The sequence below is a fragment of the Eriocheir sinensis genome, chromosome 12 (genome assembly GCF_024679095.1).
Source record: "Eriocheir sinensis breed Jianghai 21 chromosome 12, ASM2467909v1, whole genome shotgun sequence".
Taxonomy (NCBI): Eukaryota; Metazoa; Arthropoda; class Malacostraca; order Decapoda; family Varunidae; genus Eriocheir; species Eriocheir sinensis.
This window is the reverse complement of record NC_066520.1, coordinates 9,643,269-9,765,164: the sequence shown is the minus strand read 5'-3', so window position 1 is coordinate 9,765,164 and position 121,896 is coordinate 9,643,269. Positions and strand designations below refer to the sequence as shown.

The following is a 121,896-nucleotide window of genomic DNA, read 5'->3' as shown; positions in this document are numbered from 1 at the left end:
ACTACTTTACTAGCAAATCTACATGTATCTAATGTCAGTTGATAATTCATGTCCTCTTTTCAATGTGAACTATAGTTTTTTGCAGATGCAGACATGTTTTAACATAGTTTAATGGCTAATTACCAGGATATTACAAGATCTTTGAAGAAGAGTTCTTTAGTAGACTTTTTTCAAGCTGGAGGAGTGTTGAAGAAACCCAGTTATTTGTCAGACAGCCCTCACATCTCAAACTAAAGTTACAGAAGACCTACAACTTGAATCACCTTGTCATTCAGTGCTCTACCAGTGAGATATTGGATTGCTTTCCTAATACTAGTTTTAATGTAAGTGAATTTTCAACAAATTGGGTAAAGGAGGAAGAAGAAAACATGGGTGTGTTTGTGTCAGGAATAAACTCGTCTCAAACACACCCGTGTTTCCTTCCTCCTTCACCCAACTACTCTTAATGTTTTTATGAGTATTGCAATCTTGTTCTGTCTGATAGTAACCATATTCTTTGGAAATTATCAGAGAAGCAAACTTTTTTTCTGCTTGTATAACATACAACTCCATTCACTGCACGTCACCAGATCTATTACTGAAGGATTTGTGGTAACAAAAAATACCATATATATAATAATACAGAATGCTTACTATGTTGCCCACCTTGATACTTATTTCTTGGATACTCTTATGGAACAGAATATGCTGTGGACATCATTTTTCAATACCTTTATTGGAGTGTGTGCTAAAATATAATAAGAGGCTTTAATTAACATATGTAACAATTATCTTTCTTTTGTACCTTTCAATCAAATTGATTTAGAATCAAAAGTCAATACCTCATCAAATATATCTTTAACATATGAAAGACCAAAGAAAGTCAAAGGAACATAAAGGGCATTTCATTGTCCAATATATCAATGTGTTGACTTGCCATCACTCTGGATTTAATTTTCAGGCCCAATACTGTGCACTGTAAACTTGTTAAAGGAAGAGTGTACACAAGTCAATGACATTCAAAAGTAGAATAATGATGTTTAGTCTCAAGGATTTCTTATACAATAAAATGTAGTGAACATTAGTTATTTGGCTGAGTTGCAAGTTACATAATACCACAACCCAAATACTCTTAGGATGCATGGCATGTACAATACCTTACTACAGGCCATAGCAAGGTAAAGGTGCAACAGGAATATGAAGTCTCTACCTGAATGACACTCAAATGCATCACACTACTGCACTTCATGGAAGCTGCTCAAGGGTCAGATGGTGAAGAAACACACTGAAGTGTATCAGTGTCTACTTGCAAAATATCAAAATATATATCACATGTAATAGTATTTTGTACAATTTTTTTTATGTGAACAAATAAAAAAGAGCTACCATATCCATTGGCTAGCTCAAGCCCTCAAAATATACTTATGAGTACCCTTCATATTTTTTTCCCAGTATGGATGATTATTGTGTTGATACTGCTAATTATAATGAAGCCAAACATCATGGTTGATACTATGTAAGTTATACATATATCTTCATCATGGTTATTTTGACTTTGGTGTTAGACTTTTCACTAAGTTAAATCAGGATTCTTGTCCATACATGGTTTAGTATAATAGTATGCAAAAAAAATCAAATCTACTGCACATGTGACTTAGTAAAACATAATCAATAACACACTTTGAGCCAAACATAAATAAAGAGCCTGTGATGAAATATAGTGTGGGGAAGGTCCACACTATTTTATTCATCCCTGTCACTCACCCACCCAACTGCTACTTGTCCAAAAGCAGAGCAATGCATGTCAATAGTATTATCACATCTGTGAATTAGTGTCCATAACAATCTAGTTCCGCAGAAGTACAGACATTGTTTGGTACCTGTCAGTTGGTACTAAACAGTGCATTTCGTCTCAAAATTCAGGACGGAACTCTGTAGAGCTTCAGCACGTGACTAGCAAGTTGCATATATAACAAACACCATACCTTGGAACACTGTCACCTCCCTACCCATTCGGTGGCGGTAAAAGAATGCGAAGGGCTCAACCAATGATATATTTGACTGGAAATGAAGGTTGTTGTTCATTAGTGCATCTTGACGAAGGCCTCGAGGTGTTTTGGAACCTCGCCAGCGTAGGGGATGCGGTGCCTTTGGATGACCCTCGCTGCCAGACACTTGAGTGAAGTGTAGTTGAGAATACTAATATGACACTTGGGGTTGAGGCGCAGATTCATGCTGGGTCGTTCACCGGAAGCAGTCACTTGGTCCACGTGGCCGCCAGCTTTGAGCAACACCTCCACGATCTGAGAAGAAACAAAAGAAAATGAATATTGGAAGTAAATTGATGCGGAGAAGGCAACAACAACAGATCTATACGGGCGACTAGTTTAGCAAAACAACACAGGGACGGCAAAGGCAAAGTAAATTTCCTAACAATTATTTGAAATTACAGGGAACCTAACTCGATTTCTGTATAAAAATCCCACATTATCTGCGGCCAAAACGACGTCTACACCCTACAAAATTTATTATGAAACATCTCGGATCTTAGTCTGTTGCCAAAGAGTGGAAACTACCACAACTGTGCCAGGCAACACGCACGGACCGTCATGTAGGTGAGCGTGGATACCTGTACAAGCCATTCATTAATCAGCACTACGGTCTGGAAGGAGGCCACAAATAACTTTCACTTCTGACGTCACCGCCTTACCAGCACGCGATTGGCGGGGTGACGTCACACACGCGTCACCGGGCAATCATTAAAGTAAAGGTATACCTGGCGCGCTCTTTGTCTGAGTCCAATAGGTGTGCGCCTGTGGCCTTGAGATACCGCAACTTCTGCGCCTCATAATAATGCAAGTGAGAGGTGTGTGTGTGTGTGTGTGTGTGTGTGTGTGTGTGTGTGTGTAAGAGAGCGAGTGTATAGGTATAGGTAAGTCTCTCTCTCTCTCTCACACACACACACACACACACACACACAGGAAATAAGAGAATTCCCAAGAGAAACACCGTCCATCCTGGTCACGTTACAATGTTCAGACTCAGTAAAGCGCGGCTACAGTAAGGAGAAGGCCTATCACTAAGACGTCAGTATGGTTCCCGGGAATCAAATAAACTTGTGCTGGCAACTCGTCCCCGTGGCCTGCGCAAGACTTCATGGCCTTCTCACCACCACAAACACCACCACCACCATGCCCAACAACAAAATAAACACTACAAAATACGCAGATAGCACACATAATATTTAACTCCAAAGAGGTCAGATAACCGGTATATCCGCTGAGTTGTATTTTTTTTTCATCTTGCTTCGCTTAGTCAGCATGTTAGCCAATCATTACAGAATGTTGTGGCGGCACGCTTCTCATGGCTGGCGGTGCCATGCAAGAGCTCACTACTGTCACAAGTTTTCGTTCAGGGCCACGTACGTCTAACTGAAAGGAGCCTCACGAAACGAGCAATAACAAGAGGTTAATCTAACATTTAAAAATACCAATTAATTTACAATGATTTCCTTATTAAGTCCGAATTTGACCTCATCGGGCATCTCGTCTTTTTTTCTTTTCGGGGCAGCGTCAAGCGTGCTTTTTTTTTTTTTTGTCCTTGAGCTGCCTCCCTTGCTTTAAGACAATATATATATATATATATATATATATATATATATATATATATATATATATATATATATATATATATATATATATATATATATATATATATATGTGTGTGTGTGTGTGTGTGTGTGTGTGTGTGTGTGTGTGAAGGTAAACAAATTTACTGGAAAGAAGTTTTCTATAGGATCGGCGCCTCCATGACACCAAAACCTTAAACAGAGATCGGAAATGTTCAACCCAGCCGAGCCAACGCGTGGTTAACATAACATAGCGAGGAAATTAGTACTACCACGGTCTGTGGACTTCATCTAAAGGGTTTTCAATTCTCCAACTCCGCATGGTGAGGTAGACTTCACCAACCACAACAGTAGTACGTATTACCGAATTTTCAGGCTACGACAATGCACACCGAAACGTATCTCCTCCCTGGTCTTCCTTTAATGCCATACATTTCTAACTATTTCATGCTTTCACACACACACAAAAAAAAAGGGCATCACGTGTTTCGTGGACCAGCAAGGACAAGGTGTGAATACAAATTCAATGCTTGACTTTCAAGGTAACACCATGTAGCTATATTTTAAATGTGAGTATCTTTCTTGTCACCCGTTAAGCAAGACATAATTCCAAGGCGGCAGAAAGCGCTGAGTAATTCAGGTTGGGGTCACGACTCGGAGGAAGGCGGCCCCTGGGCTCAACTAGACCGGTAGTGAAGAAACAGTCAACGGGGCTCAGACGAGTGAACAAAGAGTACGCACACAAAGGCAGAACGATATTACTTCATCGATATTAAAAGAAATTCCGTAAGAACTTCCGAAACACAATAGAACATTTACGCAAGCTTGGTACGTCGGAAACTTAAGAAATCACATGTAATAAGCAATTAAAACTTTTTCCCGAAACCACAAGAAAGACCAAACGAGCATCCTTACACAAATACAATTTTCCTAAAACAAACACAAGCTACCACTCCCACAGACATCATATCCTAGTCTGTCTCTTTCCCGAAACATTAGTAAGCAACATCCTTATCTGAGAAGGCTACCATGACGACACAGTGTGATGAAAACTTTAGAGAATTTCGTGCCAGACCTTCGCCGCTGGGTTGCTACGTGCCTGGTGTACACGCTGTTTCCGGATACACGCCCACACCCACACAAACAATGGAAATAATGGAATCTTATTTATTGTCTTTGCACTTATTGTAAATCCATGTTTCAATGCTAATAATTATAGGGGAAGGTATATATACTACAGAGAAGGGGTGTGGGAGAATCCCGTGAACCAAGGTCACATTCACCTGTTCTACGCCTTTCAATAACTAGTTTTTCTTTGTATAGACGCACAACAGAGGCAAAAAAGACCGTCGGCAATTATCGGCCATTTCCTTCCTATCTCATCAGAAAAAGTGTCACAGGAATTCCAGGGTTAGTTCAGAATCACATCACTGAATTGTTTATAATGATTATATTTAGGGGGAACGTCTTTTAATCTAGTTACCAACTTCCCTGTGGCCAAGATCACGAGGTTGGGAATGTGGGTGATGTTTAAACACTTATCTGTTAAGGGGGATTCGTCTTCCTCCCAGGCGCACATTACGCAAGTTTGTTATTACTACTGTTGATCTTGTTGGTAAGCACCACGATCACCATTATAAATTCACGCGCCTCCGTGGTCTACTGATTAGCAAACCTAGCTACGAATCCGTGGGACCGGGTTCGAATCCAGGCCCGGGCAGTCGGCGTGCTGCTCTCCCAACTGTTCATCCTCCCCTTTGGGCTGGTCGATAAATGCATACCTGAGGACACCTGGGGAAGGTAAACTGTGGTAACCCGGACGTCACACTGACTCTGTGTGGTGTCATGAGACATCCCATCCTGATCACATACATGAATTTCGACACGGTAATGTGTCTTTTGTCGACTGCTTGTCGGGACCTGTCCCACCCAAGTTTATTTATGCTATTACAAAAGCAAATGATGACGCATGAATGAATATAACTAGGAAATCAACAATTGATGTTCACTCTTCTTCTTCTTGTGACCTAATAAGTTTTGCATCGCTTTTTAGGTCCTCCTTGGTACTTTTTTACATTTAGATGCTTCACTTAGTTACTCTATGACAGTAAATTTTGGGTCCCGCGATGCTAAGTTTAGGATGGGATGTCTCACGATACCGGATGGCAGATGACACCACGCCGGGGTATCTCCCACCACAGGCTCAAGGGCCAATGCGACGGAGATGGATACAGCAGCCACGCGCAGCTATAGCGAATGCCCCCAACTTTACCTTACTACATAACCTACATAAATTTTTTATGCTGCTGCTGCTGCTACTACTACTACTACTACTACTACTGGTGCTTCCACGGAGTATTTCGATATCACTGAGGTATTGATCACCGCAATAGTTTTCATCTTCCACGAATGTGTTCTGGAGCAAACCAGCTCCACACACACACACACCGCTCCAAAAGCTCAGTGATTAAGGCTCTACCCTGTCAGGCTGAGGTTCGAGCCCCGCTCAGGTGAGGATTTTTCCACTGACAAGGAGTGGTTACTGTCCTCCCCTTGAGTAAGGGTGGTATAATGTGCGGCATGTGAAGGTCCCGACAGTACACAGAGATCGACTATAACGAGCTTGCTCGAATCAGGAGAGAGAGAGAGAGAGAGAGAGAGAGAGAGAGAGAGAGAGTGTGTGTGTGTGTGTTCTGGAGCAAACCAGCTCCACACACACACACACACACCGCTCCAAAAGCTCAGTGATTAAGGCTCTGCCCTGTCAGGCTCCGGCCTGGCAGGCTGAGGTTCGAGCCCCGCTCAGGTGAGAATTTTTCCACTGACAAGGAGTGGTTACTGTCCTCCTCTTGAGTAAGGGTGGTATAATGTGCGGCATGTGAAGGTCCCGACAGAGAGAGAGAGAGAGAGAGAGAGAGAGAGAGAGAGAGAGAGAGAGAGAGAGAGAGAGAGAGAGAGAGAGAGAGAGAGAGAGAGAGAGAGAGAGAGAGAGAGAGAGAGAGAGAGAGAGAGAGAGAGAGAGAGAGAGACTCATTCCATTCTCGTACAGCATTGGTGAAAAAGACTATGGTGCAGTCTGAACTTATTAGTTTACACTAAGTTAAGCACAATTATTTCTTGTTTGTGACATGTCATTGATTAAATGCAATTTGGATTCATCCACATTCCTAAAACCGTGAAGTATTTGTAAACATTTGATCAAATCATGGGTTACATATATTTTTCAACTAATGTGTTCTAGAGTTAATTAAGTGATGATAGGTTATTATCATTTTAGCAGTGATGTTGCTATGCATCATCAAAGTGGGTTTTTGTTAATTTAATAATAGTTCTTAACAAATTAAGCATCAATTGGTTGTTACTGCAGCAGAGATAGTCACTATTTTAGTAGTGAAAGGTTACTATCAATATAGGTGATTGGTTACCATTTCAGCAGTGAAAGGTTACAAATCACCAAGTTAAGTTTGTTAGTTTAAGAAGTGAAGAGAAGAAGAGAGATTCAAGCCTAAATAAAAGTAGATCTGTTGCGAGTACCGGAGTTCTCACAGGGAAAACTTAAGACTAGTCTAAATTTCCCTACTGGAACTTTGGACTTGGGGAAAATAAGAGCTGTGACACTGGATGCCCTTTTAGGAGAAAGTTCCCATGAGGGGACGGTGTTGGAAATACAGATAGACCAATGATAGATTATAAAGGACAGCCTATAGGGAATAAAAGATTGTATCTCCTAAAGAACACTTCAACATAATAATTACTTCTTATTTAACAAATTAACAAAATGCCCGACTGTAAGGTATTCTAACCCATACAATGTCAAACTCAAGTGAAGAGTCATGTCAGATTGAATTTTTATTTTTTCATATTTTTTTTATTCACTTACTACTAATGGTGAGCATACGTCAGGAGGAGTGTAACTTCACTCACCCTAACTGCACCCCAGACTGTCAACCCAAGCAAGCCTCCATGCAGCTGCCATTCCAACTCTTAAGTTCCTTCAAGTTCTTCAGTTGACTTTCCCCAGCCATGAATTATGTGGGCATCCTCATGGTCTTTTCCACTCATGGTTGTCTTGTACAGAAACAACCCTATAAGCAGGATCAACATCTGGGAAGAGTGTTCCATGCCTACCGTATATAGCCAGAGTTAGTATTCACCGACTAAGCTGCTAACAGCCCTTGATTCAGTTTTCATGAGTAGTTGCTGGTTTGACACAAAGTCATTCCAGTGATACCACATGATCCTGCAATGGCACTTGGTACCACAGGTGTCAACATGCCTCTCCAAGTCTCTATTCAGTGTCTGTGTCTTTCAGCTATACAGCAAGTTAGGGAGCACAAGTGACTTAAAGATTTGAAACTTTGCCTGCCTGCGTAAATATCGACAACTACATACATTCGTGCTGAGCAGGTCTGTTACACACAAAAATGAGAGCATATGCTCCGGACATTCTCTAAACAAACCCAGGAGCAAAAGTCTAACCACCATGGTGACTGAATATATAAAGTACACTCAGCATGTTGTTTGAAAGCATATTATATTTGTTCAGTTGTGGGAACAAACTATACAGGATTGACAATAGGTTACTGACATATTAAGTTAAAAGAAAGTGGCTTCATATATATAATAGTTTATTTTATGACAGCTGCAATCCTGATTGTTGTTATCATTATCATTATTATTATTTCTATTGTTATTATTATGATTATTATCATTGTTATTATTATACTGTATTTGATTATCTTGTCTGTGGATATGTTATTTAACTCATATGGATGAGGAAAATTTTAATGTTTCATAATTTCCATTCAAAATTTACACTGTGGCTCCAGCAGCACTGCTTTTCTGCCAAGTTTAAAGAAACTGGCTCATCTCGAATTATGGGTTGCCGACCTCTGGGCTAGGCCATTCTGTCACGCAACTTTCTAGTAAGACCCACCACTGTTATGCACTACACTACCAAGGTATGTGAAACTTTTGGTGACCTCAGTGTCCTCACCACATGCATGAACAAACTGAACTGTGTCATCCGGCAAGCCTCAAAACAGAAGGATATTGGTTTTGGCCCAGGAAACCCCAGTCCCAATGGCTTTGCCTTCTCATGCACCATTTCGAGAGCCAAAACCAGGACCTCCAGCGATAATTTATTTGCCAAAATAAATCTCTGAAAAATACAGATACAGATACAGAAAAATAAAGATATCAACATTGTAAATGTTGATATCATGTCATGACTAGAAGTGTGGATTTCTTGTGGCTCATATCTGCATATTTCCCATGTCTCAGAACTCATGATATTACACTAGGGATTCAGAAATTTATCTTTATAATTTTGTATGCTTTTTGAGTCAAAGGCTCTTTGTCTCATCAACTCCCCTTCTCTCACTGACAGTCACCTACCTCTTAAATTCCAATGCAAGATGCCTCTCTATCTATCTTCTATCAATATTTTTATGCTGACTACCAACTCTTCTTAACTTGTTAACTGCATGCCTCCACCCCTCCTGTGGCTCTGCTGCACTCAGCTTTCTACTCTAGCTCATTTCTATAATGTCTAAGGGTCACTTTCAGTCACTTTGTTTGTTTTGATCTTTACCAATGGCGGCGATCGACGCTATAGTTTTCCGCATGAAACTGGCCTATGGGGTAGCGGTGGCTGCAGAGGAAGTGAGAGGTGTTGAGTGTGTGTGGCAAGGTGCGGGGCTAGGCTAACCCCTCAGCCGCCACTACCTCATCGGCCAGTTTTACGTGGAAATACTATAGCGGCTATCGCCACCATTGGTAACAATCAAAACAAACAAAATGACTGTGAAAGCGGCCCTTAATCCCTATGCAAGAGTTCATCTCCTTCCTTAGTAAACCCAGGAACAGCCTTCCTTTGTCAGTATTTCCTATGACTTGATTTCTTTCAAAGGGGAGTATTAAGACACCTCTCCATCCAAAATTGACCTCTCTTTTGGCCACTCATCACTATTTTCTTTTACAGGAGCAGTGCAAAATGGGCTTTTTTGTTTTATCCATTTTTGCCCTACAGCGGCTTCTTTTACTAAAAAAAAAAAAAAAAAAAAAAAAAAAAAAAAAATTCCATGCACACTTTCTTCATGTTTAGCATATAGTTAATAAAGATTTCTTTACATAATAAATACATATGCACAAACATGTATACATAAAAAAAGTTTGTCTTCCCATTCGGCAACACCTAACACCCGAAGGCACAGTTTTCTCTGGCAGTGTAGCTGAAATGAAATCTCTGGTCTCTGATTATTAGTTATTATTTACAATCCTTTTGAAGTCTTGTATCCATTTTTGTATGTTTTACTGACTTCATGTTCAGGTGGTAAAACTGCATTAAACACCCACAAAATATGACTGAAATGATACAGAAGCATTTGACCTATAGGATTTTGCTCCGATACTATGAGAAGATGTCCACATGCACTGATCTTTGCATGGGTTGAAGTATGGTTCACAGCCAACAGCTATATAACTGTTTTTTTTAAATCAAAGAAAGCAGCTCTAAGGCAAAACAAAATTATGAATAAAAGCCTGCCAAACACTGCTCCTGGAAATAATTCTACATTCTGGGGTGTACTGCCAATAGATAAATATATAAATATATAATGACAGGACTATATACTAGTTTAACCCATGCTGGGCTGGCTAGAAATAGATCAAACTGCTTATTGTCTTTTCATCAATTTGTGGCAATTCAAAAAAAAAACATATAATTTATATTGTTTTTATATTATAATTTTTCCTGTTTTTCGATTAAAATCCTTTAAGGCTACGTTTAAATTTGCAGCAGCACGGTATGATATGAGGTTGGTTTTATTTTAGCTTAGGCGCTGGCTGGCGGCGGATGGCCCGCCACGTCCCACGGCCCGCCCTCTCAGGAATGAAATTGCCCACACCGTCACCACGGGTTAAAAGAGATAGGCAAGAAAGAGTTTACAAATAGGTTAGCTGAACTGGGAACCCTATCAGGTATATGTAAGTGGTATGATAAGTTATCCACTCAAACCAAACAAACTCCAAGAAGGCACTGAAAGGCCATTTATATCTGTAAAGGCTTAGGAATTAACATAAATACAGATATTGACAAAACACTGGGTAATTACTCACCTCCTCTTTGAAGAGCAGGTCCTGCGAGGCCATGAAGAGAGGTGAAGAGCCTTTATCGTTGGTAGCATTGACAGGAGCACCACACTCCAACAGGAAGCTGACCACTGCTACTGAGGGGAAGGGTGTCATGTGGTCATCCTCCAGCAGGGCATGATTGTTGAGCACATTAGTTTTCATGGCTGCAAGGTGTAGAAGGGAGTGGCCTCCTTGGCAGGTGCGGGGGTCGAGACGTACCACTCCCTTTACCAGTGTGACTGCCTCATCCCTTTGTTCTTCACTGTGGGGGATGTGTAGCAGCACAAACAACATGTGAGTTACCACCTTCAGCATATGATCAAAGTTACTTTGGTGTTTCTTGTGGACAGGCTGAACCCGCAACAATCCCATGCAACTTGGAAGCTGGTCTACCAATAATCGCAGGGTTCGGTAGGCATCTCCAAAGGCAACAGTGTCCTGCATGACTCCCGTACTGTGTTTGTCTATCATGTCTAGGTAGAGGCGCACCAAGGCTTGTGCAGTGAAGCAGGTTTCATTAAAGAGAAGGGTGTCGCGGCGGATGCGTAGCTCCAAGGCGTACAACCAGAGATCAATACAATTTTGGTACTGTAAGGAGTCGGCATAAGCTGCACCTCGGTACATGAGCCTAAAGATCATATCTTTGTGCGCTGTGCCCAAGATTCGCTCACAGATAAGCAAACTCTGCGTCCTTAAGCTGTTAAGGTCAGTAGCCACTGCCTCTAACTCCTCTAGGGTTCTAAATTCCACTGCATTCTGGTAGTTAGGACGGGCTGGCAGCACAACCTTGGACACACCAGCAGCCTCACGGATGGCCGCTGCTCGTCGCCAGTATTGGAGGGCCGCCTGGATGTCCCGGTGCTCATCAAGGAAAGTGGTGCCCAAAAGCTCATACCCATCTGCCACCCGACTGGGAGGATATGACACTTCCCCAATAAGGTACTCAAAAATCTGAAATGCACCTTTGATGCAGGCTGTTTGCAGGGCATCATCTCTGTACCTGCTGGTGAGGTGGGGGTCAGCTCCAGCCTCGAGCAACAGTCGAGTGGTCTCAAAGCGATGCTCCTGGATGGCATAGTGCAGGGCTGTCTTGTTCTGAATGTCCTGTGCATTAACATCTGCTCTGTGGTTCAGCAAGTATTCACACAGTTTCACACTCTGCACAGAATTGATAAGGCAAGTACCACCATTGTAATTTGGCTTAGATATATCAGCTCCATTCTCCACTAGGTAGGTCACAATGTCCAAATGTGTCATGAAGCAAGCACTACGGACAGGGGTGGAGCCCGTGTCCGACACACTGTTCACGTCTGCCCCATGCTGCACCAGGCACTTCACCACGGCGAGGCGGCCCGCGACGGAGGCACACCACAGTGGTGTCACGTTGTGGATTGATCGGTCATCGGGAACCTCATACAGACCTCTCTGCTCCACGTCCGCATTGCAGGTGCTGATAAGATACTCCACCACCTCAACATTGCCCCGCTTGCAGGCCACGAACAGCGGTGCACAGCCATCCCGGGTGCGGGTCACCACCTCACGCCTGTCCTCCCGTTGGAACCGTTCCAGCCTGGTCCGCAGCATGTAGGAGAGGCGAGCCCCAGGTGCAATATTCTTACACTCATTGTACAAGTCCGTGAAGATCTGCTCTTTCTGCGATGTGTGGTCCACCTTCCCAGTAATCCACATTCTACGCTTGAAAACTGAGAAAATGTTTTCCTTCTGGGAATCCAGGGCGATAATCTTACTGTAGACGTGATGGGTAGTGAAAACAATACATAGACTGAAGGCTACACAATCCCGGAGCAGGGCCTTCCGTCACTCCCCTCGCAGCAGCAGGCGACACACTGGCCAGCCGCCAGCGCCGCCACGCGGCCACGGACCACCGCTGCACGCCTAGCGGAAATATAGCAGGCACCTTCCCTCACTCGAGGTCACTGCATGTAGACTATAGACTATAGAGGGTACGTGGTTCCCAACCAGGGGACCATGGACCCCAAAGGGGTCCATTGAAGAATTTCAAGGGGTCCATAGATTCTAATTATTTTAAAATTTATTATACTGAAATTAGTTCATATTAGGAAACATGCGACTCGGAATAAAATTCATGCTATTGAACACAATCCTTAATTAAAACTGAAAGCTTAAATACTAGAATTGCTCTAAATTAGCTAACGGTGCCAGGGGTGTCAAACTCACGGCCGATGTGACAAATTTCGATTTTGGGAACCACGTATACTGCTCGTGAGTTTTGGCCGGACGACTTATTTCAATTAATTTTATGCAGAAGTTTTTAAGCACACCTATACATGCTCCATCTTTTTGCTCCACAAACATATCGATCGCCCTTCGAAACTGAGCACACCAGTGTCAGACATACACACCTTAATTCCCCTAACAGCCAGCTGAAAATCAGCGGCCAGTGAACTGGAAGATTAAATATTTTGAAGGCTATCTACAAGGAGGGTCCGATCGAATCTCACCATATTACGTACGCTTCTATGTTTCCCCATAATTTCGTCTATCCGTCAGTTAATGTCCCCCATGAAGGTAGTTTGGGATAATGTCTCATTCTTATAGCCATGCACTGTAGGACTCGGCAATCCACGTAGGCTATCAATGATATTTTTGGTGGTGTCAAGACGGGCTGCTAATGACCTAGAGATAGCAGCATCGTTAATGCACATACTTTGAATATATAGACAAGTCATAAATAAGTATGAATGCTTGGTTTTGAGTGATCCTGCTGGAAGGAATGGCTTCATCTGTAATTAAGGCTGCATATATTACGCTTCGAGAAATTGACTACGAATACCTACAATTCAATTCCTTCTTCCTTGCATAACCATATCCACAGGGTAGTAACCTGCCGACCTGATGCTTCTGAGACTAGTAAAAAAAAAAGGTGAAGTATCGATTTTGAGTATTATGACACCCACAACCTTGTGGCAGTGGACACATTTTTAACATATCAGGATCGATGATGAACCTGAAGTAATTTAAAACTTGTTGCATTATTTATCCCACTGGTTTCCAAAGAAAGTAAGTTAATTGAGGCTGGTTATGATAACACACACACACACACACACACACACACACACACAAATCAGCCACAAGATTTTCCATCCGACGACGTACCGGTCTGCAGTAAATTTGTACACTTAATAAACCTTCTTCGACCTGTTGCTGCAATTGAGGGCACGGCGCCAAGACACTACTCCACAGGACAACAGCCGAACGTACCTACTGCAAAAATCAGGAAAATGATCTGCGAGACACGACGATTTATCGCCGGCGTCGGTGTTTGGTGGGAACTCAACTAACTGCCTGAGAATTGCACAATATTCTCGTGTAATTTTAAATTAAATTAAATTAAATTAAATAAATTAAAACTGATCGAATGTTTTAAAATACTTAATGGTTTCACGAATGTAGACAGATCAACATTGTTTGTGATCGATGACACTTTGCGCACGAGGAACAATGGCATAAAACTCAGATGTAGACAAGTAAATTCAGACTGCACCAAATTTTTCTTCACCAACGTTGTAGTGCGAGAATGAAATAAGCTCCCACCATCAGTGGTCCAGTGTAACACGATTGACTCCTTCAAAAAAAAGCTCGACCGTCACTTCCTTCAACTTAATATCAACTAGAGTAGAAATGCAACGTTTTGGAGCCTTCTGATTAATGTAAAATCACTTAGGTTTAAGGACAGACCACCTAGTCTGAACCATGGGGTCTGTGTGGTTTGATTTTCTATGTAATTCTATGTAATTCAATTCAAAATAAAAATCATAAAAAAATCTTCACTGCACCTTGCAGGGTCTACCTGTGATTTACCTGAAAAGTTACGACTCACATGTGCTACAGATAGCGAAGTGAAGGGCAAACACCGGCCCTGGCAACGCTGCCCTGCCGCCCAGCGCTGCCATTACACTTGACAGTAAAAAAAGGTCCCAACTTGGGGCAGTGAATGTTGCTGTGGGTTCGTTTGTTGATGATAGATCCCCGGACCGGAGGACAGAAGAGTCACAGAATGTTGAAATACTACATGTAAGAATTACAGGATCATATCTAATATTGAATCATCACATCCTTTTTATTAGAATGGGATTTATCGCGACCCAAGGAACACTGCCTTAAAAACATGTTTAACTTTATAAATATCTCAATCAAGATTCATATTAAAATCTGAGAAGTGATGTACCATTTGCAGTATTAATGAAGAAATACCAAATCGGATAATTATATCGGCACCACAGTGGCAACCCTGTCTCGCCAGCTGGGAATCCTGGGATGCACCGATGCAGGCGGCAACGGCGCAGGTGTTGCATCAACAACGGGGAGGGGGAGGGGTGCCTCGATTTCTTGGCGAGCGCCGGTGTGTGTCCTAGGTCTATTGAAATGGATATGCTAACGTGAGATCCTAGGAATGATGATCATAAGATAATAATAATAATAAAAACAACAATAATCTCACCATCACCACCACCTATTAGCCCACAACTACTACCGTACAGCAACAACTATCACCATTAAAACTTGCTATATACGATGCCAAAATTTGGCATCGTATATAGCAAGTTTGTGTGGAAGGGGCTTTTCATTGAAACACCAAAGAGTTCTCATACAACAAGCAGAGCTTTAAACTTGTATCAAAATTATTCTGTCCTTACTATAGAGTATAGACAACATAATCTTGGTAAAGGAGTGAAAGTCAGATATGCAATTTGTGGGTCTAGTTTTAATACATATTAACTGCAGTCACCAAATCTCACCATCAATCATAAAAGGAACTGGACTGAAAAGAGGATATTTGCAGCAGTCATTACTCGTATCCAGATGATGAATGCCTGCACTCACACCACCAGTGTCATGACCTCGTGTAGCTACGCCACCTACAGGCACGGCCATCTCTTACAGCATCATGGCCACTGTAACTACCATTACCGTACCACTGTCACTACCACCATTTGTAGTGTATGCTAAAGGTCAGTGTCATCACTACTACTACTGGCAGTCAGCACTATTAGCAAAAGTATCATTTGCTTTTTTCATGGTGAGAGGAAGCTGGCCTCCACAGAGAAGTTTAACAAAGCAGCTGTCTGCAATATTAATTATCAATAATCTGAAACAATAATCAACTATTATTGATAATATGAATATGTATATGTATATGTAATAATGTAATGGAAGAGTGTACGAGCATTTTGGAATATGTCACAGGGGTGAAGGGAAGAAGTGAAGCGACAGACTTTAAAGTGGTTTGGCCACATGGAACGAATGGAGGAGAGTAAGATGACCAGAAGGGTGTATGTGAGTGAGATAGAGGGAGGGAATGCTGGAGGACGACCTCCAGTGAAATGGAGGGATAGGGTGCAAGAGTACTTTAGGGAGAGGGGGAAAGATCTTTGAGAAACTTCGAGCAGGCAACGAGGGAGTGTCTGGATAGAGAGAGTTGGAAGCTCTTCTGCCGTGGCCATCCCCTGGTGGGAGCTCCTAGGAGCAGGTGTCGATGAAATGATGATGATGATGTATTGATAATATGTGTCATTACTGCCTGCATATTATAAATACTGACAGCCATTTCCAATGCACATGCACACATGCTGAGACGCCAGGCTACCATAGCACAATAATGCACACCTCAGGGCACCACGACTATAGATTGATTCTTCTATCTGTATGTTGTGTGCCTTCTCTATAATATTAACTATGGCTGGCAGATGAACAACAGATACCACCTTAATTCTTTGAAAATAGAGTATTCACTAGAGAATACATAAATATTTTTTTTTTCTATATGTAATGAACAGCTGACTCACATAAACCATAATATCTCCCCTACATGCCACATCCAACATATTGAACTGTAACTTGTCAAGAAGTTCCACCTCTGTATATATTAGAAACCAGGACAGGAATGATCATACTCAGAACAAAGAGGAAAATGGTCATGAAAGTAGATAGATCCAAATGCTAATTCACATACAATTTAAAGCTAATATTTTACATCTTCATATGATGAGTGCTTGTTAAACTGGCCATACACTATCAATCATGACTGCACAATCATTGCTTTAGGGCACACATTAATACTGAGATTATGCAGTTCTAAGTTGTCGTCAGAGACTCATCAAGAAAACATGAATAAGATGGATGCTTGCATTGTCATCATCCTTGTGTTCAAGGGCTAGGAACAACAGAAAGGTTATGGTGTAGGAAAGGCTATGGTGTAGGAAAAGAAACATCTTCACTCACAAAAACGTATTGATATAATTAGAAATAGCTATTTCCTTTATTTTTTTTTATTAATATTCCATAACTGTTCCCTTCCATGTGTCATTTTTCTTATATTCATCACTTTTCACCTTCCAAAGTGCAGGCATACTTCTATATAGTTCAATAAACTCGCATCAACACTTCCTGGCTCTCCTGTGCACTCACTATGGCTGCTGATGGTGACAGGCAGCTGAAGATTATTGTTCAATCTTCACCATACACTATCAATCAAGATGGAGTTGAAAAATCCAACACTGTCAGATTTTGCTCAATCATTTGCCAATACTTCAATCATGCCCACACACGATGGAAATAACTCAATCATGATTGATAGTGTATGGGCACCTTTACATTAGACTGCAATATTCTATGATTTTCTTCATTAATGATATTTTAACAATAATCTATAAAATCACATTGCCTGATATATCCTAATGAGTTGAGCTGGGGAGGCTGGGTAGCCCGTCACTGGACACTTTTGCTCCTTCCTCAAGTGTTGCAGGATGCAGCTATAACAGAACACATACCTGAAACATAAATAAAATCTTGAAAATACTGTTGCAAAGAAGAAACAAGAACTTTTGACAAAAATCAAATTAAAAAATCCACAATATTATAGCCATATTGCTATAAGGGGTAAGCGGTGGCTGAACAGATAACAAGACGGCCCAGCGTTCATGAGGATGCGAGTTCAATCCCCGACCGGTGCCACCAAGCTGGGATTTTTCAGCCGCCGCCGAGTGGCTTAAAGCTACCTACATGCTGTCCAGAAGACCACCTATCAACCCGGACTCTAGATTCTAGGATTAAATATGAGCTCCGGGAGGGCAGCATGAGCCAATGCAAGATGGCGCCACTATAAACACTCGCCTGCGCCAGAACGGGCTGGGCTGACCATCAGGACCCACCGGGAAGAAGCCTTGGACCAACCATCAGGATCCACCGGGAAGAAGGCCAAGACGTAAAAAAAAAAAAAAAAAAAAAAAAAAAAAAAAAAAAGGAAACACAATGGTTTCAAAATACACATTAACTATTTTACAAATCAGGGGTAAAATATTCACATCATTCTTACAAAAGTAATTACTGATATGGAAATTGGGAATATCACAAAAAATGATCTGAGAATAAAATTTACTGTCTCTCACCTTTCATCAATGAATGAATTTCATGATTTGTCAAGGTTAAACATCTTTCCTTCTCCTTAAAAACACAGTTTCCTCTTTCCCTTCCTACAAGTGACAATACTTTCCTTTCATTGCTTTAACATTGATAAATTTGCTGTAAATATTCCAACACTTGAGCCTACCAAGGAGCTACTGAACCCCCACTAAGCAAATGAACCAGAACTGGAAAAAAGTACAATGAGTCCTTGTCATCTGTGAGGGTAATGTCTCCCAAAAACCTCACTAATAGTAAAACATCTCATTAAATTGATGAAGATTAAAAAGTCTGCAATACAATAAACAAGAATAATGATTATGCTGCTTGATAGTAGTATATATCTATCAAACACTCTGCTTATTTGAAGAATTAGTGGAGCCCTATTGAGGTGGTATGCATTTATAGCTGACATTTTAAACAATGTAAACAGCAAAAATTACGCCATAGTTCTTTGACTGTCTTGCTGCAGGTATATGCTTTGTATATATAAAAAATGGAATGTTAAATAGGTGTTAAACAAACCTGATCATGAGTATCACCAATAGAGAACTTAAACTTACCCTGACACAGATAATGCTGTCTCTTGCTTTCTTTTCTTGAAGCATATAGGACAGTCTGTAGAGTTCAAGCCACTGACTTTCATCCCTGTCACCTGTTCAGTTTCAAAAGAGATAAAACATAAATGCTCATCAACATCATCGTGGACAGAAAAATATTTGATGAAGATATGTAATTACTATTCATATCATCTACTAAGTCAACTGCTATTCCAATATAATACATAAAAAGTAATGTCCATTACATGAGTCACTTAAATCAAGTGATTACTGCATTTTTGTGTTGTCTTTCATATAAAAGTTCCTTCTCCTTTGAGACACACTGTGTCATGTCACAAATATATGGAATTACTAATGAAACTTTAAATGCCCGTATGATTTTGCAGAGAACTCAGCTGAGAAGAAGAGGTACCTGTGGTGGTTGTGGGATAGGCTGTACCAGAATGGACCTTGGAGTGACATTGCTTGTGTAGAACCATTCTAGGAACTGAAGGAAAAAGGCTCCAACTTCAAGGGAATTCATCAAGGTTGACCCGAGGCGCTCCATTGCCCACTGACTGAACTCTTGCAAACTCCTGTAAAAAAAACTTGGTGTGCATGACAATAAAAAAGACTAAATAGAAAAAGTATGTAGCTAGGTAAGAGTATTTTGTTACTTTACAGCTATAACAGCAATTTTCCGCACAAGCATGTAGAGATTTACCTCACTCTCTTGAAAGAAAGAAGTTGTTCTCCTCTTGCATCAATAATCTCATAGTCGTCTTTGCTGAGAGTTGCAAGATGAATGCCACAGATGTACAAAAGAGGGTTATGAAACTTATTTCTCCCAATCACATATCTGTGAAAAAATATGCATCCATTGTTATTATTGTTATTTTTTAGGTAACCCAACCAGGAAATGTCAACTTTAAAAAAAAAAGGCATATACAATGCTGTTACATATCATTGTTTTCAATCAAAAATATTTTTGTTATTACTATTATTATTATTATTATTATTATCAATATTATCTCCTGTATGTAGGTGTTAAAAATACATGTCCCTGAAATCTAGGGTGGGAGCTTGTAAAGGTTATGTTACTATTCTGATAGATGCATTTTGTAAAAAAAATATTTGAGAAGGGCTCAGTCTTGATTTTAAATCTCATATCATAATTCATGAGTAATGTATTTTCTTTATGCACATGTTCATAGCACTGGTAGACTGTCTTGAAGGGGTCTGGTTGTCAGCAAAGCCTTCCAGTGGCACAGGAAGTACTTGTTTATAGTGGCACCATTATATATGTCCTGCATGGCCTGCACAGACATGACTATGGTTACACACCTTTTATTCCTATTCCTGTTTCCTCATACATAAAAGGTAACAAAATAACAACTCTAGTTTTTATAGTACATGATGAGAATAATCCACTTAGGGCTTTGCTGCCTTTTCTCTTACATCTAAAATATGATTTATTTTTTTCAAAAGATGCTTGTTAGCTATCAATATTTTTTTTTTATGAGACTGAACTGTATATAGAATAGGGATCAGAAATCAATAATAGGCAGTTCAGTAAAGATAATGAAATAATTCATAATGATGATTATTTTTCAAGTTTGAAAAATAATTAACTCCCTTATATAAGTGCCACAACTACCTCTTCTGCTGAATTTATATGCAGAAAAGTTACTACTATTCCAGTTATTCTGAAAAGTGCCTCTGCATTATCTTTCCAGTGTCTTTATATATAGCATAAAACATACCTGACATAGAAAATTACTGTGAGCAGCTCCCATGACAGATGTACTACAGGCCAAGACTTTGAAAATAACTTCCGAATTCTTGCTTTCCAACCCTGAAAAGAAAAAAAGTGATGAATAGCTTCAATATATTAAACAATAATTGATAAACCTCTTTGATTATCTAATCTGTGACACTAGTCAGAGAGTCTACCTTAAATTTAATTACCAAAGCTGTATTTGCCCTTGCAGACAGTTCTTCTCCATCCCTTGAATAGGGTGCCTGAGTGTAGCCTCTCTTATGGATTATGACATGAAAGCCCTAGGATGCAGGAGTGCATCAACAGTCTAAGCCTCCTCTGTTGTTATTCAGCAGCAGAGCCATTACAAAAAATTATATTTGCACCCTATTTCTTTCATCCTACTTCATTTGAGAATTTACAACATATATCAATAATTGTTTGTGATGAACTTGCACTTAAATGTTTCAAGGTGTCTTCAGAGTGTCTGTTTTCAGTTTATGTAATTATTTCAATCCATAGCTCCACTGCCATTTGCATTAAAAAAAAAAAAAAAAAAAAAAAAAGATTTTATTTTTATTTTTTATGGCAGCATTATTGAAGACTGAAAGGTAAATCCAAAGTTAAATACTAAAACATTTTCCACATATAAAGGTATCTAAGGAATTAGAAAGAGAAAAAGATGACCAGTAGTGTTTATCATACTCTCCATTTACATGATCCTCTGACACTCTAGTAAAGTAAATAATTCAAATGAACTAAAACTAAATTAATTAAAGTTAAAATAAGGTGAATATGGATGAAAAGCTGTACCACATGTCACCAGTCTAAGGTTAAAGAATGAAGTGGGAAAAAAATGTGACTCCTGGCAGACAGGCTCTTATTTTGAAAAATTCCTAAGGAATTATGTTAGTTGTTTAAATATATATATATATATATATATATATATATATATATATATATATATATATATATATATATATATATATATATATATATATATCTGACCTGATTATTTGATGTGTCACTGTCTTCATGTTCTCTGAGCTCCTGGTATGTTTGATCCAGCAATGTATGGATAAATGGAAAGGCCACAAGGGCAAACAATGACTTCATGTAGCCTTCCTTTGATAGTGTGAGGGGATTCTTATTCTTCTTTGAAGTCACCTCAACTCTTTTTAGATCATAAAAGTTTTCAGCAAAAGATGAACCTGGAACACAGGACATTCTGTCACACACACTGATATGGGAGAGTGATGAAAAAAAGACCTACAGTAATTTTTTTTCAAATAATGTCTAACATGTGCCTGAAAAACGCTGTTATTAATGAAATGATATTTGTGTGACATTACAATACATATATAAAGGGATTGTTGGTGTGTCCACCTCAAGACTTTTAACTATTTTTCCCATTTGAAGCCCCTTCTATGACTCATTTTCTTCATCTGAAATAATAAGAATAATTAATAAATCAACATGTGTAGTACAAAGGTCAAACTAATGGAATGCACTACCATCTAATCACAAAGGAGGTTGTGGGGATGTTGAAGGAAGATTTTAGCATCAGACAGCTGAGTGGTGGAAGTCTTTATAATGTTGCCATGTCATATAACTTGTCAGCAAATCAGTCACTTATTCAAAGTGTGCCAGCCAATCACAAGGTAGCCACTCCTCAGCCTCTTTATCATAAATTTACTAAAAGTTCTTTATGGTGAGGCTCAGTAGGGGACATTACACAGCACGCAAGAAGATATGAATGCTTTGCCATGAATATAAACAGTTTTCAAGTATATATATATATATATATATATATATATATATATATATATATATATATATATATATATATATATATATATATATATATATATATATATATATATATATATATATATATATATATATATATATATATATATATATATATATATATATATATATATATATATATATATATATAAAGGACAATCAATTTCAGTGGAAAAAGGGAAACATATTCTTAATCATTACTGATGTGTGGCAGCAGCACGAGTGAGTAAGCACCTCTCAGCTGTTATTATCTTGTTTTTATTGGCACATATTCTTCTGTTTTCTTGTTGTAAAACATTAATGGTTATAATGTCTTCCATATAATGTAAATCTGAGCGATGCTTTAAGTTTTACAATACCTCCCAAACTATTCATAACTTTAAACCTCACCTAAAATCTCCAGAATATGTTGTAGCACTGTGAAGTAGTTTGCAGGCTTATAGCATTGAAAGAGTGGCTCACAATGCTGTAAGAGGTATGTGAATTCCAACCAAGGGTGCAAATTTGACGACTACGTGTCATCAAGATGGAGGCAAACAAACACTACTTCAGATCTGTCCCAGAAACATCCTTCCAGCAAATTATCCATTGTTTGAAAGAATTAAACAACAGTGCAAAAATTTGGTACCTATTCTAATGCCTTTATTGTTGAAAAAGTAATTTTGGAAGTCACTATTGGAGAGATCTTTTTGTAGTTTTATTTCATTAAGTAATATATAAAAATGAAAAGAGGTAAATTTGCTAACCTTTACAGTGATTTGATGCTCAGCCAACTACTAGAATTTTATTACCATCACTTATCTCCTATACTCTTTGTTTACAATTATTAACATGAGCAATGTTTGCATTTATAAACTAGAAAATACTTACCATAGTTTGAAAGGTAGTGGTGTTGTATAACGAGATTGAATATCATAAATATTTCATTACTGTACCGAAGACACCAACCACGTCTTTCTGGGTTACTCTCAGCTAAGACCTGAAATAAAGTTAACATTAATGTATGTATATTGCTTACCAACCGACACAGGAATAAAACCTATGAGTCAGAGCTGGTGTTCCTACTCATTACCCATAAGGATATTTTTACATGAGAAGGAATTCTTTTTAGTGAACTTTTATATGTAAATGAAAACAGAAGCAAGGATATTGAATAATGTGCTCCAATACTTTGGAAAAAAAACATCTTGAGGTTGTGATGAGAAGGGAGTACAATCAACCATGAGAAGACTAAGAGAAGGGGCCATTACAAAGGTACTCCCTCCAGACTCCACTGAAGGACTGGGTTGGAGTTGTAAAAATTCCCTAATTCATGATTCTTGCTTCCAGTCTCTGTTATACCCAGCATTTTCTTGAAATTCCTCTGTGCATTTCTTGGGCTTTTCTCAGGGGAATATGGAGATGAGTGCAGCCTTCACGAATAAAATCAACGGTGCAGTGCAGAACATAACACACGTCTATTGTTGACAAACTAAAAAAATATAACCAATATAAATCTACCCCAATATAACCTAACCTAACCTAATATTACCTGACCTGGCTTCCTGACTTTCAAATTATGATGTGTTTGACTGTGTTCAAGAGTTATACAACAATATCTTTGAGTTAACTTTTTCTTATGCTATTGGTTACTGCATTACAATAAGGGAAATATAGTACAACACAATATCTGTATTAACCTTATGCGAGACGGCTACATTCATTTCCATATTAGCCAGCATTTACTTGCAATTTCTCTGTGTGTTTCTTAGCTCTTTGGGTTAAGATTTACTGTATGCACTCTTCCATATCTTGCCTCCCACTTAACAACCTCCTCTATTATTGTCGGAGAGGGAAGGGTGCATAAGGTAAATTTTAACTACTTTTTAAAACTAAAGATCATGGATACCAACACGAAATTGATCTCTCTTTTGGCCACTTATCTATAGTACCCTTTTTTTTTGGGGTGGGTGGGATGGCATGCTCCTCCCTTCTCCTTTGTTGTTTACTTGCAACAATAAACTATCAATCAATCAATCAATCTCTTTTAATAGGGGCAGTGATTAGCTGGCTTTTTTTTCTCAGTTGATTTCTGCCCTTGAGCTGCTTTCTTTACAGTAAAAAAAAACATAAAAAATACAAGTCACATGCATGCCTTGAGAACGTGCTTCACGGCTGGGTTGAGGGTGGCCATCAGACTGTCCTGCGCCACTACATCGAATATTGACGGCCGGTCCCTCGCCGTGATGGTTATGTGTGCGCCGAACTCCGCCATCCTATCTTTCCTGCGTCATAAATGTTCTGAGAGCCGCCGCAGCCCCTTGAGGGTGTGCCTTACCAACGGGGCTGAAGGTAAACAAACTCCTGATGATGATGATGATAGTTCAGAGATAAGCCTTCGCAACGGCTCCCATTACATAATCCAATGGAATTTCAAGATGCATGCTAAAAATTATGTTAAAGTATGTTAGAATATGCTAGAATAAATATGCTAAACTAATAAAATAAAGATGTGTGCTATTATGTACACATGGAGGAATCACGTAAGCTTATAACACACTCTGTACTGCCTGGGGGTTGGGATGGCATGCTCCTCCCTTCTCCCTTGTTGTTTTACTTGCAACAGTAAACTATCAATCAATCAATCATGTCGTATTCCTCCAATGTTTTGCCTCCTTCATGGAAATCTGCTCTCATTGTTCCCATACCTAAGGGTGACGGCACTTTTCGTCCAATTTCTCTCGCCAGTTGCAAGCTAATGGAAAGGGTCATCCTGCAACGTCTCATTTATAAGGTGGGTGACGATGTCCCCTAATCTCCATGGGTTTATGAAGGGTCGCTCCACTGCCAATTGTTTTGTTAAATGTTTGAGTAATGACACTGTCACCTGCAGAGCTTTTATAGACTTCAAGGGTGCTTTTGATAGGGCCAATAAAGATGTTATCATGGAGGAACTCATCATGAAAGGTGTGAAAGGGAAACTTTTAGGGTGGATTAGGGAGTATTTGTACGACAGACGGGCTAGGGTATGGTTCCAGGGTGCAGTATCAACTGAAGAGTCCTTTGACCTAGGCACCCCTCAAGGTGGAGTCCTCGGCCCCATGTTATTCAATATCCTTATGGATAAAATTTCCCGGCGCTCCTTTCCTCGGGGCACTGAAATTGTCATTTATGCCGACGACATCCTCATTCAGTGTGATTCCCCTGGATTCAGTGTGATTCCCACAGCCCTGCAGCAACTTGAGGACCTTTGTATACATATTGGTCTGGTTGTCAATGCCTCAAAAACTAAATATCAGACAAGTCTCAAAATATGTCGTTCACCGAGCATTAACACTGTCGCATTAGGCCGAGTACAATGTCATAAGTATTTAGGAGTGCAACTTAGTTTTAAGAAGTATACCCATTGCGTTGACTATGTACGCAATCTCTGTCTACCTCGCCTTGCCCCATTACGTGTATTAGCAAACAGGGGTCTTGGAGCAGGAATTCGCATTCTCAGGACGTTCTATCTCTCTGTCATCCAGTCTCTGATTGATTATGCTGTACCAGTTCTGGTGCGTTGTAGCCCTTCTCAACTGAAGCCCTTGGAGCTCATACAAAATGAGGCAATGCGGATCATTCTGGGTTGTCCCAGGACGGCAAAGCTTGAAGTCCTCCGAGCTGAGTTGGAACTGCCCAGTGTTGTCTGCAGAATCCAGGAAATTACTTGCCGCACAGTCTGCCGCATGATTTGTCACGGGGACACTCAGCTTAGGCAGGCTCTTGGTAACTTTCAGCCCACCCCTAACATTGCGGCCAAATCGTACCTTAGAAAGCTTCACAAGCTCTTATCTGACCTTGGTGTCCTTGAACCGTGTCTTGCCTCATTAGCAGCCTTATCTCTTGGAAACCTCATAGAGTCAGTGTTGATATAGAAACATTGGATAAACCTAAAGATACTTGGCTTCCTCAAGTCCTGCAGGACAATTTTCTGACCAAAATTGTCTGCATATCCCCGCACCCAGGCTGTCCATGTATTTTGTGATGGATCTGTCAACGGCACCAAGACTGGTTGTGGATTATTTATTAGGGACTATGCCACCCCCTCTGAATATACTGACACTGAGGTATCTAAGAGGCTTCCTGATCATCTGTCTTCCACAAGGGCAGAACTCTATGCCATATATGAAGCCCTCCATATCACTGTAGCTCTCGGGAAAGCTGTGTACCTGTTTGTTGATAGTCAATGTGCCTTGTATGCACTTCTGTCTTCCTCCCCTTCTGACTGTGATATAGTCAATAAGTGCCTTAGTGCCCTTAGCCTGCTTGAGCGCTGTGGTGCTACTGCACACTTCATCTGGGTGCCTTCCCATGTTGGGCTGCCCCATAATGAAATGGCAGACAGACTTGCTCGTGCTGTCTCTGATGATCTCAATGTACACCCAGGTGTTGAGTACACCTATAATTATGCTAAGAGTAGACTTAGATCCCTTGTTAGTGAGTCTGTTACCAATCAGCTTGCCTTGAGGTGTCAGGATGGTAGTCCCTCCAGCATTCACTATGCCCAGGTATCAAATATCTGCACCCACACTTATGGTAGGCTTAGTGCATCCTATGATCTGGTGGTGATGCGGCTGAGGCTGAGCTACAGATATTACTGGGAGGTCCGTGGGGCTGACCTTGCCGCTCGTGTGCCAGGCCAGGGGGTCACACGCTCAAACACTATGTCCTGCAATGTTCTGCTATTAGTGCCTACCGCCCACAGGGCCACTGGGACCTGCCTGTGCTGGTGGGCTGGTTCATTAACAATAGTGTTCTCTCAGCTGTGCTCAGTGAGTAATCCTGCATTTTCCCCTAGATTGTAGTTCATATGTTCAGTTCCTTATGTCTGCTCCCTTGACTAAATCAAGGCCTTTATTTTTTATAGCATTTGTCCCCTACCATTGTATCTTTTTAGTTTCCTGGTGCTACTTACACATGTATCCTTAGTTGTATAATCACACTCTGTACTGCCTGGGGGTTGGGATGGCATGCTCCTCCCTGCTCCTTTGTTGTTTACTTGCAACAATAAACAATCAATCAATCAATCAATCAAGTATGATTTAAATATACTCTATGTATAGGCGGAACAACATTACTATCAGAGGTATTGATTTATAAGACTGATTGGGTGACTGGTTTGCTAAATGACTTATTGCTTACTATATAAAAAAAATAATTATTGATGGATGATAAAGTTTCGAGTTGGCACAACGTAAGAAGTTCCTGGCTCCCGCGCCGCCTTCTGCAAGGGATTTCAGATAGAAGTAAAATTTAAAACAAAATTCATCCGTTGTAACATTTTTTCTCATTTTTGTGTGTGGCCTCCTAACTTTGTGTGACCTTTGAGGTAGTGTTGAAACTTCTGTGTCGATGCATGGGGGGGGGGGGGGGAGAGAGAGAGAGAGAGAGAGAGAGAGAGAGAGAGAGAGAGAGAGAGAGAGAGAGAGAGAATTACATAGAATTACATAGAATTACATAGAAAATCAGACCACACAGACCCCATGGTCCAGACTAGGTGGTCTGTCCTTAAACCTAAGTGATTTTACATTAATCAGATGGCTCCAAAACGTTGCATTTCTACTCTAGTTGATATTAAGTTGAAGGAAGTGACGGTCGAGCTTTTTTTTGAAGGAGTCAATCGTGTTACACTGGACCACTGATTTACATAGATTTACATAGAAAATCAGACCACACAGACCCCATGGTCCAGACTTGGTGGTCTGTCCTTAAACCTAAGTGATTTTACATTAATCAGAAGACTCCAAAACGTTGCATTTCTACTCTAGTTAATATTACGTTGAAGGAAGTGACGGTCGAGCTTATTTTTGAAGGAGTCAATCGTGTTGCACTGGACCACTGATGGTGGAAGCTTATTCCATTCTCGCACTACAACGTTGGTGAAGAAAAATTTGGTGCAGTCTGAATTTACTTGTCTACATCTGAGTTTTACGCCATTGTTCCTCGTGCGCAAAGTGTCATCGATCATAAACAATGTTGATCTGTCTACATTCGTGAAACCATTAAGTATTTTAAAACATTCGATCAGTTTTCCTCGGAGGCGACGTTTCTCAAGAGAGAACATGTTAAGGGTAGAAAGCCTTTCTTCGTAGGATTTGTTGCGCAAGGAAGGGATCATTTTCGTTGCCCGACGCTGAACACCTTCTAATTTAGCTATATCCTTTGCATGGTGGGGAGACCAAAACTGTACCGCATATTCCAAGTGGGGTCTGACTAAACTGTTGTAGAGCTGTAGTATTACATCTTTATTCTTGAATACAAAGTTTCTTTTAATGAAGCCCAACATTCTGTTCGATTTATTTGCTGCATCGATGCATTGCTGTGAGAATTTGAGGTTTGACGCGATTTTGACCCCAAGTCCTTGACGCATTGAACGCTTTTGAGTTTAAAGCCGCGCATTTCGTAATCGAACTTCTTATTCCTCGTTCCAACTTGAAGGACCTGGCACTTGTCTACGTTAAACGGCATCTCCCATCTATCCGACCAAGCTGAAATTTTGTGCAAATCCTCTTGAGGCTTTGCCTGTCTTCGTCAGTGAGAACCGAGTTACCAATCTTTGTGTCGTCTGCAAATTTACTGATGCGGTTATTGAGTCCAACATCCACGTCGTTGATGTAAATAATGAAGAGCACTGGGCCAAGAACCGAGCCCTGAGGGACGCCACTAGTGACCGGCGCCCACTCTGAGTTAAATCCGTCAATCACCACTCTTTGTTGTCTGTTGCTCAACCAATTCGCGATCCATTGGTTTACTTGACCGTCAATACCTATTTGCTTTAATTTGTAAAGTAATTTATGATGCGGGACTTTATCAAACGCTTTCTGGAAATCAAGATAGACTACGTCCAGTGATTTGGTTACGTCATAAACAGTGAAGAGGTCGTTATAAAAGGTTAATAGGTTTGATAGGCAGGATCTTTTGTTTCGGAAACCATGTTGTGAGTCCCCAATTAATGAGTGGCTTTCAAGGTAATTCACAATTTTGTCTCTAATTATGCTCTCAAGTAGCTTACCTACAACCGAAGTTAGACTAATGGGCCTGTAATTACCTGGTACTTTTTTGTCTCCTTTCTTAAAAATCGGTGTCACGTTAGCCTTTTTCCAATCTGAAGGGACGATGCCTTGTCGCAAGGACATATTGAATACGGTTGTGAGGGAGGAGAGTATTTCGCTCTTTGTTTCTTTCAGCAGAGTTGGATATACTTTGTCAGGTCCAAGACTTTTATTTGTTTTAAGTGATTTGAGGGCTTTGAGGACTTCATCGGGTTTTATTTCAAAGTTAGACAATGCATGCTCGGGATTTACATTAGTACTGGTGTTGGTGGTGGTGGTGGGAGGACTGTTATTATTAAACACCGAGGAAAAGTGGGAGCTTATTCCATTCTCGCACTACAACGTTGGTGAAGAAAAATTTGGTGAAGTCTGAATTTACTTGTCTACATCTGAGTTTTATGCCATTGTTCCTCGTGCGCAAAGTGTCATCGATCATAAACAATGTTGATCTGTCTACATTCGTGAAACCATTAAGTATTTTAAAACATTCGATCAGTTTTCCTCGGAGGCGACGTTTCTCAAGAGAGAACATGTTAAGGGTGGAAAGCCTTTCTTCGTAGGATTTATTGCGCAAGGAAGGGATCATTTTCGTTGCCCGACGCTGAACACCTTCTAATTTAGCAATATCCTTTGCATGGTGGGTAGACCTAGTTGAACAACACTGATAAAGAGTAGGATTGGAAGCGAGCCTGGTTTTGTTATCATTATGTAAATGCTTGCAATGTTCAACAGGGTCCTACAAAAAAGGCTCATTAGTGTGCGAGGCGCCTGGCTGTCAGACGCACAAGCCTCGGCGCAATCTTCTCATTAAAGATTACGAAACGTTTCTCACGTCGATAAGCTCTTGTATACTACATCAATAATTGCGAAAAAATATGAGCTTTTTCATAGTAACCTGAAATTTTATGCATGACAGCTGGTTTGCGATGGACTGCGAGCCCAAATAATCAGTTATATCGTGCCCATGTTATTCCCGTGGTTGGTGGCGGGTTAAACTCACGCCTTTCCGTGATGGCGCCACAGATCCTCGCCAATACTCCAGCCTGGGACGCGGCTGGAAAGAGATCTTGCTAATGACAAGGATTTATGTTTTAAGAGCTGGGCTTGCCATGGAACAGCAAAAGGAAACGTTTTATACACTGCCCCATCCCTCACTGTGGCATTTACAACATCCTGTGAGTCACAGGAAGCTGACCTACGCCAGTTTATTCCTCTTTATACTTTATTAAATTTCATGGTGCAATGATCTACTCAGATATTTTACATTATACATAAACTTTCGAGCAAATTATGAATTCGAAATATGAGTTTTTTGGTGTGTGTGTGTGTGTGTGTGTGTGTGTGTGTGTGTGTGTGTGTGTGTGTGTGTGTGTGTGTGTGTGTGTGTGACTCCGGCGTCCATGTTGTCATAGTAATATGAGAGTTATGGACCTGAAATATGCGTGTTATGCACCTGAAAGGTGCCCTGCGCATCATATATCCAGATGCCAGATCCAGAACTTCCTCTATATGGTATTCTGTTTACTGTCAACATGCCTCTTTGTTCTTTCTTTCTTTTTTCTTTCTTTTTTCTTCCTTTTTTTTTTCTTCCTTCCTTCCTTCCTTTCTTTCTTTCTTTCTTTTCCCTTCCTTTCTTTTTTTTTCTTTCTTTCTTTCTCTTTTCTTTTTTTCTTCTTTTCATTCTTTCTTCCTTCCTTCCTTTCTTTCTTTCTTTCTTTTTTTCTTTCTTTTCTTCTTTCCTTCTTTCTTTCTTTCTTTCTTTCTTTCTTTCTTTTTTCTTTTTTCCTCCTTTCCTTCATTTTTTCTTTCCTTCTTTCCTTCCTTCTTTCTTTCTTTCCTTCTTTCTTTCCTTCCTTCTTTCTTTCTTTCCTTCTTTCTTTTTTTCCTTCTTTCCTTCTTTCTTTCCTTCTTTTCTCCTTTCTTTCTTTCCTTTTTCCTTCTTTTTTCTTTCTTTCTCTCCTTCTTTCCTTCCTTCTTTCTTTCTTTCCTTCTTTCTTTCCTTCTTTCTTTTTCCTTCTTTCTTTTCTTTCCTTCTTTCTTTCCTTCTTTCTTTTTCCTTCTTTCTTTTCTTTCCTTCTTTCTTTCTTTCTTTCCTTCTTTCTTTCTTTCTTTTTCTTTTTTCTTTTTTCTTTCCTTCTTTCCTTCTTTCTTTTACTTTCTTTCTTTCTTTCTTTTTTCTTTCTTTCCTTCCTTTCTTTTTTCCTTCTTTCTTTTCTTTCCTTCTTTCTTTCTTTCCTTCTTTCTTTCTTTCCTTCTTTCTTTCCTTCTTTACTTTCTTTCTTTCCTTCTTGCTTTCGTTCCTTCTTTCTTTCTTTCTTTCTTTCTTTCTTTCTTTCTTTCTTTCTTTCTTTCCTTCTTTCTTTCTTTTTTCTTTTATCCTACTTTTTCTCTCTTTCCTTCCTTCTTTCTTTCTTTCTTTCCTTCCTTCCTTCCCTCCTACCTTCCATCCTTCCTTCCTTCCTCCCTTCTTTCTTATTTTCTCTTTCTTTTTTCCATTCTCCCTCCTGTCTCAATCAATTTCTCTCTCATTCTTTCTATATTTCTCTTGATCTTTCTTTTCTCTCTCTGTCTCCCATTCTTTCTTCTCCACTAACAATTTTGGAACAGTTTCGTCATTTTCTGTGTTCCTGCTGAAATCGAGAGGTGAGAGGTGGGGTGTTAGAGCGGCGGAAATGATGAATTAATGTGACCTTCGGGAAGCGGAGAAGCGGGGAAGCCAAGCGGAGGGCAACTTAGTCATTCCTGTTCGTTAGGTATTCAGAGAAGGTCAGAGGCGATCAAATGAAGAGGTGAGAAGAGGAGCCTGATGCCACAACCTCATTACTCAGGTGACCGACAGGACTCTATATTCTCTCTCTCTCTCTCTCTCTCTCTCTCTCTCTCTCTCTCTCTCTCTCTCTCTCTCTCTCTCTCTGCCTGTCTATCTACCTATCTATCTATCTATTCATCTATCTATCTATTCATCTATCTATCTATTCATCCATCTTCATGAATTTTCTTGATATTATATTATATTTTCAACTATACTAAAGAAAGACTGAACATTTTTGCCTTTTTTTTCTGTAAGCCATGGGATCCTTGAAGACGTTAGCTGTTCTGAGCGTGGTGCTGGCAGCCACGGAACACGGGGCTACAACAGCACGGGCCGGTGGACTCCCGAGCCAGCGACGCCTCCAGCTTGCCACCTACCGCACTACTTACTCTTATTTGCGTCCGCCTGGCGGTTGTACCCTATCATTGCAGAACCAGACGACTACCCAGGAGGCAACATGGAGTTCCAATAACGATACGAAACCTCGGCGCCACAAGGTTTGGTCTAGAGATGATATGCATGTCAAACGGAAGAAGAGGTCACTCCTTCCTGGGATTGAAGAAGTGCGTGAAAACGGAACCACAGATCGGAACCCTGGACATCCCTTGGGTAAAACGGCAGATGTATTGTCTTTCAGTCACCTAATGACAGCCATGGCTCACCAGCTGCGCGACTGCGAACTAGTTCTGGCCTACGACGACCACTACAACGACCCTCGCGTGCTGGCGGGCGTGCTGGCGCTGCCCAACGTGAAACAGGTGAGTGAGCGGCGGAGCGTCAGTCATGTAATGTTAGGTAGTAGAAGAAAGGCCAGGTAGATGAAGAAGTAAGTTATAGTACGTACGTTGTCAGGATTGTTTTGTAAGGATAGGTTTACACGTGACTCGGTATGAGCAGGGTATCAGTATTACAGTATTAGTGGAGCATTTCATAAGTAAGTATCGAGGTGGAGCATTCAGACACCTCTCCAACCGAAATTGATCTTTATTATTTTATTTGAGTAGCGTTTGGCAGGCTTTTGTTCTCCTTTATTTATGCCCTTCAGCTGTGTCCGTTGATGTAAAAACAACTACAATCTCGACAACCTATCACGTAGCACGACTGTTGTCATCTAATTATCATTGACATTAATTACAATATTCTTTAAGATAACTAAAGTCCATATGCGGATGATCAAACTACGACATAACTTGTTTTCATGGTTTCCGCCAAAGACTAGTCATATCATTATTAGACTTTGGTTTCCGCTTCATGTGTGGACGACTAATTGCTCTTTGTTCTATACGTTCCACAAACAACCCTGATATTATAGTGGTGTGCATCCGATACCGTCTTTGTACACACACACACACACACACACACACACACACACACACACACACACTCTCTCTCTCTCTCTCTCTCTCTCTCTCTCTCTCTCTTGCCCCCATATCGACTGGGCGACACTGTCAGGTACAGAAGGCGAGTCACATAGAATGATCGAATTTCTAGAAGAAAATTATCTAAGCCAAATGGTTTCTGAACCAACTCGACAAAATAACATACTCGACCTTGTTATAACGACCCAAGATAACCTAGTCAGTAACGTCACGGTAGGAGAACACCTCGGTTCTTGCGATCATAAATTAGTGCGCGTCGACATTAAAGCTCAATCATCAGTGACTGAAAATAAAGTAAAGGTGCCCAATTTCAAAAGAGCTAACTTCGTAGAAATCCGACAAAAACTAACAGAAATACAACTATCAGATGACGGCAATGTAGAGGAAGCCTGGCTAAGCTTTAAAAATCACTTACTCACTCAGCAGAACACATTCGTCCCCTTGTGCGAGAAGCGAATTAACACTAATAAAAGCCCACCTTGGTTTAATAGCGAAATTAAACACTCAGTCAAGGAGAGAAAACTGTTTTACAGGTTAAAGAAAGAACAAAGCACGCCCGAAAACATCAGACTTTATAACGATGCCAGGCGACGAGTAAAAAGATTAGTATGTCAGGCAAAGCGTAGATATGAAGAAAATATTGCAGCCAACTGTAAAAATAATCTGAAATCTTTCTTCAGTTACATAAACAATAGAAAGGCGATCAGAAGTGGAATTGGACCAACACATTGCAAACCTCTTAAACAATGACTTTTCCTCGGTGTTTAATACTAACAGTCTTCCTCCCGCTACCACCAACACCAGTACTAATGTAAATCTCGAGCATGCATTGCCTAATTTTGAAATAACAACCGATGAAGTCCTTAAAGCTCTCCATTCACTTAAAACAAATAAAAGTCCCGGACCCGATAAAGTATATCCTATACTGCTTAAAGAAACAAAGAACGAAATAGTCTCCTCCCTCACAACCGTATTCAATATGTCTTTGCGACAAGGCATCGTCCCTTCGGATTGGAAAAAGGCTAACGTGATTTTTAAGAACGGAGACAAAAAAATACCAGGTAACTACCGACCCATTAGTCTAACTTCAATTGTAGGTAAGCTACTCGAGAGCATAATTAGAGACAAAATTATGAGTTACCTCGAAAGCCACTCATTAATTGGGGATTCACAACATGGCTTCCGTAACAAAAGATCCTGCCTATCAAACCTATTAACCACTTATTGCGACCTCTTCTCAGTTTATGACGTAACCAAATCATTGGACGTAGTCTATCTTGATTTCCACAAAGCGTTTGATAAAGTCCCACATCATAAATTACTTTATAAATTAAATCAAATAGGTATTGACGGTCAAGTAAACCAGTGGATCGCGAATTGGTTGAGCAACAGACAACAAAGAGTGGTGATTGACGGATTTAACTCAGAGTGGGCGCCGGTCCCTCAGGGCTCGGTTCTTGGCCCAGTGCTCTTCATTATTTACATCAACGACGTGGATGTTGGACTTAATAATCGCATTATAAATTTGCAGACGACACAAAGATTGGTAACTCGGTTCTCACTGACGAAGACAGGCAAAACCTCCAAGAGGGTTTGCACAAAATTTCAGCTTGGTCGGATAGATGGGAGATGCCCTTTAACGTAGACAAGTGCCAGGTCCTTCAAGTTGGAACAAGAAATAAGAAGTTCGATTACGAAATGCGCGGCGTTAAACTCACAAGCGTTCAAAGCGTTAAGGACCTGGGATGAAAATCGTGTCAAACCTCAAATTCTCACATCAATGCATCGATGCAGCAAATAAAGCGAACAGAATATTGGGCTTCATTAAAAAAAACCTTTTTATTCAAGAATAAAGAAGTAATACTTCCGCTCTACAATAGTTTAGTCAGACCCCACTTGGAATATGCGGTACAGTTTTGGTCTCCTCACCATGCAAAGGACAGTGCTAAATTAGAAGGTGTTCAGCGTCGGGCAACAAAAATGATCCCTTCCTTGCGCAACAAATCCTACGAAGAAAGGCTTTCCACCCTTAACATGTTCTCTCTTGAGAAACGTCGCCTCCGAGGAAAACTGATCTAATGTTTTAAAATACTTAATGGTTTCACGAATGTAGACAGAACAAAATTGTTTATGATCGATGACACTTTGCGAACGAGGAACAATGGCATAAAACTCAAATGTAGACAAGTAAATTCAGACTGCACCAAATTTTTCTTTACCAACGTTGTAGTGCGAGAATGGAATAAGCTCCCACCGTCAGTGGTCCAATGTAACACGACTGACTCCTTTAAAAACAAACTCGACCGTCACTTCCTTGAACTTAATATTAACTAGAGTAGAAAAGCAACGTTTTGGAGCCATCTGATTAGTGTAGATTCACTTAGTCTGGACCATGGGGTCTGTGTGGTCTGATTTTCTATGTAATTCTCTCTCTCTCTCTCTCTCTCTCTCTCTCTCTCTCTCTCTCTCTCTCTCTCTCTCTCTCTCTCTCTCTCTCTCTCTCTCTCTCTCTCTCTCTCTCTCTCTCTCTTTGTGTGTGTGTGTGTGTGTGTGTGTATTTACCAAGTTGTATTTACCTTGTTGTGACATACGGGAAGAGCTACGTTCGCGCTGTCCCGTCTCCATATCCACTCGTGTGTGTGTGTGTGTGTGTGTGTGTGTGTGTGTGTGTTTTAACGTAGCAGGAAAGATAACTGATCCGTCTATCAAAACTTCTCCAGCTTTACACGAGGGACTGGCTGACGTAATGTAACGTCTTCGTGAACTATACTCTGATAAAATAGTCGAAAATTAACAACATAGACGCTCGCCCTGGACTATACGAGGAAAAACGTTCATATTACTTATCTTACTTATCGCTTTGTATCCGATGAAAAGGAAAACATAAAAATAGAAACGGAAAACCCACGTCATGTTACACCAATACCAAGAAGAGAAGAAAATAAGTCAAAGAAGAAGAAGTCGTTAGGTCGAAAGCCTCGCACGATCTTCTGACCTTTGTATGTCCCCACGTACTTCCCGCGGATATCCCGGCCGGCGGTGGTGGTGGTGGTGGTGGTGTTCAAGGAGGTTTAAGGGGGGTGTCACGACTCCACTTAATTATCTTTCATTACTCAGTAGGCCCGAATTTGGTAATGAATAATCAGTTTTATAATGAATCAGCATGGTATGGTATTAGACGCTTATTCTGTTAGCTATAGGCCTACATAGCCTTCCAATCTATAAAATGTTACTAATTACAAAGAAAGTGACTTATTTCCTTTTCTACTTCTTCAGGAAAGAAAAAAAAATACATAATTACATAAACCTTTCAAGTAGATATGGCGATAATAAACTGAATTTTGTAGGGAAAACTAATTAATTTGGTAACTGGTTTAGTAAAATATTTGGAATCGGTGTGGTAGTGACGCTAGTGTGTGTGTGTGTGTGTGTGTGTGTGTGTGCCGCAATTACCGAACATGATATTAGAGTTGCACATAGATCAAAGACCTTATTATCTAGATCTTACTTAGACCTACTCAAGAATAAATAAAGTTCTATGTTATATGGACAAAGGAAAACCTCGGCGCGTGACTACATAGGTCGGCTCAGACGCTTACGCCCCTCACATCAACAATTTCCGAAGGCGCAATAGGTGGTCAGTCGGGTTCTCATGAGTGTTTGATACCGTTCATGGTACAGAAGCCTTGTCAAACTACCACCGGGGCCATAAAACTACCTATGGCAATGCCCACAACTCTTATGAAAGCCTTGTTAAATGTGTGTGCTTGGGAGCCGATATGTTTAACCCGGTAGTAGCGACGGGCCAAATTTTTGTCATGTTATAAACTCCCCAACATAGATGATGCATAAACTGATCACAAATGCGTTGATATATATCATGAAATGGTGTGTGTGTGTGAGTGATGATTTTTTTTCTCATTAATTCGCTTAGAGGGGCCTTTAATTAAGAAACATGATCCCCGCAGCTACCGGGTTAAGAATATGCCCCTGTTACATCTTCGGTTTTAGGTGGTGCACGTGGGGACGATCGAGGACTTCGGGAAGCTGGTGTGGGTGTCGCCGGGCTGCCGAGGGTACTTCCTGCTGCTGCACCGGACGGATATTCTTCTTACCTTCCTGGACATTGACCGCGACGCCTGGGACTACGACGGAAGGTAAAGAGACAGTGTTAGATGTCCTCTTCCACAAATTTATCCTCCGTCTACCATTTCCTTGCCGTCTATTTCCACTTTACGCTCTTCCTTTGCCACTATTTCGAACTCTCTGTCTTTAACTAATAAGGGAAAAGACGTGGGCGGCATTAGTAGGCTTGAAAGGGCAGTCGTAGGTTTGAATACTTCGATAGGAGGTGTGGAAACAGTGTTGTAGACTTGAATACGGCGGTGACAGTAGCGGGAGTAATGGTGGGCTTGAATACTGAAGTGGCACGTGTGAAGTATAGTATTATATAGGATTAAATAACTTCGATGATAGGTGGGAACATGCAGTAACGGTAGGCTTTCATTTACGGACACTTAGAAGGGAAAGAAATTAAGTGGAGATGTGTTACTAGCGACCATTCATTTATTTGTTTACGTCAAAGGAAAGTCTGAGCAGTGTTAGGCTTGGATGCGGAGACGTTACTTTTATGCTTCAAAGTAAAAAAGAAAATATAGTTGATAATATTGTTGGTATAATGGTTGGTGATGTCACGTTAAGCTATCAACCATCTACTAGGCTTGAATGCAGGCACCTCACTCACTCTTTCGCTTCATGAATAACGAACGTAGCTGATCATGTTTAATCCTCAACCATCCCTCTCTCTGCATCAAAAAGAAATCCCCTTTTTATATTGAGGTCACGCAGTTTGTATATTCTTAGTTCTAAATCTAGTAGCGCTTCATGAATAACGAATGTGGCTGATTACGCTTAATATCAACCGCCCTTCTATCTGCATCAAAAGAAATCCCATCTTTACTTTGAGGTCACTGAGGGCCGCTTTCACAGTCACTTTGTTTGTTTTGATCGTTACCAATGGCGGCGATCGACGCTATGGTTTTCCACGTGAAACTGGCCTGTGGGGTAGGGATGGGCAAGTACCGTTAATTTGAGTACCGGAAATACCGGTACCGAAAACTCAGGTACCGTTAGTACCGGTACCGGTACCGGTACCCGAAGGAGTATTTTTTTTTTATCTATGACTTCTGATGAAATTCCCAAATAAATTTCCTGTAAAGAAAACTTTCTCTCTCTCTCTCTCTCTCTCTCTCTCTCTCTCTCTCTCTCTCTCTCTCTCTCTCTCTCTCTCTGAATGAAGTGAATATTCATTTTTTCGAAAAAAAAAATTAGCATGTATATATTAAGTTATTATGGATGTACTCGATCATAGTCTAATAACAATAACAATATTTATTAGTAACCTAAAAAAGAAAAAGAATCGGACATGAAGAATTATGCAGTAACTCCAATAAATAAATAAAATAATAAAATAATGGAAACGGGAGCTGTGATGGAAACGGAAAGCAGGACAAAATGGTGGTAACTTGGGGGGACGGTCAGCGGGGCATTGACTCAGCGTCTCCATACAGGGCCCATACCGCGTGATACCACATTGAGGCGGGCGGGCGAGCACCGAGCGTCACTAAGATCCAAACGGTACCGGTACTAGCGGCAATGCGTAGTGCCGAGTGATCATGACGCTTCCCGGCACCCAAGTGATCATGAGGCTTCGCGGTACCAGGTACCGGTACCGGGTACCGCGAGGAATCGATTCCTCGCGGTACCAAGTACCGGTAGCTGGTACCGCGAGGAATCGATTCCAAGCGGTACCCGGTACCGGTACCTGGTACCGCGAAGCCTCATGATCACTTTGGTGCCGGGAAGCGTCATGATCTGTTTCCATTATTTTATTATTTTATTTATTTCATGTCCGATTCTTTTTCTTTTTTAGGTTACTAATAAATATTGTTATTGTTATTAGACTATGATCGAGTACCCATATCACCGAGATATCCACTCATTGAGTGGTGATCTCTCTCTCTCTCAGTCAGCGCCCTGACCTCACTCAGTCAGCGCCCTGCCCTCACTCCGAGAGGTCAAACCGCACGCGCTCCCACTTCCGTGACCTCTCTCGCTTGCGATTCCACCCTCGTGTGCTGTACTGCACTGTACTTTAGATCTTGCTGTGCTGTGTGCCGTGTGCTATTTCGCGTTGTGCTGCGTACTGCTTATTGTCAACCGAGTTAGCTGCCTGCAGAGGTGTGCTGTTTGCTGTGCGACCACGTGCTTCGCTGGACAGGATTAAGTGTTGCCCTTATTTTTACTAATTCTCTCTGCCTGCATCTACCCTCTCGCCGTAGCGCCCTGTAAAACATATATACACATATACACAAAACACAGTGTTACACTCTTTCCGCCACATTCTTTATATATTTCCAGATTCCACTCCTACGCCACTCCCTATGCAGGTGTGCAGAGCTACCTGACCTGACTTGACCAGAGTATTCCCCAGAGACACACTAATCCTCTTAATTCCTCACCTGCGTCTCTCTCCCTCTCGTCCCTCGCGTTTCGCTCCTCCTCTTCTCTCGCCCCCCGCTCTCTCGCCTCCCCTCTCCATTGCCCCCCCCTCTCTCTCTCTCTCATAACTACCCCCCACTTGCCCCTCTCTGTCTCTCCTTCCTCACTCCCTATCTCGTTCCCACCCTCTCTCTCTCCCTCCCTTTCCTTCGCCCTCTTCCTCTCTCCATCCCCATCTCCCTCCTACGCCTTCCTCTCTCTCTCTCTCTCTCTCTCTCTCTCTCTCTCTCTCTCTCTCTCTCTCTCTCTCTCTCTCTCTCTCTCTCTCTCTCTCTCTCTCTCTCTCTCTCTCTCTCTCTCTCTCTCTCTCTCTCTCTCACACACACTTATTCTCGCTTATTCACGCGCACGTCCCTCTGCCCTACGAAAAAGCAAAAGCAAAACAAATATATAGATAAACACTACTCACTTGCTCTCTCCTCCTTACCAAGATGGCGCTAAAGAAATGTTCGACTTGCACAGGAAACTTCTCTGGTCATTTCTTCTCGGGACGATCGACCGTCTGCAAGATCTGCCTATTGACACAGCAGATGGAAACGAGACTCTTTCAACAGGACGAAAGGCTGACGGCTGGCGAGAAGAAGATCACCGAACTAACAAGTAATGTTGATACCTTGCAGGAGTTTATCCAGGCCAACATCGTCGCCCCTGCTGCAAGTGACGCCTCATCACCCTCCTCACCTGCACTCGATGCCCAGCCACCTTCCGAAGAAGACACGTCACAGGTGACCGGTAGAGCTGACGCTGAATGCTTCACCCCTGTGAGAGGAGGAGCCAGACCCGCCCCTAGAGCCATTTATCCTACTCATTGCTACGACAAATTTGCCATACGGGAGGAGGAGGACGAGGAACAGAGCACCTTCTTGGTCGGTGACTCTATGATTCGCCATCAGGTGGTTGAATTCTGTGGCAGAGTCCCCCGTCGTAGGCGTAACTACTGTTATCCTGGAGCTGGTGTTGACGACATCACAGCTGCCCTGGACGAGGTCACCGCTGTGGCCTCTAATGACTCACTCTTTGTTCTCCACACAGGTACAAACGACGTCACCACGACCCGGTCTGAGGAACTGCTGGACAAGTACCGTAGGCTCATCCAGCAGTATAAGTCTAAATCCCCTAATATTTTGATTTCAGGAATTCTACCACGGACATGGGATGAGGGCGACTTCTACAGTAAGGCCTTCAGCCTCAACAACCGCCTGCAGACTCTCTGCGGAGAGCTTGACGTCGAGTTCTTTAACGCCTGGAACGATTTCTACGGCCAGAGTAAACTTTTCCAAAGGGACGGCATACACCTGTCCCCCATCGGGGCAGCCAGATTCGGAAGGCTCCTCAACAACGCTGTACGTAACGCCCGAACAACAAAAAACGACTCTCAGCCACGTCCTTCCATCCCGCCCGTGTAAATAGACACCATACACCGCAACAGACTCGTAACATTGAACCCTCCAGTACCACCACCTCTATTACCAAGCTTCAAGATAACCTAAGAGTCCTTAGTTTCAATACGCGTAGCCTAAGAAACAAGTCTGATGAACTGCGATATCTTGCTCTGACAGAAAACTTTGACGTAATTGCTATAACCGAAACATTTATCGACACCACTAATATTGATTTAAGTTCCGAATACAACATAGATGGCTACAGATTCTTCAACAATGATCGTGTAAACCGTAGAGGGGGTGGTGTCGCCCATTTTGTCAAAAGCTACTTGCAACCCACTGACAAAACACCAAGAAACAGTAACGTTGAACATTTGTGCGTGCGAGTAAACACTGCAAAAGTCAATTTAAATATATCTGTCACTTACAGGCCTCCGGGGCAATCACTCGATGCCGATCTTGAAATGTACAGTCACTTAATAACAGCGACTCACTGATACTAGGAGACTTTAACCTCCCCCATATCGACTGGGCGACACTGTCAGGTACAGAAGGTGAGTCCCACAGAATGATCGAATTTCTAGAGGAAAATTATCTAAGCCAAATGGTTTCTGAACCAACTCGACAAAATAACATACTTGACCTTGTTATAGCGACCCAAGATAACCTAGTCAGTAATGTCACGGTAGGAGAACATCTCGGTTCCTGCGATCATAAACTAGTGCGCGGTGACATTAGAGCTCAAACATCGGTGACTGAAAATAAAGTAAAGGTGCCCAATTTCAAAAGTGCCAACTTCGTAGAAATCCGACGAAAACTAATAGATATGCAACTATCAGATGACGGCAATGTAGAGGACGCCTGGCTAAGCTTTAAAAATCACTTACTCACTCAGCAGGACACATTTGTCCCCTTGTGCGAGAAGCGAATTAACACTAATTAAAGTCCACCTTGGTTTAATAGCGAAATTAAACACTCAGTCAAGGAGAGAAAATTGTCTTACAGGTTAAAGAAAGAGCAAAGCACGCCCGAAAACATTAGACTTTATAATGATGCCAGGCGACGAGTAAACAGATTAGTGCGTCAGGCAAAGCGTAGATATGAAGAAAATATTGCAGCCAACTGTAAAAATAATCCGAAATCCTTCTTCAGTTACATAAACAACAGAAAGGCGATCAGAAGTGGAATTGGACCTTTAACAAACAGCGACGGTGCACTAGTGACTGACAGCCAACACGTTGCAAACCTATTAAACAATTACTTTTCCTAGGTGTTTAATAATAACAGTCCTACCGCCACCACCACCAACACCAGTACTAATGTAAATCCCGAGCATGCATTGTCTAACTTTGAAATAAAACCCGATGAAGTCCTTAAAGCCCTCAAATCACTTAAAACAAATAAAAGTCCTGGACCTGACAAAATATATCCAACTCTGCTGAAAGAAACAAAGAGCGAAATACTCTCCTCCCTCACAACCGTATTCAATATGTCCTTGCGACAAGGCATCGTCCCTTCAGATTGGAAAAAGGCTAACGTGACACCGATTTTTAAGAAAGGAGACAAAAAAGTACCAGGTAATTACAGGCCCATTAGTCTAACTTCGGTTGTAGGTAAGCTACTTGAGGGCATAATTAGAGACAAAATTGTGAATTACCTTGAAAGCCACTCATTGATTGGGGACTCACAACATGGCTTCCGAAACAAAAGATCCTGCCTATCAAACCTATTAACCTTTTATAACGACCTCTTCACTGTTTATGACGTAACCAAATCACTGGACGTAGTCTATCTTGATTTCCAGAAAGCGTTTGATAAAGTCCCGCATCATAAATTACTTTACAAATTAAAGCAAATAGGTATTGACGGTCAAGTAAACCAATGGATCGCGAATTGGTTGAGCAACAGACAACAAAGAGTAGTGATTGACGGATTTAACTCAGAGTGGGCGCCGGTCACTAGTGGCGTCCCTCAGGGCTCGGTTCTTGGCCCAGTGCTCTTCATTATTTACATCAACGACGTGGATGTTGGACTCAATAACCGCATTAGTAAATTTGCAGACGACACAAAGATTGGTAACTCGGTTCTGACTGACGAAGACAGGCAAAGCCTCCAAGAGGATTTGCACAAAATTTCAGCTTGGTCGGATAGATGGGAGATGCCCTTTAACGTAGACAAGTGCCAGGTCCTTCAAGTTGGAACGAGGAATAAGAAGTTCGAATACGAAATGCGCGGCGTTAAGGGTAGGCGGTGGCCGAAGTGATAGCGTACTGGACCCACATTCGCCGCGTGATGGACGACGCGGGTCCGAATCCTCACGCTACCACTCGGATTTTTCAGTCACCGCCGAGTGGCTTAAAACTACCCACATGCTGTCCTGAAGACCACCCATCAACCCGGACTCTAGAGGAAGCCGTCCAAGCGAATCAAGAACGAGTTCCGGGGGGCAGCATGAGCCAATGCAAGATGGCGCCACTATAAACACTCGCCTGCGCCAGAACGGGCTGGGCCGACCATCAGGCCCCACCTGGAAGAAGCCTTGGGCCGACCATCAGGCCCCACCGGGAAGATGCCTAACGGCGCAATAGGCAACAACGTAAAACAAAACAAAACAAAAAACAAAAAAAAAACTTCAAAAGCGTTCAATGCGTAAGGACTTGGGGGTCAAAATCGCGTCAAACCTCAAATTCTCACAGCAATGCATCGATGCAGCAAATAAAGCGAACAGAATGTTGGGCTTCATTAAAAGAAACTTTGTATTCAAGAATAAAGATGTAATACTCCCGCTCTACAACAGTTTAGTCAGACCCCACTTGGAATATGCGGTACAGTTTTGGTCTCCTTACCATGCAAAGGATATTGCTAAATTAGGTGTTCAGCGTCGGGCAACGAAAATGATCCCTTCCTTGCGCAACAAATCCTACGAAGAAAGGCTTTCTACCCTTAACATGTTCTCTCTTGAGAAACGTCGCCTCCGAGGAAAACTGATCGAATGTTTTAAAATACTTAATGGTTTCACGAATGTAGACAGATCAACATTGTTTATGATCGATGACACTTTGCGCACGAGGAACAATGGCGTAAAACTCAGATGTAGACAAGTAAATTCAGACTGCACCAAATTTTTCTTCACCAACGTTGTAGTGCGAGAATGGAATAAGCTTCCACCATCAGTGGTCCAGTGTAACACGATTGACTCCTTCAAAAATAAGCTCGACCGTCACTTCCTTCAACTTAATATCAACTAGAGTAGAAATGCAACGTTTTGGAGTCTTCTGATTAATGTAAAATCACTTAGGTTTAAGGACAGACCACCAAGTCTGGACCCTGGGGTCTGTGTGGTCTGATTTTCTATGTAAATCTCTCTCTCTCTCTCTCTCTCTCTCTCTCTCTCTCTCTCTCTCTCTCTCTCTCTCTCTCTCTCTCTCTAACTATCAATCAATCAATCAATCTCTCTCTCTCTCTGAATGAAGTGAATATTTATTTTTTCGATTAAAAAAATAGCATGTATAGTTATTATGGATGTACTCGATCATTGTCTAATAACAATAACAATATTTAGTAGCAACCTAAAGAAGAATCGGACATGAAGAATTATCAATAAATCTAATAAATAAATCCGAGCAATCTGGTACTGGTACCGAGTAATCTGGTACTGGTACCGTACCGTTTAGCTGGTACCGTTAGTAGCGGTACTGGTACCGGTACCTGCCCACCCCTACTATGGGGTAGTGGCGGCTGCAAAGAAGGCGAAAGGTGTTGAGAGTGCCTGGCAAGGTGCGGGGCTAGGCTAACCCCGCAGCCGCCACTACCCCATCGGCCAGTTTTACGTGGAAATACAATAGCGTCGATCGCCGCCATTGGTAACGATCAAAACAAAGTGACTGTGACAGCGGCCCTTATTTAGTCTGTTTATTCTGAGTTCTGATCTAGTGGCGCGATGCTGGTATACAGAAGCAAGTAATCTGACATGGTTTGCAGGTTCGTGGTGACGGCGTCGTTGGTGTCCCAGCTTGAGGCGATGTCGAGGACAGACAAAGGGAGAAAAACTGAGCATTTATTAGGAATCGTCAAGGTTCGTGTGTGCACAAAATAGGATGTACTCGACGATAACTCGCGTGATAAACAATATAACGCTCGCACATCCTCTCCTTTATGCACGTCTTGTTTCATCGTAAGTTGTTGCTTTTGTTATGGGTCCGTGATATTAATAATGCCTGACAATCCAGAAGAGTTATACATGAAATAAAAACCCTATTACATCTTTACGGGTTCAAGTGTAATGTTAATAAGCTACTTTTTGTTATTACTGAGATCCACGAAAGGGCATCAAGGGAAAAGTAATGATTGGAGCCCGAATTTTCAAACGTATCGGCGCCTCAGTTCGCCCGTTTCAAAAGCCTCTCGTATAAGTTGCTGGGATTTCAATGGACTATTTTGTGTTCGCAAGGAAAGTCTTACAAGGCTTTGGCACCATGAAAGGGGAAAATCACCCATGAAAACCTGGTTAATCTATCCTGTGCCCTTGTGAGCTTGGGAAATAGTCGAAATGGGAACCCGATACGTTTAAGAATATGGACCATAGACCCGATCTGTCCACTCGGTGAGCAGACATGGATTGCAAACTAATTTTTAACGGATTTCTGAACCTCCCAAGAATTTCCTTTCCCATTGCCTTTATTGAGCCTGACGTTGGCGAGTCTCCCCTCAGTCCCTGGACACGGGGGAGTGGCGGCTCTACATCAACCAGCTGTACGTGGGGGAGGGCGTGCGGCCCCTCACCACCTGGCGGGCACACTCCTTCACCTCGCAACCCGTTTTCTTTCCGGATAAATTGTCTGACCTGCGCGGAGTCACTCTCAGGGTTTGTGCTGTATTTTCTTTATTTTGCTTTTTGGTATCTATCTATCTATCTATCTATCGATGTATGTATGTATGTACAGTCGACGATAGAGAGTAGTGTCACGGTTTTCAGAATGTTTAGCCTGGTGGCGGTAAATGGCAACTATACCACGGTGGCGCATTCACTGGTGATGTTAGTGACGCGTATCAGTGTGTACAGTTTGTGTGTGACCGTAAAATTATAATGTTGCATAATATTATATTATAATATAATGTGGTTAGAAATATACCATATTACATGAATTCAATTTAGAAATGCGATAACGAATGTCTTCTACATGATGATGAAGATGATGATGACGAGGTAAAACATCACGAACAGTCTGAAACACTTTTTCTTATTAAACTTTGAAAATACCGCGTGCAATGCTGTCCTTCACAGAGGCAGGCAGTGACTAATGCTCCTTACCATCAAACAGCAAATAGGCTTGAGGGTCTGTTTAACTCGCAGCCTTAATTCCCGTCATTATAAAGCCTCAAAGACAATTCAGATCATCAAAAATCTAAAATCATTTCTCCGTGAAGATTACGTAATATCTAAGTATAAATACGTGTGTGTGTGTGTGTGTGTGTGTGTTGAGTGCGAGGGTAGAAAAGCCCGCGGTCGACGACGCCATCATGTGAACGTTTATAGCCTATTATTACGTATATATTTTTTTTAATAAAGAACAAGATCTTGGCTGTCAGGGATTTATTTTTAAAGTCAAAAGGCATAACAATCTCCCTTAATAAGTGCAGTATATTTTTAAATGTATCATAGTTTGATAAACAACTTAGAATTGCTCTTGACTAAATTTGAACGAAACTAAAAGCTCGTGTCAAAATGTAGCGACAGAGCCTAAATAAAAAAATATTTATTAAGCGTTAGCGACGGGCACTTTTGATAAATATCTATCTTAAAATTATGTAGAGTGCACCTGTGACCACCGATCACCACAACAGTACGATTTCGATAGGATATAATAATTTTCATGTCGCGTGGAGGGGTTGCCAGATGTCGCTTTCTGAACGAAACTTACTGGACAGTGTGTCACTACTCTCTATAGCCGACTGTATGTATGTATGTATGTATGTATTTATGTATGTATGTATGTATGTATGTATGTATCTATCTATCTATCTATCTATCTGTGTGTGTGTGTGTGTGTGTGTGTGTGTGTGTGTGTGTGTGTGTGTGTGTGTGTTTCCGGTTAAGATAAGCAATCAAAACAAGTTCACGAAGAAATGAAGGTTGCTAAGGAAACCACCTTCGAAGGAATGGCTTCATAACACAACTACTAAGGATTTCAGAGGCTGTGCGGCCTCGTTTTTTGGGAATAATATCGTAACGAACAATCGTATCGGTACGAGATTTTGCGACAGTGTATTTCACACACTGCCTTAATTTTGAAGGGTATCGCCAACCGCCACAAGTAGAGAATAAAGGCACTTGTCCCTATACCAAGAGGGTAAAGTCATCAGTGTCAGGCAAAGATACGAACACAACTACCAGAGGCTCCGCCCACCTTGTTCCTCTTCCCTCCATCTCCCGCCTCCTCCCTTCTCCCTCAATATCTCTCTCTCTCTCCCTCTCTCTCTCTGGAAGATACATACATACTCGAGAATGATTTTTTTTTTTCAATTAAGGCATGCTTGATGTGATACTGGGACTTTAATTTTGAGCATAGTGATACACATCTGGGCCGTGGACGTAATGACATGTGAGAATAGGGTGAGGTGGTAAATGATGACTACCATGATTGATGGTAGAACGATTGCTCGCTTGTATTTGTTTCTCTCTCGTTTGTTTTTTTATTGTTTTCCTTTTTGCTACCTTTCTTCGTCACCTGACTTTGACTCGCGGCACCAGTCGTCAAGTATACCAGAGAGAAGATAAAATGGCCACTAAGATACAGCACGAAAACGTACACCATAAACCACCAAACCACTACGCTACCAATAGTTACGGAGGTAATTAGGCTATGTAAGTAACACGTTACCCTACTCTCAACTTTATTTAAAGGATGCCTATCAGTATTAGAAAGAGTATATAACGCCACTACAATTAATGCATGCCTTTCATTCATTATAGTTACGAAGCTACATGAGAGAGAGAGAGAGAGAGAGAGAGAGAGAGAGAGAGAGAGAGAGAGAGAGAGATATTGAGGAGAAGGAGGAGGCGGGAGATGTAGGGAAGAGGAACAAGGTGGGCGGAGCCTCTGGTAGTTGTGTTCGTATCTTTGCCTGACACTGATGACTTTACCCTCTTGGTATAGGGACAAGTGCCTTTATTCTCTACTTGTGGCGGTTGGCGATACCCTTCAAAATTAAGGCAGTGTGTGAAATACACTGTCGCAAAATCTCGTACCGATACGATTGTTCGTTACGATATTATTCCCCAAAAACGAGGCCGCACAGCCTCTGAAATCCTTAGTATGTATCTACTAAGCTCAGTGCCAGAACATCATCTTATATTACAGCCATATAATACACTATCAGTTTCCTGAGAGAATATTTAGATCATATTTATTCTTTTTATTTTGTTCTTCCTTGGGCGTTAGGATTCAAGCTCCTTCCTTCTCCTTCTTCTTGAAACAATAAAAACAATAAAAATAATCATCACCCAATCAGCCAATCAACCAACAATAAAAGCAGTAATAATAATCATCACCCAATCACCCAATCTCGTTGCCAGACCGTGACCTTCGCGTGGGAGCCGAGCATCATGTACCAGCGGGCGCCGAACGGTACCGTGGTGCATCGCTTCGGCGTGGACACGGCCGTAGTAAGACTCATCGGGCACGCCATGAACTTCTCCGTACGCTTTGACGAACCGGCCGATGGTATGCTCACGAGGCTGTCTTTTAGGTTTTCAGGTATAAAGATTCCCACTCCATTTATCCCTTGAGTAACTTACAACAACCATCCTCACCAACCTTCCCCTTTCCATATCGTCTCATGCACGTACACGCTCACCTCCCACCTTTCCATTATATCCGCCAACTCTTCACGTCCCTATCATTGCCCCTGCTTTCAGTATTCCAATTCCTCTAAGTTTTCCACCTCTGAGCTCACTTTTTAACCCAGTGTCGCCCACAACCCGATGGCCCTTGCTGATTCATGACAAAGGGAAGACGAGGCCCCTGGGTGTCGTCTACGGGGTAAGCCTTGGAGTTTCCGAGGCTAAGCTAACGTTTGCTGTCATGTTGGTTCTGGCTTGAGTCTTGCGGCCGGATGCCCTTCCTGACACCATCCCTCCCCCCATTTACCCAGGCTATGACCAATACTAAGTTGGACTCTCTCTCTCTCTTTATATCTACCTGTCTATCCCTCTTTCTATCTATCTCTTTCTCTCTCAACGTGGAGGCGAGCTATGGGGACGACAGAAAGAGGACGGCTCGTGGACGGGCGTGATGGGGGCGCTGGATCGGGACGAGGCGGACATGGGCGTGGCCAACCTCTTCCTCTCCTACAAGAGAATAGGCGTGGTGGACTTCAGCACCCCTCACGACTTTGAGGTTGGTTCGTACTGGTGTGTGGATGCTCATAGGCCCGCCTCTGATCGAAGTCAAATACACATTCTCTCATTCTATCTCTCGTTATATTCTTTTCGACGGGCTAATGACACAACTCGGAGAGCTGGGACAATGATAAGCATGACATTAGAATTACTCTTAGGATCTTCCCTGTCTCTGTGTCTTCAGGAGTCGTGCTTCCTGGTCCGGAGGGAGCCGCCCTTGCCCCGCTGGCTGGCCCTCTCCTTCCCCTTCCACTGGGGGACATGGATCGCCATCTTAGTCGGTCTTCTGGTCTCCGGTCCACTTCTCTACGTTCTGACCCTTGCAGGAGGAAAATGGTAAATACAAATGTTAACTAGAGTTTTTTTTCTTATTCCTTTCACAGGTTAATTCTTGAAATCTTCCTCTCGCATTTTTCTCTTCCCAAGACAAACCCACTTAAGAAGGAAGGATCGAGATACCTCTCGAGTTCGATTGATTACATTTTTTTGGTTTCTTCGATCGCCCTTGTACGAAAAAAAAAAAAATAGCCCTTAGAATGAAACATATAGAAAGAACATATAGAAAGTTGTCATTACCTTTTTTTCTTGCAACAATGTATCCTAGTTTTGATTTAATTTAGGTGAGATAAATGAATAGCATTATGATAAAGAGAAGAATTTACTAGTGTGAAAAAGAAGAAATGGTCCCTTTCAGCGAAGATAATACGGAGGTGAAGGCTTCCCTGGCCTCCGACTGGCTGGGCACGTTCGCCTTCCACCTCCGGGAGACGCACCCGCACCCTCCCACGCGGGGCTCCACGCAGGTGTTCGTCTCCTTCCTGTGGCTCTACACCATGATCCTGACCATCGCCTACGGCACCAACCTCACCGCCTTCCTGCTCGTCAACAAGCTGCCCGCCTCCATCCAGACCCTCGAGGAGCTGGCAGAGTCTAACTTCGATGTGATGGGCGTCGGCATTATCTTCAGTAAATTACTATCGGAATCAAGCGACCCCAACGTCAAAGTAATTTTTCGTGTCAGTTATCAAGTGCGTGGAGTTTGGTTAAAAATCTAATATTGTAACGTTACGGAATTAGTCATTTTAGCATGCGCGTCCTCATCTGCTCATGTAGCGAACAGTAAGACGACTCCTCTGCACTAATTCACAAACGTTATGTAAGAAATAATGTCTCACCCACCATCCAGGTATTTTCCGCTACAGGCTGACACACACACACACACACACACACGAGGAAAGTCAGTACACACGCAAATTTTTTTTTCAGGTTTTAGCCGCTAATTACAAAAGTGTGGAAACGAAGGACGAGGCGGTAAATAGGGTCCTGAAGGGGCGCGCGGTCTTCCTGGAGAACCAAGGCTTCGTGGAGTTCGTGGCGCACACCAAGTTCTTGAAGGACGGCGTCGGGCGCACCAGGGTGATGGAGGTGTGTGTGTGTGTGTGTGTGTGTGTAAAATTAAAATAATTCCTCGCATTTCTGTAAGACGAATTAAACGAAGTAAGAAAAAAATCTCTTGTGTCGTCAACATTCTTGCTGTCTGTGGTATTATTCCTTCCGGTCGCAGGAGTGCTTCGCGCCGCATTACATCGCCATAGGACTCCAGCGTCGCACTCCCCTCAAGAGGAAGGTGGACGAGGTGATCACGTGGGTCCAGCAGAGTGGCCTCATCCGTCACTCCTTCCTCAGCTCTCTACGCATGGCAGCCTCCATTGAGGTTTGTGAAAAGCTAGTCGTAGCTTAGAGAGTCCCATGAGATATATAACAAATCATGTGGCTCATATAGCAAATGCATCCCCGTTATAATGAGAAGACACAAAGTAGCGCATTCTACGGCACTTATTGTATCCTAGAAGCGCTGCTTTTGTGTCCTCTTCTTAAACGGATGCCTCTCCTAGGGAAGTGGCTCACAGGAAATATTTATCTATGGCGCAAGACTTAATGGCCATGACCTTTGTGTCTTGAACAAATAACTACCGTAACTTCTGTTAACCTCAGTTAAATTCCGTAAAACGCTGATTACTTTTGTAGTTACTGACACTAGCAAAAGTTGGTGAGCCCAGAGACCTCATGAGTGGAGCCCCTCACGCCTGACGAAGCAGAAGGGAAAGGCTCGTGTAAAATTTTTAAACGACAAATTGAATTTTTTTTTTTTTTTTTTTTTTTTTTTTTTTTTTTTTAAATTTCTGCCTCCGGCGGTTGTAGGCTTTCTTGGTAGGGTTTGATGGTCAGCCCCAGCCCGTTATGGCGCAGGCAAGTGATTATAGTGGCGCCATCTTCCTTGGCTCATGCTGCCCTCCGGAGCTCATTTCGAATCCTCTCCTTAGAGAGAAATTAGACTCCGGGTTGATAGGTGATCTTCAGGACAGCATGTGGGTAGTCTCAAGCCACTTGGTGGTGCCTGAAAAATCCCAGCTAACTTGTGGTTCGCGAATCCGAGGCTTCCTGGACGTTGCGCTCGCACGTTATAACCACTGAGCCACAGCCTGCCCATAATACATATACGCCAAACATGACAGTCAGACACTTAAAGAACCATTAAATCATGCTGCTTTAACGTGAAAACAACTAATGTACAACCATTCACTGCAACAAAGTAACTATATGAAGAAAACACTCACGCACCGTAGATTGAGTAACACACTAATGCATGACTGGACCACAGAGGCGCCCAGCGGAGAAGGGGCGTAAGGCACTAAGCCCTTTGTTTCTAGGTTGCAGTGGGAAAGGCAGGCTACACATGCCAGGGAGAACAAGAAACAAGCTGCAAAGAGGAAAAGTGACCTTATATTTGGTGTACCAAGGGTAACTTCTCCCTCGCAACTTATATCTTGTCTCCTTCCTGCAAACTAGAAAAAAATGTCTCTCTTCCTTACGCCCCTTCTCCTGACGCCGTGACAGAGGGCCAGCAGTGAGACGGAGGCTGTCGGCGAGACGGACGAAGGCAATCTCACCGCTCTCAACCTGGACCACCTTCAGGGCGCCTTCCTCATCCTCCTGGTTGGGTTCCTTCTGGCAGTGCTCGCCTCCCTGGCCGAGCGTGTATTAATCTCGTATTACTAAACATATCGGTGCCTCATTACGCCTGTTTGAAAAGTCTCTCGCAGAAGTTGCCGGCGTTTACATGGACTGTTTTGTGATCACAGTAATAGTTTTACCAGACTTTTACGCTATGAACGGGAAATAAAACACCCATGAAAATCCGGTTATTCTTCTCTGTGGCCTTGGAAAATAGTCGTAATGGGAGTCCAATATACGTTTCAGAATATGGATCCTGGTCACGAGGGTCAGGTAACAATGACCTATGAAGGTGGAACTGGCGAAACCCACGTGATGCTGGTGGAAGGGAGTTTGGCTTCTCTCTCTCTCTCTCTCTCTCTCTCTCTCTCTCTCTCTCTCTCTCTCTCTCAATAAACACTGGGCTAGTCATTAATACAATCCATGCATATTTCCACGTGTGTCATGGACCATGTTGCACCAAAATATGTGATGTGTGAACAAAATAAAATGTGAAAGCTATTATGTAATTTTCCTATATTTTCATGGGGGGAAAGGGGGGGGGGGCAGACTCAGAGATGGAAACTAAGAGAAAAGGGGACAAACAGAATCTTCTAAATTTCTTAAACTACTATGTGTTTCAGGCGCTATGAAACACAGTTTTTCGAATATAACATTTTAACAAAGCATCGGACAAGGATGGTATTTTGGAAGACGATGATTAAGACCCCGACCTAATTGGCAAAAATAGGCTTAGGTGCCAAATGTGGATGATTACGGCACTTGTAGGAGTAACTTTAAGGTAAACTGCACTAAATTATACAGGCACGGGTAGCGAGGCTAGGTGCCTCTCGTTCGTGACGTCCATGTGACGTGTAACTATGACGTAGTAGTCATCATCTCAATTCTCTCTCACACACACACACACACACACACACACACAGTAAAAATAGTTCAGCCACTGCACTATGTTATATACTTACAGCATGTTGTACCAAAGACCGTATTTTCCATGCAAAGGATAAGTAATTTCCTGCGAGTAAAACTTTTTCGCAAATATATAATAATTTCAAATGAGCATCATCCCTATGTATAGGGCTGAACTAGTGTGTGTGTGTGTGTATGTGTGTGTGTGTGTGTGTGTGAGAGAGAGAGAAAGAGAGAGAGAGAGAGATTTACATAGATTCTTAAACCTAAGTGATTTTACATTAATCAGAAGGCTCCAAAACATTGCATTTCTACTCTTGTTGAGTAGAGAGAGAGAGAGAGAGAGAGAGAGAGATGACAGAGAGAACTACCAGTTGAGTCAGTGATTACTGCTACTTCATAGTAAAACGTCACATTGACGTCACGCCTTCAACGAGAGGCGGTGCGTACATGATGACGGCACGTAGCCTCGCTACCTGTGCCTGTATATTTTAGTGAAGTTTACCTTGAAGTTCCTCTTACAAGTGCCGTAATCATTCACATTTGGCACCTAAGCCTATTTTTGCCAATTAGGTTGGGGTCTTAATCATCGTCTTTCAAAATACCATCCTTGTCCGACGCTTTGTTAAAATGTTATATTCGAAAAACTGTGTTTCATAGCGCCTGAAACACATAGTAGATTATTTATACTTTCTTAACACAGGTATCTGGACACCTCTCCTTCCGAAATTGATCTCTCTTTCGGCCACCTCTTTGGATTCTTTTTAGGAGCAGCAAGTAGCGGGCTTTTTTTTTATTATTGTTTTTTTTTTTTTTTTGTGCCCTTGAGCTGTCTCCTGTGTTGTAAAAAAAAAAAAAAGAGAGTCTTAGCCGTATGATGCTAACAAGTAAAGATGGCATAGTCAGCGAGAGCAGCGGAGCAGTTGGCATTATGACCTTGGGAACAGTCCGATAACCGTGGTGATAGGGAGATATCGGAGCGAACTACCGTGTGATTTTCGTGTGAGTGTGTGTTTGTGTGTGTGTGTGTGTGTGTGTGTGTGTGTGTGTGTGTGTGTGTGTGTCACCAAGATTAGCATATCACATATTTTTTTTATTCTTCTTACTTTCCTATCACAGTCTCATTTTCCATATCCATGTCTGCTCATCGAGGGGACCGTGTGTGCTTGGGTATATATTTTTATTTTTATTTTCCCTTGGTGTCCTTTCATGGATCTCAATGCTACCACTAGGCCTACTACCACTACTACTCCTCCTCCTCCTCCTCCTCCTCCTCCTACTACTACTACTACTACTACTACTATACTACTACAACTACTATACAACTACAACTACTATACTACTACTACTACTACTACTACTACTAATGATAATACGAATACTTATACTAATAACAATAACGAACACGGAAACGAAGCTTAAAATTCAAAGTAGGAAAAAAAACATGGTATGGTTATGACGGGGGTGCACACGAAGCTCATGGAAGGGTTATTTTGAGACCTGAAACTATGTAGAGACAGGACAGAAAAACACGAAAACGTTTCTGAGAGCCCCCTGTCTCCTGTAGCGGAAGGAGACAAGTTGACGGTTTCAGGAATAGCCTTACACTTACTCGCCTTATCCGTGAGCCGTCCTCGAGCTTCCCTTCCCTTCCCAGAGCCGTGGATGGGTAAAGTTTGGATACCTTCAGCATGACGTAATCCTGCCTATATGCTGCTTCTGCTCACTGCCTCCTATCCTATATATGTTTATGGAGTTAAGAATGCTACCATTTTTTATCTGTTGGTAGTTTAGCTTGTGATCAGACAGAAGCGCTGGGTAGGACGAGCACTGTAGGCAAGGTGCCGTTTGGGAAGGGGATAGCAAATTCCTCCTATCTACGGCTCTGCCCATTCCATTCTTCTTGCAGGATCATGGAGGAATGTATGCGATTTAATATTCTTCCTGCAGCGATTGTAACACACAGTCACCTTATACACAACGCCACAATGCCCCCAGAACAACGAGGTGCCATGCGATCACATTCCTTGTTATTCACAGGTACGAGTCGATTGACTTCGGGACCGATATCTTTCGGCAGTAAAATCTGAAGCATAAAAAAAAGATCTTTAGGCTCAATTCGTTACTTAAATGCTATAACACTAAGGTACGGCAGGTTCGTGGCATATAGTTCCTATCAGAAATAACTCTTGATTTATTAGTTATTACCAAGTAGATTTCCCAGTGCACCGAAACCTCTTTCTACGATGCTTCACTGCTTCAGAGTCAATTACTAATTAAATGACGCCCCCATTGAGCCCACCCAACGATAAGAGAGTAAAGACAGTTCTTTCTCAGCCTTAAGCCAGGCAGTAACAGGCCACCTTCGGCAGAAGCAGTCATCATTTTTTACGGTGTTATGGAAATATTTTCTGTTGGATATCAGAGGAAGGAAACTGTTGCTTTCAGTGGATGTTTCCATAGTCATGTGGGCTAAGGGGTGAGCTCCAGCACAAACATTTCATGGCTATTACCACAGTTGTTGTAATATCTTCGCTCTTTCCAATGGTTTTCCCGGAGTTTTAAGGCTAGTGAAATACATATATGGCAATAGACGAGCAGTTTCATGATTAAGTGGGGAACGAGATATCGGCGGGTTATTAAGATCAAATTCATCTTTACCGTTGTGTGTGAAACCATTCATCATATAATTGTGTGGACCAAGGCTTCTAGACTCCCTGGCATGGCCTGAGGAAGTGGCAGCTCCTCACGGAACCTCTTTCTCCAGGGGTCCAGGCGTCTACTCAGAACCCTTGCTCCGAAGCTCCGAGGCGCTGGGGAACGTCGCTGTCTCCGTGACAGGATGTTACGTCAGCGAGTGATAAGCCACGATGCGCAGCACGGAAACTCTGCTGTCTCGTGGCTTCTCGTCAGTGCTAGTGGTCAGGGCTGTGTCGGGGGTGTCAGTACGGGTGGCTCTTATTATATAATTTTTTTCATTACGAAGACTTGGTTATGCGTCTTTTCGTGGATAAATTTTCTTAATGATCTGGTGACTCATCTTGTTGCTCCCGTGTTTAGCGTGTCCTGAGAAACAAAAGCAAGCAAAGACACTCGGTATCTAGGCGCGGCTGCTGCAATACGGATATTTAGTCACAATGGCCTCTGGCACTGGTGACTCTGAGGAGATATATGGAAACAATGATACAATACTCCTCTACAAGCTAGGACTTACGGGCAAGTTACTGGGGTAAGTACTAAACACTTCATTCTCTCGATTACAAAGCTGGTGCAGGCTACTGAGAAATTGTGACGCATGATTTTAAAGCACCATGAGTGTCCCCGGTGGGCTCACATTTAATTCAACACGCCTCGGGGTGCAGAAGATTTTTGTGCTGTTCTGTACCGTTGAAATAAGTGTTCACCCAAATTTTAAGATACTGCACTGCTTTTAAGACTTTTGTTTGAGTTAGTAGCTAAGGATTTGGTTACTCCTGTCCTCATAAGAATTATCTGTAACCTTTGGACTGTTTCCTTTTTCTCTAAAAGACAAGAAAACAAAGGCAGCAAGGACAGTGTATGTGTGTGTGTGTGTATATATATATAAACCTACCGAACTCTTCTATGTCTACTTTTTTGTGATAAATTTGCACTCGCAAACTTTTTGTTAATATGAAATAAGTAATTATTACGTCATATTTCATATCACAGCTTAGAAGAAGGTGTTGATTTATCTCATATCAAATTCTTTAACATAATTGCAAACAACTATGCAAATACACTGCAAATTATAAATATTTTTGACATTAATGTTTGACCATAATGTTTGCATTTGATGTATTATTTATTTTTTATAAACTACTGCTCCTTGTCAGTAACTAAGGTCATGGTGATAATTTCCTAAAGACGAGGGATATGTTAAGGTTTGGTAGTATACCATTAAAGTTATCAGAAGATTTGGAAAAGTTGTTTATTCAAGTATGGTTAATGTTTTCATGTATGTCAGTGTTCTCGGTGACATCCATCCTCGCCTCTGCTTACAGAGGAAACAGGATGCTGCTGATGATTATGATGATAATGGTGATGGTGGTAGGGTTGACATATATTGTGGGCATACTCCTTTAACTCTTGGTGATGAAACTGATGACCTTTCCAGTGCTCTACAGAAGCCTGGAGGATATGATGATGGCCACGACAGCCATGAAGAGGAGACAGAGTATGATGAAGGTGCCTACGACGGCCATGAAGAGGAGACAGAGTATGATGAAGTTGACTACGACGGCCATGAAGAGGAGACAGAGTATGATGATTATTATGATTCCTTTTCAAGTGGTGAAGAGGAGATAGAAGACACAAACCAACAGGAGGTTAGTATTTTTGTGGCAGTAGAACATCTCTCATCCGTCCTGAGACTGTTGCAACGCACCACTGTATAATTATTACTGTGGAACTACTGCGCCCGTTCTAGTCCATAAACCTTGTATTCTAAACTGAGGTTGTCTCCTTGCTTCTGTGAAATATTAATTCTTGTACAGTTATTCAACTCAAAACCCTTAGTTAATAAAGAGCTTATTAAGACATAACATCTTATAAGTATATGGCACTCCATGAAAGTAATATGACTCTTAATGTGATTTGAAGAGAGGCAGATATGGGAACATATGGGAGGAGTATATGATGTAAACTTGAGAGATGGAATGACAAAATTATATGAGAAAGAAATTGTTGCAGCTTCGATGAGGACCAAGTGAAGAACATGTGTGGAAAAAGAAATGGGTAAACAGGTTTGTGAGGTTTAAAATGGTTTATTTCCTTCCGCTTTCGTGTCAAAATACTTTTGAGATCACTCTTTTACCTATTTCTAAACATATTTATCAACAGATCGCACCAACGGAAGAGGAAAATACTCAACAAGTCCAGGATGAGAATATACAAGGTATTTACTCTCCAAAAGGAAGTAGCTTATTCCAATCCTTTGAGGGGAAGTTTCTGGAGTATATAAAGTTCAGAGACAGACAAAATGACAGACAGGATTTATGTCTTGAGTTTTTCTTATTTTCCTATTAATATTCATTTTATGGAATAGGAGCTTGAAGAGTAGGTACAAAATAACGGGTGTGCTTGCCTGTCTTTCACTGTTATTTTGCTTTTGTGTGTATTTAAAATATTTGATCTTTCATATGCTATCACATAAGCTATCACAATAAACAGATTTTCTTTTGCTCCCATTTAAACTTCGTTGCAATTCCTGTTTTCTGTCTCTAGTCGTATATCCATGTTTTGCTGTCCCTAGTAAACTTGTAATAATCAGTCGTGTGGGTTGTCATGATTACTGGTAAATGATATCCCCAAAATAATGCCTTTGATATGTTCTGAGTTGCAATGATTTTAACCTAAGTGTGGTATCTTCACCAGGTAACGATTGTGATGAGGAAGACGGGTACTTGGTGCTCCGTCCGTCAAGCCCAGAAGGTATTAATTCACAGACACCATCCAGTTTGCCCGTTTGGCCTCCGATGCCTCAGCCACCTTCTAACATTACTCGCCAGCTCAGTCAACGGCGTGGGGTGCCATGGAAGCCTCACCCCACAAGTAAAGAAATTAACTCTGCTGCGAACAGTGTCTTCTCAAACCCCCAAAATAATGGAAGGAGCCCAGGCCCATCTTTTGCTGACCTCAGTAACAGGGGTCCGATGCCAGTCCCTGCTCAGAAGAGAGACTTTCAAAACAAGGTACTGTCACATACATGCATTATATTGATTCAAGATACTGTTGATTAAAACACATGCAAAAAATAAAAAAAATCTTAATTGGCACTGGTGAGTCTCCAGCTAAATCAACTTTATCTTTGTTTGAGATTTATTCATTTACATATATTTTAATAGTGTGATTCTGAACTAGGATTTAAGTATCATTATCTATGTTACTGCCAAGTCACCAAGGCAAGAGTAGATTTAAACAAGTGTTAATAGCACAAAAACTGTGCTAGATCGGCGTCGCATGACCCTCCAACACACCCACAACAATGAATATTATACAACTAGGGGTCTAAAATGGAAAATGCTGAAAATTAAAGATGGGGCCACTATAAACACTTGCCTGCGCCACAACGGGCTGGGGCCGACCATCAGGCCCTACTATGAAGGCCTACTGGTACCACAGGCCAAGACGTAAAAAAAAAACAATAATAATGCCATGTTGTAGGGTTCATCAGGGCTAACAAATGTTATTATACAATGTCATGTCTACAATGCATGGGTAAGCCAGGAAAACAACTTGAAGAGAACAACAACAACAACAACAACAGCAACAGCAACAACAACAACAAGATGGACAATCTGTTGATCGGCGTCTGCGACGCCGATAAAAAGGGTAGCTAGCACAGCCACCTCCAACATGTCTGATTGCCTTAGTGATATAATTATCTGGTGGGCTAATTCCTGGGGTGTAGGTGAAATGATTAATTTTCTTCTGATTTGCTGCATTTTGCTAAGGAAATAGGTCAACATTTACAGCCATTTCAAAAGCCTTTTCCATCTTTCTCCACCTTTGACGTTAATGTACTTCATCCTGCTCCGGCAAATACTCTAATTTTGTCTTGCCACCTGATCCTCTGTCTGCCCTGACTTTTCATACAGTTTCTGGTTTGTCACTGTTACTGTGGTTGTCCATCTATTATCAATTCTACACATGTTATAGCCTGCCAAAGTCCATTTCTTATTCTTAATCATCTTAATCCCCATAAGTAAATCGCTAAGTCTGTGGATGCACTTCACATTTAACCCTTTCTAGCAAATATTGTAATTTTGGGGCTCATTGTATTGTGTAGAGTTGAAGTATGTTTACCAAAAAATAGGACTGAAGAACTAGTGGGAATGAGTATATAATTACAATATTTTTTTATTTCATGCTGCAGGTTTGCCCCGAAACCCCCGACAGATCAGCGCGCCCACTACCCAAACCTGACAAGCTCGGTCTCTCAAAAGTAACCCCAAAGTAAGCTTTTTTCTTCAGTAAACCGAGGCACTTAAGGAATTTTACTTTTAAGACTTGTTTGCCTGTTATAACTTAACTGCAACCATCAGAGGAGACCAAAGGCTAAGGGAAGTATGATTAAAATTACCTACTACGCACTTGCTGCCTCTTCCCAAAAGATAAATAAGTCCCAAATTATAGAAAGCGAGTTTATTAACAGAAGTATTTTAATACTGCCCTATTGAAAGAGTTTTAAGAGCTCTTCCTATGATGATATTCCTTTGATTTTTCAGAGGCCCCACTGAAACTGAAGGTAGCACTGTCAGGCCTAGCAGGTTTGGACATCAGCGTCAGTCCTTGCGTGTTCCTCAGGAGAACTGTGGCGCCAAGAATGGAGCCCCCCCAATAATCAATCATCAGACGAACAATCAGCCGGACACCTTGGCCCAACAAAGACAGGTGAAAACGTCGTAACAGGCTTGCACGCTCTCCCGGCGACAAGATTGTATGTTTAGTGTTCCTTCTTACCTGACTCGTAAACTCAAGGATATGTTTCTTCTACGTTACAAATGAAGTCTTTGTTTAGAGAAAATCTTGAATAACAAGAATGAGCACATTATAAATGTTATCCTTTGAAAACTTTAGGAACGTTCTCCACAATAATTATTTGAGTCCCTCCTACATGGCACCATACGTGATGCAGCGCCAAGCTGTAAACACTTTTGAGATTTATTATCACAAAAAATCTCTCACATAACATCTCTTTTTCTCTCGCGACTGTCCTCCCTCTCTGTCTCTTATTCTAGCTTATTTCTCTCCTTCTGTTACTATTATTATTATTATTATTATTATTATTATTATTATTATTATTATTATTATTATTATTATTATTATTATTATTATTATTATTATTATTATTATTATTATTATTATATGTTATTGTGTGTGTGTGTGTGTGTGTGTGTGTGTGTGTGTGTGTGTGTGTGTGTGTGTGTGTGATTATTATAAACTCTTTCCAACAGCCCTTCTCTAATGCCAGATTTTTTTTTCTTGCAGTTGCAGAATTCTGTAAATGCTAGGACAAATGTACCAGGTAAATATCTGTTCATAATTTCTGACTGAAAGTAGATTTGTCAGGTTCAGGTTCAGTCATATATTTCCGTTATACACAGTAAGCTTGATGAACTGTGTCAAAAGTCCCACAGATATTAATTTTGCTCTGTAAGTCCAACCTGCATTGAATTTAGGCTCTCCTGTCTAAGTCGTGTGTGTGTGAGCAGATGAGGTCACTTCCTAACCTGTTGCCCCACCATGCTGGAGTGCTAACAGGCTGAGTTGAGGCCTGTGTGGAGGCATCAGGTTGACTTCCCTGGTATCAATCCTGCGAGAGAGGCAGGTGAGGTAGAAGAGAATCGCTATAACCACTGAGGGAAAATTCAGCAAATAGCAGTACAAAGAGAACGGATAATAGCAGAGATCTTGACCATATAATAATAATAATAATATGAGGTTTACAGTAGAACAGCAGTCATCTACCACAACAGCAACGGACCATTCAGAAAGGAAACTTAAAGTGAAGGCACAAAAAGAGGGATATAAACCATAGGAGGGTATTTGATAAAGCAAATTGAGATTTATGTTAGACTTAATTGTAGTTTCTGATATACTAAACTAGACAACTCATGATCTCTCTTTCCTTCACAGTCAAAGGCTCCCCTACCAGATATGGACCATCCCCTCAGAACAGTAATAATTGTTTGGGATCTCCAAAGCTTCCACTCCCTTCGTCCACACCGTTTGTCAAACTGGAGAATGGGGAGAAAATCACTCTTACTCCACTGTACCGGAGCATCATAGATAAACCCTACTTCCATTTGGTTTCAAGAGACTTTGCAAAGAACTTGACAACGACAGGTAATAGTACAATTGATTCAGTAAGCAGATCTTGTAATATTTAGTTTCCGTCATTTTGCATTACATTGTCACCATATAATTTCCCCATGTCTGAGCATTTGGGAACAGGGCAGCAGAAGGGGAGGATGAGACACATTGAAGGCAGGCACAGTCATACCCCGTTCTGCTCTATTGTACTGTATTGCAGTAATCCAACTTGTTACAACGTACAGTACTTATACAGTAGAATTTAATAATGTCACGATTATATTTCTTTTATAGGAATCCCAGCTGTAGGTACCATTCTCTGTAAATCTCTGTCTTCTCTAGATATTGTGTTCTTTGTATTTGAAACAGAGTCTGTTATTGATGTATTTATTTACTGACTGGCATATACCTAGAGTTGCTATTTCTTGAATATTTCTTGAATATACATTTCCATAAAACATCGTAACCACATTTATTCATCAAACTTTTTAAAATTTTAAAGAATTTAATCATTATGTAAAACAAAACTCCTGCATGGATCAAGTTTTGATAAAATGCAAATATATTTTAGGTCGTTTCCGTGATAGTGAATATTGACAGCTACAACTTCTGTGATGGAACAATTTAGTGTTTCACTATGGGTATTTTTATTAATTACTTGAATGAATGATCTCGTTATGACAGGAGGGGCCGGAGCCTTCCTCATCCGGCCGTCCAGGAAGACCGGCAATCCTCTGACCATCACCGTCAACAACGGGCGCAATAACTTCCACGTCAGCATCAGGCGGCGGCCCGACAACCTCTTTGCCCTGGGGAGTGAGAGGAGAGAGGAAATGGTATGGATCCAACCACTATTTGTGAGACCCTGGCACCACTGTTTTATAACTCCATCTCGTCTCATGCTCCGTGTAATCTACTTGAGTGTCCCATCAGATTTCATTTTCTCTTGGATTCTCTCTGGTTCTCTCTCCAGAAAATTCAGGCATAACTCTAACAGATTCTACCTTCTCACCTCATTACTATCCTATCTTTTAGGGCCAGGCACTCTCTAATAACTCCTCCCCACTACAGCACACATATATGACAAGACTGTCGTAGAAGTTTTGGGTATTTCCAGGGGTAGCTTTATGACCCTGGTGGTTGTTTGTTTCTTCTTCTGCACCATGAACCTAAAAAAAAAAAAAAACACTCATTATAATCCGATTGAACTCCTTTTTGGCCTCGGGAAAAAGTTGATGTGAGAGACGAAAGCGTCTGAGAATATCGATTTAGGAACCTAGTATGTTGTATCACTCTCCTGTTTCCGGGGAATATACGTATCAATATGTATAGAATCTTTATTTTTTTCAATCTCTTCTAGATCTCCATGCTCCTCTTTCTACTTTCTTTAGTTCCTGAATTAAATGCGTGAATTCCCTTCCCTTCTCTGCTCTCCATCCCTCACTTCGCTCTTCAAACATTTTACTGAGAGTAAATAGTGTTCTGAGATACTTAGAACTCCTCTGTTCCTTCCCTTAAAAGATTACCTCACATTTTGCTATAGCCTGTTGATATGTTCTAATTTTTTCCTCAACTGTAATATTCAGGCATCAGAGTTAACTTCGAGACAGAAACAAAAATCTTGGATGCTTAATATTATCAGAGTTTACTAAGAAATAAGAAAGCGTTCCCATTATGATTGGTCTATTTTTATTGTTGTTTCAGACCTTTTCTACAATAGATGAGATCATTGACACCCATCAACAGACGCCCATCGTCCTTTCCAATGGAACACGCCTCACGCTGAAACACTCCCCTATTAGGACTGGTAATACTTATGTTCAACACTCTGTACCTGGGAGCAGAGGGAACAGAAATTGAGGTAACAGCACCAGCAAACACAACTTCTCGTAGAACCTCTATATAATTATTAAATTTCAGTTATCAGGGACTCTTTCTTTTGATGTGTTCAAGATACAGACTTAATTAGTATCCTTCTTGTATTCTGCATTATCATTTCACCAAGCAGTAAAATAATAAAATTTCTGGTCAAAATATAAGGCATTTGAAAAAAAGAACAAGGGTTTTGCTGGTCGGGGCAGGACTGAATGAGTGGTTTTCATATATCTGGGACGAAAGGCACGTCCCTATGCCTGAACGGTTGAAAACAAACAAAAACTGAACTACCCGACTTGAATCTCTAACTTTTTTTTTTTTTTTTTTTTTACAGCAAAGGAGGCAGCTCAAGGGCACACACAAAAAAGAAAACAATAATAAAAAAAGCCTGCTACTCGCTGCTCCTAAAAAAGAAACAAAAGAAGTGGCCGAAAGGAAGATCAAATACGGGAGGAGAGGTGTCCTGATACCCTCCTTTTGAAAGAGTTCAAGTCGTAGGTAGGAGGAAATACAGATGAAGGAAGATTGTTCCAGAGTTAAGGAGAGACCGAGGATGTTTAGTGTTGAGGAAGGTGATAGCTGGGTGTTGTCAAAGAATAGGGGATAGTTGTTTGGAAGATTGTGTCGAGTGGATAGGTGGAGAAACTGTGTTTTTGAGGCGTTGAAGGACACCAGGTTTTTCTTGCCCCAATCGGAAATAATAGTAAGGTCTGAGGCTAAGCGTTAAGTTCCTGAAGGGTGGGTCTTCTATTAAAATAAGTTGAGTAATGCAGAGTGGAATCATCGGCGTAGGAATGGATAGGACAGTTCGTTTTGGAAAGAAGATCATCAATGAACAACAGAAAAAGAGTGGGAGATAGGACAGAACCCTGTGGGACACCACTGTTAATAGATTTAGGGGAAGAACAGTGACCGTCTTCCACGGCAGAAATAGAACGGTCAGAAAGGAAACTGGAGATAAAGGTACAGAGAGAAGGATAGAAACCGTAGGAGGGTAGTTTAGAAAGCAAAGATTTGTGCCAGACCCTATCAAAAGCTTTTGATATGTCCAGCGCAATAGCAAAAGTTTCACCGAAACGGCTAAGAGAGGATGACCAAGAGTCAGTTAAGAAGGCTAGGAGATCACCAGTAGAACGCCCCTTGCGGAACCCATACTGGCGATCAGATAGAAGGTCAGAAGTGGAAAGGTGCTTTTGAATCTTCCGGTTAAGGATTGATTCAAAAGCTTTAGATAGACAAGAAAGTAAAGCTATAGGACGGTAGTTTGAGGGATTGGAGCGGTCACCCTTCTTAGGTACAGGCTGTATGAAGGCATACTTCCAGCAAGAAGGAAAGGTAGATGTTGACAGGCAGAGGCGAAAGAGTTTGACCAGGCACGGTGACAGCACGGAGGCACAGTTTTAAAGGACAATAGGAGGCACTCCATCAGGTCCACAAGCCTTCTGAGGATTGAGGCCAGAGAGGGCATAGATAACATCATTTTGAAGAATCTTTATAACAGGCATAAAGGAGTCAGAGGGGGGATGAGTAGGAGGAATATGCCCAGAATCGTCCAGAGTGGAGTTTTTAGAAAAAGTTTGAGAGAAGAGTTCAGCCTTAGAGATAGATGAGACGGCAGTGTTGCCGTCAGGACTGAGGAGTGGAGGGAAAGATGAAGAAGTGAAGTTGGAGGAGATGTTTTTGGCTAGATGCCAGAAGTCACGGGAAGAGTTAGAGAAAGCAAGGTTTTGACATTTTCTATTAATGAAAGAATTTTTGGTTAGTCGGTGGGTCCAGAGGGTGTACAGGAGCGATAGGACAGGATGCAGAAATAAGATTGTGATCGGAGGAGCCCAACGGAGAGAACAGTTTGACAGAATAAGCAGAAGGGTTTGAGGTAAGGAAGAGGTCTAGAATGTTGGGCCGATCTCCAAGACGGTCGGGAATACGTGTAGGGTGCTGGACCAACTGCTCTAGGTCGTTGAGGATAGCAAAGTTGTAGGCTTGTTCACCAGGATGGTCAGTGAAAGAGGATGAAAGCCAAAGCTGGTGGTGAACATTGAAAACTCCTAGGATGGAGATTTCAGCGAAGGGAGAGTGGGTCAAGATGTGCTCCACTTTAGAATTAAAATAGTCAAAGAATTTTACATAGTTGGTAGAGTTAGGTGAGAGATAAACAGCACATATGTATTTAGTAATAGAATGACAATGAAGTCTTAGCCAGATGGTGGAAAATTCAGAAGAGTCAAGGTCGTGGGCACGAGAGCAAGTGATGTCGTTGCGCACGTAGGCGCAACATCCAGCTTTGGATTGAAATTTAGGATAGAGATAGTAGGAGGGAACAGAGTAGAGATTGCTGTCAGTAGCCTCAGAAACCTGTGTTTCGGTAAGGAAGAGAAGGTGAGGTTTAGAGGTACTACTAAATTACAATCAGTTTCTTTATCTTGATCGTACTACACTCATTTGGCTCCACTTCCTTCCACCTGATTGGCTGAACAGAATGTGTCGCGCCGGGATAATTCAACGAGTGAACTATTATATAGGAAAAAGGTATCACATTCTAGGCACTTGGTAATACTAGGCCTAAAAATTATCATCATATATACAAGAAAAACCTGAGTAGTATGTGTCAAACTCATTCAAGACAGGATAAGCAATCTTCTTTTTTCATCCAGCTATCGCAATATATTAATGTAAAATTTGTTGAGAGTTCCACCAGTTACATACTTGGTTGCATAACTTTGTATCAATAATAAAACTGTAATCCGCTTGTCTCGTCTTTTTATTTATGATGATGCTGTTAGACAATATTATCGGTCCCCAGCCCACAGCACCGTTCACTGTTTTCATTGGACGCCACGAGTCGGTAACTTTGCCCTATAGTGATTTGTATGGCTACTACTAGTTCCTCTTTCCTCGTCTTCCTATCCAATTATTTTCCTGCCCACTACCATCAACTCTACCACAATTGATCCCATCCATCATCTCCGCTCATGTTCCTCTCCTCCTCCTCACCGCCGCCATGACATGAAGAGAAGCGGGCACCCACATCTTTCTGGCTCTAATAACGAGGTACTCTACATAACTCTTCCGTGATGAATAGACAGATACCCTTTCCTTGAACCTTTCTCTTTAGTCTCACCGTCCTTGGCAGCCATCAAACGATCCTCCTAACTTTTTCCTCTTTTCTCCACTACATTTCACTATGTTTCTTTGTCTTGTTTTCTACGGGCACCAGTTTCCCTTTGTGTCTCCATCTCCATTTCTTCCTCCCCACCTTTTCCTTACTCTCACCGTCCCTGGCTGTCATTATACGAACCTCTTAACTGCTTCCTCTTTTCTCCACTTCGCTTTGTCTCATTTCCCACAGGCATCATTTTCGTTCCACCTTCTTCCATAATGTTCCCTTCTTGCCTCCATCTCCATTTCCTCCTCTCTGCCTTTTCCTGCCTGCATACTCCATCACATCCACCCTGCCCTCCTTCCTGAGGCGCAATGCAATATTCATGTTCCTGTCACACCAGTTCGGAGCAACATACAGCCAAGTGACCGAGATGGTGGCCCCTTCCACACCAGCTGGGAGTGACGTTACAGGAAGGAGCTAGGGGAGTGGCTATGATTTTACTGTCGCCCTCTCTCTCTCTCTCTCTCTCTCTCTCTCTCTCTCTCTCTCTCTCTCTCTCTCTCTGTGTGTGTGTGTGTGTGTGTGTGTGTGTGTGTGTGTGTAATATGATGTTCGCTTCCTTCCTTTATTTCTTCTCGTTCCCCCTTCAGCTACAGGTAAAAACAGGCTTACGATAGAGTATTTATATCGACACGTCCAAGCCATCTATGAATGTATCTGTGAGTTTATTGTATGTCGCCAAAAGGTGTGCACTCGTCCGCAAATTATTCGAGTAATCCAACCTAGCCTTGATGCCAATGCTTTTAAACTACTGATGTGCTCTGATGTAAAAACTAAAAAAGGAACTGAGGACTGATTTATGTTTTCTGGCGTGAGTAGCTTTTGCGACGCTCCGGAACTTACAACCATTTCTGATTATCTATATTTATCTTTTATTCCACTTCAGTTTCATGACGACATAACATACCCCCCAAAAAAGTGTCATTAAAGCAACAGCAAGGGGAGGCAGGAGAGGGAGAAGACAAGATGAAGGAAGGGTGGAGGGGGCGGGCACACTCACAGCGTCGAAAATTGAACATCGGAGCCCGGAGAAGAGAATGCAAGAGGAGGAGAGAGAGAGGGAGGATGAACCCCGAGGCGAGGCAGCGAGGGAGCACAGGGGAGTAGGGTAGCAAGGGTGACGGATATGACGGATCGTAACGCACGCACTACCCCCGTGGAAGGTCGGATGACACTGAGAGGAAGGAAAAAGAAGTGGAAACGTGAGCGGTAGAAGATCTTAAGTGTCAGTCTGTATTGTTTTGTATATGTTTGTCTTTCCCTCTAGCGAATATCATGCAGACAGGTAATGGTATAGTATTTTTTTCTTTCTTTCTTTTTAATTGTTTTTTTCTTTCCTTCATTATAATTCGTTTGTTTGTTTGTTTCATGTTCCTTTCTTTTTCTCTTTCTTTTTTCTTTTTCCTTTCTTTTTTTTTCTTTTTTTTTCCTTTCTTTCTTTCGTCCTTCCTTCCTGCCTGCTATCTTTCTTTCTTTCTTTCTCTTTTTCGTCTTTTCTTTCTTCTTTCCTCTTTCTTTCTTTCTTTTCTTCCTTCCTTCCTTCCTTCCTTCCTTCTTTTTTTCTTTCTCTCTCTCTCTCTCTCTCTCTCTCTCTCTCTCTCTCTCTCTCTCTCTCTCTCTGTTGACGGCCGTGACCTGCCTTAAGGAGCCTCGTAATCAAGACAAACGGGCAGCGGCACTCGCCCCCACGTGGTACCGACGCCGGGTGACGCTAACAGTGCCGCTGACTGATGGTGAGGAGGCGCGGAGGAGGCGGGGGAGGGCGTGAAGAGGGAAGGTGAGTGTGAGGAAGGATAAAGGAAGGGTTCTCTTTCTTTATCCTTAGGTGTGAGGGGCCTCGAGGACTGCATGTCGCCGATACCCGAGTGCCTCAATAAGCAGTGCGTCTTGGCTTCACCAGTTTGCATTATTGGGTGTTGGGTATTATTTATGTCCTGTTCTTCCCTTGCTTATGTGTTCTGATACCGTGACCATTAACCCATTGTTGTTTAGCCCGTCTGCTGCGATTGGCATGGATTTGGCTTTCACTGGTAGCCTGGTAACATACACTCCCAGGCCTTTCTCTGCCTTTGTGGTGGATAGTGGAGTGTTTCCCATGTGGTATTGGTATGCTGGATTTCCCCTCCCAAGGTGCAGGTCTTTACATTGCTCTTCACTGAATTGTAGCAACCACGTTTTGTTCCATTCCTGTAGCTTGGTGATGTCTTCTTGTAGGAAATCCGCAGGCAAGGGGTAAGAGAGGTTATGGTGCGTATTTTTAAACATTTCGTCGCCCCAGCACACACATTTGCCAAGGCTTCCGTACGTGTTGTGTGCATTTCCACCGGTGGTTTTATGACCCTCGTGGTAGTGCGACGAAGCTTCTCTGCCATGTATACCTGACAAAAAAAAAACACATTAACGACGAGGCGATTTATCTCCTTTTCAACCTTTGTAAGAAGTTCATGTGAGAGGCGGAAGCATTCGAGTATACTGACCTATGAGTTTTAGCTTCGGTTTGCCTTTGGCCGTCGGCTGCTGCTGCTGCTGCCTCTGTTGGGTCTTTGTGTGCTGAGGCTCCGATCACATCCTTTGTTTTCCCGCGTGCTGACAAGACTAGTGCATGATGGTTAATGGGTTAATTGTAACTGGACTATTTTTAACATATAATTATTTCATTTCATTTTCACCCGTTTATCAAGACATGGTTAGCCGGTTACGTTGATTTTTTTTGTATCATGTTATACGACTGATAGCTCATGTTTTCTTTATTTGTTAGTATTGTTAGCTATATATTTATCAGTGTATATTGAATTTTGTTAAGATTTTATTCGTAATTATTTAGTTACTACTGCGAGGAGGATGTAAGAGTGACAAGTTAACTGAAAAACATTAATTAGTAAAAACACAAATTGAAGGAAAGGGATTAAACAAAGTGAAAACAATAACATAAATACACTTGGAAGGATAAAAAGGAGTTTGTACATATAAGACTTAGTAAATGGAGGATGAAGGATGAGGAAAAACTAACAACAGAGAAAGAGAGAGAAGGTGGGTGGGAATGGAGGGTAAAGGAAGAATAAGAAGGAAAAGAAAAAGAAGGAGCGGGAGGGGAGCAAAGTGAGGCGGGCCGACATAAATAATTAATGGTCTCGTGTGTCGCCGGACCAAGAAACGCGAGGGTTCAATATGTCCGGCTCGGGTTTCAGTGTGTTCGTTTACCTCCTCTTCTTCCTCCTCCTCCTCCTCTTCTTCCTCCTCCTCCTCTTCCTCCTTTTCTTCCTCCTCTTCTTCCTGAGCCAACAGGCTTTCTGCTGCCTGCTAGTCCATGTTTTCCATGTTTCCTCCTCCTCCTCCTCCTCCTCCTCTTCCTCCTCTTCTTCCTCCTCCTCCTTCTCCTTCTCCTCCTCCTCCTCTTCCTCCTCCTCCTCTTCCTCCTCCTCCTCCTCCTCTTCTTCCTCCAACTCCTTCTCCTTCTCCTCCTCCTCCTCCTCTTCCTCCTCCTCCTCCTCCTCCTCCTCCTCTTCCTCCTCTTCTTCCTCCTCCTCCTTCTACTTCTCCTCCTCCTCCTCCTCTTCTTCCTCCTCCTCCTTCTACTTCTCCTCCTCCTCCTCCTCTTCTTCCTCCTCCTCCTTCTCCTCCTCCTCTTCTTCCTCCTCCTCCTGATCCTCCTCTGCCAATGTTTACAACTGCCCTTCAAACACATTTTTACTTCTCCTCTCATCAAGCAGCCGAGAGACCCGTCCTTTACCAACCAACCTTTTTCTCTCTTTTTTATATACTTTGCTTCATGAAAAGAAAGAGGGAGAAATACGACGTTTATAAAAATAGGAACGACAGACTAGCTCAAGAAATACCATGAGCCGACCAGGTAATTTGAGCTGTGGATGTTTCTTTATTTTTTTTCTCGCAATATACGGTGGTAGATACATGTAAGTAGACTGATATTATTGCCTGAGTACTCAAAGGTCGGTGTGGTATTTATCAACAGTTATGGGGGTAGTTTGGCTGTTCGCTTCCATTTTTAGGACGGAGTTATTTAGGAGTGTTGGATTTTCACGGAGTTAAGTTGACGTCTTACAAACTCAGTCGTATAAAGCGATATAAAAAAAATCAACGTAACCGACTAACCATACCTTGATAAACGGGTGAAAAAGACAAATCAGCCACATTATTGTTAGTAAAGACTAGCACGACGTTTGAAAAATCAGACATATACCATCCACTACAACAGCCACCACCAACAACAACTACCACCACCAACAACAACATCTGCAATCACTACCACCTCCTCCACTACCACCATCACCACCAACTGTTCCCTCTTCCTCCATGTCAGACTCACACATCGACTTCCTTGCCACGTGCTGCTCATGAATCAATCTTAAGGGGCTATTACACTGGGCATATTTTCCGTGGATCTTCAGTTAAAGCACGATTTCCGCTAGCGTGGTTCTCAATTGTTTGTTGTTATTGCTGCTGATGATGGTGAGTAATACCGTCGTCCTTCAGTGAAATCTACCGTAGCTTTGGAAGATCGTGGAGACGTCAGAAAACCACGGAAATATGAGAACCACGCCAGCGGAAATCGTGGTTTGGCTGAAGATCCACGGAAAATTTGCCCAGTGTAGTAGTCCCTTTTAACAGCGAGAGTAAAAAGGGAGAGAAAAACATCACTCAAGCACCTCGTTAATTATCGTCACAGTCACAACGAAAGGACCGAAGCTGTAAACGGTCAAGCGTCGAGCGATGATCAGAGGAACGAAACAAAGCGACGAAGCAATGAGATGAAACACGCTTCGACTCGCTTGTGCTTCGCTCCTCCTCTCGACTGCTCGGGGTTCATTGTTGTCCCTTTTTGAGTCCCTTTTTGAAGGTACACACTCACACACACACGCACGCACACACATGTCCTCTGCGCGGCCGCCTTTGTAGTTGACTGGACACTGGATCACAAGGAGAATGGTAAGTAGGACCATTGTGTGAGTGTGTGTGTGTGTGTGTGTGTGTGTGTGTGTGTGTTAATCTAATAAAGTGGAGGAAAACGATGCCACCAGAGGAAGCTTTGATTATGCGTTTTACCTGACTTTGTTTTTCGTTGATGGTTGAGAGAGAGAGAGAGAGAGAGAGAGAGAGAGAGAGAGAGAGAGAGAGAGAGAGAACAAAGGAGCACTCCATGGCCTCTCTTGAAATGCTTCTTGAGAGGATATTGACGGGGTTGTAGACACAATGGCATGAAGCACATTTGTTTTAATAAAGATTCACATGGGTCACCACTTTGCCATAGTCTAGCGTCTTGACAACCAGGACCTAGAAAGAAAGAAGTAATATACCTTTTAATTTTCGAACCGTGATAAGTTATTGGTCGGAATCTGAATCTGGTCTGGATTTCCCCCTTCATCAACTTCAACCACACGGATTTCCCCCTTCATGTGGACGAGGAAAAAAGTAGCCAGAACACGAAATTTACTTGCTTAATAACACAAATCATACAATACATAAATAGTAGCCAAACATAATATTCAATTACTTAATAACACAAATCAGTCAATCAATAGCTCTGACGATCCGTTTCTGCCGACTAATTGCTAGTCATTTATATTTCCTTCAGGTTAAATTTCCCCCCTGGAATCGTAAAATTTTCCCCCAGGGAGAAATTTGCCCAGGTTGGGAAATAGTGAGCTAGACATTTGTTAATAACCACGGAAAATAGTGTAAAAATGCTGTGATGGTGAGTGGAGAGGAAGAGGGATTTCGAACACTCTCTGATGCAATATGCAGTCCTTCCTGTAGGTCACACAGTGGTTGATCACGCATACAGCTGCATAAAAAGACGTAGGTAGCCATCTTTACCGCAGTCAGGACTACAGGAGCATATAGTTTAATTAAAGCACCAGCACAACTAGCCAGGGGTCAGCGCGGCGCAGGTGGGGACTGCGGACGTCGCTGCTACAAACCACCTCCAGTTTCTGATCAGGCACACAGTAGGCAACTAACACTCAAAACACAGTAGAAACCAACAAGACAAAAAATCAGCAACAGAAAAGGAGAGCCGCTACAAAGGCAGATCTCCGCAGTCTACAGTCTACAGTCAGGCAGATTATGATCAGTGATCTGAAACAGATCATCGTAAACAGAAGAGGCCTTGAAATATCGCCGCATTGGTTACAAATTCTGGAACTATTACTGTTCAAGGTTTGCCGTAATTCCAGGTTATTCGGTATCCACAATATTTTTTTTAAATCTGTACACTCGCATGTCATATACCTATTTTATGGATCAGCGGTCACCTTTTCGTGGTCATTTTAGACTCGGATCATCTCCACGACTGTGATTATTAATGCAGAGGCAATTACCTTTGACGGTACGCCTGACATTCTTCGCCCAGGGATCATGAATGTGAACATGAAGCCGCGGGACGCCGAGAACAGGAGTGAGTGACGGAGGAGTGAAGGTTGAGGCAGGCGGCGAGGGGGTGACGGCGACGTAGGGCTTGTTTACTCGGTGCTGCTCGGAATACTGCGACATGACTCTGCTTTGATCATGAGAGAGAGAGAGAGAGAGAGAGAGAGAGAGAGAGAGAGAGAGAGAGAGAGAGAGAGAGAGAGAGAGAGAGAGAGAGAGAGAGATTTTCGAAATTAATCCTAAAGTCATGATGACGATGAACTACAAAGATAACCCCCAAAACATGTTCATACACACACACACACACACACACACACACACACACACACACACAGTGAGCGCTGACCTCCGTCCTAGAGTTCAATGCATTCAGGCTAAAAATCGGGCAAACAGAGTACTTTGTTTCATATCAAGGAGCGTAAGCAATAGGAGCGCTGAAGTCATCCTCAAACTTTACTTAGCACTAGTTAGACCTCATCTCGATTATACAGTTCAGTTCTGGTCCCCCTACTATAGAATGGATATCAAGATGTTAGAATGTTTTTTTTTTTTTTTTTTTTTTTTTTACAACAAAGCAGACAGCTCAAGGGCACAGAGGAGGATGACAAAGATGGTTCAGGGGGTGAGAAACTTGCCTTATGAAGACAGGCTGAAGCATTTAAATCTACACTCGCTAGAAAGGCGAAGGTTGCGAGGAGACTTGATCGAAGTCTATATATGGATGAAGGGATTTAATAAAGGGGATTTCAATAAGATCGTGATAGTAAAAGAGCCAGGTATAAGACGCGTAGCAATGGTTTTAAGTTAGACAAATTCAGATTAAAAAAAGACATAGGCAAGAATTGGTTCACCAATAGAGTGGTAGATGAATGGAACAGGCTTGGGAGCCATATTGTGGGTGTCAATACCATAGATACATTCAAGAAGAGGTTAGATAAAGCTATGGATGGTGAGGTAAGGTGGGGTTGAGTGTACAGGAGCTGCCTTGTAAAGGCCAACCGGCCTCTTGCAGACTCCTTACGTTCTTATGTTCTTATGTTCTTAACACGTAAAATAAACTAACAACAGGAGGAAAGATAACGGCCATCCTAGCTTCTACACAGTCATGCAAACATCATGACACGGAGCTTCGAGGAAGACCAAAAATCATAAGTGAATCAGAAGTTTGTAATTGGATGTCGATCTGGGAATGGTAGGCCGAGCGAAGAGGCTGAGGATTATTCATACTCCCCACCCAACCACACCCTTCCCCTACCCATCCTTCCTCCCTTAACCACACACATCCTCACCCTGCTCCCCCTTTCCCCCAACCACATCCCCCTCCTTCTTCCCTTCCCCCCCATTTCAACTATATTCTCACCCTGCTCATCTCCTTTCCACTCAACAATCTTCTCCTCACACCCCCAAACCATCCCTCACCCCCTTTTTCTCCCCCCTCCTCTCCCAGCTGCATCACCCCAGTACCAGCAGGCAAAGCGTGTCAGTCAAGAACCACGTGACCTTACTCTGCGGCCACAAGATTCTTCTGGGTGACGGGCAGGACGCAGGCACGGACACGAGGGATGGTATATAGGAGGTATTTATGTATGATGGTTTTCCGGGGAGTGTCGTGGTTGGTATTTATGCGGAAGGTAGGGATGGTGGTAGTGGTATTCAGTAGCTGTTGTAATCTTGTGTTTTATTTATTTGTTGTTGTTGTTGTTGTTGTTGTTGTTGTTGTTGTTGTTGTTCGTCTTTTTCCTCTTGTTCTTGTTCTTCCTCTTTTTTTATCTTGTTCTTGTTTGTGTTCTTTTTGTTCTTTTTATTTTCGGTATTCCTTATTTTGTTTTTGATTTTGTTCTTGTTCTTCTTGTTCTTTTTCCCCATGTTCTTCTTTATCTTGCTTTTGTTTTCGTTCTTGTTCTTTCTCCTCTCGTTCTTCTTCTTCTTGTTTTTGTTTGTTCTTTGTTATCCTTGTTCTTCATAGCATCGTCATCATCATTATTGACATGTTAAAGAATACTGATGACCAATGTAGAAAGCGAAACCCAACGTTGCTTAATAATTTACGTTTGTTCTTTGTGCTGTATCTTCCTTCTGTGTACACGCGAGTCATCGGGGGCTTAGGGGGGAGGGGGCCGTGTTTACACCACTTAGCGTCCATCAGTGAGATATCTAAAAATCTGCCTCTGTATATATTTGCACTTTCATTTATTTGATTTTACACTTGGACGATTCCTTCTGGCAAATGTACTTTTAACGTGTTTTATTTCTCGTCACACTTTTTAACACATCAGTACCTGCCTGCGCTGCTGAGTTTACACGTGGCGCCGAGGCTGAAGTGAAGTCTCTACTGGTGCCGGGAGCCGAGGTTGTGTTTATGCAGGAAGACGTGTTGGGAGAGCTAGGATTTTGCGTGTGTTCATTGCCGATTCCGTTAGGTCCTTTACGCCTCAGGGTCAGCCCAAGCACACATATATGGCAAGGCTTTCATAGGGATTTTGGGCATTGGAAGGGATAGTTTTATGGCCCCTGGTGGTAGCTTAACTGCTCTTCCGTACCATGAATCTAAAATAACACTCATTAGAGCCCGATTGATCTCCTTTTCGGCCCTTGGAAATAGTTGATGCTAGAGGCGGAAGCGACTGAGAAAACCGATCTAAGACTTTTTAACGGGGCATCAAATGGTCGACCCAGTGTGTATTAGAGAGGAAGAATATTTATAGTGATACCACTTTGAATAATATGTTGACGATCCTAACGATTCGATGACAGATAGGAATAATTAGGCGATGGTGGATCAAGTGGGCAAAAATAGATAATCTTGTATTTTATCAGTTTCGGAGAGAGAGAGAGAGAGAGAGAGAGAGAGAGAGAGAGAGAGAGAGAGAGAGAATGATGATGATGATGCCCGGTTCCTTTTCAAATATTTTCCTTCCTCTCATGTATTCATTCTTCACATGGCATATCTTTCCTCCTCCTCCTCCTCCTCATTCTCTTCTTCCTCTCATGTTATCCTTCCCTTATTAGTCTCTCTCTCTCTCTCTCTCTCTCTCTCTCTCTCTCTCTCTCGTCGTCAAAGACTCGCCATATTTACTTTTCATTACATCCTATTTACCTGTTGACGTCTTTTTCGCAAGCACTTTAACCTCGCCGGACTTTTGGAAGCACAACGTCCCTCCGTCCCCTCCTTCCTCCGTTCCCTCCTTCGCGCCCTCCGTTTTTCCTCCTTTAGGCTGTCGGCCATCCTCCTGGCGGCCGTAACCAAGGCAGAGTGGGCAGTGTCGATACTACGATAAACACACAAATTTGACCCCAAGGCGCTGCCTCCACCCATTCATTTGTGTGTAAAAGATTTGAGGGTAATAATAATATTGATCTTATGGCGTAGAGTTCACGTGTTTCGTCTTGTTTAGGTTTGTGTTTCGTCTTGTATACCGGCGTATAGTCTTATTCAAGGGCGTATAGTGTACGTGTTTCGTCTTGTATGTAGCCTGACTTTTTTCCCTTTTTTTGGCTATGAGTCTCACCTGCTTGAGTTGGATTGATGAAATGGCAGGAGTGTCCACACGTTGGTGGGCCATGCACACAACACCTCTGGACTCCTGCTTGCTCTGAGATCCTTGAGAGATTTAGCCTGGGACCACAAGGCCCCAGTTACCAAGGGTGCCACGATGAGCCACAGTGAAGGTCGTGACAAGGCATAGGCAGTGTACCGGCAGGAAGGACAGACGGGCTCGACCTTCTTTTCGCTTGAGCCATCCGGCGGCTTCATCTGAAAGAAAGAGATGGCAAGCATTTTCCCACCTCACTACAGCACTAGCGCATTCCCTGTACTGCTTTCAAAGCAGCTCTGTTGATGTCACTGACGATTTAATTTTTTAATTTATCTATTTCTTTATTTTTTCTAGTAGTGACTGCCAATATTTCTCTTATTAGCTTGCTACCCTTCTGGCTGTGATTGACAGCTGTAGAAGCTCGATTATGCTTCAAAGTCATGCATGAAACCGGCATTGGTCAAGCACCTTGCCCGGAGAGTGCTCAGGCTCGAGGGTCCGTGTGGGGCGGGGCGGTGGTTGGGACTCCGTCTCTCTGCGTCTCTTCGTTGTGGTCTGAACTCGCCTCGATGCATGGACTCCACTCTGGGCCCATTACTGTCCCGCGGAGTGTTGTCTCGTGTGGAATGTGTATAGATAATACGATGGCTGCCCGACGTCATGAGGCATCCTGTAAACATCCTCTGTCCGTTATCGCTGCCTGCTGGACACACACACTCACAGCGATAGCCTAACAGAGTGTGGCGTGTATGAATACGTAAAAAATGTGAATGTAATACTTGAACTCCAAACTCCAGATCTCTGAATAGGGATGGAGGCGAGCAGCTGTGACGTGAGTTCGAGTCATGTCACACGCTGGCCCCCCACCCTCGGGACGCCGCTGGGCCGGACGTCGACTTAGCATACAGAGTGAAGTGTCAGTCAGCACGCCGCGCCGCCCATGACACCCACAGCCCCTGCAGACGAGTCCAAGGTGCGGGAGCGAGTCAAGAACGAGAACCAAGTCAAGAAATGTGAGGGATGACATTTTGAAGTTTAGTTATCTTTTCAAAAATACTACCGGCTATTATTAAACATTTCGGCACCCAGGCTTTCTTAGGAATTGTGGGCCTTTCCATGGGTAGTCTTATGAGCCTAGTGATAGTTTGACAAAGCTTCTGCACTATGAGCGTGAAAAAAAGACTCATGGGAACCCGACAGATCTCCATTTCGGCTTTTGGAGGTAGTTGTTATGGGAGCCGAAAGCGTCTAAAAATATGGCACTACATTTTACATTTCTTTTGTCTTGCGTTATTTTGTTCTGGTCTCCCTCCATTCTTGATTCCTTATAGTTTATTCGATATTCCGGTGGTGCAGAAAGGTATCTATGGGGACGATAATTGCTTCTGAGGAAAGAAAGGAAGGTTCATTGAGGAGTCAGTGTACTGGGAAGCAATGTCCCTAAAGTCTCTATAATCAAGGGACACTATTTTAATTGTTTACAGTTTACTTGAGATTCCTGGAGCAGTCAATTGAATACGACGAAAAGAAGCTCGGTGTGTGTGTGTGTGTGTGTGTGTGTGTGTGTGTGTGTGCGTGTGTGTGTGTGTGTGTGTGTGTGTGTGTGTGTGCCAAAATGAACCCGGCTAATGGCTGAGAAATGTATTAAGTCCGTCTGACTCACACTTTTCATCCTCTCTTTGCCATTATGAATAAGAAAAAGAAATCCTGAGAGTTCGGTGCGGCGGGAGGCTAAAGGAAATCTGTGTGCATGAGCCTTTTAAGTATCTTTGTCTCGGCGAAGGCAAATAATTAATTCCCCCGAGAGAAAGAGAGAGAGAAAGCGAGAGCGAGAGAGAGGGAGGGAGGGAGAGAGAGGAGGAAAAGAAAAAGAAAACAACAACTTATTTCCTTCACCGTGGAAAGACAGGTAAAGTGGAGCTCAATGGACAAAAAAAAAAAAAAAAAAAAAAAACGTAAAAGGTCTTAGTGCATTAATTAAATTTTCAAACTACACGACTCCTTCACGGCAATAAGGGCGACTTTAACGTGGACTTACGACGTGTGCGTGAGCCTTCCGTGCCGCCCCTGTCCCCGCCACGTGACTGTATGTTGGTTGGCACTCTCTTACTCCTCAAAGCGGCGCGGCCCCATTCAGTTCCTTGTTGAATATTTGAGAGCGGAGGGACGGAGGAGTCGGGGAAGGAGGGGGAGGGAGTGGACGGGGAAGGGCCAGGGGAGTAGGAGATGGAGGGTGAGGGAGTGGGAGGGAGTGGACGGGGAAGGGCCAGCGGAGTAGATGGAGGGAGAGGAAGGGGGAGGGAAGGGGAGGATGAGGAAGAGGAGATGGAGGGAAACGGTGTGGGAGAGAGAGGGAGAGGGAGGGAGGAACGGAGGGAAGGAGTGGACAAGGAAGGAGAGATGAAGGGAGATGGTGAGAGAGAGAGAGAGAGAGAGAGAGAGAGAGAGAGAGAGAGAGAGAGAGAGAGAGAGAGAGAGAGAGGGGGAGCGGTAAGGTTTGATGAAGGCTATTTTGGCAGGAATAAGAAGGTTGTATATTTTTTTTACTCGCTCATTGTTGGTTAGGTGGAGTTCAAAGGTTATCCAGTGCGCCCTTGATGACGTTCGCTTTCTCCTTTGCTTCTTTTTTCCCTCCTTCGGTCATTTTTTTGCCTTTGTTTCTTCCTCCTTTCTTTCCTTCCCTCCGTCCCTCCCTCTCTCTCTCTCTGTTCCTCTTTTTCCTGCATCTCCCTTTATGATTCTCTCTCTCTCTCTCTCTCTCTCTCTCTCTCTCTCTCTCTCTCTCTCTCTCTCCCCCCCTCCGTGTCCGTCTTTCATTTCTGCTCAAAGAAGTAGAAAAAAGAAAAAGTAAAAGAAAAAGAAGATGAAGAAGAAAAAGCGAAGTAGAAGAAGAAGAAGAAGAAGAAGAAGAAGAAGAAGAGAAGCAGTAGTAGAAGAAGAAGAAGAAGTAGAAGAAGAAGAAGAAGAAGAAAAAGAGAAGCAGTAGTAGAAGAAGAAGAAGAAGAAAAAGAAGAAGAAGAGAAGTAGTAGAAGAAGAAGGAAGAAGAAGAGAAGTAGTAGAAGAAGAAGAAGTAGAAGAAGAAGAAGAAGAAGAAGAAGAAGAGAAGTAGTAGAAGAAGAAGGAAGAAGAAGAGAAGTAGTAGAAGAAGAAGAAGAAGAAGAAGCAGAAGAAGAGAAGTAGTAGAAGAAGAAGAAGAAAAAGAAGAAGAAAAGAAATAAAGAAAATGTACAAAAAAAAAGAAAATAACGCTGTCACAATGGTCCATACAAGCTTTTCCACCACGAAGAGAGAGAGAGAGAGAGAGAGAGAGAGAGAGAGAGAGAGAGAGAGAGAGAGAGAGCATAATAAAGTTTCCCATTCAGACATCTCAATCTGAACTCAAAACTCTCGTCCCCTTCAAAACAGAACGAAGGAATCACACGTCATCTCGCTTTCCGTCCGTCCTTTTCTCTTCCTGTTTTGTTTTTCGTCCTTCACACCAGAGAGAGAGAGAGAGAGGGAGGGAGGTTCAGCCACTCAGCCCCAGTTCCTCTCCTATTGTCTCTCGTCTTCCTTCTTTTCCTTATAAACATTGGCCGACGTCGTTGCCGGAACATCCATATCGCCTTCTACATCTTCCATATCGCCCGGAAGACAAAGAAGGAGGAGGAAGAGACATCATGAGGTAGGGAAAGGAGCCGAGGACTAGAAAGAACAAGGAAATAAAGGACGGATAAAAAACAAGTAAAAGAATAGGGGAAAAAGAGAAGCAAGAGACGAGAAGATAAAGTAGAAGGAACAGAGACCATGGCGCAGAAAAGGGAGAAGAGTACGAGAAAATAAAAGGTATAGAAGTAAAAGATAAAGGGACAAATAAAGAAGAGAATAAAGGACAAGATAACAGAAAGGGCAAGGAGGAAATGGACGTGGAGAGAGGATAAATTAATAGGAGGGTGAAAACATGAAACAGGGAAAGGAGACGAGGACGAGGAAGAAAAAGAAAACATATGTAGTGCACGAAGATAAAAGGGCAAGTAAAGGAAGACAAGGGACAATACAGAAGAAGGAAGGAAGGAAAGAGAAAATAGTAAGAGAGTGGGATCATGAAACAGGGAAAGGAGACGAGGAGGAAAAAGAAAATATAGGACCAAGAAGAAAAATAAGTAGAAAAAGAGGGTAAAGGACAACATATTAGTGAGAGAGGAAGGGAAGGAAGAAGAGGAAGTGGAGCGATGATAAGGTAGTGGTTGGGCGAGACCATGAAACCACGAAGAAAATATTGGAAAAGATAAAATAAGTTAATAGAGAGGATAAAGGACAAAATAAAAGAAAGGAAGAAAAGGAAGAGGAGAGAAGAAGATTAAACAGTAAGAGGGTGAGAACACGAAACCATGAAGAAAATATTGGAGATGATAAAATGACAAGTTAATAAAAGAGGATAAAGGGCAACATAACAGAAGAGGAAAGGAAGAAAAGGAGGAGGAGAGAAGAAGATTAAACAGTAAGAGGGTGAGGCTATGAAACGGGGAACTAACACAAGGACGATAAAGAAAAAGAAAACATAGACAGGACAAGAAGATAAAATGAAACGAAAAAAAAGAGGACAAAAGACAGCATAGTAAAAGAAGGAAGAAAATGAAGAGGAGAGGAGACAAAGTTGGAGGGCAAGACCATGACACTGAGAAAGGAGAAGAGGACGAAGAAGAGAAAGAAAATATTGAATAAGGAGATAAAAAGGGCAAGTGTAAGAAGATTAAGAACAACATAACAGAAGAAAGGAAGGAGGAAGAGGAAGAAAGAGAAGACAAAGTAGGAGGGAGAGAAACCACGAAACAAAACAAAAAGAAAAAGAGACGAGGACGAGTGAGAAAAAGAAAACATAAAACAAGAAGATAAAACTACATGTAAAAGAAGACGATAAAGGACTAAATAAAAGAAGGAAGGAAGGAAGGGAAGGAACAATAATACAGAACAAACATAAAAGGAAAGAAAGAAGAAAGAAAGAAGCTTCCGAGGTGTCATTATACATTTTTTCTCTTTTTACTGATTATTCTTCCTCCTCACTCTCATGTATGTATGTATGTATGTTTGTGTGTATATATGTATGTATGTATGAACGAGACAGTCCCTTCCCTCTCTCCTCTTCCACGACACCCAAAGGGAAACGATAATAAAGAGTTACATTGTTTTCTTAATTTCTTGCGCGGGTTGTCGTTTGGTCTCGCGTCCGTCTGCCCCTCCGTCCGTCGTTCCGTCCGTCATCCCCGCCCCCCCACCCCCCCTCGACCCCCCCCTTACAGCTGTTCATGCGGAGTGTGATCCGACGAGCTGAGACAAAGAAGCAGCCAGTTGTCTTTGTTGTTTTATGGCTGCGACACACTGCGGGGAGAAGTGATTTGTGGGCGATCTTATTAATTTACCCCCCTACCCCCTCCGTGTGTGTGTGTGTGTGTGTGTGTGTTTGTTTGTTTTCCATATGCAAGTCTCTCTACTTGTCTGTCTTGCTGTTCGTTGATTTATTTTTTCCCGTGTCCGTTTGTCCGTCTAAATGTCTTTCCGTCTCTGTTTCTGTGTTTGTCTGTCTGTCTGCTTGTCTGTCTGTCTTTATATCCGCTAACTCACTCTCTCTCTCTCTCTCTCTCTCTCTCTCTCTCTCTCTCTCTCTCTCTCTCTCTCTCTCTCTCTCTCTCTCTCTCTCTCTCTCTCTCTCTGGCCTTTTCTGTGTTTCTCTGTCTGCCTGTCTGTCTCTCTGTTCCCTCCTCCTCCTCTCTCTCTCTCTCTCTCTCTCTCTCTCTCTCTCTCTCTCTCTCTCTCTCTCTCTCTCTCTCTCTCTGGCATCAGTTTTCCTTTGCTTGCTTTTTCAACGTGAGCACAATGGACGGTCTTGCGCAGGGGACGGAACACTGAGCCGCGGAAAACTTGCAGACTTTCTTCCATAATGCCAGAAAGTGAGAGAGAGAGAGAGAGAGAGAGAGAGAGAGAGAGAGAGAGAGAGAGAGAGAGGGGGGATAACAATGACACAGAATCACGAGAATAAAAGAAAACAGATATGAAAGAAAGGAGCAAATCTATATAGAGGCTGGCAGAATGAGAAGAATGCGAGGAGGAGGAGTCCATTGAGGTTATTACTATTATATATTTCTGGTGAGGGGTGAGAGGAGGAGGAGTAAGAGGAGTAAGAGTGCTTGGTGAGTGAGGAGGAGAGGCGTCGACGAGGGAACAATGGGTGGAGGAAGATCATGACGGGGCGAGTGAGTGATACGTGGGGGCGACTGTGGCGATTGTGGCGGAACGGTAACACGAGCATATGCCTTCCCTTTTATTCTTTCGGGGCCGGCACTTAGCGCGATCTCTCTCTCTCTCTCTCTCTCTCTCTCTCTCTCTCTCTCTCTCTCTCTCTCTCTCATCTGAAGCATAGTATTAGTGATTGCAATCGTTCACTAGGTTCTCCAGCATTCTTTTCTATTAGCTTCTAAATATATACTCATTCCTTTAACATTATTTCCGTTTTTTTTTCTCCCATCTTTGTCATTTTTTCCTTATTTCTCTCTCTCATCAGCAACATCATATTAGTAACTACAATCGTTCACTAGGTTCTCCAGCATCCTTTTCAATCAACTAAATATATGCTCATTCCTTTAACACCTTTTCCTTTTTTTTCTCTCCCTTTTGTTACTTTTTCCTTATTTCTTTCTCATCAGCAACAACATATTAGTAACTGCAATCATTCACTAGGTTCTCATCCTCCCTCTGTTAACACCCTCTAAATATTCGCTCATTTCTTTTACATCTGTTGCTTTTTTTTTTATCTCGACTTACGGTGTTACTTTTCCTTATCTCTGTCCTTCGCCGGAGACATAAAGGTGACAACTCGTAACATTCAGGGCCGCATTACTAAACCTTTCGTCGCCAAAGTTCACCTATTTGACAAGGCTTTCCTAGGAGTTTGGGGCATTTCCAGAAGTAGTTTTATGACCCTGGTGGTAGTCTGACCCTTCTTCCGTACCTAGAACCTGAAGAACCACTCAATAGAACCCGATTGATCCCCTCTTTGACCTTTAGAAATAGCTGATGTGAGAAGCGAAAGTCTTATAATACCAATCTCAGTCTCTTCGTATTTTTCTACCTTCGCTTTCACCTTTCATGGATTAACTAATTTCTGTCTCTTCTATCTCTTTTTTTTTATATTCCAGAAGTCTCCTACTTATTTTTTTTGTTACTCGTGATGTTTGTTTATTTATTTTATTCTTCTTTTATTTATCTATCTGTTTATCTATTTTATTTTTTTGCATTTAATATTTTTTTTTTGTTCATTTTGTGCTGTATCTCACTTGAAGTCACTCATTTCTTTTACATTTATTTCCTTTATATTTCACAACTTTCTAACTCCTTATCTGTGTTACTCGGCATGTTTCTTTATTCATTCTATTCTTCTTTTATTTATCTATCTGTCTATCTATTTTATTTCTTACATTTATTATTATTTTTTTGTTAATTATGTGCTGAATTTCACTTGGTCACTCATTTCTTTTACATCTATATTTTCTCTATTTTTCACAACTCTCCTACTCCTTACCTTTGTTACTCGTCATGTTTGTTTATTTATCATCTATTCTACTTTATCTATTTACTTTTTATTTATTATTTTGTCATTTTTTGGTTTTGTGTTGCATCTCAGGTGATCAGTTTCAGGTGTGTCGGCTTACCAATTAGTGGCTCTGTGCACCGATTAGCAGGTTCACTCTCTGTCTGTCCCGCTCCGCTCCGCTCCCCCTTTCCTCTTAATTCCTCGCTCTCCCCTTTGTGTGTGTGTGTGTGTGGGGGGTTGCTTGTTTGCTTGCTTGTTTGCTTTGCCTTGCTTATTTTCACGGTTTGTATCTTTTTCCTGTTTTCGTTTGGGATGTTAGTTAAAGTTTTCTCGCATCTTAACAACATATACTTTTGTCACTCCCTATTTTCTTCTTCTTTCCCCCCCCCCCCCCCCTCCTCTTCCTCCTCCTTTTCTTCCACCTCCTCCTCCTCCTCCTCTTCCGTCCATCTCTCCCGCTGTCATTGGCGGTGGGACAGATATCCACCCGACCAGCCCAACAGCGAGTGACAACCCAGCGCAGCAGCCACCCAGCCTGTTGTGTCGGGCCGCGGGAAGCAAAGTTTGGGCGGTTTTTGTCTCCCTTTGTAAGCCGGCGATCAGGAACACCCGCCCTTCTCTTATTTATCAACAGCTGTCACGGGCGGGAGAGAGAGTGAGATGAGTAGTGGTTTACCAGCCGCAAAACGAGAATAATATTGGGTTTTTGAATGGTGTGTGAAAATCTTTGGGTAAAAAATTTAGCTTATTAAAAATCATGATGGTGAATAATTTCGGTTACGGTAGAGATTGATGCTTTAGGGGTTTATACTTTGCATTATCTTTGGTGGAGTATTTTGACACTGTATAACGTTATCTTTTGTTAAACTGCATAATAGCGTAAAACCCTGACTCTTTTGACACTATTTTGATTTAGACGCTCCCACATTTGACTTTGTGGTTGTGGCAGAGGAAAGGAAGGAGGGAGAACAGGATGAAGTGGACGAGGGCGAATGGAAGAAGAAGAGAGAGGTAAAGGGAAAGAAATACAGAGTGAGGGAGGGAGGACCAGGGAGGGGAGTATGAGGGCACAAAGAGGGGGTGGGAGGGAATGGAGAAATGGAGATGGGAATGTAAGAACGGAGGAAGAAGAGAAGATAGGAGGAAGAAAAGGATGGAGTAGACGTGGGAAAATGGAGGAAGGGAGAGGTAAAGGGAGAGAAATAAGAGAGAGGGGAGGGTGAGGACACACAGACGGGGAAGGAAAGGGAATGAAGAGAAACAGAGGAGACGGGAATGTAAGAACGGAGGAAGAAAAGAAGAAAGGAGGAAGAAAAGGATGGAGTAGACGTGGGCAAATGGAGGAAGGGAGAGGTAAAGGGAGAGAAATAAGAGAGAGGGAAGGATGAGGCCACAAAAAGGGGTGAGGAAAGGGAATGGAGAATGGAGGAGACGGGAATGTAGGCGACTGTGGGAATGGGAGAAGAAGGAATAGGGGAAGGGGTATGGGGATGAAAGGGGCAAGGTGGGAACGGGGAGAGGAGGGAACAAGTCGCACTCCATTTTACTTTTGGGGGATAATTACCTTTGATCTGGTAATGAGTTTTTCGCATCACCTCAGATAAAAGCACTTTTCACCTGACGTCTACAAAAGGTGAGAATGGAGAGCCTTCAGAGCACTCGGAACTTTAGAAGCCATTGTTTATCCCCTCCTCCTCTGCCATCCAGCCTCTCTTTATCTTTCTCTCTCCCTCTTTCTATCGGTGCTGGTCCTCTCTCTCGCCTTCTTCCCTTTTATCTGCCTTTCACACTTCATCTCTTCAGTGGTCCCTTTTCTGTCACCAACCTCTCTTTCTCTCTATCGTTGAAGGTCCTCTCTCTCGCCTTCTTCCCTTTCATCTGCCTTTCACACTTCATCTCTTCAGTGGTTCCTTTTCTGTCACCAACCTCTCTTTCTCTCTATCGTTGCAGGTCCTCTCTCTCGCCTTCTTCCCTTTCTTTTGCCTTTCACACTCCATCTTCTGTCATCACCCCCTCCCTCTCAATCGTTGCAGATCCTCCTGTTGTCTTTCTTCACCCCATTCAACGGCTTTCTCACCCTCTCTCTGTCTCTTTGTTGCACGCGTTGGCATGCTCCAGGGGCTCTTGCGGCCGCCTTTGAGGTCCTTCTGCCGCCCTTAGTCGGCTATCTGTTGCTCGCCTCAGACGGATCGGCCCGCGGCGTGACTCCCATAGACTCTTGGTTTTGTTTTTAGCGTCCGACGTGAAGCTGCCATTAGACGAGTTGGGAATTTTCGGTATGACTGAGTTTTGGAGGCTTGTCGTAGAGGTTTTCCTTCTTGTCCGTTACTTGGCTCAGTCGGATTCATCAACTATACAGTGTACATAGTTTGGGGCACTGTAGGCTAAATTAAATCGAATACTTGGGGTTTTAGCTTCATCGAAAGTATAATAAATAGATAAATAAGAAATAATGATAACGGTGCGAAATTCAGGCTTGTAGGGATTATTTTTTTTACGATTTTGATATTCTAATTTTCGGAAACGTGTATAGCGGAAAAGGACATTTAACCCGTTTTCTTATTAGTGTGTTCCCGTTTTTTGTGGCAAAGCAATTTTCGTGGAGGGAATGGTTTGTATTCGGTTATATTCTTCATTTGTTCGTTTGTTTAGATCACTTATTCGATAAAAGTAAATCTGCATACAAAGCGCTTTGTTACTAACGCGGCGACAATCGTTTTCCAGCATCGGGAGCAATCGTGGCGGACCGGAACTCGATCGGAACGTAAAATTTGATAAAAGAAAATGGTTCTGTCGCATGGCGCTCTGCAACGGTGATCTATTCAACCTCCATGGAAGGAAAAAGCCATGCAACACACACACACACACACACACACACACACACACACACACACAATACAGATACGGAGACGGGACCACACGAGCGTAGGCCCAGGCTCTGTAAAACTACAACTAGGTAAATACACACACACACACACACACACACACACACACACACACGCACACGTACACACACACACGCTTTCAAGACGAGATAAGGTAGACACTTGTGAGGGAAAGTTATATACTTCTTTTTGCATCATCTGCTTTACTTAGTTTAGCGGTGTGGGCAGGTTGATAGACAGGCAGGTAGGCAGACAGGTAAGCAGGTACACAAACACTTAATAAAAGACTTACATCGTTCTGCCTCTCTCTGTGTCAGGTATCATTCAAGTCTCAGCAAAGATCACCATACACTCCTTTTACAAGCCCCTTCCTTCCTTTCCCAATTCCCTTTTATTTCCAGTATTTCTTCTGTCCCTCCCTCATTCCCGTCATCTCCTTTCTTTTAGCCTCTCCTTTCTCTCTACCTTATTCCATTTCTCTCTTCTTTTTTCCAGTTTTTCTTTCTTCCTTCCCTTCATTCCCTTCCTTCCCTTCCTTCCCTTCCTTTCTCTCTTTACCCAGCACTTCTTTCCCTTTCCCTTACTTTCCTTTCTACTTTACTCATCAATTCCTTCCCTTACATATCTCCTTTTCTCTCTCTCTCTCTCTCTCTCTCTCTCTCTCTCTCTCTCTCTCTCTCTCTCTCTCTCTCTCTCTCTCTCTCTCTCTCTCTCTCTCTCTCATCAACCCTTCTACCTTCTCTCCCCCATTCTTTTCTTATTTCCTTCCTTCCAGCTTTCTTTCCTTTCCCAATCTCTTTTTTCTCTCCTTACTTCTCTCCATTCCCCTCGTCTTTCCTTCCTTCACCCCTTTTTTCCTTCCTCTCCCATTCCTTTCTTCTCTCCTTCTTTTCCTTCCCCATTCCCTCTCTCCTTTCTTTTTTACTATCCCCTTTTCCCTCCTTTGACCCAGATCTTCCTTCTTTTCCCTGATTTTTTCTCTTTCCTTTTCTTCATCCCTTCTTCCCTCCCTCCCCATTTCCTCCCTTTCTCCTTTCTTCCAGCTTTCCTTCCTTCCCTTTCTCTCCCTTTCCTTCCATCCCGTTATCATCGCTTCTTGCAACATTACTTACCCTCCCTTCCCTTCCATTCCTTGCCCTGTCCTGCCCTCTGCCTACCTCTTCGCCTCTTCATCCACGCCTCCAGCCATCATCCTCTTCTCCTGACACCTCCAACGCCCCTCCCCTCGCCTCTTCATTATGTCTCCCCTCCTCAGCAACACCCCGCCAGTATTTCTCACCATTAGTTAAACTCTCCGCCGCACCTACTCCCCACTTCACACCTCTCAAGGACGCTTACATATACTCCCTCTTCTCCCCACTCCCCAGCTCTCTCTCTCTCTCTCTCTCTCTCTCTCTCTCTCTCTCTCTCTCTCTCTCTCTCTCTCTCCCCCCCCCCCACGTTTTAATATACCGGGATGGCAGACGAGCTTCTAAGTTTTCATAAATACATTAACCTCGGCTCTGGGAAATCCCTCGTCGCTGTTTTTCCTCCTTACAAGATGGGATCATTCTCGTTATCATAATGGTGTAGAAGAAGGTGAGTGACGAGAGAAGTTTTGACGATCTACTGTGTGTGTGTGTGTGTGTGTGTGTGTGTGTGTGTGTGTATTCGTAATCATGTATATCTCCTGGTAAACTAAGTGGTGTGAGTCTTGTATTGTTCCTTTGCTTGATCAGTTATCTTGTTTATTTTCAGTGTGAGACGTGAAAATTGACCGGCAAGGCAGTCTCGAGGGTAAAGGTTCGAAAAATAGCCCATCTAAGCAGAGAGATGTTTTTTTTTTCCTTTTTTCTTTAGTCTGTGCATCGTTGGCGCCGCGCTGCACGACAATATCCATAATCTCTCATTTCTGGTCGACGGTGCCACACAGCCTCGCGGATCTTCATAATGAGGGAGATTATCGCCTAATGAATTCATCGCGTCGTTAGATTTTGTCCGATGATTGGCCCGAGGGAAGGAGCAGCCCGTTAAGGTGAGGGAGAGGAGGGGAGAGGTGATCAGGCCTGGTTGTATCGTTAGCGACTCCTACTTTGGCTGGGTGTTTAAAATTGATCCTTACAGCACTTCCATAACACCTCTACTATTGCTCTATTACTCTACTATTACTGTTACTACTCTGATACCATTTCCCGCTTCATATCCCATCTTTGCCCTTGTTATTGTTGTATCACATGTATTTTAACAGCTTTTAGCCACAGTAGACTTAAAAATGTAACAACACTTCGCTTCTTTTCGTCAGGTGAGGCGACGGTGGTTTACATGAGTATTTATTGATTCGCAGAACTAAATCTTTTCCGCATTGAGTCAAACTATCGGCACTCGGCCTTCCCATCAGCTATGTTCGTTTATCATAACTGTTTGAGACCGTATTTATCCGATTCTCCGCGGAATATTTTTTTGTTGTATTGAGTTGGTCTAATATAACTTTCAGCACTAATGCAACCTTCTGAACCCTGTTTGTGTGTGCTAACGTTTGTCCATTATGAAGAACACTCCAGTTTTATGATACTTTGATAATCTCAGTGTAGTCTTCCCTCGTGTTTTATTCATTATGTGAGTATATGTATAACGTCTGGATACTGTCCTTCAACCTTGCTTGTGTTTTATTTACGTTTATTGAAAATCACGATGAGTGATTATTAAAGGTACCTAAGATATACAACATTTTCTTTAGTGTCACTCTCAGCCGCGTGTTGCTCACTTTGAGTGCACAGCAGCTGTAAGCGTGTCCCTGAGGCGGCCACGCGAGCCTCCTTCCTCCCTTTCCCACCGTCCTCAAAAAAGACGCGTCAGCCCCGCCGTCCCCCGCGGAGCGCATAGCACCACACTGCGGTCTGGCGGGGGCCCTCGCTTCCTCCGTTGTTTGTCGCTGCACCAAAACTTTTGTCCTCCAGCGGTTCGTAAAAGTTGCTCGGTGTGGGTCCTTGCCGGGGCGCCTGGGGGTGAGGGCGTGTGCGTGGCCGTGAATGCGAGGGGAAGGACAGAGGAGGCGAGTGTGCCCCGAGTACTTGTCCATTACTGCGTTGTTCCGCTTCTCGTAAAACTTTGTGATGTATGCGTAAATACTTTATTTTCCGGTTAGCACACGCGAAGGGGTTCTCGGCACGAACAAAAGATGGAGAAGCAAAGAATGGCGAGGATGAAAAAGACAGACGGAAGGGAGACGAAACACAGGAACGAAGGAGAATGAGGAAAATGGAATGATTGTCGTGCTAGATTGCAAAGCTTCGTTCCTTTTCGTCACTGAGATAGTCACGATAGCTGAAAAAAAGGCAAAAAATAGTCAGATTACGAAGGAAATGAAGATCTCTGCCACATTTATCTATTTCCACTGCGAGCTGAGGTAAGGTGGTGAGGGTGAGGTCTGCGGTGGACAAGTCAGGCGTTGGAAGTGATAGTCATGATGGTGATGGTGATGGTGATGAGAGAAATAGACACAGATAACAAAGACATATAGACAGATAACAAGGAGACAGACTCATGACAGACATATAGACACACACGCTCACAGACAGACAAACACACATAAGCAGAGATAGATGGACAGACAACAGAAGAAAAAGAAAAAAAATGTACTGAACGAGACTAATGCATTTTCTGACTCTGGGGCGAAAGAAAGCGCAACCTGATGGCACAATGCAGCCGGGGGAAGAGGAAGAGGAAGAGGAGGAGAAAGAGAAGACGACGAAGGAGGTGGAGGAGGAGGAGGAGGAGGAAGAGGGAGAGGAGAGAAGAGAAGGGAGGTTGCAGTTCGGATTGATCTCCCTGGCACAAAAATTCGTTCATATATTGAAACCTAATGGACGGTTCAAAAGAGGAGCAGAAAAGCTGACGAGGAGCAGCCATTGTGAGCCAGCCCGGCCAGGGAGTGCATCGCTGCAGCGTCTGTTCTTCAAGAGTATTCTCGAAGTTAATGATAATTGTGCACCTCTTATTTCCCAAAGAGTCCTGTAGGGTAGGCGGTGGCTGAGTGGTTAGCGTGCGGGCCCCGCATTCACCGTGCAATGAACGACGTCGGTTCGAATCCGCCCGCTACCACCTGGGATTTTTCAGTCACCGCCGAGTGGCCTAAGACTACCCACATGCTGTCCTGAAGACCACCCATCAACCCGGACTCTAGAAGAAACCGTCCAAGTGAATCAATAATGAGTTCCGGGGGGCAGCATGAGCCAAACATAACTGGCGCCACTATAAAAATTGCCTGCGCCATGACGGGCTTGGGCATACCACCAGGCCCCTGAAGAAAGCCTAACGGCGCTACAGGCGAAGACGTAAAACAACAACATAATGGAAGGTTGCTTTTAAGATTGATATATAGGTTAGATTTGAATGTACCGCCGCATGATACCAGTGCGTCCAGACTATAGGAAGGGAGAAGCTTGATAGTACTTCTGGTTCGATGTTTATAATAGTTTTGCATTGATAGTTTTATTTCCCAAGAATATGAGCCGAATAGGAAAGTGTATATGTTTCAGGTTTTGGTGTAAAGGCACAGAGGACTATTGCGTTCAACATCAAACCAACGGGGAAGCTTGAAAGGAGTCCCTGGGCGTTCGTAATGATTTTGCACCAATATATCTACATCATAAACACCAAAGAAGAGTACATATTTCTTAGACTTAAATATCATACTGAAAAACACGATCGCACACACTATACACTAAAGAAGATTGAGAAGATTATTAATTCGACGTGGTTGCTCTCTTTTCTGCTTTCTACGTCATGATCAATACGGAAGAGGGTATTGTCAGATATTACAATGCTCCGCACAATATTGGTACGAAAAGACTTCATATGATTTCCATCCAGTTCGACGTGGCTGCTTTCTTTTGGTCTTTGTAGCCTCGTAGATTTACCATGATCAATAAAAAGACTCCATTCGTTTGGGTTTAATGCATCAAGCTGTTAGTACGTCCAGAATATGCTAACGAAGGGGCTTAACGTGATTTTTCAGTTTGACGTGGCTGCTTTCTTTCGGGTTTTGTATTGGTTCGTATCCCAAGATCAATATAAAAGTGTGCATCAGTTTGAGTTTACTACATCACACAATACTAATATGTCCAAAATATGCCAACGATGAAGCTTGATATGATTTGCAGTTCGACGTGATAATCTTCTTTTGGTCTTTTTGTTTCGTTGTATTTATCAAGAGCAAAATGGAGAGTGTATCAGTTAAGTCTGAGTCGTATCATCGTAATTCAACTACATTGGCTCCGAACCTCCCGCCTTAGCTGTTTTCCTTGTTTTTGTTTTGTCTCGTATCTCCAGATTGATATAGAAGAATGTATTGGTTATAAGTCCGTATTCTTCAGCGTATCGGCACCTAGTATATACGCCCGTTTAAAAAGCCTCTCGTCGAAGTTGTTGGGATTTTCATGAACTGTTTTGTGACTCCAGTGATAGTTTTAAACGACTTCTGATATTGAACGGGAATATCATCCATGAAAACTCGGTTAATCTTCTCTGTGGCCTTGGAAAACAGTCGTAATTGGAGCTCGATACGTTCAAGGATATGGACATTAGTCTGTTAATTGTACTATCGTGATTCATCTACATCGGCTCCAAACCCTCCTCGGTAGAAGTTTCATTAAGGGGCTATTACACTGGGCAAATTTTCCGTGGATCTTCAGTCAAACCACGATTTCCGCTAGTTTTCTGACGTGTCCACAATCTTCCAAAGCTACCGTAGATTTGATTTCACTAAAGGACGACGGTATTACTCACCATCATCAGCATCATCAATAACAAGAAACAAATGAGAACCACGCTGGCGGAAATCGTGGTTTGACTGAAGATCCACGGGAAATTCGCGGCGGCATCACGGGGCTCACGGCGAGGGCTGAAAAATCTTCCCACCGCGCACGACGGGAGGGTGTTGGCGCCCAGCGGGGAACCTACACTCGAGACCTCCCGCAGCCACCTTCCTGCGAGAACGTGCTCCAATTGGCCGTCTTGAGGCGCCCGAGTACGATCCTGAGTAATGAATGCGCGGAAGGCTCTCGTCACGCGCTATGGGATTGAAGAGTGTGTGAGTCTTTAAAAACGGGGCGCCTGCGGGTAAGACGACCAGGGTGGACGGGCACGAGGAGGCGTATAGCAACACAAACTGCAATACAAACACCTGACCCTTCGTGTGTTCTGTACCCGCCCACCCAGACCAGTCATGTTCCCTGGTGCATCCTGCCGAGGGACGGACAACCTTCGCCCCTGCTCGGCTTGTAGGTGATGAGAGGGCCGGGGCATCCTCTTAACGGGGTCTGTAGTCGTCGTAGCGTGCACGAGCAATTAAAGGCGTTAATAATTCATAATAAATAAGGAGGACGTTTCGTGTACCCAGAGAGCGGTGGAACACAAGGCTCCTGTTTGTTGTTTTAATGGGAGGTTTCCACGTGTCGGCTCTCTGTCCCGCTCCTGAAACCGCTTGAAGCTTGTGCGATTTCTATGAAGTATAAATGATCAGTAATCTTAGGATATAGTTGATGTTATGAGAGAGGACGAGGCTATTTCACTGACTTGTCCAGCTCATGTGCTTCGAGGTAGTGCTTCGGTGCTGCTCGAATCACGAAACTAAAACAATAATCTGTATAGATACGAAGCAGTTGCCTAAGTTTTATAATCAAAAGATGCTGAGATCAGAGGACTAGAGGCTGCCTAAAGACGTCACTGTGCTTATCATCACGTTCCTTTGTACACATAACAACACTGCGTCTTTAACTTCTACCATTCCCGCTAAATTCACTCCCTCCACACATCCTCCCCCCGCCTGGAGCGCCACCTGTTGCAGCGGGAAGGTACTAAAGTTAGAATCGTAGCATTGTTGCTGCTGCTGTGCGAGGAGGGGAGGAGGAGAAGAGCTGTTTCTCAGAGCGTGTCATCATTTAGACAAGATTAATAAGGTATGCATTAGATCAAAGGTATTCTTGTATTGTGAGAACTCACCTGAGGTTACTGTGCTGGTGTGTGCAGGCGGATGAGATGACAATACCTCTGTCCGTGTGTCGTCAGGGAAGGCCTGTGGAGGCTTACCGGTGTGGTGTCATCTGCCATCCACGTATCCTAAGACATCCCATCCTGATCTGCTCATGCACGGAACCTGATGTTTACAAACAGTGTTGATATCGTAGTTTGTCCAGGCAAGATGGCGGTAAGACATACAAGGGGTGTAGGTTATCTCTTTTATCACATTTACTGACATACAAGGGGTGCAGGTTATCTCATTTATCACATTTACTGACATACAAGGGGTGTAGGTTATCTCATTTATCACATTTACTGACATACAAGGGGTGCAGGTTATCACATTTATCACATTTACTGACATACAAGGGGTGCAGAAAGAAACTTTCATATTTCAAGCAATTTTCAAATTCAAAACATGTCATCATTTACTTAAAAAAAAAAAAACCTTAGGTGGGACGGATCACAATAGGCAGTCGACAAGACTCGGTACCGTGCCGAAATTCATCCACACTCGGTTTGTAAACAGCCCGTGCATACGCAATCAGGATGGGATGTCTTGGGGTACGTGGATGGCAGATGACACCACACCGGGCGTTGAAAATGACGGGGCGTGAGGATCCATATGGAAACATCAACAAGGACATGTCATATTCATATTATGTCAGATCAGTGATGGAAGGTATATGTAAGGATGTAGACCTGGGGAAATCATTAGTCAAACAGTTGCATTATAGGAGGGTATTGTTTATTAAAATGCTTTCATACATGCATCCATAATACTTTGGTTACCTATCATGTTTCCATTTATCAAAGTACTTCTTCCGTGGCTAAATATTGACAATGTCTTTACTTACAACAAATTCTGCGCGTGGGAAGACCTGGTATATTTTGTTGATCTTGGTTGGCACGAGGCAACGAGAGGTTCTCATGTGATGGTTGCCGAGTTGCCTTGTTTACGCCGGGCAGGTGGACGACGCTCACCTGTACGCGCTGAGACAAGGTGACCAGCTGATTAAAGTAAGATGAAGCCATACTTTTGTACTTCTAAGATTCTTACATTTTCGTCTTACACATTTGATCATCTTTAATGTGTATATATTTTTCGTTCATTCTATTGTCTTTCCAGCCAGTCTCTATCTTCCCTGTCATTTAACTCTCTCTGTCATCCTATTAATATCATTCAACCGGCCTACTTATCTATCACTTTTTCTTCAATTATTTATTTTTCGACTATTGTCCGTATTTTCTATTCTTTCATCCTCTCCCTTCCCTCCACCGCTTCTCATCATTATTTCTATTTTCATTTATTTCACCGCTAATTACTCTAAGACTACGTGCGGTGTTACTTTATTAATTTTTTTTATCGTTATTCTTTTTATTGTCTTTATCGGCCTAACCCTTGTTTTCTGTTTTCATCCTTTCAATGTTCACTAGTTTTGCCCCAACGGCCACATTTACTATTCTTTTCACATCTTTTTTTCTGCACTCCATTCATCGTCTTCGAAAAAATGATGTTCCAATTATCTACGTTCCCGTGTCTCTTTTCTCGTCTCCATGTCCTTCAATTCAGCCACTCACCTCCTCCTTTTTCATTCTAGCACTTTTTTTTTCTTCACTCCGCCTCCTAAGCCTATTCCTACTTTGCGTGCTCCTCAATCTCTCGTCTCCCCTCTTATGCCCTCCGGCTCTGTCACTCAACCGTCCTCTTGGCCATTCAGTCTTCTGCGTATATTCTATTGTCATCGGAGCCTATATATTATGTCCCCTTATCTCTTCTCTCACACCCTGGATGCCCTACTCACTCTTATTCTTATTCCCTTCAGTACCCTCCAGCTGTCACTGAACCGTCCCTCCTCCCCGTTGTTCCTTCAATCTTTTCCATATATTAAATTGTTATCGGATCCTATATTATGTCCTCATATTTCTTCTCTCACACCGTACTCAGACTCATTTTCAATCATTATCTTGTGCCCTTCAGCTCCTCTCACTTTCCCCGTACTGCCTTCTCTTACTCACGTGGTGTTTTGTATATGTTTTGTCATCTTTCGTTTTTATGTTAATCAGTTTCCCCCTAGATGTTCCCCTATTCGTAGCTTCTCACGTCCTACCATAGTATTTTAATTTAACTTTTGTACTTTCTCCGTCTCACCGTAGATTATAATTCCCTTTGTTCTCCATTTTCCACTACATTTTTAATATTCGTGCATCTGTGTTATTAGTTTTCTTTTCATCTCCACTGTTCCTTTCTCTCCTGCACTCTCTAACTTTCCATTTTTTCGGTATCTCTTAATATTGTTTCTCTTATTTCCCGCCACTTCCTTTTCTCTTTCCTGTCACATTTTCTCTTTTTCTCCGTTTAGTGTTAATGATTTTCTCTTATTTCTTGCCTCTCCCTCGTCCTTTTCTCCCTCATGTCATCTCTCCCCTCAAGTTCTCCGTTTTCTGTTAATGTGTTTCTCTTTTCTATTTCCCTCGTCCCTTCGCGTCTTTTGTCCGCGCTTGACGAGGGACCTGGAGACACCTGCTCCTCATTAGTGCCTGTTCCTGAGGCGACCGAGAACCCAGGTGTGGCAGGCTTGACCACCCGCCCTTGCACCTTTCTTATTGGCCTTCCCTGACGTGCCGCGATGTCCGTAATCTTGGACATATACTTCATACTTTATTCACTGCACAACATTGGAAGGGTCGCCGTTTGTTTTTATTTATTACTGTTTATACGTTTTTAAGAAAAATGCAAACGAAAGCTTTTCATAACTCTAAGGACATCCATCTTGACTTTTTACTACACAAGACTGTAAAGGATCGTTTATAACTGTACAAGATAGATGTTACCATAGTTTTCGTTTTGATCTATTCGTATCTTGGTAGGGAAAAAACGTGAAAGAAATGAATTGGTCAGTTTTTGTTTTTGAATTATACCTCAGTGAGTGGTATTAGTCTCAGGAAGGGATAGTTTTTTTGTTGTTATTGATACCTGTACCTTTGCATATTTACACGATACAAGCGATGCGAAATAGAGGGACAGTAACAAACCGCACTTTATATATTAAGTTACTTGCCGTCATAATTCAGCATTGATAAAATAACGTTTCTTACATTAACTTATTTTAGGGCTGCTGCGGTTATGTTTGGTATTGAGAACCTTTCGAACAAGTAAGAAGTCGCTCGAGATGTGCCGAGTTAACTGCGGTCATAATCTAGTAGGAACAAAAACTATTCTAATATCAATTTTAGGACTGGTGAGGTTACGTTTAGTGTTGAGGACCACCAGAACACGTAACAAATCAATAGTGATATATTAAATTACGTGTGATGACCCAGTGGACAAAAACGATTCTACCATAATTTTAAGACTGCTCAGGTGACGTTTGGTGCTCAGAATCGCCTGAACACATAACAAAACGCTCTCCATGTGCTAAGTCACGTGTGATCATAACCCAGTAGACAGAAACGTTTCTAACATTAATTTTAGGAGTGTTGAGGTTACGTTCGGTGTTAAGAACCGCCCGAACACTTAACAAAACGTTCATGTACAAAGTTACGTGTGGTCATAACCCAGTATGTACAAAAACGATTCTAGCATTTATTTTGGGTCTGTCGAGGTTACGTTTGGTGTCAAGAACCGCCCGAACACTTAACAAATCGCTCCTCATGTGCTAAGCCACGTGCGGTCATAATCTCGCAGACAAAAGCGATTCTAACATCAATCGGTTTAATTTTAGGACTGTCGAGGTTACGTTTGGTGTTAAGGACCGCCCGTACACGTATATTTTCCTCCTTATCAGTCGCTTACCTCATCGCGGGGCGTCGTCCGTTCGCCTACCGGGCCTCCGCTGCCTCCTCCTTATCTGGTGCGAAAGGCCGTGAACTAAGATAACAAGTACGTATTTTTATCGATCTCCCCTCTATACAGTTCGTTTTTTGGTGTGCGCGTTAACGATACCATGACTTAATTGCTTTGTTATATTTACTGTTTACTGAGATAACGAGTATGTGTTTTTGTATTTATATTGATTTCTTCTTAATACAGGTAGTTTTTTTTGTGTCCGCGTTAACGATGACTTAATTCCTTCGTTATATTTATTGTTTGCTAAGATAACGAGTATGTATTTTTATTGATTGCCTCTCCTTACGGTTCGTGTCTTTGTGTGCGTTACCGATAATATGAGGTAAGTCCTTTGTGTTATTTGCTGGAAGGGACTTAAGCCTCACTGTTTGGTCTTAGGATTAACTATTTTCGAGTACAACAATTTCCCTCCCACACGATCCTTCCACCCCTTACTACAATCGTTCCTTTCGCCCAGCACACAATCCCCCACCCTTGCCCCCTACACATAACCCCTCCTCCTCTACCCTCCTAACCACAACCTCCTCTTCCGCCCTACCCCCCCTCCCTTGCCCCCTACACACAACAACCCCCTTGCCCCCTACACATAACCCCTCCTCCTCTACTCTCTAACCACAACCTCCTCTTCCGCCCTACCCACAACCCCCCCCCCCCCCTTCTCCCTCCCTTCTGCCCACACACGGAATCTATCAAAATGCTACACTGCTTCCGTCCATCCCTGTCTTCTCGTCTGTCTTCCGTGTGCTCGCCGTCTCTTTTTCCTCATCCATTTTCGGGACCACCTTTCTTATTTCGTCTTTAGCTGTACAGGGTTCCTCCATTAAGACATCCTCCTCCTCCTCCTCCTCCTCCTCCTCCGCCTCCTTCCTCCGTACCCTGAAGTTCATCGAGCATCATTTGTTTTCCTCTCCTCCTCCCCCTCCTCTTTCCCCCATACGGCTCTTTCTCTCTGGAAGGTTGCCAGCTCGTAAGTAAACGCTCATTATTCTTTCCTGTCTTCGTCGCGTTGTTTAATCACAGCAATATGGGGAAGTAGGTGACGGAGGGGTGGGCAGGACAGTGATGGAGTGCGAGGCGGAGGGGAGAGGAGAGGGGGGAGCGGAGGGGAGGCGCAGATTGAGGGGATTAAAAGAGGGAACGGAAGGGTGGCAGGAGAGGAAGGGACGAGAGAGAGGCTGGATGAAGAGGGGAAAATAATGCGACAGATATGCGTTAATCGTTGATGGTGCGGTGCTCGAGGTGGCGATAAAGACCTTGGAGACCTTTCCGCTATTAGCTCCTCCCTTCCTCTCCTTTTTTTCCCTCCCTATCTTCTTCCTCTCAGCTCAGCCTGCCTCCTTAGCTGGTTGTATGGATAAACTGGTGATTGCCGTAAAAAGAGTATTATTTTCAGTCTTAACATACATCCTTGTTTAATTTCATCTCAATAACACACAAAGTCACAGGTTTATAATTACACATAGATGGTTGGTTGTGTGGTTCCATTGCCTTTATTATGTACCAGAACGTAACATTTGCAGACTAAACATTCACTTATTGTCGTTTCTGCTCCTCTTCAGTCTGGGGTTCAATTACTAATATAATTACTAAAACGGCGATTCGTAAATGCTGGTTCAGATTACAATCATTACTCCTATAAATGCCTCGTTACCATTCATGTGGGTGTTTTTTTTTTGCACATTAACGAGTGTCTTTTTAAATATGCCTTGTTTATATCCCTCCTGAGCCTTCTCACATACGTATTAGTTTGTCATTACGATCATAACTACTGAACTAATGATTTCCCTTGTCTTGTTTTAAATACGGGCCAGTCTATTACTTTAACTACCTTATCATTGCCTCTTTTCAATAAATCTTTTACGTACGAACAAAGTAAAAGGCATCACCACTTAACTAACTTTCCACTCCTCTTCCCCTTCAGCCTGAGTTTGGTCGTTACTTCTATAACTACCTTGATAGCCAACGTTGCCAGATTGTCGTACACAGCCTCCTATGTTTGCCGATTTCTAACCCCAAAACTGCCTCCCTGACCCCAATAACTGCCTTCATATGTAGTTATCGTTTAAATGGTTAGTTATTGGTGCTTTTTGGAAATAACTATGGCTCAGAAACCGGTAAATACGAGGCTCTGAGTACGATAATCTGGCAACGGTGCATGCTTGATACTATTTGCCCTTTTAACTTTGCGTATATTCCTACTTCCCTCTTCTTCCTTTCTTCGTTCTTTCCTCCTCCTGCTTTTTATCCATCTACATCCTCCTCTCTCTCTTTCTTCATTTTCTTTCTACTTTTTCCCTTTCCTTTATTTCCTCTCTTCCTCCTCCTTTCTTAACCTTTCTTCAACTGCTTTATTTTTTCCTCACTTTTTCTTTACTGTATGTGTCCCTTACCTTACCATGCTTTACATTACCATACCTTACCACTCCTATTAACTCTTTAAGGATTGAGGTAGGGAGAGGAAGACCAAAAACTTATAATGCAGCAAAGGATCTCGAAACATACATCACCCAGCGCCGGGACTCGAACTCGGGTCTTCAGAATGAGTGCTATTATAATTTCCCCGACGGCAAAGGATATCTGTAAGGGGCTCTCCTCCCTCGCCCTTCCTGCCTGCCCTGTCTTAAGGTCGCTGAGTAATGATCGTCTCTCCCCCGGGGTTGACACACGCGGGCTTAGCGGGTGGACCAGTACACGCAGGAGTAATTTGGCGGAATGGAAGTTAGAGTGCGGCTGATTGTCCCCTTAATTCTTCGCTTTCTCCTTTTTTGTAACCCGATTTGTTTCTTGTTTCCTCTTTCCGCGTTAGCTCCTTCTCCGTCTGCTTTTGTTTGATTCTCTTTTGTTGTTGTTTTTGTTTATTTTTTTTCTTTCCTTCATTTGCTTTCTCCTTTCTGTTTCTCCTTTGTTATTTACGTACTTTTATCGTTTTCTTTGTCTTTTCCTTCATCCTCTTCCATCTGTTTCCTTACTTTTCCTTCTTCCTCTTCTTTCTTTTGCTTTATTTCTCTTTCATCCTCTTCTATCGCTTTCTTTTTTTCTTCTTCTTTTGCTTCCTTTCCCTTTTCCTTTTTCATTCTTCTTTCTCTTCTATTTTATCTCCTTTTCTGTTTAGCTTTCCCTCTCCGTTCTCCTTCCATGAGTAAGCTGTTAGGCCGCAAGATTAGCCAGGGAGGAGAACAAGACGAGAGCGTGAGTAATTACTGTGCTATTGTGATTATGGTGAGAGCGAGAGAGAGAGCGGGAGAGAGAGAAGTCAAATGAGTGGCCAGGAACGAATGGCACAGATTGCGAAGGGTAGAAAAATTAGAGCAGGGTAATTATAGATAAATGAACAGAGGAGACGACGACTGCGGCCCCTACCCCCGCCTCCCCCCGCCTCCTCCCGCCTCTCCCCGGCAGTAGGTCCTGTGCAGCGTCTTCTTGAGGTCTGGAAACAAAGGGAGATAAATCACTACCCTTCCTCTCCCTTCTCGTCCATAAATTTCCTCCTTCCACCCGTTTCTCGCTGTCTCCTCCTTTCCTCCTCCTCCTCCTCCTCCTCCTCCTGCTCCTCCTCCTCCGTCAGTACACAGCCATTTAGTTAGACAATTCAGTGATGGATTGTTGAATTAAGAGTCGAGTAAATAGTAGATTTTCCCTTCGCGAGGCAGCAGTCACTAACGATTTCTCGCTTAATTTTAATGGAGGAATTGGTATGAGGGTGATTCTTATTGATGGAAGGGTTGGATAATTCTTTCTCTTAAGGGGATAATAATTCTTTTTCTCCTACGCGCTGTTTGTTGTGGGAAATTTCATGGACTGGTAGAAGTGGAACGAAATAGGTATTTATATATTTTCTTTTTATTACACAGAAGGTTGGGTCATTTATTTATTTTGCATGTCGTTTGGTGCAAGGAATTTCACGGACTGGATTAAAAGGAAATAAGTGAACTAGACGTAGACGATATAAAAAACTAACTAACGATTTCTCGCTTGGTTTTAAAGTAGGAATAGGTGTGAAGGTGATTCTTATTGATGGAAGGGTAGGATAGCGATTCTACGCGTTGTTTGATGCAGAAAATTTAATGGAAGTAGATCTTTTTATCAATGAGAAGGTTTGATCGTATTTTTTCTTTCGCTGTAAGGAATTTCACGGACATGTACAAAAGAGGAAATGACCAGATTTAGACGATATAAATAAAGTTGGTGGCTCTAAGATAATCACCGCTTGCTACAACAATTTTTTTTTACAGCTAAGGAGACAGTTCAAGGGCGTAAAGAAAAATATTATAAAAAAAAAAGCCCGCTACTTACTGCTCCTGAATAGAGGTCAAAGGAGTGGCCAAAAAGAGAGGTCAATTTTGGGAGGGGAGGAGAGGTGCTTGCCAGTGACTGCTTGAGAAATCGCTGTAGCAATGAATTTATGTATTAAGTTATAATTCTTTTCCTTCTACACGTTGTTTGATGTAGGAAATTTCAAGTACTGGTAGAAGCGGAACGAAGCAGGTATATACATTTTTTTTAATCACAGAAGGTATGGTCATTTATTTATTTTCCACGTCATTTGGTGCAGGGAATTTCATGGAGAGACTTATAATAGGAAACGAGTGAAGTAGATGTAGACGATATAGAAAAAAAAAAACACTAACGATTTCTCGCTCAGTTTTAATGGAGGAACAGGTATGATGGTGATTGTTATTAATGAGACGGTACGATAACTCTTCTACGTGTTGTTTGGTGCAGGGAATTTCACGGAGAGATTTATAATAGGAAACAGTGAACTAGATGTAGACGATATAGAAAAAAAAACCTAATGATTTCTCGCTCAGTTTTAATGGAGGAACAGGTATGAACAGGTACGATGGTGATTGTTATAATGAAAGAGTACGATAACTTTTCTACGTGTTATTTGATGCAGGAAATTTATGGACGTAGTAAATGTTTAAATTAAAGAAAAGTTTGAAGTTTTTTCTACACGTTTTTTGATTTAGGAAAATTCACAGACAGGTTTAATAAGAGAAAATGAGTGAAGTAGGTGTATACGATATGAAAAGAATCTAGTTGGTGCCCTTAACGGTAATCACTACTTGCTACAACAAATTGCTTGCCTGTGAGTGCTTGAGAAGTCGCTGTAGCGATATATAGTAAGTGATGAATCTTCTTGTGCACGTTGTTTGGTGTAGGTTTCATGGACTGGTAGAAATGGAAAGAAGTAGGTCTTTTTTTATATCAGTGATGGTCTTTTTTATTTCTTTTGCACGCCGATTACAACGCGAAAAAAGAATACTTCACGGACAGTTTTATAAGAGAAAAATAGCGACCTAGTTGTAGACGATTTAAAAGAAATACAGTTGTTGGCCCTAATGCTAATCACTACTCGCTACACAGAACTGCCTCCGCACGACTGCTTGAGAAATCGCTTTAGCACGACGCAATACTCGCAAGTGAACAGCGGTACTAACTGTTATTTTGCTATCGATCTCAATAACAGAATGGCAAGAAAAATAATCCACCACTGAAGCCAGATATGTATTTTCTTATATTTTCAGAACCGAGCTGTGGTTTCTGACTTGACCGATCGATATGGAGGTTATCAAGTAGAGATGTGATGATACTGTTTATTAATTGAATAGGAAGACGAAGAATTGCAAACCATGGCATGGTAACGTAAAGTAATAGACAAAGGAACATGATTGGTATGCGTAGAAACTAAAGACTTATGTTCAACTATCTTCATGAGCAAAGTAGTTAGACAGCGAATCATATTTGGTACGCGAGTTCGACTGTCTTTACTGGTGGCTCAATCAGACACGGAAGTTTGAATGTGTTTGATTGTTTTCTTAATTCTTCGCTTTATTTATTTCCTAACATTTTTTTTTGTTTACTTCTCCCTATTTTGCGTCTCAGTCTTCTGTTTGATTTTTTGTTGTTGTTGTTTTTGTTCTTATATCCGGTTTTGTTCGTGTTCTTGATTTCATTTATTTTCTTCTTTCTCTTTCTTTTGCGTTCTTTCTCCCTTCCCTTTCTTCTTTGTGTTATGCGTTTTTATAGTTTTATTTTTCTTTTCTTCCTCTTCTATCGTTTTCATTTTATTTTACTTCATCCTCTTCTTTCTTATGCATTCCCTCTTTTCCTTTTTTATTCTCCTTTCTTTTCTACTACCTCTTTTTTTCTATCTTGCGTTCTCTCTCCTGTTTGTTATGTAGAAACTAAAGATTTGTGTTCAAGTCCTTTAAACCTCCTTGTGTTCATTTATCTTTACTGGCAACCAAATTAGAAGGGAATCATGATTGGTGTATAGAAATTAAAGACCTGTTAGAGATTTTCCACTGGCAATTCAATTAGACAAAGAATCATGGTTGGCAGATAGAAACTAAAGGCCTGTCGGAGATTATATTCATTGTCAAAATTCAGTCGGAGAAGAAAGAAGTCAGACTGGTATCACGGTACGTTCAAATTAGAGACCTATTGACAACCTATATAAGCAATTCAAGTCCAGGAAAATTTGGCTGTCAACTCGTGCCATTAGAATGAACCTGATCTGTGTAATTTTGTTGGTCTCTTGGCTCTTGACCTTTCAGTGAGTCAGGCGAGAGAGGGAACCAGCGGAACCACAGGGGAGGGAAGGCACTAATAGCGAGGGTGTTGGGAGGAGAGTTGGATAGCTTGTGTTTGCTTTGTAGTGTTGTTACTGTCCCTGGTTCGAGTCTTGGCAGGGGCATAATCAACCTGTCTTTTTTTGGCCTATTTGTTACTGTTGCTTTTTTTACGGTAAAGGAAGCAACTCGAAGGTAAAAACAAATAAAATAAGCCCGATACCAACTTCTGTAAAATGATGTAGAAGTGAATGGCCAGAAGGGGGTCAATTTCGGAAGGAGTGGTATTTTTATACTCACCAAAGATGATCCTACACACACACACACACACACACACACCTACCTACCTACCTACCTACCTACCTACCTATACAGGTGTTTTCTTCTCTTATACTGTGTTGCGTAGACGAGAAGGTGAATTTTGTGCTTATTTTGTTGATCTTAATGTAGTTCTATCCATTTTTTTTTGGTGTGCTTTCGTGCATTTTAGATTTCTTTTGATTTGACTTCTGGTTATTTCATAGTGTTTGAATAAGTTCGTTTGTTTTGTGCGATTATACAGTTCGTTATTTGTGTGCCCTGGCTGAAACACACATACACACACACACACACACACTCTACACTCTCTCTCTCTCTCTCTCTCTCTCTCTCTCTCTCTCTCTCTCTCTCTCTCTCTCTCTCTCTCTCTCTCTCTCTCTCTCTCTCTCTCTCTCTCCTCGGGTAACAAATGGCCGGAGATAAGGCTGGAGTAAGGCTCTCAGGCTCCGTGTATGTTAAGCAGCGCCTTTATTGTTATGGATCGCGTCATTACCAGACTCGGGTGTCGCATTTTTCACCGTAATGACGTGGCCGCGCCCTCCCCGCGTCATACACTCCCTCACATGACGCATCGCCCGCCATAATATATTGTCGAGGAATACGGAAAGAGCGAATGCAGTCAAGGCTCCAATTATACCAGTGGTTAATATGCACTTTTTTATTATGTTGTCATCCGTATACTGTTACAATGATGCCTATTCGTCCATATCCTGTTACAATGATGCGTATTCGTCCATATCCTGTTACAATGATGAGTTTTCGTCCATATCCTGTTACAATGATGAGTTTTCATCCATATACTGTTACAATAATGAGTTTTCGTCCATATCCTGTTACAATAATGCCTATTCGTCCATATCCTGTTACAATGAGTTTTCATCCATATACTGTTACGATAATGAGTTTTCGTCCATATCCTGTTACAATGAGTTTTCATCCATATACTGTTAAAATAATGAGTTTTCGTCCATATCCTGTTACAATGATGAGTTTTCGTCCATATCCTGTTACAATAAGTTTTCATCCATATACTGTTACAATGATGAGTTTTCGTCCATATCCTGTTACAATGAGTTTTCGTCCATATCCTGTTACAATAATGAGTTTTCGTCCATATCCTGTTACAATGAGTTTTCGTCCATATCCTGTTACAATGATGAGTTTTCGTCCATATCCTGTTACAATGAGTTTTCGTCCATATCCTGTTACAATGATGAGTTTTCGTCCATATCCTGTTACAATGAGTTTTCGTCCATATCCTGTTACAATGAGTTTTCGTCCATATCCTGTTACAATGATGAGTTTTCGTCCATATCCTGTTACAATGATGAGTTTTCGTCCATATCCTGTTACAATGATGAGTTTTCGTCCATATCCTGTTACAATAAGTTTTCATCCATATACTGTTACAATGATGAGTTTTCGTCCATATCCTGTTACAATAAGTTTTCATCCATATGCTGTTACAATGATGAGTTTTCGTCCATATTCTGTTACAATAATGAGTTTTCGTCCATATCCTGTTACAATAAGTTTTCATCCATATACTGTTACAATGATGAGTTTTCGTCCATATTCTGTTACAATAAGTTTTCGTCCATATCCTGTTACAATAATGAGTTTTCGTCCATATCCTGTTACAATAAGTTTTCATCCATATCCTGTTACAATAAGTTTTCATCCATATCCTGTTACAATGAGTTTTCGTCCATATCCTGTTACAATGATGAGTTTTCCTGTGTATAATGTCAAAGAATATCGAAAGAACGACCTTTTTTTTATTTAGTCTTCTTACTTTACTGTCGCTGTCTTATTTTTTTTTATGTTTGTCTGCCCATCGAGGGACCTCGTTTGGGTCTGTATCAATTTCATATTTTCCCTTTATCCCCTATTATGGGTCTCAATAATAATGGTAATAATGACAATAATAACAATAATAAGACGTGTATTATAGATTTCAGTATTTTTATAGTATTAGATGATGTATTATGCTCGCGGTTTATTTCATTTGTTTTCGTTCATATTCTGGTGACTGCGGTAATACGATAGCCAGTGTCTGCTTGATATGTCCCTAGAATGAACAAAAATGAACAGGGCGCGAGTATACGTGATTTGCTACTTTTGCTTTCCATTATAGGAGCCTCCAGTAGGTAGCGGGCTTTTTTTTCATACTTTTTTTTTTTTACGCCCTTGCACTGTCTCCTCTGCTGTAAAAAAAATCATATTACGGTTATTTTTTTCGATGTTTTTCTTTGTATAGCTTTTAGTCTGTTTGTTACCTCTTTCCCCCCCTCCGAAAAAAAAAGAAATCGGATTGACAGCAGGAGACGTGTTTTTGCTTCTTGTTCTAGCGAAAAGAGGGAGAGCGAGGGTCTTTTGTGGGTAGCTAGTCTGTTTGTTACCTCTTCCCCCTCCCCCCCCTCGAAGAAAAAAAAAAGTGATCAGATTGGCAGTAGCAGGCGTCTTTTGCTGTTTGCTTCATGTTTTAGCGAAGGAGAGAAAGCGAGGGAAAAAATCTCCGGTCGTGTGTCTTCCCTTCGGTTGCCTCGGTATCGGCAGCATCTCTAATGAACGCCACACGCTTCCTGGCGCTGCTGCTCGTGGCGACACTCTCCCGGTAATGGCCCGAGCCCCTTAGCGCCGCGATCTTAATTTTTCACCCGCGTGGCGCTGCGTCGGGATGCGCTTTTGTGATAAAGGACGCCATGAATACCAATACCGGGATGACAGGCCTCGATTCCCTCCCTCCCCCTCCCCCCCTCCCCTCACACACGTACACACACACTGCCTCCGCGGGCTAGATAGGATTGGATGAATGTCTCGGCAATGGGCTTAAAAAAAATATATGGAGTGCGTTATCATTGGGTTACGTTATAAGATTCACGCAACTGCTCCACTTCTGTTGCAGTTTATAACACTTGAACTCTTTGTTTCTTTGTCTCTGTCTGTTTTCCTCTCTCTGTCTCCTTCTGTCTGTCTCTCAATCCGTGTCTCTGTCTCTCTGTCTGTCTTTGTCTCTGCCTGTCTCTGTCTCTATCCCTGTCTGTCACTGTCTCCGTCTGTCTGTGTCTGTCTGCTCGTCTCTCTCTCTCTCTCTCTCTCTCTCTCTCTCTCTCTCTCTCTCTTCCTGGTTAGTAATGCACCTCCCTCATCGTCCCCCACGGCCCATTGGCTTCCTTTCGGCCACACTCATTCCGCGGATGGCCTGAGGGCGGAGGACGGAGCGGGCGGCCTCCGTGCCAGCGCGGGAGGGAGGGGCGTCGTGATCGGGGGCGACACGGGCCATCGCTTCCTCCCTCCTGAGTTATCAAATACATTACCGCGGCCGTACGCTCATCTCTCGCGGCTGATTTAGCTTTTTTAGCGTCATCACTTTGAAATATTGCCTGACGCTTTAGTTCCTTTGATGTCACGAGTGTTAAGGTATTTCTCCCAACGGACGAAGTATCAAAACGCCTCTGGAACTGACTCTGATGATTTCACTTTGGCATCTTCCGTCTCCTATGTATATGGGAGTTTAGTTTCATACTTTTTTTCATATTTTGTTATGGCTTTGGTCTTTTTTTTCGCTGTAAAAAGAAAAAGTATGTAACAGAAATCGGTATTCTCAGACGCTTCCGCCTCATATCAACTATTTCCAAAGACCGAAAAGGAAAAAGTTGGAAAGTTTCGTTTAGTCGGCGCAACATCTGAGGTCATATGCCACAGAGAGACAGAAGGGGAAGGAATTATAGGAGAAGGGAACAGACTCCAGGAGACGGGACACAACCCCCGATTAATACCTGCTACCCATTCACTGCTGGGTGGACAGGGGCGTAGGGTTTCGGAAAAGCCGCCCAAATTTTTCCACTCCGCCCGGGAATCGAACCCGGGCTCTCTCGACCGAAAAGGAGATCAATCGGGGTATAATAAGTATTTCTTAGGGTCACGGTACATGAATGATCAAAGTGCCACAAGGGTCACAAGGGTTAGAAAAGTCCGAAATTCCTACGAAACCCTTGTCATATACTTTTGCTTGAGCGCCGAAATGTTTAATTAAGAATATGACCCTGAGTGCTGCGCGTGACGGGAGTGAGTCGAGTGTTGGTGAGGCCGAGTAACGAAATGAAATGGCTGCGTGATGTGTCTGGTGTGAGCCGCCACTTCCGAGCTCTGAGCAGCAACGTTGCCAGATTCTTACCCAGGCTCTTATATTTACCGACTTCCGACCCCAAAACTGTCTCGTGGACCCCAATAAGGAGATTCACTTATACTTATCGTTAAAATAGTTAATTCCTGATGTTTCTTGGCAATAGTTAGGCGTCAGAAACCGATAAATACTATGCTCTGAGTACGATAAACTGGCAACGGTGCTAAGGAGTGTGGTGAAACTCAAGAGTAGTTTACAGTATTAGGAAACTTCTTTGCAATTTGAATAGAAGCTGTCCACCGGCACTGCTTGCTTTCAGGATGACTAAGCAGGTGATTTGTGCCAACGAGGTGGTGTGTCGTCTGTGTCTGCATCTGTGCGTGTGTTGGGGAGACGTTGATAATGACTGTATAGAGTTCATTGAGTGTTCAAAAGTTATTTTCACGTGAGCTAAACACATCACCTTCCCGAGTTCGATCGCCTGCCTGCCTCCCCACCCAACTTGCCGTAACGACTGCAGTCATGAGATGTATCGTTGCCCGCGCCTGAATACTCCGCGTGCATACGTGAGTCACCGTGCATTGGGCACAAGCATGGAATTTCGTCGTATTTTATTAGTTTCCTCAGTGCATCATTGCCTGCGGTGCGTCAAGGCAAACATTACGGCCCCGACACCATTCATTCCCGCTATGCATATTACCTTCGTCCTATCGCCGCGCCCGTGATTGGTTTCCTCAAAAGGTTTTCCCTGGTGCTAAAGTTTGAAATTTATGGTAATTAATTATGGTATTTGCTGCTCCTTACTGTTGGTAATTAACTTGTTTTTGCTGAGTAAGGTGGGTGGAAAGGGCTATTTTCCCTCAGGCTTCGTAATTGAGTGCCAGAAAAGCGTATTCTCTATCCTTAAACGCCAAAGCTAATAAAGCAAGCACTGAAGCTGCCCACCAGCGTACTTAGAAAATACGATGCAAATATGCGTAACGTTCCTCTAATTAGAGCTACGTAAGTTTTGCTGATGAAGTTTGAATGGAAATTACTATATTTGTTGGATGTTGATGGTTTTTGTAGTTGTTATTGCATGCTGCTGCTCCTGCTGCTACAAACAGGCCAACCAGCCAGTCAGACAACCAGTTCAAGTACCACCAAAACGTTTCGGTGCTCTATGCAAAGACGAAATTTCATTAGCTATAAGAATGATTTTTACAGTGCTGGGCCGACCTATATATACTTAGTACATCATCTTAAGCCATTACTTCCACTGCAGAAGAAGAAAGTCCTTTACCAAAGTTTTGCACTTTCTCTGCCTGCTGATACTATTACTAGATGCTGCTCCTAACTTGTAATCATGGTTAAGGTGAAGCAGTGCAGTCACCCTTGCTTCGGAAGAGAACCTGAGTGTGTTGTACGGAGGAGGGGGATGAAGGAGGGATGGCCGGGACGGGAGAGGGGGATGAGTCAGTGATTGGCGATTCAGTGATTGCCTTTAAAATATTCGTGTTAACACCGTAAATACGAGACGCCCGGCACTGCGTGAGGGGGAAAGACAAGGAAAGACCCGCCGCGAGAGGGGGCGGGGTGGGGCTGACGTGTCACAGCTTGCGGCTCTATACTCCACAAGAGTTTGAGAAGGCTAATAGCTACAGCCGAACACGTAATAATTGTGGCATAAATTAACTGCTCTGGACGCCATAAAAATTACGCGGTTCACCGGTCGTTAGAGTTCGTCGAGTAACAATTATCGCGGGGGCCGAGGCGGACCCGATAATTGGCGGCGGAATTACGAGTGTTCTGCCCTGCTCGCTGCTTAAACATTTACCACCTCCACCTGGCGCACGAGGGGGCTGACGGGGGAAGGGCGAGATGGGCGAGGGGGCTGGCGGGGGAAGGGCGAGATGGGCGAGGGATGGGGCGGCGGCGGCCATAGTGTGTGGGTAGTCTGCTCCTAAACACACGGGATGGAATAGCTTCATTAGTAGCCCGAAAAGGCGTTATTCATGCGTTTTTCTTTTTCTTCACAGTCGATATTCAGCCTATATAGTGTTATGCCTAATAAAAAAAAGTGATAGTCTATTTGTCGTCCATACTAACAGCTTCATTCACTCTGGCTGTCACTCACGGTACTCTCGTCCAACGGTGCCAGATTGTCGTACTCAGCCTCCTATGTTTGCCGATTTCCGACCCTAAAACTGCTTCCTCGACCTTAATAACTGCCTACATATATAGTTATCGTTAAAATGGTTAATCATTGGTGTTTTTTTGGCAATAGCTATGGCTCAGAAACCGGTAAATACGAGGCTCTGAGTACGATAATCTGGCAATGGTGCAGTCTCGTCTCCCTTGATCATCTGCCATTCCGAGTCTTTGTTGTCCCGCTTTAGAGTCGCTCACCGTGACTCCCACAACTATGAGGAATGAGGATTTAAGGCAGAGGGATAAAGGGGCAGCGGAATTGTACCTCTGACAGTGATTTTTGATGTTGTGTAAGAATATTAAAGGTAATTTTGTTTCCAGGTGTGTGAACTGACAGGCGGTGACGTACGTGAGGGACAGGAAGGAGCAGCGCGTGATAAGGTTTATGGGAATACGTATGATAGGTGAGATAATTTTTTTTCTCTTCCTCTTTCATGGACGTCCTTCATTCATGATATACTACGTCAGTTTTTCGTTCGTGCCTTAAACGTTCAGGCCTTATAAGAGGGCACAAACGTAATACTCTATATAAATGAAAAACGAACGTTGTACTTCCAGTTAATAAGAACGTTGTTCCTTCACGTAATAAGACAAACTTTGTACTTCCATTTAATGAGAAAGACAAACGTTGTTCCAGTTGATAAGTTTGGTACTTCCACATAAGTAATGAGAAACTTTGTACTTTCATTGAATAAAAAGACAATCGTAATGTACCCAATGAAAAAAGAAACTCAGCACTCCCCGATAATATAAAAGCACTTCCGTGCAACTTATTGGCTGCTGTGACAAGGGCATTCCACCTCACCCTCCGCCATACTGTACACGCCTCAATTACTGGGTATACTAGATATGATGCTGAAACTTTCACCAGCCTACACGTGGATTAATAGAACATTTTTTTTTCTAACAGGGGAGTTGTGTCAGCGTTGAGAGATCGGAAGATTCCGACGAGACCATTACAAGATTAAGGCGTCGGCAGGTTGGAGGACTTCTGCGAGCAGACAGCCGCGGCGGTACACCGTGCCACCATAGGTTCTTGGATTCATTGGATCAAGGCTTATTCATAATCAGATTCATCAGCTAGTGTCCCCGTGCAGTGGAGAGTGGCGAAGTGAACAACGCAACACCGGCTAGCGTCTGTCACATGAACACATCTATCACACAGGCTTTTTTATTTCATGCCTGGTAATTTACAAATCTATCATATTACGCGACAGGCCATAACAAAAACACAAGAAGAAATGTTCATTCACATTGATATTTTGCAATGAAATATATGCAAAGCATATGCAATGTGATGATTAATATTCTAAAGATTTCAGTGTTAAATATTTATATTGAGTGCAGTTGTTCATGGTGAAGGACTGAGAATGGCTGGGGTAAGGAAAGCTGTCTGCAAAAACTCAGTTGAATCAGAAAATTGCAGTTCGCAATATACTTTGTATTAATTTAAATTAACACGAACATTTTTGCAAAGATATTTTTTCAGGAAGAGACATTGACAAGAGTTGTAGCAGTGGTCAGCGTGCGGGCGTGATGAGTCCATGGACCGAGGTTCGAGTCCCACCAAAACACATCGACTTCAGATTACTCACATGCTGCCCAGATCTTCTATCAACCCTAACTTCAGCAAGTTCGTTCAAGTGGAGCACAGGGGGCAGCATGGGCCAAGTAAAGTGTCATATATCACGGCAACCATTATAAATAATATTTGCCTGCGCCAGAAAAGCGGGGTCCACACTATGGGTGACCAGCCCCGGAATCATTCACGATTGGTGAGTAGCCGGCGCTCGTCATTCTCCGCCATGAGTGACGGGAAGGCGCGGCGCGAATGACCCCTCTCGCTATTAATTGACAACTGGGTGTCGCGCGTAGGGTCACCCACCAAATACCTCTCGCTATTAGGAGACAAATAAAATATAGCATTGAGGGATTAATGTAGCTCAAGGGTGAAATCTCAACCCCTCTTTATATGTACACCACCAGTCCCTCACCTCAGTTGGCCATGGCCTCTCTCATTCCTGAGGCATGGGTATAGCTGGATGTTTTATCATCAGTCCGTGAACATATGCCACGCTGCTTGTGGCATTCTGAAATCGCTTAAGATGGCTTGTAATTTGTAAATAACAATTAAGCCATCAAACTTGGAAAACTGTGTGTGTATAAGCGTGTCCAGAAAGGATGTTGCGTGCGCTCCTATAATCAGTCCCTCTCCACTGTGCGGGAAGGTTGAGATGTCTGCCTGGAGTTATGAGTGTTCCTTCCATTGCTCGTCATCTAACAGGGAGCAGCCTGAAAGTGAGAAGTTCGTATAAATTAATAAAGAACTATCGAGACCCATTAAGGCTTATATCCTACTTAATGTGACATTCAATTGCTAGCTGGCACGCACAATACTTTATACATATAAATCGCAGCAAAACTACTGAGTTTCCCGAACCTTTCAAGATTTTCCTGTTTAGTTCCTTATTCGACCCATGTCCTGGTGGCTGTCGCTGCCTCTTCTGTGGGTCGGGGCTCTGCTGGCATCGCAGTATGGTGTCCCGGTTGCCTAGCGTGGCGGCGATGACTAGATGGAGTGTTCTTCCTGCCTAAAGACGCGGGAAGAGATTCTAAGATACAACCATTCTGCGCTCTCTGATTTCCTTCCGTGGTGGTACAGAATTTTAGGTATCCTACAATGGCTTTAAACTTTCTTGTAAATAGACTCCAGTCTATTTACAAGGAAGTGGAAAGGTATTGTTGGATACTTCAAATTCTGTACCGCCATGGAAAGAAGCATAGCTTCCCGGGTCTCTCTAAGCAGGATGAACACACTCAGTCTAGTCATCGTCACCACGCAAGACAACCAGGCCGTTATTTTGTGATGTTAGCAGAGCCCCGCCATGCTGCCACACGCTGTCTTGCTCAGAGTTGCGATGGCAGCAGTCTCCCGCACCCTCGCGGCGGACTCAGTCTGAAAGAAAAACAAACTGTAAACAAGAAGCAAACGAGTTTGGTTTTCTTGTACTGAGCAATGAAAACTTTGAGCAATAAAAGTTAAGAGAATACAAACTAATATTTTAAAATATTAATAGCCATACATTAATGAACCTAATAACTAAATCAAATAATTAAATGTGTGCGTGCATGCGTGCGTTTAGGTAATAATGTTACTGACATGCAGAACAACTTTATGGTGAATGATAACACTTGCGTCGTGTCCAAAGCTAGGAGCAGAACCCCAAACGCAGGTCACCCAATCCCACAGAGCCAGGCGTGGCTTGGTGTTCTGCAACTGTGTGGGAGGAGGCACCAAGGGAGTCTGGAGGACGGTATGCGCGCCACCTCACCGGAGAATCCTCACCTTAGAATTAGAGTTCTCGCCTGTAGAAGTAGAAGAAAAAAAAGGTTGCAGGGCTTTGTCATTAGGCAATTTTGCTTTGGTATTATTTTCCTTTGAAATTTACCTAATACCCCCTCAAAGCCATTGCCTCATATGTGCTGCCTATATTTATACGGAACTTTAGTTTACTGTACAACATTAAATGTATACTACTCGTAGGTGAAATAAAAGGGTATGTGTGTGGTACTCCTTCGTTTGTTACTTTTGTTTCTTAGCCACACTGAAGGAGTATATACATTCTCTCTCTCTCTCTCTCTCTCTCTCTCTCTCTCTCTCTCTCTCTCTCTCTCTCTCTCTCTCTCTCTCTCTCTCTCTCTCTCTCTCTCTCTCTCTCTCTCTCATGGTATATCAATATGAAATTTATTGGTCCACGTAATTAAGCTTCTTTAAGGCACTCATTTCTCACGCCTCGTAACCAAACTGCTCAGGGTAACACCTAGGCGGGCACACCACGAGAAGAATAGAAAATTGGAAAGTTTGGTTTAGTCGGCGCAACATCTATGGTCATATGCCGGAGAGAGACAGGAGGGGGAAGGAATTATAGGAGAAGGGAACAGACCCCAGGAGACGGGACACAACCCCCGATTAATACCTGGTACCCATTCACTTCAGGGTGGACAGGGGCGTAGGGTATCGGAAAAGCCGCCCGAATTTTTCCACTCCGCCCGGGAATCGAACCCGGGCTCTCTCGGTTGTAAGCCGAGTGTTCTAACCACTGCACCACGAAGCCCCCAAGGAGAAGAATAGCCCAGGACGAACTATACGAGGCAGCAAGCGAAAAACCTCCAATGAAAATTTAAGCAATCGTAGTAAAGCGTTCATACAAAGGTGTATTTCTTATTGAGATTATTTGCAATACATTTATATTTTGATGTGTCGAGGGAATGTTTTCAAACTGCAATGAGGGGACACACCACTTGACCCTTACCTGTCGGCTCGCTAGCTACAAACAAAGGAGCAGCCAACCTTTACACTAATGAAGTCTTATTAGTAAACCCGCCATTGTCCGGGATAAGCTGCGACAGTCTCGATTTTCAGCTCTGATTACTCTCTGTTAGTAAGATTGTCCCGAGAGAGATGATTATATATAAGCAATAACCACACGAGAGAGAGAGAGAGAGAGAGAGAGAGAGAGAGAGAGAGAGAGAGAGAGAGAGAGAGAGAGAATATCACATTATACGTCCTTACCCTAACCTAACATGAGAAGACTTGTATACTGAGGCAAACATGATAACAGAGAGGAAACGGAGGCGGGGTAGAAAGAGGGAGAGAGGGAAGAGGAGGAGGAGGAGGAGGCAACAGTGACGCTAGTGGTGGTGGATCAGAGTCAAATGCTAGCTTAAAATACGTATTACAGGTGCAGCTTCCTGACGTACTCCTACTTCTCCGTATACCCACACAAACGTATACACACCTTCTCAAACTCCTCACAATTAAGACCATACTAACCTGTCGCACCACGCAAGTTTTCCTTTTTACTTATGACACGAGGATTGGTAAGATCAGCATGGATTAGGAGCGCTAACACGTACCTCACAATACACGTTTTTACACCTCAACGTTCTGAGCTGCCGCGGCCTGACAATATAAACATTAGCAGTATAAATGAAAATGTAGATTAGGAGCGGCAATACGGACGTACCCACAATATCACGCGCTTTGCTAATACTTTTCATACTCCGTTTTTTTTTCTTTGCTGCGGAGTCCGTTTGGTGCGTTAATACGAAGAGAGTGAGGATCAACACGGATCAAGAACGATAATGTGTAGTGAGTAAACTGTCGGTAAGCTGTTTGTGGGGATATGAGCGACGGTTTTACTCTCCGGCGTCTCTGAGCGGCGGTAACACACGTTTAAGCTTGAGGATTAAATATAAAGACCAAAGGATTGAGAACAGCAATAGGAGTCTCGTATCAGATGCAAGTTGTCTGTGGGGATGAAAATGTCAGCGACGCGACGGTAAACGTAACACACATCAGGATTGAAAGACACACATGACCTCCTGAACAAAAGAATAGTGGATGAGAACAGGGACAAAGCAGGTTTTCAATGTGTTTTATATTAAATGGAAACTAAGAATTGTCGCTGCTACTGAATAAACACGGAAGACTTAACGAATAAAAGAACTAAGGACGAAAGATATATAAAAAAAATCGTTTCAAATGTGTATTACCAAAAACGGAAAGAAGAAGAAGAAGAGGAAGACGAAGATGAAGAAGAAGAAGACGAACAAGACAACGACGACGAAGAAGACGAAGTAGAAAACGACGAAGACGAAGAAAAAGAAGAAACAGAAAAGAAAAAGAAGAGGGAAACTAAGACAAAAGACTTGACGAACAAAAGCACTGAGGAAGAGAAGAGGGTATACGAGGCAGATTTCAAAAGTGCATAACTGAAAACGGAAACTCACAATCATCCCACACACTGAAACAAACAAACAAACAAACAAACAACAAAAAAACCCCAGATGACTTAACGAATAAAAATAAAAGAACCGACAAGAGACAACTAAATCTAACCAGCGCTACACGTATGGCAGCGACAGCCAAGATAAGGAGGGTTTCAAACGTGTGTTAGTAAACGAAAACGAATAATCTGAAGCACCAAACCAGACCACGAGCAAGAGAATTCGCGGAGAGGCGGCTAAATATAAACAAAGGTAAACACGATGGAGAAACAAAGACTATATTGGAAGGTTTCTAATATGTATTCCAAACCACGAAGGATTAATTTTTATCAGACGTCATAAGTAACTAATTTTACAGAGACCAGATCTTAACAAAGGTGAACGCGTCATAAAGCGAAGATAAGGTAAGTTATAATAAGGATATAAAAAAGGAGAAACAGAGGAGGGAATAAGATTAGAGGTGTGGCCGTGTCAAGAAAAGGAGGACCAGAAGCGATTTACCGTAAGACTCCAAAAAAAGATCAAATTTGACTGAGGTAATTTTTTTTTTAGAGCAAGGGAGACAGCTCAAGGGCAATAAAAAAGCCCGCTAGGCGCTGCTCCAATAAAAGTAACCAGAATAAGAGGCCATAAGAGGTCAATTTCGGGACAATTTTTTTACAGCAATGGAGACAGCTAAAAAAAAGAAAAAGAAAAAAAAAGCCAAAATTAAAGACAGAGAAGCAAAGATAAAGTAATTTTCATATATGTACACCAAACCACAGACTCTTTATTCATCAAGCGCCAGACAAGGAAACCAAACATATACTAAACAAGTCCTATAGAAAAGCGAAGAGAAAGTATGTTTTTCAGATATCATTCCTAACCACAAACCACGATTAGTAATTACCTGTCGACAAAAGAAGCGATTTTTATTGGAGGAAATGAAGCAAAATCTAAATAAAGGTCGGCATGATGAGAGAAACAAAGACAAGGTAAGTTTCATCTACGTATCCTAAACTACAAGCGATTATTTATCAGACGCCAAAACAAAGAGATTAAACGGAGAGAAGATAAATCGAATCAAAGCTAAACACGGGGTAGAAAACCTGAGACAAGAAAGGTTTCATATATGCATTTCAAATCACAAACGATTTTATACCAAACGTCATAAAGAAACAAATCTTACGGAGGGGAGGCAACTAAACTCACGTAATTAACTGCTCTTTCGGCCACCTCTTCGGATTCTTTACAGGAGCAGCGAGTAGCGGGCTTCTTATATTGTTTCCTTTTGTGTGTGCCCTTGTGCTATCTCCTTTGCTGTAAAAAGAACAACAACAACAACTGAATAAACATAGCAAACAGGCAGCAGACACAAAGAGAGACAAAGAAGATTCAACGTATCACAACCCACAAACGATTAAATATTATCACACATGAAATGAAACGATTTTTACGGAGCTGAAGCTGAATCTAAACAAAGCTGAACGTACCTCATCGACAACAAGGTAAAAAAAATAAAGATAGAATTCAAGTATGTATTATTAATCACAGCATCTAATCACCTGACAGGAAAAGACGAAGAAAAAAATATACGCGGTTATTTTAATACGCAAAAAACCTCTTGTCTTACTTTTTTCGTTTGAGTGCGTGATTGCGATACGCGTTACATATCATGACGAGAACTTCTACGCAGTTTCCACGAGCCCGTAATATCAGGTTTACCTAAATAAATATCACCTGTGAACTCGGCTTATCAACGCGCGGACTATCAGCACCGCTAATCATCGGGTGTGGACATCATCAACCCGCGAACAAAAGAGTCCTTGGGAAGCGGTCCCTTACAGAACACGCCACGTGGAGGGTGTGCCGACAGAGTTTCTTTCCCTCCCTAGCTATCGTTTTCGTGGGTGGGGTGTGTGTGTGTGTGTGTGTGTGTGTGTGTGTGTGTGTGTGTGTGTGTGTGTGTGTGATTATGTAACGCTTTATGCTCCCGGCTGCGTTAAGGTCAGGTCAGGTTAGGTTTGGTTCAGGGCTAAACCTAAGAATTTTTTAGTGGGTGGGCACTTGACATTATTTTTATTACGGAGTTAGTCATCGCATATTAAAAATTATACGTGTATATAATGTACACTTATTTCAGCTTTATGTATAATTTATAAATAACTGTACATACATAATGAAAATATTATTTAATAGAATAAAATTTGTTATCTTTTACTTAATTCGTGGCAGACATTAATAAGCTTAATTTTTCTAACGTGACATTTTATAATTAAGTGTTGAGTTGATTATTACACCTTAGTAATGGACAGCTCACCATGAAAAGTATGTGTGTGTGGGGGGGGGGGGGGGATACTCTATCCCCCTCAGTCTGAAAAATGGCTGGCCTAATAGCCACGATCGGCTGATGACAAAAAAAAAAAAAAGGAAGAATAGTGAGGGGGTCATGTCCCCCCGTCCCTCCCACAATCGACACCCATGAATTAGCAGGGTTATTACACAAGTGACAAGGCTTGTAATAATTTGCAGTAGACTGTGGGCTATATAGCGAGCTGCTGACTGACGAAAATCAAGGACACTAGCGAGTCACACGTCTTTTACGGTCTTTACTTGTCCAGCTGTAAACACCGGCTGAACACTCTGAAGTCAGAATCTGGACAGAGTATAAAATGATCACATTCCTTGTGAAACATGTACACACATAATTATACTACATATGTATGTATATATGCATAGCATACGTATACGTGTGTGTGTGTGTGTGTGGTGTGTGTGTGTGTGTAGAGAGAGAGTGAGATTCGTGCATATGGCAGCGTAATGTCAAGGTATACATAGTAAAATGATGCAAACGACCCCCCCCAGGGTTACTGTAATTCCCTCCATTTTTTTTTTTTTTTACCTTTTGGGCGAAATTAATTTAGTGGGTGGGCAGTTTATTTTTGTAGGTGGGTAGTCGCCCACCCAGTTAACATGTTACGTTTAGGCCTGGTTTGGTTAGGAATGATTGGGATGGTTTTAGTTCTAGGTTTGATTTGTTTGGGTTAGGTTAGGTTGGGTTAGGTACGCCTGGGTTGGTATAAGTTCTGGGTTGGATTTGTTAGGGTTAGGCTAGGTTGGGCTGGGTACGATTGGGCTTATTTCTGTTTTGGGTTTGATTTATGAGGATTAGGTTACATTGGGTTGGGTACGATTGGGTTGGTATCAGTTTTTTTTTTTTTTTTTTTTTCCGTCGTTGCCTGTTGCGCCGGTAGGCATCTTCCTGGTGGGGCCTGATGGTCGGCCCAAGGCTTCTTCCAGGTGGGGCCTGATGGTCGGCCCAGCCCGTTCTGGCGCAGGCGCGTGTTTATAGTGGCGCCATCTTGCAATGGCTCATCCTGGCCCCCCGGAACTCGTTCTTGATTCGCTTGGACGGCTTCCTCTAGAGTCCGGGTTGATGGGTGGTCTTCAGGACAGTATGTGGGTAGTTTTAAGCCACTCGGCGGTGACTGAAAAATCCGAGTGGTAGCGTGGGGATTCGAACCCGCGTCGTCATCACGCGGTGAATGTGGGCCCAGTACGCTACCAGTTCGGCCACCGCCTACCCATACCCTAACCCATTTGTTTGGGTTAGGTTAAGTTGGGTTGGGTACAACTGGGTTAGTAGGGGAAGGTGGGGCAAAACGGCTTGGTTTAGTTTGGCTTGACAATTTGGTTAGGTTGGTTACAGTTCATTTGATTTGGTAAGGATGCCATGCAAGGTTAGGTTAAAAACAGACAACTAAATCCAAAACAAAAATTGATAAACTGATAGATTACATATCAACTGAACAAATTTTTTTTTACAAACAGGTTAGGTTTCAGCCAGCCAACCAAAACGAGTTACTCAGACTGATAGCGTAACTTTTAAACGAATATAATTATCGATATACACAATCTTAACCTGCCTTCATTTACACTACATAATGTGATTTACAGCAGGTATTAAAGGTTGAATTAGGTATCAAAACAACCAACTAAT

The 121,896-nt window shown here is 42.4% G+C and overlaps 4 protein-coding genes and 2 long non-coding RNA genes across 7 annotated transcripts in view; 3 read left to right on the top strand and 3 right to left on the bottom strand.

The window, feature by feature from the left end:
- Nucleotides 1–696: 696 nt before the first annotated feature.
- Nucleotides 697–12,606, bottom strand: LOC126997369 (protein fem-1 homolog A-like). The gene is made up of 2 exons (XM_050858431.1): nt 10,727–12,606; nt 697–2,282 (listed from the first exon to the last, which is right to left on the bottom strand). The coding sequence occupies exons 1-2, from the start codon at nt 12,428–12,430 to the stop codon at nt 2,064–2,066; spliced, it is 1,923 nt and encodes a 640-aa protein (XP_050714388.1). The 5' UTR covers nt 12,431–12,606; the 3' UTR covers nt 697–2,063.
- A 2,862-nt stretch (nt 12,607–15,468) lies between these two features.
- On the bottom strand, nt 15,469–24,622 carry LOC126997368 (peroxisome assembly protein 12-like). The gene is made up of 8 exons (XM_050858430.1): nt 24,426–24,622; nt 23,162–23,270; nt 21,491–21,693; nt 20,487–20,578; nt 19,448–19,582; nt 19,157–19,319; nt 18,748–18,839; nt 15,469–17,553 (listed from the first exon to the last, which is right to left on the bottom strand). The coding sequence occupies exons 1-8, from the start codon at nt 24,543–24,545 to the stop codon at nt 17,439–17,441; spliced, it is 1,029 nt and encodes a 342-aa protein (XP_050714387.1). The 5' UTR covers nt 24,546–24,622; the 3' UTR covers nt 15,469–17,438.
- A 7,789-nt stretch (nt 24,623–32,411) lies between these two features.
- On the top strand, nt 32,412–53,406 carry LOC126997257 (ionotropic receptor 93a-like). The gene is made up of 10 exons (XM_050858254.1): nt 32,412–32,934; nt 37,567–37,712; nt 45,480–45,573; nt 46,210–46,362; nt 49,075–49,222; nt 49,746–50,235; nt 50,564–50,903; nt 51,166–51,324; nt 51,464–51,613; nt 52,798–53,406. The coding sequence occupies exons 1-10, from the start codon at nt 32,434–32,436 to the stop codon at nt 52,957–52,959; spliced, it is 2,343 nt and encodes a 780-aa protein (XP_050714211.1). The 5' UTR covers nt 32,412–32,433; the 3' UTR covers nt 52,960–53,406.
- Nucleotides 53,407–56,696: 3,290 nt separating this feature from the next.
- Nucleotides 56,697–67,281, top strand: LOC126997367 (uncharacterized). Its single transcript, XM_050858429.1, has 11 exons — nt 56,697–57,049; nt 57,956–58,166; nt 58,681–58,735; nt 59,215–59,531; nt 60,716–60,795; nt 61,068–61,233; nt 61,831–61,867; nt 62,479–62,688; nt 63,340–63,491; nt 64,360–64,516; nt 64,865–67,281. Exons 1-10 carry the CDS (start codon nt 56,958–56,960, stop codon nt 64,513–64,515), a joined length of 1,476 nt encoding a protein of 491 aa, XP_050714386.1. The 5' UTR covers nt 56,697–56,957; the 3' UTR covers nt 64,516; nt 64,865–67,281.
- A 28,602-nt stretch (nt 67,282–95,883) lies between these two features.
- LOC126997366 (uncharacterized) lies at nt 95,884–113,428 on the top strand. Its single transcript, XR_007752058.1, has 3 exons — nt 95,884–96,085; nt 112,449–112,531; nt 113,038–113,428. It is a non-coding gene; the product is annotated as an uncharacterized LOC126997366 (long non-coding RNA).
- Nucleotides 113,429–113,553: 125 nt separating this feature from the next.
- The window catches only part of LOC126997364 (uncharacterized), a 9,830-nt gene continuing 1,487 nt past the window's right edge, over nt 113,554–121,896 (bottom strand). The window contains exons 2-5 of one of the 2 annotated variants that reach the window (XR_007752056.1): nt 119,109–119,216; nt 115,288–115,493; nt 114,568–115,083; nt 113,554–114,419 (exon numbers count right to left, since the gene is read on the bottom strand). This is a non-coding gene — a long non-coding RNA (uncharacterized LOC126997364). The remainder of the gene's footprint in view (nt 114,420–114,567; nt 115,084–115,287; nt 115,494–119,108; nt 119,217–121,896) is intronic. The other variant, XR_007752057.1, reaches the window with a different exon arrangement.

What these genes read in the sequence shown, in the direction of transcription:
- LOC126997369 (XM_050858431.1), bottom strand. Translation starts at nt 12,430, where the DNA reads ATGTGGATTACTGGGAAGGTGGACCACACATCGCAGAAAGAGCAGATC. An exon ending in ACCTGCTCTTCAAAGAGGAG is followed by an intron (nt 2,283 to 10,726) that starts GTGAGTAATTAC and finishes GTTTCTTCTCAG; the next exon opens with ATCGTGGAGGTGTTGCTCAA.
- LOC126997368 (XM_050858430.1), bottom strand. Translation starts at nt 24,545, where the DNA reads ATGGCGGAGTTCGGCGCACACATAACCATCACGGCGAGGGACCGGCCG. An exon ending in ACAGTAATTTTCTATGTCAG is followed by an intron (nt 19,583 to 20,486) that starts GTATGTTTTATG and finishes ATTTTTTCACAG; the next exon opens with ATATGTGATTGGGAGAAATA. An exon ending in CTTTCTTTCAAGAGAGTGAG is followed by an intron (nt 19,320 to 19,447) that starts GTAAATCTCTAC and finishes TTTTTTTTACAG; the next exon opens with GAGTTTGCAAGAGTTCAGTC.
- LOC126997257 (XM_050858254.1), top strand. Translation starts at nt 32,434, where the DNA reads ATGGGATCCTTGAAGACGTTAGCTGTTCTGAGCGTGGTGCTGGCAGCC. An exon ending in CGCTGCCCAACGTGAAACAG is followed by an intron (nt 32,935 to 37,566) that starts GTGAGTGAGCGG and finishes CTTCGGTTTTAG; the next exon opens with GTGGTGCACGTGGGGACGAT. An exon ending in GCATGGCAGCCTCCATTGAG is followed by an intron (nt 51,614 to 52,797) that starts GTTTGTGAAAAG and finishes ACGCCGTGACAG; the next exon opens with AGGGCCAGCAGTGAGACGGA.
- LOC126997367 (XM_050858429.1), top strand. Translation starts at nt 56,958, where the DNA reads ATGGCCTCTGGCACTGGTGACTCTGAGGAGATATATGGAAACAATGAT. An exon ending in CTCTCAAAAGTAACCCCAAA is followed by an intron (nt 60,796 to 61,067) that starts GTAAGCTTTTTT and finishes TTGATTTTTCAG; the next exon opens with AGGCCCCACTGAAACTGAAG. An exon ending in AAAGAACTTGACAACGACAG is followed by an intron (nt 62,689 to 63,339) that starts GTAATAGTACAA and finishes TCGTTATGACAG; the next exon opens with GAGGGGCCGGAGCCTTCCTC.